Source organism: Bos indicus x Bos taurus, chromosome 3, assembly GCF_003369695.1.
Source record: "Bos indicus x Bos taurus breed Angus x Brahman F1 hybrid chromosome 3, Bos_hybrid_MaternalHap_v2.0, whole genome shotgun sequence".
In the NCBI taxonomy this organism is placed as follows: Eukaryota; Metazoa; Chordata; class Mammalia; order Artiodactyla; family Bovidae; genus Bos; species Bos indicus x Bos taurus.
In genome coordinates, this window is record NC_040078.1 from 79,860,505 (window position 1) to 80,004,683 (window position 144,179).

Here is a 144,179-nt window from a genome sequence, read left to right on the forward strand (position 1 = left end):
AAGAGTGTATTCATAAAAAGAGGTATCTGAAAGACAACCTGCTCCATTGTTGGGACAAAGATCATGAAATAAGCATCCCCTGGAGCTGCCTTGTCTCTGACAGGCTTCCAGTTCCAGTGCCAGCACCAATCTCAAGCAGAAGTAGTTGACTACATAGGTGGTTGCTCAGGGATCATCAGTGGGAAATAAAAAGAGGCAGGCTTAGAGGCCAGGGACTCAGTCCTCAGGTGACTAAGAGTGTAATTTTTCAAAATTAAATCTAAAGTATCTCCATTCATTCAAACAGCACCAATTTGGCAAAGATGAAAGATTTTACACTCAGTTGGAGCAAACTAAAGAAGTAAGTAGGAAAGATTCTTTCTTTTTCAAATTGGAGGATAATTGCTCTATGATGTTGTGTTAGTTTCTGCTGGACAACAACGTGAATCTGCTATAAGTATGAATTTATCTCCTCCCTCATGAGCCTCCGTCCCACCGCCCCCATCCTGCCTTTCTAGGTCAACACAGAACTCCAAGCTGAGCTCCCTGTGCTATACAGCAACTTCCCACTACCTCTCTATTTTATATCTGCTAGTGTAAATATGTCAGTGGTACTCTCTGAATTCATCCCACCTTCTCCTTCCCCTCACCCCATGTCCACAACTCTTCTATGTCTGCATCTCTATTTCTGCCCTGAAAATAGGTTCATCGGTACCATTTTTCTAGATTCCATATCTATGCACTAACATAAAATATTTGTTTTTCTCTTTCTGACTTACTTCACTCTGTATGATGGACTCTAGGTTCATCCACCTCACTACAAATGACTCGGAAAGATTCTTACATATAAAAACTTCTTGAGTATGGGAGATTTACATTAGGTCTGAAATAGTAAGTTTTATAAAGTGATTCTTTTGCAGTTCCAGTATCCCAGAATAATTGGAAAACATGCCATAGAAGATCTATCTGGCTAAGGTTATTTCCTTTTAAAATGAATACTTGTCTCCTTAAATTCACATAACTATTCTTTGAAATCAAAAAGCTTTTCCCACTCAGATATAAAACACTTTAAAGTAATCAGATGGAGTCTAAAACCACATAAAGTATTATATAAAGTGGAAGTGGGGATTCTGTTTTGAACAGGAGGGTAGACTAGAGAGTCTCGAACAAATAGACACTCCCCCACACACAAGACATCTAATGCTGGACAAAAATTAATGAAATCTTCAAGGTATAAAAGGGTTTCCCAGGTGGCATGAGTGGTTAAAAAAACCTGCCTGCCACTGCAGGAGACATATATACATACATGGGCTTCCCTAGTGGCTCAACTAGTAATAAAAACACTTGCCAATGCAGGAGACACAAGAGACACAAGTTTGATCCCTGGATCAGGAAGATCCACTGGAGAAGGAAATGGCAATCCACTCCAGTATTCTTGCCTGGAAAATTCCATGGACATAGGAGCCTAGTGGAGTTCAGTCCATGAGGTCACAAAGAGTCAGATACAATTGAGCACACACGTGTGCATCCATGCACACACATACACACACACCCCAACCCTTGCATTGAAAAAGCTCAGTGAATACCAACCTGGACAAGTAAAAAAGAAAGCACATCTAAACCCATAATAGTCAAACTTCTAAAAACAAAAGACAATGAGAACAATCTTAAAAGCAAGCAAACAAACAAAAAGACATATTACTTTAAGAGAAATAACAATTTAAATGACAGCTAACTTCTCAACAACAGCCATGCATACCAGAAGACAGCAAAATGACAACTTACAAAGATGTAAAATACGGCCAACTTGGAATTCAATAGTCAGAAAAAATATCTATTAAAATTGAAGATAAAATATAGACCTTCCCAAACAACACCTTGTCACAATTGATCCACAGTACAATAAAGTTCTTTAGGATGAAGGAAAATTATGCCAGATGGAAACAGAAAGAAGAAAGAAGTAATAAACAAACACTGCTGCTGCTGCTGCTAAGTCACTTCAGTCGTGCCCGACTCTGTGCGACCCCATAGACGGCAGCCCACCAGGCTCCCTCATCCCTGGGATTCTCCAGGCAAGAACACTGGAGTGGGTTGCCATTTCCTTCTCCAATGCATGAAAGTGAAAAGTGAAAGTGAAGTCGTTCAGTCGTGTACGACCCTCAGCGACTCCATGGACTGCAGCCTACCAGGCTCCTCCATCCATGGGAGTTTCCAGGCAAGAGTACTGGAGTGGAGTGCCATTGCCTTCTCCAAACAAACACTACAAAGAGGAAATTTAAAAGATGAGGTACTGCCTAAGGCGTCAATATAACAATATTTTAGATATTTATGAAATACACAGAAATAAAATGTATGACAAAATAACAAAAAAAGTAGGAGAGGGATTTGTAAATCATTACACATTAAAGAAGTACAAACTAAAACCATTACACAACCATCAGAATGGCTAAAATTAAAACCTGATGATACCAATGTTGACTAAGGAATTGGTATATGAAGCACCAGAAGAGCAATGTAAATTTTTCCAACCATTATTTGGCAGCGTGTATTCTATTTTACTCAGCTTTTACTCAGGGGAAAATGTGTGAAAATTCATTCAGCTCACAGTGAAGATGTGTATTTTACAGTACATAAATCATATTTCAATTATGAACATTTAGATCCCATGTATGAAAAAATGATTAGAAAGCAATAAAATTACAACAATAGAAAATTAAGCAATGAATAGGAAGGTAGAGAAAAACAAATGGCTTATAAACATGAACATATGCTCAATGTCATTCATCAAGTTAAAATTAAAATAGCAAAAAGGTACTTCAGACATTTACAGCTGGTTTCTTACACTTGTAACCAAGAGTCTTAACAGTATATTTGAAAAAGTATGCCAAGATATAATTACGTATAAGAATGCTCACTTCAGGGGCTTTGCTGGTGGTCCAGTGATTGAGAGTCTGCCTTGTAACGCAGGGGTGCAGGTTCAATCCCTGGTTGGGGAACTAAGACCTCACATGCCATGGAGCAACTAAGACCCCACACAGACAAATAAATACATCTTTTTTTTTTTTTTTAAAGAATGCTCACTTCAATGTTGCCCCCAAAAGTAAAAGAAACAACCTAAATGTTCACCAGTTTTGAACTGTTTACTTAAATAACTGTATTTTGATATAATGGAATACTACACAAACATTAAAATAATGAAGTATGTTTGAGCTTATATGGAAATATCACCAAGAAATATTAAGGAAAAGGGTAATTTTATAACAGCATGCAGAATATGATCCCAATTATATAAAATTTAGAAGTATGTGGTATAATAATAACAGGTTATTTTGAGGAATAGAAAATAAAGATTGAGAGTGGAAGGAGACAACACTTTTTATTTTATATTTCTCGGTACTGCTTGAAATTTTTTGTATGTGTTGGTTTTATTTACATTTTAAAATTAAGCAAGAAAGAGAACATATATGAATAGTAGCCCAAATACCAGCCCCAAAACTCAAATTGCCAGAAAGCTAAGTGATGAAACTAATGTTACAGATCACTGTACATTAAGACTTCTTAAGGAAATAGAAAGTCAAAGTAAAGAGCTCTTGCTGCTTAAAATGAGTAATTTTTCATGTAAGTGCTATAACGCCAGCAAGAATTTGGTGTGGGGGATATATCGAGAATACAGAGAGAATAACCATAGAGAGAGATGCTTGGATCTGAAATGTTTTCAAATCCCTAAAGGCAAAGCATGTTTGTAAGAATTTTAAAAACACAAATGCTAACAATGAATAAAAATAAATATATTACCTATTCACATAAACTACAAGGATTATTTCTTCATGTTTTCCAAATTTTGCTGAAAGTAGTAATCACATAATAGATAAAATAACCCTAAAATAACTTAAGTCATAAGAATTCTATTTTCACTTTCCATTTTTCATATTTGATCTCACATCAATTTCAACACTATGATTCACAGTGATGAAAAATTCACAGTCATCATAATTTACACTTTTTTTAATGAATTTAGGGACAAAAAGGTGAAATAGGGCAATTAAATTGTATAGAACAACTGGTGATGCATATCTCAGCACTTATGTTTATAACATTAACATACCAACTGTGAATAAAGAGAAAGTGTTAACTGCGTGCCAAATACACAATGACAAATTTTACAAGTACAATATCTACAATATAAGTATTGCACTATAAAATTAAATATCTCCCAAATTATTTCTCAGTTCAGACATTTTGAATGGACATGTTATCTAAAATATCCTATCAAAGATCCCGACAAAATTAAATTTAATGCCATACATCTTAAGTATATTTAATTTTGAAAAACAGACATCAGCATCTTTCCACAATAAATATTGATTGATAAACTTTGTATAAAAATAATTCATTCAATATAAAAACCCATGGAAACCATTTCTTGATGTTCATACAAATGTATGCAACAATATTTCAGTTTTAATTCAGTCTTGTGTGTTTTAAGCTGCTTGCCCAACATCATAATGAGGTGTAGGAACACTTTTTTGTTTTAAACAATTGTTCAAGATGGAGTAAAACTACTGACTTACCTAGTTTCCTTTTACAAACAGTTCTTCATATTTTTGGTGACTATGTTTAATTTTTTTCTCCAATGTGCTTCTTCTCATCATAATAGAGTGGACAATTTTAATCTTGTGTTTTAAAATTTGAGAATGTTTTTCTCAATAGTAAATACTTTAAAAGAGTCTGTAACTATCAAGATGACCTTTGAAAGATGACATGTAGAGCATGTATCTTTTAAAAACTACAGGAGATAATCTGAAAAGGTCTTTTTTTTCAGCCATGTCTACGTGACATATGGTTGCAATATGTCTCAATTCATTTAGCATGTTGGCAAATCCCACATGAGCCCTGTGGACACAACTCTTACTGCCTCATCTCTATACTGTGCAACCAAAGTAACTTTGGATCTGGTATCAATTTGTGGAGGAAATTTACCTTCCCATTCAACTTTTGAGAAGTTAAAATGAATATTCCTAAGAGAATATGACCGTATGTTTGATATTTGGAAAGAGGGAGTTGATTTTATTGGAAATGAATAAGAGGAGGTAGAATAATGTCATGCTTACTGTCATAAAACATTATTCTCAGTCCAGGATCGCCCACTGGTTTGGGAATTTCATCCAAGTCTTTTTACTACTGGAGACTAGATTTAAAAATTAAAGACCTCTGTCCCTATTCCTCTTGCCACCATGTAACCTCTAAATGGGAACAGAGGGCTCCAATAGGAGGCCTGGATGTGAGAGTTGGACTGTGAAGAAAGCTGAGCGCCGAAGAATTGATGCTTTTGAACTGTGGTGTTGGAGAAGACTCTTGAGAGTCCCTTGGACTGCAAAGAGATCCAACCAGTCCATTCTGAAGGAGATCAGCCCTGGGATTTCTTTGGACGGACTGATGCTAAAGCTGAAACTCCAGTTCTTTGGCCATCTCATGCGAAGAGTTGACTCATTGGAAAAGACTGATGCTGGGAGGGATTGGGGGCACGAGGAGAAGGGCACGACAGAGGATGAGATGGCTGGATGGCATCACCAACTCGATGGACATAAATTTGGGTGAACTCTGGGAGTTGGTGATGGACAGGGAGGCCTGGCGTGCTGCGATTCATGGGGTCACAAAGAGCTGGACACAACTGAGCGACTGAACTGAACTGAACTGAACTGAACTGAACTCATACCAATTGGGGCTTCCCAGGTGGTAATAATGGTAAAGAACCCACCTGCCAATGCAGGAGACATAAGAGACACAGGGTTGGGAAGATTCCCTGGAGAAGGAAATGGCAACCCACTCCAGTATTCTTGCCTGGATAATTGCATGGACAGAGGAACCTGGAAGGCTACAGTCCATGGGGTCACACAGAGTCGGACACGACTGAAGTGACTTAGCCCTCACTCATAGTCACTGGGCTTCCCAGGTGGCGCTAGTGATAAAGAACCTGCCTGTCAATGCTGGAGACTCAGGTTTGATCCCCGGGTCAGAAAGAGCCCCTGGAGAAAGAAATGGCAACCTGCTCCAGGATTCTTGCCTAGAGAATTCCATGGACAGAGGAGCTTGGTGGACTACAGTCCATGGGGTCGCAGAGAGTCAGACATGACAGCAACGGAGCACAAGCACGATTCACACTTGTAAATATGCCTCATCTTTTTTCTCTTCTTTGTTTTCAGGGGTTTTAACCTAGGAGATCTATAATCTCATTAACCCTGACAAATGATTTATCTTCAAACAAAACTGCTTAATCTCTTAGCTCAAATTATTAATTTCTGAGTTTATTTTCCTGAAGTTCAGATTTAGAGACGGATTCACAGCTTGTGTTGAAATTTTAGGCCTTTAAATGAAATACTCAAAATTCAAGATCTATCCTAAGTTTAAAAGTCCAAACCTGTACTTCAGCTTCTCTCTCCCTTAAAAATTCTTTTTACAGAATGTTTGCAAAGAAACAGAGAATATCTAATCAAACAAATACAAAACATTAAAAATTTTCATCTGAGTGGTAATTTTCATAAAGACCTAATAAGATACAGTAATATGTAGATTGAAATGAACTTTTGAACATGAAAATTGAGCCTTGACAATAAATATGATCTAATCTATAATCTGGGCTTCCCACGTGTGCTAAAGCAACTAAAGCGACACAGCACAACCTACACTCTACATATATATAACATGTTATATATAGCATATATAACATGCTGGGCTTCAGTCATGTCTGGCTTTTTGCAACCCCATGGACTGTAACCTGCCAGGCTCCTCTGTGCATGGAGTTCTCCAGGCAAGAATGCTGGAGAGGGTTGCCAGTTCCTTCTCCAGGGAATCTACCTGACCTGGACGGAATCCTCATCTCTTGCAACTCCTGCATTGGCAGCCAGATTCTTTCCCATATGTAAATATGATCTAATCTAAATCTATATATAACAATAGGCCAAACTGCGCCCGTTCAACACTCTCTATTAAGGAGGCTCCCTGGGAATTTCAGTTTCTAAAGTGTTTTTGTTTGGGGAACTGAAGCTGCATCAGGATGGAATCAGTGATCTCAGGTTAATGTGCTGTCACCAAGTTCCTTTAACTCAGACCTACAGCACTACAGTGGTCCTGGGGCTTCTGAATTCACTACACTGCACATACACAAGGGGCAAAACCTCAGGCTGAGAGCATTCATCAGTTTCTTTCTTGTTGTTCTGGAGAGAATGAGAGGATGTCGTGTCTCAGTAGACTTGGTTGGTATTTAATCTCTACTGACACGTACAATTGGGCAAAATGTAATTTTTAATATATGTATATTCTATGAAATTATTAAAAATAATGGTTAATTTTACCAAAATTTCCATACATGTAATAATTCGGTTTCTGAAACAGTAAACCAATTAAAAATCATTGAAAAAAATTTTCTCTCTTTATCTTTGTACCAAATTACTCATTCAGTGACTTGATACAGGCCCTCTACTTTTCTCTCGTAAGAGTCATTGGTTGAGTATGTGAGATCCTGAGATATCTCAACAGTACTTATGACATGAAACAGGTTTATTGATTACAGGTTGGCAAATAATCATAAAATGTGTGAAAAAATATCAACTGAGGTCTGAGATCTTTGTCACTCTTTAGAACCACTCATTTCATATGGCCATAACCAGAAGAGAGAAGGAGGTAGAATTTTATTTTCGGTAATAGTAAATCAGCAGAATCCTCTCTCAGTGTAAGTATGAACTAGTGATGTTTGAAAGTGAAAGTTGCTCGGTTGTGTCTGACTCTTTGTGAGCCCATGGACTACCAGTACTTCCCTGGTAGCTCAGCTGGTAAAGAATCCACTCCTGCAATGCAGGAGACCCCAGTTCAATTTCTGGGTTGGGAATATCCACTGGAAAACGGATATGCTACCCACTCCAGTATTCTGGACGGGAGAATTCCATGGACTGTATAGTTTACGGGATTGCAAACAGTCAGACACGACTGAGTGACTTTCACTTATAGTGATGCTTAACAGCCCATGGGGGTATTTTTGAGGACTGAAGTATTTATTTTGATGATACTGATAATCTGGAAATTCTTACTGCCATTGAACAACTGTTTCTGCAGGTTTCTTAGTTTATTGCTCGATATGTTTTCTTTGGGATTTCTTTTTTTCCCATACCAAGAACTGGAATAAAAAATAAATATTAAAGTCTTTAAAGGCAAAGACAACATCTGTGTAATTCTCACTTAATTTTTATCCAGTATCAACAGTTCAGTTCAGTTCAGTAGCTCAGCCATGTCTGACTCTGCAAACCCATGGACAGCACCACGCCAGGCTTCCCTGTCCATCACCAACTCCTGGAGCTTGCTCAGACACATGTCCATCAAGTCAGTGAAGCCATCCAACCATCTCTGTCATCCCCTTCTCCTCCTGCCTTCAATCTTCCCCAGCATCAGGGTCTTTTCCAGTGAGTCAGTTCTTTGCATCAGGTGGCCAAATAATTGGAGTTTCAGCTTCAACATCAGTCCTTCCAATGAATATTCAGGACTCATTTCCTTTAGTTATATTAGTTAATGAGTTCCAACTCATTAACTGGTTGGATTTCCTTGCAGTCCAAGGGACTCAAGAGTCTTCTCCAACACCACAGTTCAAAAGCATCAATTCTTTGGCACTCAGCTTTCTTTACAGTCCAACTCTCACATCCATATATGACTACTGGAAAAACCATAGCTTTGACTAGATGGAACTTTAATGGCAAAGTAATGTCTCTGCTTTTTAATAGATTATCTAGGTTAGTCATAGTTTTTTTTTTTCCCAAGAAGCAAGCATCTTTTAATTTCATGGCTGCAGTCACCGTCTGCAGTGATTTTAGAGCCCAAGAAAATAAAGTTTGTCACTGTTTCCATTGTTTCCCCATCTATTTGCCATGGAGTGATGGGACCAGATGCCATGATCTTAGTTTTCTGAATACTGAGTTTTAAGCCAGCTTTTTTACTCTCTTTTTTCACTTTCATCAAGAGGCTCTTTAGTTCCTCTTCACTTTCTGCCTTACCCTTTCTGATAAGGGTGGTATCATCTGCATATCTGAGGTTATAGATATTTCTTTGGGCAATCTTGATCCCAGATTGTGATTCATTCAGCCTGGCATTTCACATGATGTACTCTGCATATAAGTTAAATTAGCAGGGTGACAATATACAGCCTTAACATACTCCTTTCTCACTTTGGAACCAGTCTTTTGTCCCATGTCCAATTCTAACTGTTGCTTCTTGACCTGCATACAGATTTATCAGGAGGCAGGTCAGGTAGTCTGGTATTCTCGTCTTTTGAAGAATTTTCCACAGTTTGTTGTGATCTACACAGTTAAAGGCTTTGGTGTAATCAATAAAACAGAAGTAGATGTTTTTCTGGAACTCTCTTGCTTTTTCAATGATCCAGCGGATGGTGGCAATTTGATCTCTGGTTCCTCTGCCTTTTCTAAGTCCAGCTTGAACATCTGGAATTTCACAGTTCACATACTGGTGAAGCCTGGCTTGGAGAATTTTGAGCATTACTTTGCTAGCATGGGAGATAAGTGCAATTGTGGGATAGTTTAAACATTCTTTGGCATTGCCCTTCTTTGGGATTGGTTGAAAACTGACCTTTTCCAGTCCTGCAGCCACTGCTCAGTTTTTCAAATTTGCTGGCATATTGAGTGCAGCACTTTCACAGCATCATCTTTCAGGATTTAAAATAGTTCAACTGGAATTCCATCACCTCCACTAGCTTTGTCTGATGCTTTCCAAGGCCCACTTGATTTCGCATTCGAGGATGTCTGGCTCTAGGTGAGTGATCACACCATTGTGGTTATCTGGGTCATGATGATCTCTTTTGTATAGTTCTGTGTATTCTTGCCACCTCTTCTTAATATCTTCTGCTTCTGTTAGGTCCATACCATTTCTGTCCTTTATTGTGACCATCTTTGCAGGAAATGTTCCCTTGGTATTTCTAATTTTCTTGAAGAGACTGCTAGTCCATTCTATTGTTTCCCTCTACTTCTTTGCATTGATCACTGAGGAAGGCTTTCTTATCTCCCCTGTTCATTCAAATGGGTATATCTTTCCTTTTCTCCTTTGCCTTTTGCATCTCTTCTTTTCACAGCTATTTGTAAGGTCTTCTCAGAAATCATTTTGCCTTTTTGCATTTGTTTTTCTTTGGATGGTCTTAATCACTGCCTCCTGTACAATGTCGTGAACCTCCATCCATAGTTCTTCAGGCACTCTATCAGATCTAATCCCTTGAATCTATTTGTCACTTCCATTGTATAATCATAAAGGATTTGATTTAGGTAATACCTGAATGGTCTAGAGGCCTTCCCTACTTTCTTCAATTTAAGTCTGAATTCTACTTAAATTTTATTAGATTACAGGTCAGATCTTTTTTTTTTAATGGATGACAATGTAAGGTATGGGTTAAAAGCATAATCACTAGCTTAAAAAGTTCTGGGTTTATAACTGAATTCCACTACCTATGATCTTGGGGAAAATTACTTAATCTTCTAATTTTTAAAAGGAATATAATAGTAGAACATGTTTCATACAATTATTTCAATAATTAATTTACCTAAAGTAAGGAAAGTATTGGGGCTTCCCTGTTAGCTCAGCTGGTAAAGAATCTGCCGGCAATGTGGGAGACCTGGGTTTGACCCCTGGGTTGCGAAGATCCCCTGGTGGAAGGTATGGCAACCCACTCCAGTATTCTTGCCTGGAGAATCCCCATGGACAGAAGAGCCTGGTAGGATGCATTCCATGGGAGAGAAGAGCCTGGTAGGATGCATTCCATGGGATCGCAAAGAGTCAGACACGACTGAGTGACTAAGCACAGCACAGCAGCAAGGAAAGTATTAGCATAGTGGTTCGTTTATACATAGGGAGAATGCTCAGTAAATGAGAAAAAACTAGTGTATATGCAAGAGAGAATGAGGAAGACAAGGACTCCAGAGTCACATACAGTATTATCTAACTATCTAATTGTATCAGAAAATGAGCATGTCAACATCTTTATAAAGAAGAGTTAGTGAAGTTAAAGTCACTTAGCCGTGTCCAACTCTTTGCAACCCCATGGACTATACAGTCCATGAATTCTCCAGGCCAGAACACTGGAGTGGGTAGCCTTTCCCTTCTCCAGGGGATCTTCCCAACCCAGGGGTCGAACCCAGGTCTCCCACATTGCAGGCAGATTCTTTACCAGCTGAGCCACAAGGGAAGCCTAAAAATACAGGAGTGGGTAGCCTATCCCTTCTCAGAGGATCTTTCCAACCCAGGAATTGAACTGGGGTCTCCTGCATTGCAGGCAGATTCTTTACCAACCAACCTACCAGAGAAGCCAAGAAAAGTTAAGGCAGACAGTATATTTTCACAAATACGTGTTGCTACCAAAATACTTGTGGGTATCATCATTCTAATAGGTAGTTTCATTCTATGGTACAGATCTTAGATTTAATATATAAAGACTGATTTCTTATGTATCTTCACAAGTATATCCCCTTGCTGTTGCTAAGTCACTTCAGTCGTGTCCGACTCTGTGTGACCTCATAGATGGCAGCCCACCAGGCTCCCCCGTCCCTGGGATTCTCCAAGCAAGAACACTGGAGTAGGCTGCCATTTCCTTCTCCAATGCATGAAAGCAAAAAGTGAAAGGGAAGTGGCTCAGTCGTGTTTGACTCTTCACGACCCCATGGACTGCAGCCTACCAGGCTCTTCCGTCCGTGGGATTTTCCAGGCAAGAGTACTGGAGTGGGGTGTCATCGCCTTTTCCGAGTATATCCCCTAGCCCAGGGCAATATCCTCTATTTATCTACACATTTAGCTGAGTGTGGATCACAGAGTAAGCGCTCAAGGTAAGTCTGTTAAATAAAAACACTTTCAAATCACACAGTCTAACATCACAAAATACACATACATCACGTACATTTAAAATGCACAAGGATGCCTATTGGATATGATTGTATGTGTGTGTGTGTGTGTGTGTGTAAATGAGCGCACAGTAAAGACAACTGAAGGCAAAATAACCACACCCTTGAAAATAGTTACATTTTCACAAGTGTTAATGTGAAGTCTTTCAGATGTGAATGTAATTCAGATGATTAGCTCCTTCTATATAGGTTCTATGTCCCCAAATATACTACTGTTGAGTTTATGGCTAGCTAGACAAAAGTCTCTGGAGACTGTCCCACTGTAGCTGATTAGCAAAATCATTAGAAGAGTCAGTCTACATTGTTAGGCTCTTGAAGGCTTTCTCACAACCTTTGTCTGTATTATTTGAGTGAGTATGGCTACCATTAGTTCTGGAACAATCATTTTCAAATTTGACTCTGTTTTCTTTTCTACTCTCCTAACCAATGATGAAATATATTAACCTTCATATGACTCATTTACATCATAAATCTTAGATATTTCCAGAATGAAATTAAACAGTTAGGTCACACATCTTGTTTTCCATTATTTTCTGAGTCTGAGTGGAACAAGTCTGAAATTGAGGCATGTAAGATACAAAAGTCTTCTGACCAGAAGTTCCTAAGTTGAAGTTATTTTCTACAAGGTGTGAGCAACTGTCCTGGAGGATTCTGATGTCAGTGAATAAACAGTGGGCTGGGAATGGGGACAACACTCTTGACTCATTGGTCAAAAACACATCACTCTCTCTCTTTTTGACTGAAGTGACTCCTAAATAATAGACAGGCCTTTCATTATTATTTTCCTCAGGGAAATTTCCCTCAAGTTTCAAAAGTTCATCCAGGCCTTCTGAGAACGGAAGGTGTGGTGAAATTATATTGGGATGTTGATCTGACAATATAAAAAATGCCTGGGTTTCTATTTCCCATGATCTCTTAGAGGAAGAATCCTTTGGTGGAGAATTGTTGCTCAAAAAGCATTTGCTGACTGAGCTATTTATAAGTCCTTGCTCCTCCTCAGTTTCACCTGATTTAGAGTTGCTGAGCAGGGTGGCATATTTAACAGAGGGCTGTCTCCTGCTCTCATCCTCACAGGTTATGTCTGTGCTCTCAGCCTCAGAGAATTGAGCACTGCTGCATTGGTCACTAATACAAATAGAACCCTTTTCAAGATCTGGAGTCGTCAAAAGTAGAGCATCTGTAGTTGCTGGCACCATCTCATCTTTATTTTTCCATGATGTATCAACACTGATATCTTCTGAAATGGTTTCAGGCTCCAAAAGAAGAGGACCAAAGGTCGTTGATTCTGTATGCTTGATAAAAAGATGCTCAAATGTTTCTGGCTAAAAGAAAAGACATATTTTAATCCTCAATTGTATTGATTTCTGTTTTGTTTTGTTTTGCTTCACTATGATATCATGGAAGAAATGGAAGTGTGAAAGTTAGTATGAAAGGACATAAATCAACCATAAACTAATTGATTTTGGACTGAAATAAATAGATCAAAAATCGTAAGGGACAGGTAGTATAAGATACTGTTTAAAAGAGGAATGAGAAAGACTTAAATTTGAGCCCTTCTGTTTCTATGATCATGGACAAGTACATTAACCTCTCTGCCTTTCAGTTTCCTCATGTGTAAAATTGTGTTCAATATATACCTTGTAGCTTTGTACAAGGAATATATTAGATAGTACCTGAAAGTGCATAGCTCTCAATGGCTTCCCAGGTCGTGCTTGTGGTAAAGAATATGCCTGCCAATGCAGGAGACACAATAGACGTGGGTTCGATTCCTGGGTCAGGAAGATCCCCTGGAGAAGGGGATCCAGTATTCTTGCCTGGAAAATCCCATGGACATAGGAGCCTGACGGGCTATAGTCCATGAGGTTTCAAAGAGTCAGATGTGACTGAGAACACTGAAATTAGAAAGTGTTATCTCTAGAAGAATTTCTAATGTTGTATAGCAAATTACACTTCCACAAACTGAAATCTCTTACATCAAGTTTAAAAGGTAAATTGATACAAAATCGAATGAGCAGGCCTTCCTTGGTGGTGCAGTGGTAAAGAATCCACGTGACAATTCAGGAGACACAGGTTCCATCCCTGATGCTGACAGATCCCACGCGCCATGGAGCAGCTAAGCCCGTGGGCCGCAACTATTGAGCCTGCACTCTAGAGCCCGGGAGCCACAACTCCTGCAGCTACTGAAGCCCGCTCACCCTAGAGCCCGTGCTCTGCAATAAGAGAAGCCACCGCAACGAGAAACCCTGGCTCCACAACTAGAGAAAAGCCCGCATGACAGTGAAGACACAGCATAGACAGAAATGAATAAATAAATGTTTTCAAAAATCAAAGGAGCAATACAACTTGGCTACAGATAGCTAAAATAACTACTCCATGACCTAATATATGATATGAAAGTAAACTATATGTGATCTTATCTACCTTACATCATACTAAAAATCTATTTATGACTATCAGAAAATAAGAACTAAGAATATCTATTTGTTGAAAACAATTAAGGTGAAAGAGATGATCACAGCCTTTTAAATAACCATTCCTTATAAATAACTTCACATAAAAATATAAACTATAGGACATGTGGAATGAAGACAAAGATGCAAAACAAATGTACATCATAGTTTTATAAGAACAGTGGTTACATTACAACAACAAACCCTGCTAAGCAGCTACAAGCAAGCATCTATGTGCAAAAAAGCTCAACTCATACAATGTAAACATATTGAAAAAATAAATGCAAAATAAACAAAACTGTAGACACAGCAGATTGAAAAATTAACACAACTAAATGAAGTACTATAGAAAATGTGTTCAATTTTATGCTATACATATAATTAAAATTTTGAACTTTATAATTCTTAAACTAATAGAAGGAATTCAGATATATTGCTTGAAATAATGATATAATCAACATTCATAATGGCAAATATATTCCATATAAAAAGACAATTCATTTAACATAATGTTGGACTCAATGAAATATATGGGTGATAATAACCATAAAGGAATAAATATACCAAATATAATGGAATAGATTTATACAGAGATTAAAATACTATATAATAACAAATACTGTATTAACACAAAGTTTTCTATTATTCTATGAACATAATGTGTAAAGAGAAAACTATTCCTCTTCCTGTTTTCTTTCTGAGAGAAATACATAATTAAATTTATATAATTTCCTTCAAAAATTTTTCGCTCATTTTATTTTTTCTTAAGGTTACTACTATATATGTATTGATTTTCTTAAAATTTAAATGAACCAAGAAATTAAGATCTACAAATAAAGGAACTACATACTATTAACATTGAAAACAAAAATAAGAATAGCACATAACATGCAAACTCACAGATGTTCTTCAAATGACATGTTTGACATATTTCATGCCCTCTAAAACTTCATAATCGGTAATTAATCTGTTATACCAAATAATTTACTTCTTCAAATGCATTTGATGAAAGAGTTCACTAATAATGGAAGACAACAACAACAAACACATATTCATATATTATTAAAGTATATTTTATCAATGGGTCACAAACATTTATTAAGAGTATGTTTAAAAAATCATTTCAATTACCATATGCATCTAATATTTCAAGATTTTAGAACAGTCTGAGAGCATATTAAATATGTACTCAGTTAGAAGGAATTAATATCCTTTCATATTTTCACACTTCAATTACATTCCAATGACATCTCTTAAAAGTCAATGAAGTGGGGAAAGGACTCTTTCTTCTTGATTTTTAGGGTTGTTTTTTTTTTAACATTCAAATCAAACTGTAAATGAAATCTAAAAGTAAGTGATGCATATGTATCCTAAATTTAAATATTATTTGGGTTAATCAAGCAGAGGCTTTGGTTTATTTTGAATGTGAGCAGCATAGCACACAAGGTAATTCATAGCATTAATGGTGGCCTTTTTTTCAGGGAGGAAAGTCCTGGGTTTGCTTTGAGCTATTACTAAAAGCTCTAGAGTCTCCCTTTTTGCATCACCGCCCACTTCCCTGCCTGCTAGAAGCTTTTGGTGGTTCAGTGTAAATAAATTAAATTTATTCAAGAATTTCACAAAGATGCTGAATTGGAAGCTGATGTGTTTTCTTATCTGGTCAGTCTGACCTGGATATGTCAGGTCAACCCAAAATGAACTGTAACTTCTACTGGCCTTGACCAGAACAAACTGTCTTTGAACTGAAATGGAAGTTAGCATTTAGGCCATTTTCAAGGCTAAAATGAAAATTCCCATATGGATCAGAGTTAAATATATATAAGATCTCCAAGACATTATAAAGAATACCGAAATGGTTCAATTTATAGGCTGAAGTGTCTATAAAAGGATATAAAATGGAAATTTTTGGACATAAAATGTAAACTAAAAACTTTTGCTACATTTTATATTTAGAGTCATTGTATTTGCAGTTACAGCATTATCTACTATAAATCTGATGGTAACTAATAGATATGTGCTGAGAGCAACAGTCATATTTTTTAATGTTTTATGACCAAAGGACAAATCAAAAGCCAGATATCATAAATACTACTTTTGAGATGACCTGAGAAGTAATCATACATCCAAACTGAACTGGACTGAGATCAATGTCTTGAATTCCAAATTTACCCATCTATTTTAAGTTCTAAATCAACATAATTCACCATATTTTAGTTCTCAATAGTTTCACCAATCTTTTTTTAGATTGTCTCCCCTTCTTCAAAATGTAAAAATCTTCTAATACTCTATAGAATGTTGGGAAGCTGGCAGATTGGGTTCATCGGTAGTGATCGTGATTAGACTTCAAAGAATGTCCGTTCTCTGTTCAGATAAAATAAAACAAAATAAGGAAGCAAAATAAAAAAACACTCAGAAAGCAAAAGATAAAAGAAATCAAAGAGATGTTCTGTCAGGGATGGGTTGTGGATCATAAATTCTTGTGTTAAACTACAGTAATGCATGTTTTTAAGAAAAGATAACATTTTGAACTAAGGTGGTCTCTATCATTTTCTTAATGCAGGCCTTAATATCACACTCTAAGGATAGCCTTAGCGATCCCAGAAAAGAAAATCTATAGAGGAATAATAGAATAAGTAAAAGCAAAGAAGAACAAAGAGCTGAGAAAATTAAAAGCAAGTAGAGGAAAAACAGCAAATATTAGAGAATTTGGAACAAGAAAGAGTAAAGTAGTAGATCTCTGAAAATAATTTTTTTCAATTAAAATAGAGAAGACTTGAAATAGTAAAGAAGAATAAAATTATCATGTTTTTTTTAATCTAGAAAAAAGTTCAAAGAAATCATCTGGTCCACATTTCTCCCTTTATTATAGACAAAGCGATCAAGGCTTAAAGTTGTACAGCTAACCAAAGTAGAGTGAGGACTCTGAATGTTTTTCTAACCAAACAATATCTATAATACAGTGGAAGATGAAAGATATTTTAAACACAAATAGGGAGGAGAACATGTTCTTTCTTTTGCTTTTTCTATTTGCTGTGATAGATTTGAGCTGATTAATTTACCGTCTCTTCTGGTTCATTATGACCCAAGGGCACATATATAGATATTAAGAAGGACAAGAAAATAGAGAAAATGGAAATCATATTTTGGGGGACTACATTAGCTCTTTCACACTTCTGCAAGGCTGTTCTAGTAATTTCAGGGACAATCTGCCTCAGGTCCATGAGAACGGTATTAGGAGTTTATGGGTTGCTGCTGCTGCTGCTGCTAAGTCGCTTCAGTCGTGTCTGACTCTGTGCGACCCCATAGACAGCAGCCCACCAGGCTCCCCCATCCTTGGGATTCTCCAGGCAAGAATACTGGAGAGGGTTGCGATTTCCTTCTCCAATGCATGAAAGTGAAAAGTGAAAGTTGAAGTCGCTCAGTCGTGTCCGACTCTTAGCAACCCCATGGACTGCAGCCTACCAGGCTCCTCCGTCCACGGGATTTTCCAGGCAAGAGTACTGGAGTAGGGTGCCGTTGCCTTCTCCATTATGGGTTGCTAAGCTTTTTCTTTTGAGAACTAGAACAGGTATCTTTGACTCAAAAGAAAAAAAATCCATTTGGTTTTAGTTTAAACACTCCAAAGTATTTAGGTTGTTAAGTGGGAGTACACTTCGTGGAAACAGACATAAATGTACACAACAAAGGAGCAGGGTTAGATCACACGCAGACACCTCAAATGTAGATGGTTTGGATTTAGAGGAAGAAACTAACAGATTAGACAAAATGCTAAACAAAGAGGTTAAAAAAAGTTTTGAATTAGAAGCAAAACAAGGCTATTGACTTACTGCAATATGTTTTCCTACAACAAGAATTTCAACCTTTGTTTAAAATTTTTATTTTTAACCTATTTCAGAACTTTTAAAAAGATTTTGATTTGTTTCATTTATTTTATTGAAGTATAATTGATTGCAATGCTGTTAAAGATTCTGGTTTTTAAAGTATTGTGAGAAATGGTGTAGGAAAGTATTGTGGTTCAAGATGGCAGTTTGAGCATGCATGTTTCTTTCTTATCTCTATAGAGGCTCTGTTAGAATGAAAGTGCATGAATAAATCAAATGAGATAATCTGAGAAGGTTAAGAGGGAATGAGATCTCAAATTTCTAATAGATGGAAAACAAGTGGAGGAGTGTAGTAGACCAAAGGAGATAAGCTGCAGACTGAAATACCTCCAGGGTGGGCTATAGCTGAAGAGAAAGACAGTTTGCCCTGTTGCATATACTGGAGATGGGGGGGGAAGTGAAAAGTGAAAGTGAAAGTCACTCAGTCATGTCTGACTCTTTGCGACCTGGGGGACTTTACAGTCCATGGAATTCTCCAGGCCAGAATACTGTAGTGGCTAGCCTTTCCCTTCTCCAGGGAATCTTCCCAACCCAGGGATTGAACCCAGGTCTCCCACATTGCAAGCGGATTCTTTACCAGCTAAGCCACCAGGGAAGCCCTAGATGAAGAGAAAGACAGTTTGCTCTGTTGCATATAGTGGAGATCATATATCAATAACCTCAGATACGCAGATGACACCACCATTACAGCAGAAAGCAAAGAAGAACTAACAAGCCTCTTGATGAAAGTGAAAGAGGAGAGTGAAAAAGTTGGCTTAAAACACAACATTCGAAAAACCAAAGATCATGGCATCCAGTCCCATCACTTCATGGCAAATAGATGGGGAAACCATGGAAACAGTGACAGACTTCATTTTCTTGGGTTCCAAAATCACTGCAGATGGTGACTGCAGCCATGAAATTAAAAGACACTTGCTCCTTGGAAGAAAAGCTATGCCCAACCTAGATAGCATATTAAAAAGCAAAGACGTTACTTTGCCAACAAAGGTCCATCTAGTCAAAGCTATGGTTTTTCCAGTAGTCATGTACGGATGTGAGAGTTGTACCATAAAGAAAGCTGAGCACTGAAGAACTGATGCTTTTGAATTGTGGTGTTGGATAAGACTCTTGAGAGTCCCTTGGACTGCAAGGAGATCCAACCAGTCAATCCTAAAGGAAATGAGTCCTGAATATTCATTGGAAGAACTGATGTTGAAGCTGAAGCTCCAATACTTTGGCCACCTGATGCAAAGAACTGACTCATTGGAAAAGATCCTGATGTTGGGAAGGATTAAAGGCAGGAGGACAAGGGGGTGACAGAGGATGAGATGGCTGGATGGCATCACTGTCTCGATGGACATGAGTTTGTGCAAGCTCCGGGAGTTGGTGACGGACAGGGAAGCCTGGAGTGCTGCAGTCCATGGGGTCACAAAGAGTTGGACACAACTGAGTAAACCAACTGAACTGATATAGTGGAGATGGGGGGAGGAGTGAAGAAAAGGCAGGTAAAAACACAGGAAGAAATAAGACCTTTGTCTGAAAATAGAAAATTCTTTATATGGAATGGGGCTCTTCTACTCCCTCTACTACACATGGAAAAGGCTTCATACTCCCCACACTCAAATTGAAGATTTGTTCTTAAAAGTAATTGGAAAATTATCTGGGGAGGAATCTAGCAGCTGAGGAGTATTGGTGTCTATGAACCTGTCTTTCCTCATCTAGCAGAGCTCTTTCTAACCCATTCAGGGAAGCAATCCCTTTCTTAAATATGAAAGAAAAACAAAGGATTACCACATATGTGTGGAAAGTGTGAGATTTTTTAAAAAGCCAAGATAAACAGGAGGCGAATATGATCCTAGCAGAAACAGAGTTCAAGGAATAAAAGAAAAGAGAATTTTTAAAACAAAGAATGATCCTCTGAATTGGTATTTTTAGTAAGAAAATATTGCATGCATAAAGTCAGAACAGGATACACTGAAAATTAATAGTTGGAAATTTACAACTATAAAGAGCAAATGTTCAATAGAAGCACTGAAGGAACAGGGTATGGCAAGGTCTCAAATATAAATTAAAAAAAAGACAAAGAAACAGAACATATTAGAGAAGAGATAAGAAGTATATATCTATGCAGAGGGTCCAACATCCATGTAATATATATTCTAGAATGAGATCCAAAGAAATAAGAGGAGAGGAAGTTATCAAAGAAATAATATAATTTCTTAGAATTGACAGGGGATTGGAATCAAAAGTGTTTTCAAACAAGAACAAAGTTAAATGAAAAAGAATCTTCCTAAATAGGTTTAGACCTATCACTAAAATTTTAGAACATCAATTACAGGGATAATATATTAAAAGCAAGAAAACTGCATGATACCAGTGAGGAGTAAAAATCAGAGTGGCACTAGACTTCTCAGAAGTGATACCAGATGCTACAGGATAAGGCAGGAATTGTCTCAAAGTTTTATTGGAAAGGCTTGTCAACCTAGAACTTGCTATTCCACCAAAATATCAATAAAGGAAGGCACAATAAAAAGAATTTCAGGCTTGGAGAGACTTCAACTTACACAATATTTCCTGGCAGGTTATGTAAGGAAGTAGTTAATCAAAAAAGAGGAAGAAAAGAGTCTAGAGAACAGTTTTCCACTAGAAACCAGCTTTCCCTTCTCCAAGGGATCTTCCTGACACCAGAATCAAACCAGGGTCTCCTGCATTGCATCCCCCGACTAGAAACCAATTAAGGGAAAATTCAGAGGGATGGCTTGTAGTAATGTTAGAAAAGGCCTAATCCAGATCACAGTAGGAGGATAGAGGATTTCCTGGACAGAGTGCCTGGGGAACAGGTCTCCAGTGAAGATGCACATACAATGACAGCACACAGAAGGTTAAAAAAAAATTAAGAAGCAATTAGAAGCTCTAGAAAAAGCAAAACAAACACAAAACAAAGCATAAAAATTAAAAATGAGGCCAACTAAAATTTCACAAAATTCAGATCAACAGGGTGGAGTGTTTCTAAAATATTTTTTTTTAACTATTTTGTGTCATTGGAACCACAAAGTGTGGTAATATAATCTCATTATATTACTTGGTTCTGCAAGGAACAATATTTATAAACTCATAACAATGAAAATACAGTTTATTGGGTTTTCATTTTTTAAAATTAACTCCAGACAAATTATCGCACAGAACATGCTATTGACCCTGACTTAAGTGAAAATGTAAAGTTACAGTTGACAAAGATTGGAAAGTGGAGAGAGACATGGAGGGAAAGGTAAGAATACTAATGTCTTTATTTTATTTTAATAAAGGGAGGAGGTTCTAAGAAACAGTCTCTATTTCATGGAACAACAAATGGAGTTTTAGAAGACTATCCTGAGATTATAGACTGATTACTGAAGGAACTGAAAAAAAAAAGTGACTAACAATATGACATGGAAATAGCATGGGGAAAGAAGGGGAAAAAAGTATGTGCAGAATTAAGTCCTCATTACAGCCAGAAATCACTAAATATTTACATCTCATAATGACATAAGTATCTTATTTTTAGAAATACAAAGGTGACCGGCCAGAAAAATTAAGAGCAAATGGCTGCACCATTTTAACGTTCATGTTGGCAGTACAGGAAAGTTGCAGTTTCTCCACATTCTCACCAACACTTACTACCTGTTGTTTTTATTATACCATCCTAGCTAGCACAGAGTGCTAGCTTGTGCTTTTGGTTTACATTTCCCTAATCTCTTCCTAATCACATTGAACATATATTCATTTTTCCTTATTGGCTATTTGTACATCTTCTTTGCAGAAATGTCTATTCGGATTCTTTGCCAATTTTTTTGTGTTAAGATATACATAAAATTTATTATTTCAACTATTTTTAAGTGCACAATTTAGTGGCATTAAGTATATTTAGCAATCCATTGTTAACATGGACTTGATGGGAAGGGTATCACTGTGAGTACAATGAACCTGAGTTTAACCAAGGTTTTCACATCTACAGGCTGTCTGATCAAGACAAGCTGCTGAACCAATCTGTGCCTCAGTTTTGTAATCAGAAAATATAAAGCTATTAGGTCTATGACCAAATCAAATAAAATAATATGAATATGAAAGTTTGGAGCAGATAGTAAATTGTCTTGTCCTCTTTAGAAATATAATGTGAATTATACTGTATTATTTGTCCCCAAAAAAGTACTTTTAGTTAGGAGATTAAAGTAGAAGGTGAGATTTTAAGAAGTTATTGAATTTTAGAAGATTCGATTTTTATCATCAGTAAAACCTTTGAAATTTTTTACATTCTTCTTTACTCTTCAAATATTCCTGATACATTCCAAAAACTGCTTTATTCCTAACTGAGTACCTGTTAAGCCAAGTAATAAACTGAGTACCTTGAGGGCTCGTTATGCTTAAAGAATATCTTATAAGATTTTAAAGTCTAATATTTGCAAAAGTAAAAAAAAATCAGTCTTACAGATAATGTCATTCACCCACCCTACTTAGAAATTCTTCACTCTTCCTCAGTTTACCAGAACCTGGGGACATGTGGTGATATTTCTGTCTACTGCACATGTCTGCCAGGCGATCTGCTCTGGCATGATGCTCCTCCTCAGGGAGCTACATGACATAGCGGGGTAGCCTGTAGGCTAGAGTCACTGACTCAGTCTACATTCTTTTGTGTCCAGCATTTTCTGGAAAATGGAAAAACTTGATGCAGGGTCAAACTACATTTTGCTGAGGTGGGCCTGACCATTTCCCTGCCCTGGAAAATACTTAGAAGCCATTATTCCTGGTGGTTCATAGAGATTTCAGAGCTTACCATTTTGAAGACTGAGTGTTTCAGCTTCTCTGAGACAGTAGGATTGTTATTTCCAGAATGTATATATACTGACATGGTGAAGTATTTACATTTTTAGTTAGATAAGTACTTCGATTTTTTTTTTTTACAAAATTCCTCTCATATTCAAAGAAGAAAAAAACCTCAATATTTAAGAAAATAGTCTCCTTTTTACTCTTTTGTCTTTTAACCTCCCTATTTTCAGTTTGTGAATGTGCTAAGGTCCTTCCTACCACAGGGCTTTGTTTTCACAGGTGGACTTGCCTGGGCTCTCACCCTCCACCACAAATCCTGCTTGATCACCGTTCATCTCCCAGATCTTAGCTCAACTGTCACGTTCTTACCTTCACTCACTCACCACCCCTGATCCCACATAATACACTCAGCACACTGGGTCCCTTTATTTCACAACACGTTTATCATTATTAGTGTTTGTAATAGTATCATAATATGTATTGTATATAACACATATAGTTATTTCAGTTATAAACTGATTAATCTTATCTTTCCCATAGACCGTACACTCCAAGAGTTTTTATTTTCCCACCATTTTAACCCCAAGGCCTAGATGAGTGACTGGCATTAGGATAACTATTCAATAAATATCCCTTGAATAAATGCATGGGATGAATTAATGATTGAACTATAAATGAATAAACAGTTTTAGAGAGAGAAAAGAAGACAAGCTCATTCTATACTGCTTTTAGCCAGTCATTCCTGTGACCTCCCTGTCACTGCCTAGATGGTAAGAACGATATCTTAAAAATTGTTTTCCTAGCCTGCAATGAAGGAGATGCAGGTTTTATCCCTGGGTTGAGAAGATCTGCCGGAGGAGGACATGGCAACCCACTCTAGTATTCTTGTCTGGAGAATTATGTGGACAGAGGAGCCTGGTAGGCTACAGTCCATGGGGTTGCAAAGAGTTGGACACGACTGAAGTGACTGAGCTCACACATGCTGTCAAATAATGTAGCTACTAGTCACATTTGGATACTGAATATTGAAATGTGACTAGTCCAAATTGAAATGTGCAGGAAGTCTAAAATACATAAAGGATTTTTGAGGCTTAGTTTGAAAAAAAAAAGAATGTGTACTATCTGATTAATAATTTTAAATTTGATTGTATTTGAAATGATACTATTTTGGACATTGGATTAAATAAAATAGATCATTAAAATAAAAAAAAAATTGTTTTCCCAGAGCCTAGCAACATCCTAGACTTACACGTAAATACTCATTCTCATTATGTGCTTGTTGAACAAAGGAATGAATGAATGACAAATAAATATACATGGCTGAAATGTCACTATCACTTCAATAACTGTCACTGTAAGAATTCATAATGGAAGAGAAAGGAGAGGAATAAATATTTTACTAATTGAAAAAATCATCAGGTCTGTTTTCATGAAAGGAGATTCTGTGGCTTATAGTAAGGGCATAGCTGAGAAGTGTATGGGTGTGGGGCTGGTTAGATTCAGGCAAAGTGAAGTTTCTGTAAAGATAATGTATCCATGTAAGTATGTGAAACTACAGTGCTACCATGTCTGAAGATAAAACACTGTCTCTTCTGCTAAAAGATTATAATTTAGTTGCTTGCATTGTTTTGCCCACAATATTACTTATTTTGCTCACTCACTTGTTCATTGGTAAACTGTAGAGCAGTGATTTTGTTATTGCAAATCATATTCATTAGTATGTGAATGAAGTTAGAGGGTTGTAACCAGTATTTTTTAAATGAAATAAAATTTTGAAGATAGAGGACACTGCAAATGCATATTATTTATATCTATACATTTACTAGGTTGCAAGGTAAAGCATATTTCTCACCAAGGGTCATGGTCAAAAAAAGGAAAGCCAGAGAGAACAATTACTAATAGAATAGGCTTAAAAATTAGACAAATTAGTAAACTAAGTCAGACTCTAAAACAAGTTACCTAACCAGTATAAGCTTTAGGTTTTTTCCTTCTATAAATGGAGATGCTAATACTTATTACGTGGGGTAACTGAAAGAATAATAATGTAAAACATGTAAATATGCAATATAATGATAATTTATTGAGACACTACTATTTGGAAGTACCATCTTCTTTACTCCCTGAAACAACTCAATGAGGTAAGTTCTATTAAACCTCACTTTACAGGAGAGGAAACTAAGCTACCAAGAACTGAAATAAAAATCTTAATGAATGTAAGGATATGTATCTCAATGATCTGCACATAAATAAATGGACATATTATATCAGCATTTTGTTAATTCTTTTGTGAATCTTGACTTTAGTATTTTGCGTTTAGCAGGAGGAGCTCAATAATATATGTGGTCTTTAAATACAGCCCTAGAACTCAGAACACTCTTCACAATAAATAATGAAATGCTCTGGAAACTTAGAGGGGGCAGAATTTCTTCTGAACTACATTGTTCACAGAAGGTTTGGGGAAAGAAGAGCTTAAAGCAAACTCTTCACTGACATAGAGGGGTCTGTAGAGGTGAGAGAAATAGTGTCAGCATGACTAAGGCCCATGGACAGGAAAAATGGAATATATAAGTTGATAACAGATTGTAGACAGAAGTCATTGAGAACCAGCTTAAAAGGACTATACTTGATCTTGTAGCTAAATAGAAACCACTGAAGACGTGTTACCGTGAAATACGATGACACAATTATTGAGACTGAATAACCCCATATGATTATTGTTCAAAACATCGTTTAGATATTTTGCCATGAAAACTGAATTCTATTTTCCCAGTTTTATAGGTAGAAAGCCAACCCTGCTTCAAGGAAAACTTGGGAAATTAATGATATATTTGTTAAATTCTAGAGTTTTCTGAGAAAATCTATTATAGACATAAGTGCAAATTATTAAAGTTGACTAATTGTTTCATAAGTAGCTTGAAAGGAGCTATCTTCATAAATGTAAGCTTTACTATGATAATTGCATTTTCAGATTGTGGCGTTTTAGGAAAGGATTATGTACTTTTTAATTGATTTAAGTAATTATGAAGATAATTACAAGGGTTAAAAATATTGATTCCAGCCTTTTCCAAAGAACAATCAATTTATACCCAAAAAGTATATATAAATATTTGTTCTTCATCAGATTTGACCCTAACATTCTAATATTTGTTTTATGATATACTATGACACAGAAGAAAGGTATGTATATTGTTAATTCAGATGATAAACTTTCTATTGAATTTTGTTTTGTCCTGGTTTCAAATCCCTGCATCTTCCTATCCATGAAAATAAGTAACAAATTAGACAGATTCATATTAAGATGAATTGAATAAAATAAAATTTAAACCTTATCCTTAAAAAAAAAGTTTTGAACCTCAAAAATGTTTGAAGTTCTAAAAGGTATACAGCATCTAAAATGAAATATTATATACTTGGGGTTTAAAAAAATTGAAAAAAGGACCTTCTGAAAATTAAGTCCTTGTGCCCAGGAACAGTTCTTGGGGTTTGGAACATCTTCCCAAAACAACTTTTTCATTCTACAAAGGATAAACAAGGCATTAGAATTAGAGAACATTCACATTGAAAATGTTAACAGTTTATAAGCGACCAACTAGAAACTAAGTCTACCAGACTGGTTATGCCACAGTAGGATCAAATTTCCTTTCATATGCCATCACAGGAAGATTTCTACCAACTTTATGTCTAGACCAAAGTTAATGATCACTATAATAATAATTAAAAAAATAGCTAACATTTATTGAAAACTGTATGCCTAGCCCTGTGCTAAATACTTTGCACAGGCCCCATCAGCTCACTTGATTGGAAGATGAATTCAGATTCTAAAATCACTTTTCCCTCTTCACTGCTAGAAGACAAAACTTTCTGTAGAGATTTGCCACATGTGAAATAACCTCAGTGTTCTGGACCTCTCAGCACAGAGTGATGGCGCACATAAAGAACCATTCAAGCAGTTCAAATGAGACAGAAGGGAGCCACACAGTGCTAAAATTTAAAAAGCGTAATGTTTACTAACCATAAGTGAATTGACTGTTCCAAATAAATTTTCGCAACTAAAAGTCCTCAACCTAGATTTACAATTCTGAAAGCCATTCCTGTCACCTCTATGAATATACTGCCTAGGCTTTTCTGTTATAAGCTTGTTATTTCATGAATGTATATAGTTTTATTAAAAATCTAATTTCTTCCCTGAGGCTTATGTGTGCTAGCAAAATGCAGTGTGGATTCCTGAAATAAGGAATCCTTTTTCTTCTTATGCCATCTTATTATATACTGAATACATATAAAATATTTAGCATATTTTAGTGTTTCTGATTTGGGTTTAAAATGGTTTAAATATGCTTGAGATTTTTAACACCACATACAATACCTTTGATGTGACACTGACAATATTCCAAGCAATAAGATTGAGGAGGAAATTATTATTGGCACGATTACATATAGATCTGCATCATGCTGGTGTTTTTCATCATCTGAAAAAGAAAAAAAATCACACAACTCAAAATCTTGAGGAAGTAAGTAATTTCTGTATCAAAAATCATAACATACCCTTTTCTGATTTCATCGTAAATCTGAATGACCTTTAAAGATACCAAAATCAGAAAGACATAAGCATAGCTTTGATCATAAAATAATTACTATTTTGTTCAGAGTTATGCTTCTTGTAATGTAGCAAACCATTTTCTCAAAAGTATTTATTTGCCAGCTCTCTCCATCTGATCACTTTTCAATTATATGAATCAAAGTGTCAGTTAAAGTTGTTATGATGGCTCTCTGCATCAGTCATCTGCTTCTGGAGAAGGCATTCTACAAGACCCATCAACTTCTATCTTGTTCACTTCAGACACATTGACTTCTTTGTTGCTTCTTGAACCACCAAGCATGCTCACTCTTCAGGGTCTTTGCACTTGCTGTCCCCTTGCTCAAATGTTCTTCCCCTTTGTCCTTGCAGGACTTACCACCTTCTTAGAGAAAAAGACCATCATTTTTGGCCACCATTACTGCTCAGACAGTAAAGAATATGCCTGCAGTGTGGGTAGACCTGGATTCAATTCCTGAATTGGGAAGATCCCTTGGAGAAGGAAACAAACGGCAACCTACTCCAGTATTCTTGCCTGGAAAATTCCATGGACAGAGGAGCCTGGTGGGCTAAAGTCCATTGGGTCACAAAGAGTAGGACATGATTGAGCGACTAACACACACACTAAAGCACCACATTTTAACTCTATCCCTTCATTTTACTTTTATTTTAATTTCATATACTTATTTCTATATGAGACTATATTATTTGTTTATTGTCTGTCATTTGAGTACTGGAGTTTAAGCTCCATTTAGGGCACAGACTGATGTTCAATATTCAATCCCCAATGCTTAGAACAGTGTTCAATATATATTTGTTGAACAGTACATGAATGAAGTTATATATAATTATTTTACTTCTAAAACCAAGTAAAATATTTCTCTCTTGAAACTTCATTATTGGGTTGCTTAGATTTTAAAACAACTTGAAAAATAATAGTAAAATAAAAATCTTCCCGCTCCAAGTACAGTAAGATGAGTTAGAAATATGACACCCAGTGAACTTTCTTCTATACCTGTCTCTCCAGTTTTATTTTCAGAAAAATTTTCCTTAGAAGATGATGAAAATTTAAAGACTCCATAAGTATGTCAAAGCTTATTGTTTGGGGTAGGTGTGTTTATATTAATTGTGCAGCAAATTAATATTTTTTCAATTAACCTTTATGATGATATACTTTGTGGCATAGCTGGGTATTTCCATTTTTGTTTCCATCAACTTTCTGATGTGAAGAGCAGACTCATTAGAAGAGACTCTGACGCTGGGAAAGATTGACAGCAAGAGGAGAAGTGGGTAACAGGATGATATGGTTGGATGGCATCACTGACTCAATGGACATGAGTTTGAGCAAACTTTGGGAGATAGTGAAGGACAGGGAAGCCTGGCGTGATGCAGTCCATGGGGTTACAAAGAGTTGGAGACAACTTAGCGACCAAATAGCAATCAACTTTCTACCCAATTTGAGACTGAAAGTTTTACTTACCAATACAGAAACACAATATCGTGCCTGATTATTCTTAATGACACCATGGAACCATATACCCTTAATACAGTCACCCATGACACATCTACAGAAGACTCTGGGCTCTTCCATGATTCCATCAGAAAGAGAATAATCAGATGGCAGCATTATTGCTAACTAAGGAAGAAATCACATATCTGTGTAAAAGGAAACTAAAAGTAAAAATTTTTACCTTGAGCAAAACTATTAATTATCTTCGGTTTCCCTACTCCTTCCGTAAATATTGGGTAAAGACTGAACTGATATTTCTCAATGGGGATAAAATAATCTGAGGAGAAAAAAATATTTTAAAGAGTCATCCCTACTGAATTAATATTAATGAGTGAAATCTATATAAAAGTTTTAAGTGACTCATATTTTCATGCATATAAAACTGATGATTCATTGATTGAAACTGGATTGAAAACTGATGACTGCTATCTATGGACTGAAATATAATTGGGGAGTTTCAAAGAGAATCTGAGCACTCTAAATTCTCCTAGTAACACCAATAATTTTCCAAATAATGTTTTAAAAATTTTACCCAGAGATAGAAAATTGCAATTTTTCAAAGGCATGTTCCAGCGACAGTCAGTTTGTTCAAGTTCGGGCTGTATGAGCTGTTCCATTTCCCTTTCCTGGACAATCTGCTCTACCTCTTTTCCCACCAGATCAAAGCCAGCAATATTCCCTTTCCATAGGAATTCAGTTTACTCAGCTTCTCTGTTCAAGGGAGTTGGGAGATTAAAGTCTTAGGAAATCCTATGTAAAGAACTTGGGAATGGGGACCAGGAATCTTTGTACATATCCAGGTGTCTAGATCTACGGAAGATGACCATCTCCATAGCAAAGCTCAAAATGGATCTATCGGTGATCTATCATTTTCACAAATGCTAATGACACACAAATATTACTCCACGAGAGATAAATCCCTTTGAAGCATAGAGTAACCACCTGGACAACAGTAATAATGAATTGAATGTAGTTCTCCATCAGTCATTTGTTTCTCTTTACTCTGATGCTAAATTCTAGGGTCTTGGAATGAAAAGTATGAGCCTTGGGATAACACTGTAAATAGCACTACAGCAATCCTTAGCGTCCCTGCTTAAAGCTTACTCAGACTTGGAGATTCTGTACTGTGCGCTTACATTGTGTACTTTATTCACCTTACAGGATAACTGGTCTACTTTTGGGAAATTATTCATCAGACCTTCAGCCTGGCCCTCCCACTCATTGTTAGTGGCATCATAAGTTGGTATACAATTTGGGAAAACAATCTGGCAGTAGATATCAAAAGCTGTTAAAACTCATTTTTTTTTAAAAGGTTAAACTGGATGCAACATAAAAGTTCTCAAATAAATAAATGGTTTAAGTATATTTTGTAGTAAAATGCTATATAATCATTAATGATGGTTAAAGGATTAGAGATAAAATAGAAACATGTTTGTGATATATCAAAGGAACCAACCAGAAGAAAAGTTATAAATGATACAATATGATTACAACTATAAATATTTAAGTGAAAAACAAATGAAATAGAATTAAATGCTGGTGACAAGGTGACAGAATTAAAGGTAATAATATGGATTATCTATATTTTTGAAGTTTCCATTAACTGTGTTATTTGAATTAATAATCTGTAGAGTCATATTAACTCATAGGAAAAACTTATCAAAATACAGTAAGCTTACCATGGACATAATACTTCTTAACAGAGGAAGGGATTCTAAGCCATTTAATTTCACTGTCTTCATTAAGAATTTTCCACTCAAGAATAAAATACATCAGATTGTAATCGCTGGGTGACAGCATCCAGGAAAGAATTACACAACTGCTGTTTAAAGGGTAAGCACTGAGTGACTGCACGATATTTACTGAGGGGAAAAGAAGAAAATTTATTTTTAACTTCAAAATGAATGAAAATCTCCAAATTGTCTTTAGAAACATAAAACTTAGTGAAAAAGGAAGAAGGAAGAGAAAGCAGATATTTACACAAATAAATATAAAACATGGCAATTATTTTTGTATCACAGAAGTCATATAAGCAGAGAGATGTGGAAATACATGCTATCGATAAATAAGATTCTACCTAAAATCCAGATTGGATATGGTCAAAAGATGTTCTCTTCTGTAGTAATGTACATGCCTATTAATCATCCTAATTCCCCCTAACTCTTCTCTCCCATTGATGGAATCATGCTTTCAAAGTATAAAACTAATCATTTTAACACCCTCTGTACAGAGTCCCACTTCAAAACCTCCAGACTTCCACAAGTGAGGACAAAATTCTCATCATACCTACAATGCCCCAAGGGCCGTGTCTCAGCACATCTGTCGGCTTTGCTGCACACACACACACACACACACACACACACACACACACGCATGCGCGCACGTGCGCCCCTGGTGATCCTCCTTCATGTCCCCTCCTGGACCGCAGGATTTTCGGTCAGACTGTTCCTCTCTCAGGGGAGCTCTTCTTCCCACCTTTCATGGAAGTTTAATTCCTATACCGCATCCTCAAGAAAACTTCTCTGACCCTCAATACTGGTTTAGGCTCCTATATTTTTTCTTTTATAAAATTATATTCCTTTCCTAGGAACATGCATCTCAGTTTGTAAATAGGCATTAACTTATACGATTATTTGACTAAAGTCTGTCTCATCTCACATATTAAAGTCTGTGAGACCATTATAATTTTACCCACATTCGAATTTCTACCACCTAGCATAGTGCAGCATTAAACAAATATTTCTATTAATAGAACATATTGATTGAGAATATTTAAGTGTAAAATACAGTGCAAATGCTGTGAAACTTACATAAAGTTTACACTATATGTACACAAGTAATTACTATACAAGGCAGGATATAAAATACCATAGAAAAGGTAGAAAGTATTCTGAGAACTAAAAAAAAGGATAGGACACATCTAAGTAAAGCAATAAGCAAATATTTCAGGAAGGTACATGATTAGTAGAGGGAAGTGAAATTTGAATTTTTCATTAAAAATTATACTTTGAATATACTATACAAGCTCCTATATAAAGTGGTTCTTAATTCCTTGATTAATCAAATATATCAAAATTAATATGAGGGTTCATCACATATTAAATGAAATACAAGTTATTTTCAAATCTAAGCAATTACTTGTACCTATCTAATGTTATACTATCACATATATATATATATGTAGTATATATGACACACACATGTGTATTTTACCTATTAATATATGTGTGTGTATATATATGGACTCATTATATGCATATGTATATACATATATAAAGAGAGAGAGAGAGATTCATTCACCTACAACCCCCATTGGCCCAGAAGTTTTAAGTTTTAGATTTATCAGAACATTCACATTTATTACAATACTATTTCAACAATGTTCTACCATGTGAAAACCCAAGGACCACATCACATAATCAGGATATACACTTACATTGTTTTTTAGACAAAACAGAGATAAAAGGTAAAAAAGAGACTGATTCAGGGAATTGTAAGCTTCTTGGAAGATCATTTAGAATGGGAGGGGTTTGCAAAGATTAAATATTAAAAGGAGCACAGGTTTAATACCCTATACCTTTTCTTACCTTTGCTGATAGCCCGTGAGAATGTTAAATTAAAATTTGCAGAAGAAGCACCAATTGAATTGATGGCCAGCACCATAACAGAATGTGCTTGCTCTGTCCAAAGGAAAGTGAGTTTAGTGTGGTTTCCCACATCTTCCAACCACGTTCCATTGTGGGAAGTATGATGTTTTACCACATATCTTCTTACACTGCACAATGAGTCATTTTTCATCAGGGGCTACAATAAACACAAAAGTTGATTAGCTGAAGGGCTACAGTGCTTTTTATACAAGCCAAGCTCCTGGAACTCTGATTAAACATTTCCCATTGGTAGGCAGGGGCCAGACCAGAGCAACCTCTGATGAATTCAAGGCTGAAGTGTGGGCTGCTCTGACAGTCTCCCTGAAGCTGTCTGGGTGACTATGGAACATGGGAAACTTGTTTTCTCCTTATGGATTTTTTTTTCTTTAAGACTCAGAGAATAAATCACTTGAAGATAATGAAGTATGGATTATAAATAGGATACTTTTCTACCAGGAAGTTTCACTCTAATTTTAGAGAAAAGAAAGACTAATGGGGAGTTGAGCATTTCTTCATCTAAAAAGCAAAAAAAAAAGGAGTAACCCTTTGTTTCTGTAAAGCAGAAATGAGAAAGAGCTGAAAAGAAATTAATCACCACTTCTATCAATCTTAGTAAGACTGGTCATTTTTTTTTCTTCCCATGACATGCTGACACTACAAGTCACAGAGAGCATCAGGACAGTGTACAAGGCACCCCAGAACATCTGTCTTGTAGTTAAAAAAATCATACCAGGTCACCGAGATGCCAGTGTAAAATACATTCTTAGTACAATTCTATCCTTCCATCCTACAGAGCATTAACAATACATCCCACTTTGCCATCACCTTCACCTGTTTCAGGTAAGATTTAAGTGCTACTAATACCTTGTCAGCCTTTAGCAAGCTTGACACTACACAACAGACTAGAGCAGTGCTTCTCATTTTTTGTCATTGAGATTCTTCTTCTAAAAGTCAGAAATTGAGAAACATAAATACAAACACACATAACTATATCCCTGCAGGTCTTGGAAGAACCTGGGTAGGTGGTGAGAAGATATTAGCAGCCACTGCAAGAAATAAGGGCTTCCCTGGTGGCTCAGACGGTAAAGTATCCGCCTGCAACATGGGAGACCTGGGTTCAATCCCTGGGTTGGGAAAGTCCCCTGGAGGAAGGCATGGCAACCCACTCCTTGCCTGGAGAATCCCCATGAATAGAGGAGCCTGGCAGGCTACAGTCCATGGGGTCACAAAGAGTTGGACACCACTGAGCGACTAAGCACAGCACAGCAAGAAATAAATGAAAAATCATACCTATGTTGCATTTTGTTTTTAAACAACCTGTCAGTTTTCATATACAAATGTTTACTTTTGTAACCCTCAAGTAAAATTGATGGTAAACTTCCTTACTTTCTAGTCCTGCAAGTTACTCTAGGCTCATCTTGTGTATTTCCTGCCCCAGACCTATTACCAAGCATTTTTTCACAGAGCCTTAGTTTCTTTATTGGAGAATAGTACTAGAAACAAATCTGAGAATGTTGCTTACTACCAGAATATGGCTTTCTCGGTTGACAGATTAAGGAAATGCATGTGTGTGTATTATATCTATATACACACATATCTATGAAAATTTCTCAATCAATAGCCAGACAAAAGAGAAAAGAGAACTATAATTACAAGCTGTAATGGAAACATAATTAACCTAACAATATAAAATAATTACATACAATTTAGGGGGTTAAGCAGAGTGATATGGTAAGTGGAAGTGCATACATGCATATGTTTTCATCCGCCCAGCCAGTTTGTCTTTTGGTTGGTGCATTTAACCCATTTACATTAAGGTAATTATTGATATGTATGATCTATTACCATTTTCTTAATTGTTTAGGGTTTATTTTGTGTAGGTCTTTTCCTTCACTTGTGATTCCTGCCTAGAGAACCTCTTTTATCATTTGTTATAAAGCTGACTTGATATTGCTGAATTCTCTTAACTTTTGCTTGCCTGGAAAGCTTTTGATTTCTCCATCAAATCTGAACAAGAGTCTTGCTGGGTAGAGTATTCTTGGTTGGAGGTTCTTCCCACTGAAAATTTCTATGTGAATCTATCTGTATCCATATTAAGCTAAACATGAGTTCATACCCTAGCCCATTACCACATGGATCATTCTTTGCTTATCTATAATCAGTTAAACAGTAACAAACTTGAGTCCTTCTTACCACCCATCATCCAGTACTTAATTGTTCAATTCCAATTTATATATCTAAGGAATGATGCTAAAGCTGAAACTCCAGTACTTTGGCCACCTCATGCAAAGAGTTGACTCATTGGAAAAGACTCTGATGCTGGGAGGGGTTGGGGGCAGGAGGAGAAGGGGATGACAGAGGATGAGATGGCTGGATGGCATCACTGACTCGATGGACGTGAGTCTGAGTGAACTCTGGGAGTTGGTGATGGACAGGGAGGCCTGGCGTGCTGCGATTCATGGGGTCACAAAGAGTCAGACACAACTGAGCGACTGAACTGAACTGAACTGAATGATACCAAAACTGTTAACCCATACCTTGTGAGAAAAATGACTTTACCAACTAGAATACAGTGGTTATGTATAGTTCCTTTTGACTTCATTCTTAAAAATCTACTCATTAAAAAGGTTGCCTAGGCCTGGACCTTTTTTCCCAACTCCTTCAGTGAGGTTGTTTCATACACTTGTAGTACAGTTAGATTCTCTTGTTGCAGCCTGAACTCCATTCTAGGATTCTCCAGCCTCCTAATGATTTCTCTTTAATTTGCATACATTAAGGTTTTCTCTTTATGCTATAGGGTTTTATGAATTTTTAGAAATACATAAGGCTATGCAGCACTTAGTAGTGTTGGAATTATACTGTACATAGCCATTTCATATTGTCTTTTTAAATTTAGTCATACTAAATTTGAGGTTCCTTCATGCCTTTTTATGACTTTGATAGCTCATTTCTTTTTAGTGCTGAATAATCTTCCATTCGGAGAAGGCAATGGTACCCCACTCCAGTACTCTTGCCTGGAAAATCCCATGGACGGAGGAGTTTGGTAGGCTGCAGTCCATGGGGTCGCTAAGAGTCAGACACGACTGAGCGACTTCACTTTCACTTTTCACTTTCACACACTAGAGAAGGAAATGGCAACCCACTCCAATGTTCTTGCCTGGAGAATCCCAGGGACGGGGGAGCCTGGTAGGCTGCCATCTATGGGGTCGCACAGAGTCGGACACGACTGAAGTGACTTAGCAGCAGCAGCATGTACTCACTAGGACAATATTATACCAAATAATTTCACCATCATAAAAAATCCCCTGTTCTTCACCCATTCAAACATTTCCCCATCAACCAAACACCTGGAAACCATTGATCTTTTTGCTGTCTCTATAGTTACATCACTTCATGGGAAATAGATGGGGAAACAGTGGAAACAGTGTCAGACTTTATTTTTCTGGGCTCCAAAATCACTGCAGATGGTGACTGCAGCCATGAAACTAAAAGACGCTTACTCCTTGGAAGGAAAGTTATGACCAACCTGGATAGCATATTCAAAAGCAGAGACTTACTTTGCCAACAAAGGTCCGTCTAGTCAAGGCTATGGTTTTTCCTGTGGTCATGTATGGATGTGAGAGTTGGACTATGAAGAAGGCTGAGTGCCAAAGAATTGATGCTTTTGAACTGTGGTGTTGGAGAAGACTCTTGAGAGTCCCTTGGACTGCAAGGAGATCCAACCAGTCCATTCTGAAGATCAGCCCTGGGATTTCTTTGGAAGGAATGATGCTAAAGCTGAAACTCCAGTACTTTGGCCACCTCATGCAAAGAGTTGACTCATTGGAAAAGACTCTGATGCTGGGAGGGATTGGGGGCAAGAGGAGAAGGGGACGACAGAGGATGAGATGGCTGGATGGCATCACTGACTCGATGGACGTGAGTCTCAGTGAACTCCAGGAGTTGGTGATGGACAGGGAAGCCTGGCATGCTGCAGTTCATGGGGTCGCAAAGAGTCGGACACGACTGAGTGACTGATCTGATCTGATAGTTACATCTATCTTTTCTTGAACGTCATCTAAGTGGAATTATAATGTAGCCCTTTACACAGGCTTCTAGCACTTAGCAACATTCATTTAAGACTCATCCATATCTTTTGTGGCTTTATATTCTTTTTATCACTGAATATTATTCCCAGGCAGCACTAATGGTAAAGAACCCACCTGCCAATGCTAAGAAATGCAGGTTTGATCCCTGGGTCAGGAAGATCCCCTGGAGGAGAACATGGCAACCCACTCAACTCATTGTTTTCCAGAGAATCCCATGAACAGAGGCGCCTGGTGGGCTACAGTCCATAGCGTTACAAAGAGTCGACAGGACTGTAGAGACTTAGCACACACACATTATTCCATTATATGAAAGTACCAAAGTTTTTTTATAAGAATCTATCAAACTATATTCCAAAGTGGTTGTGCAATTTTGCATTATCGCCGGCAAAGAATAAAAGTTCCTGTTGCTTCACATTCTAGTCAGCAATTTATTGTGAGTTTTTTGGATTTTAACCACCCTAAAAAGTATGTATTGTGTCTTATTGTTGTTCTAGTATGGATTTCCCTAATGACAAATGATGTTTGTAAGGACTGAATGTTTGTATCCCCTGAAGATTCTAACAAAAAAAAATACATTCACTTGGGACAGAAATCAATTCATTTGGGAGAAAGAATGCTTTCAAAATTGCTAAGTTCTATACTCATTGTTTTTAGAAATATCTGTTGTATACTTGCCATCATACAGAAAGAACAATCTCAATGTCCTTGAGGTATGTAGGGAAGGCCATGTTTACTCTGGTTAGGATTAAACACTAATGGAATTTTTTGGACTTGAAGGAACACTAGATAGTATCCAGTCCAATCTTATGTTGATAGAGATGAGGGAACTGCGGGTGAAAGGTCTAAGTGACTGTCAACATAGCACTGATTAACTACACCATGTCAAGCCAAAAACAGAATTAAAGTCTCCAAACTCCAGACCAGTGCTTCCTCCACTCTACATCTTGACTCTCTGTAATCAACATCTTCAAACAGAAATAAATTTGGGATTGCAGAGTTTACAAAAGATGGTATTATTGAGTAAATCTTTTTACAATGAAGCAAATCTTTCAGGATACAAAAGTAAAATTTTAAATAACATAAAAATCAGGAATACCTTCCAAAGCAAAGTGACATTTCTCTCTTTTTTAGTGGTGTCTTCACTAATTAGTCTCCAAAATTCAGGTCCTCTGATAGGAACTGCAAAATGACAAGGAGCCCAAGTTGTACATATGATCTTAGAAGGATTATCTTTCAGTCATATTTGAAGCACATACTTAGGCATTTTTAAGACACATTTACAAAATCTCTACAGACCTTTCACATCCATGACAACTGTGTGGGCTGGAGTACTCCAATTACTCCAATATCCCAGTCCATCTAGCCTCTTACAGCGCACCTGGACAGTATAGACTGCACAGAGGTCTGGCACTGGGAGACTGGCAGATTTTAATTTTGCATCATATACCTCAAACATCTGTAAAATAAGTCAAATCATTAGACACATATGTAGCTAAAAACCCTGAGGTGCATTTTATTTTACACTCTAACACTATTCCAAAACTAAGAGAGAACTGACTTTGTGTTTTCTGACTTTAGAAATTTACTAGGCTTGCAATGTGAGTTCCTTCAAGTTAAGGATTGCCTCAGCATCTTGTTGTTTCCATCTCATGACAAGACCAGGTAGGACAAGAGTTCTCTTGCAACCTCACTTCCCAATCACCCTCTTACCCTAGTGCTAACCTCTGTCCACAGACTTTTAATAATTTTAACCTAGTGGTTAGATATGGCCTACTCTACAGGGCCTGTCTGATATTCAGTCTCTTCAATAAGTAGGTAAACTGTCACATTCAGCTGAAATCACTGTGATCTAGACATAATGGGAGCTCCTGCTATTTCTAGGTTTTGCAGGCTGCTGTCAGAAAGCCAAAACACAAGGGGTATCATATATTCACTTGCCACTGTGGGTGTCATTCCGGTTGTTTGATAAAAGCAGCTTCCAAACTGTGTCCCATTGAATATGTGTGTTAGAGGAAAAGAGATTCCTTGGTAAAATGAGTTTGAGAAACAGGATGAAATGAAGTCACAAGTGTTTCTTAAATTCAGGACTTCTCCAAACCTTTAACATGCAAAGTATCATGATGCTACACTAGTGATGCAAGGTTTCCTAGACTTTATTTAATGTGATCTTTGTTCAAGAAACATTTTATGGGATCAATGTTCTATAAAACACACCTTGGGAAATGCTCAGTCACAGGACATTTCATTCCTTGAAAGGGTTAGCAGCTCAATGGATAGAACTTAGGCAAACTCCGGGAGATAGTGGAAGACAGGGAAGCCTGTTGTGCTGCAGTCAGTGGGATTGCCAAGAGTTGGACATGACTGAGCGACTGAACAACAACAAAAATTTAACAAAAAGAACTACAGAATACAGGAGGATGTATTTTTATGCCAGTAAAATAAATCTTATGCAATAAAATTCTTAAACAGTTATAAGAAATAATATTTAGTGAGGCAAGCTGAAGAAATTTCCAGGTAAAAAATACCTTCCATTGTACTTGTTTTCCACTTAAACCATAGCGAATCTGGAACTGAAGATTATTCTCTGGGAAGACCGGCTTTTCCCAAGATATTTTCAATAATCCAATTTTTACAGTAATTTCTGCTTTCACACTGGATGGAGGCAGTGGTTTCACTAGAAAAAAATTTAAAGTATTATGTAACAGTAATTTAAACAGTAACAATGTTTTTAAATGTTATTATGATTTTATAATCTTCCATTGTGCTTCCCAGGAGGCTCAGTGGTAAAGAATCCAGCTGCCAAGCCGGAGATGGAAGTTCAATCCCTGGGTCAGGAAGATACTCTGGAGAAGGAAATGGCAACCCACTTCAGTATCTTTCCTGGGAAATGCCATGGACAGAGAAGCCTGACAGGTTGTAGTCCATATGGTTATAAAGAGTCAGATACAACTTAGCAACAATAACCTTCCATACCTTCTATTTATAAAGCAACATCTCTTTCTTAAAATTTTCTCATTCATTGTCTCATTTTATTCCTTACAACTGTATGTGATACATAAGAAAAATATTATGTCTATTTTGCAAATAGAGCTATTGATTGAAAAAAGGTCAATTCATTGTCCATGTCACTCTCCAAATTAATAGTAAGACCTGATTAGAAATGGAGCTATTGTCTCCGCATGCAAAAGATACCATACTGAACACATAAGAAATTTAATAGCAAACTCTGTTCTATATAGAACTTTAATTAAAAGCAAAAAACTATACAGTGCATCCATTTCCACACATGTGGTTTCAAACTTTTCTGCTGTTTGTTAAAAGGTATTTTTAGGTTAAGGTCAGAGGTAGTCTTGCAGAGTAAAGCCTTGGTTCTCTACAGTCTGAGGAAAATAAGTTTTTTAAAGGTAGAAACAAAGGCAAAGAGAACCAGATGGCAAGAGATTTTTTAAAAAATAGTAAAAGACATTACTCAAACTCAATGTATTTGGGAACTAATATCTCAAAGCATAATCACTATAGTGTGAACATTTGAAGCTCCAGATTTCATCCACAATACTTCTTCAGACTGTGGATAACCAAAACTCCTAAACTTTTCTTATTATTACTCAGTATCTCATGCTTATTCAGTTCTTCATATGTCAAGAAGACATTCTTCACCAACCAGTATGATGACATATTTTTCCCCTTTTGAAAAGGTATTAATAATTCCTCCTCAAGAAAAGAAGTATGAGCTTCCAAAAGACCCTTAGGCATTAAATCTGTGATTGCACTTGACTGAATCATGTGCACATCACATCTATATATTCCATGAATGCCTAGTTTGTACAAGGAATGATTTGAAGTACAATAGTTCACGTGATCCCCAGAATACCGACCTTAGGGAAGAAGGAATTTTCTACATTTTATACATGATTAAATAGTCTCGGAGCATTTAAGCAACTAGCCCAAGTTAACAAAGCTAGTAAAATGAGGAGCTGTCATTCCTAAAGTTGAATTTTCACAGTGTCTTCTAGTATATAGTAGGCAATATTAAGTCCAACTTAAATGCCTTATATTAGTACTGAAAAAAGTAACATCAAAAACTGTTCAGATATCAAACTGAATCCATGTTGCAATTGTCACATAATAGATGCGAGGGTGTATCTGTGCATGTTTGTGGGGAGGGGTGTAGAAGAGTTCTTTGCTACCCTAGAATATTTAGTATCAGATAAGTACTCCTTACGATAAAATCACTTAAAATGGAACCAAACTAGTGAGGGGCCTGAAGAGGGCAGATCAATTAATTGGGACTTCATATTGAAAGAAAACTTTTTTGATTATGACAATTTCATCCTGTATCTAATAAAATTTAGATTTGAAGTCAGATATGTATTAATTATCTGAAAATACAATGGACCAATATTAATTTTTGGTATAATTTCCCAACAAAATAGTATACAGCATCAAAAGATACTCTACTGTCTTTGCCAGAGAATCATAAATGGGCCATTTTTCAAAGATTTCACAGTGATACTTGGAGCAATATACCAAAATTTCCAAGGGTTCTCTTTGTCCTTTGAAATAAAAATAACTTTTTAAAATACTATGGCGGATGTCATCGTCTTGATTATTTTCTCTTTATTTCACTTGAGTTATTTTGAATCCTTCTGCTTCCTACCCAGCCTTACAAATTTAAGCTTTGAGTTATGACTACTCAGATTTCAAAAACCATCAGAACATCCAATTAAACTTTTAAATTAAAAACATCAGATGTTGCCATATGTATATTGAGAAAAAACATAAAATAGTGTATTATTTAGAATAATATTAGTACCAAATTTCAAACCCAGTAACCAACATAACTCAGCAAATTATGTGCTAAACATATTCCTATTGTTAAAAATTGTGCTATAAGTAAAATAAAAATTGTAAAATTGTCTAAGGCTGATTGCCTTTTCAATCCCACTGCAAATAGGAAAATAATTTTTTAATCTAGTGTGATCAGAAAATAGCAAAATTCAACTGTTACCCTGAATCAGTCTGAATCCAAATCTGCTAATAAAAATGAAGACATACATATAGTTTTTGACGTACCCACAGAATCAGGAATGACACAAGCTGGTGGAGAGTCCAGTGAGCCCAACGTGTGATTAATTCTAATCCACATTGTATAGCCAGATAATAGAAAGATTGGCTGAAATATGCATTCATAAAAACCATCTCTCTGCAAGTGGCAATCTTTGGGTTCAGATACAGGATGAATAGACGGAACATCAGAACAGTACAGGCTGCTCCTTAAAAGATAAAAAAATAATCAATAAGTATACAACAATGATGAAAGCAATAAGATATCTGAGAAGACTTCTTTGTTGTTTAAAATACACAGTTTTTGCTCCATCTAAAAGTAGTTGTTCTTATTGAAAAGGCATTTTTGAATTCCCAGCTATATTACAATCTTTCCATTAAAATAGAAAACATTTATTAAATATTTCGCTTGACAGTAAGTGCGTATGCAATTCAAGTAAATGACAATTTTCTAATAAGGAGAGAAGGATCCAATTAGAGACAGGACTTACACCACTTTGGAAGCTATGCTAATATAGCTCAGTGATTGAATTTTTAAAATAAAGATCATAAGTGGTAATGGGACATTCCTGAGATGGAAAGAAAGATAAATTCCTTGCACTTTAAATTCTACCACAAATTGAAAACATAATTGATAGTAAATTATATCTTAATTGACATTTCCCTAATATATTCTAGTTCAAAGCAATATAATTAAAATAATACCAATTCTTGACTTATATATGGATCGTATAGTCAGGTGAGCTTCCCAAGTGATCCAGTGGTAAAGAATTCACCTGCCAGTACAGAGGAGACATGGGTTCAACCTCTGAGTTGGGGAGATACTCTGGAAAAGGAAATGGCACCCACTCCAGTATTCTTGCCTGAAGAATCCCATGGGTAGAGGAGCCTGATGGGCTACAGTCCATGAGGTTGCAAAGAGTTGGACACAACTGAGCATGCAGGCATATAGTCAGATATATCACTTATTTTCTCAGAGAAGAAAATTAAGAAAATATTTTTATCACCACATCCTAATCAACACTATACCTTAGAGAATATAAAGCATTTCACCTCTTCTTTGAAATAACTCTTCTGCCATTATTTGCTTTAAATATAGTAGTTAAGTGCTAAAAGTAGCAGTTACTATTTCCTTAGGAATGGGGGTAAGGAGGTTACGTGAAAATGGAAAATCTATATTCTTCTGTCCCTTATTTTCCATTTTTTGTGACACCTTTTTCTTCCTATTTCCTCAAAATTACAACCATGTGTGAGTTTGTGTATGTGTGTGTGAAAGCCTGTGATGGGTGACGTTAGATGAGAGAGTGGGATGAGGAGTCATCATCTTGTACAAAAGCACATTAGCAGTCCGCTTGGAATTCAAAGATTAGCATCGTTATCATTATGATAGATACAAACATTTATTGAATATTTACCAGAAGACATCATATCACTTAATTATAATTAAATAAGATATTATTAATTTTCACAGAAACCCTTCAAGTCCTATTATTTGTTCCATTGTACAGATAAGGAAAATGAAGCTTAGAGAGGTTAAAAATCTTGACCAGCTAGTTTCATGGTTCTTCTGAAAATACTAGGAAGATAAATGACTCAAATGCTTAGAGAACAGTCATCCACAAATGCCACTGAAAATGTCATGGAAAGAAAGTAAAGAGATTACAAAAGTAATGTGGTATACAGTGAACATTCTATTGATTTTAAAGTACTCATATCAGGTAAGATGAAGACAGCTATTATTCCCACATGAGAGATGAAGAAATTGCCCTGTTTTTTCTAATACTACGTAAGAATAGATTGGTAGCAATAGGAATAGATCAGAACACATTATTTGAGAAAATGGATTTTTCAAGTAGAAACTTCAGATTTTAAGAATAAATGAGCACAAGATATAAAACTAAAAGTCCTGATACAAATGGAGTGTTTAAGAGTATACACTTTCTTGATAATTACTAAAGAGTATTATAAAAATTAAAATATGTCTATCTTGTCCTAACTGACACATTTTAGATAAAAGCATTTATAGAGAGAAGGAGAATACTATAGGAAGACAATAAACTTGAATTCTTTTTAAAACATAGAAGGGTAAAGAACAAATGAAATTACTCTTTACTAGAATAGTTTAATCATTGTGAAGTAAACAAAGTTATGGTTACCAAAGGGGAAAGGAGGGAAGAAATAAATAATTTTGGAGTTTGGGATTAACAGATACATACTACTATTTATAAAATAGATAAACAACAAGGATTTACTATATAGCACAGAGAACTATATTCAGTATCTTATAATAACCTATAATGAAAAGAATCTGAAAAAGAATAGATACACACACACACACATATATATAGACATAACTGAATCACTTTGCAGCACACCTGAAACTAGCACAAGATTGTCAATCAACTATAGTTCAATTAAAAAAATAATCTTACCTATTTATAAAAACCATTCATATTGTCTCTCACAATCTCTGTGCCACTACCTCCAATTTTTTCTAAAACCTTAATCTTCAGCAAATGATATGAGGCTTCTATAATCCTTCATATTTTCCTCAGTCAATTCTCCAAGTCAAATTAAAAATGTATAGACATTAGTTTTGGGGATTTCATTCATTAACTACACATTAATTATTTCTCCACATTAAATGCAATTGTGGAGAATTAACTGATCATCAGGAAAAAACAATGACATAAAAACAAATTACAACTTTTTTTGTGTGTGAATTTTTTCAAGAATCACCCATTTATTTAACTCCTCAAAAATTTCCTAATTAAGTATATTCTACTTTCCTCTTTCAGGAGGAAAGAGGATACTACAAGAGTATCACTATCATGACATTTTCATAAGAAATGTTTATCTCACCATATCCACAGAAAAAAAAATAACAAAAATAATACATACCTATGATACCTCAGCTGCAAATTGCTTCCTGCAAGTGATTGGATTGCATTGGGTGACCATCTGCAAGTCATTTTAGTTAAGTACCCATCAGTTTCACATGATATATTGATATTGACATCTATTTAAAACACATTAAAATATTACTATAAAGCAAAAACACCAAAACATTTTTTAATGAAAATACAATTTCCTTAGCATCTTCAATGGAACTCTAAGATAGAGTCCATAATAAAAGTGTACCTCATGGGAAAAAAGAAGACAAGCCTGGGCTTCTTACCAATCACATATAACTCAGCATAGCGATGGTGGCACTCTTGCTCATTGCAGCAGTACACTGCATCATAGGTGAACTTTCCTCGGGGTTTGGTTGCATTCAAGTTGGGAAAAGTAACTTTGCTAATATGGTCATCCACAACATCATACTGGCTTTGAGGAATTTTCTCAGCTAAATTCAACCACCAAACAATCTTTTTTGAGGAAACGATCTTCTTTTCATTTTTATAGATACAGTGAAAAGAAATGTTAGACCCAACCGCTGTCAGAATTTTAGGTGGAAAATATATGACATCTGTAATGGGGGAAGAAAGATATGATATGAGATCAAGAAAGAAAACATCACGTAAGTAATTGATACCACGCAAAAAGGATTCACCAGGCATTCAGGATTATACTGCCCCAAATAAAATGAGTGTGCTGAGAGACTGCAGAACTGTAGCTGTCCATTCATGTATAGTTAGTAAGCATCCCAAGCATTCTCATTCTCAAATGACTTGAATGCCCATAAATGCCTTCAGAATTTTCTAAGAACAGAGATTTATTCATTATAAAATATGTTTTAGTGAATAACTGTCACTTGCTGATAGGCAGAAAATTAGTGAAAATGAAATATAGTCTAATTCTACCATGGCATGTCTTCCATCAGACTCTGCTTTCAGAATCAGCAAACTTTAGGCAGGTTCTCAAATCAAATCCCTACAAAGCAAAATCCTGAAGAATAAATGGTGATAGCCCTTCTCGTATTTGAATACATGAAAATTTCAAGTAAGCGAGTAGAGAAATAAGCTTTAAATATGAAAACTTGTTAGGAAACGTAAAATCAATGATGCACCAACGCAGACAAAACTGCAAATACTGTTCTGTAACATCATTTTAAGTATTCAGTGCCAGTGTCGTGTGGCGAGGACAAGGGGAATCAATATTTCTCTAAAATATTATTCTTAACACCTATGCACTATTCCGTAGTACTGTTTCAGTCTCCTATTACTGGAAACATTTTCTTTTTCTTTGTGTGCTCAGTCGTCTCCGACTCTGTGACCCAATGGACTGTTGCAGGCTCCTTTGTCCATGGAACTCTCCAGGCAAGAGTACTGGAGTGGGTTGCCACTTATATTCCCGATCCAGGAATCAAACCCATGTCTCCTGCACTGGCAAGTGGATTCTTTACCATTGCGCCACCTGAAGCCATAGTTAAGTCTCTATTTTTTAATTAGAAACAGAATAAAAGTAAATGAATGTTTACACAGGAACAAATTATTTCTGCCATAGTGCATTACGAAAACAGGATATTTCAGTTGTAAAATTTAAGGTAAGCTATTTTCTGCTGAGGGAATATGAATATCTGTTTCCATATACATCCTTTGAATTACCCTCAAAACAAATCCAAAAACTTTGATTAGTTCTTATTATTTTTCTCTTTTCTGTAATAGCATGCTAACCTCCGAATCCATAGAAGATATTTGCATTTGCTATGTCTACAGTCAAGTATAAACAGGAAAAAACTTCATGGCATGAAATTACTGGACAGAAGTTAGGCCTTATATTTATGAATCTCACCTAGGGCGGCACTCAGGCTTCACTGGTAATTACTTACTTACCACACACCTCATTACCAACTGCCTCAAAAGTCTCAATTCAGTTTTTTAAAAAAGAGTACAAATAAGATTTCCAAAATTAAATTGACGCTTTAATTTGAAAGATAATAAAAAGCTCAAAGCATTTCACTTTGAAATTGAAGCCTAAGACTTAATTGAAAAACAGGATTAAAGTCACAGCATTTTCATGTAATTAAATGCTAAAATAGCTTTAAAAACAAGTTATTAAAAACCTGATGATCTATAAAATTTACATTGAACAAATGTGAAATTGATATGTGCTGACTGTTTAATTTTTAAAATAATATAAATATATCTATCTTTTATTCTCATGTGAGATACTACTATACAACAGTTTGTAAATTAAAACAACAATAATGATTTTCTTCCCATGACCAAATATCAATACCTTTACAGGATCTGCATTAATGAATTCTATTTAAAAAGGAAATTCTATTGACAAATATTAGTAAATTACTCAAAAGAACATAAATCATGAATCAAACATTTTAGATAAATTATTTTAAAATGCGTGTCTTTATCATAGCTCCATAAAATAGATTTTTTAATTCTTGGAGCAGATTACCTATTTTTCTTTAAGAAAAAAGTATTTTCTCTAACCTGGTATAAGAGCTGCACAAGAAATGTAGATATTATCTAACATGTGTTTCTCCTCTTCTTTCATAGCAACAAGAATGCAGTTAATAAAGTTACTACAGGAATTCAGCACTTCCAAAATTGTTTTTAGTATGTAAATTGCAATATTCATAAGTTCTGGGAAGGTCCTGGGTTTTCCTTGAAAAGCATCTCCCAGCAGCTATAGAGAAAGAACCTATTAAATTCACTCTAAAAGAATCCATAAGAATTCCTGGACTAGGAATAGTCAATGCTTCATTAACTATGCACTTGGTAGGTACAGCTTAAATGCATTAATGAATAAAATGTAGCAGTTACAAAGGTCCTGAGAATTAGTATTCTGTCTGCAGCAATATTTACATCAAGTAACCTTTAAGTGTTTGGAAATAATAAAACAGGTGTGATAACACATTCTAAGTAAATTAACGCCTCAATCTCATGGAATGTTGCTGTTTGCTGGACAGTGAACAATGGTAGTGAACCTAATCATATTAAGTAACTAGACTTAAGGGAGAAGGATTCGAATCTCTTTACACAGGAATAGGAAGTCCCCAAGTTTGGAGACATACTTTGCTGTTGCACAGCTTTCAGGAAATAAGTCTCAAGTGTGGTGCGGACATTGCAGCCAGCATAACTCAGCAAACCTAAACCAAAAAACCTAAGCAATGCTAAAACCTCATTTACCAGGAATCATGAAGGAAATGAGGTATTCCAATAAAATGCTCTATATAATTAAATTTACTGCTTACTAGCTTTGAGGGTCAATTTCTAGGGCTACCAGAAATCTTGTATAATTATACATTATGCACTTAATTGCCTTACTAGTGGTTATAAACATGAACTTTGGAGTTAGGCTATTTTGTAATTGTATCAACTGTTATAAGTACTTAACTCTATCTAATTCTCAACTTCATTTATAAAAGAGGGATAACAGTACTTATCCCACAGGTCATTGAAAGGATAAAATGTTAGTACGTGCAAAGCACATAGTGCCTGAAACACAGGAAGCACTCTTTAAGTGTCAATATTATTATTTAAGAAGGAGTTCTCAATCTACTTCTACCTTTTATTTGTGATTTAATACATATTACATCATTACAGCAGATAATACTGGAATAGGAAAATGTGCTTGGGAGATGCTAAAGTGTATAAGCTCTCCTCCCCTCTACCTGTGTCCTGCTGCTGCTGCTGCTAAGTCGCTTCAGTCGTATCCAACTCTGTGCGACCCCATAGACGGCAGCCCACCAGGTTACCCCGTCCCTGGGATTCTCCAGGCAAGAACGCTGGAGTGGGTTGCCATTTCCTTCTCCAATGCATGAAAAGTGAAAAGTGAAAGTGAAGTTGCTCAGTCATGTCCAACTCTTAGCGACCCCATGGACTGCAGCCTACCAGGCTCCTCCGTCCATGGGATTTTCCAGGCAAGAGTACTGGAGAGGGGTGCCATTGCCTTCTCCACCGGTGTCCTAATCTACTTTCTATTTGACAAGTTTCTGTCTTTCCCTTGATAATCAAATGGTATCACTCATGGCATCTGAACTATCCAAGTTGGTTACATTAGTAAGCTTAACCTCACACTCTCTGCTACATCAACAAATTCTGGCCTTTGAGGTAGCTGTTTACTCACTGTCTGCATTCATTCCTTATTTTCAGGTTTTTCTGTTTGGAATGTCAACAGTCACTAAAGGGACACATCTGTGTTGAATAAGTAAAAGGCTAGCTATTAATGGTAATATTGTTTCTTGGTATCCAAAATCACTGCAGACGGTGACTGCAACCAAGAAATTAAAAGATGCTTGCTCCTCGGAAGGTAAACTATGACAAACCTAGACGGCATATTAAAAAGCAAAGACATCACTTTGCCAACAAAGGTCCATATAGTCAAAGCTATAATTTTTCCATAGTCATCTACGGATGTGAGACTTGGACCATCAAGAAGGCTGAGCGCCAAATAATTGATGTTTTTGAACTGTGGTGCTGGAGAAAACTCTTGAGAGTCCCTTGGACAGGAAGAAGATAAAACCAGTAAATCCTAAAGGAAATCATTTAACTCTGAATATGCATTGGAAAGACTGATGTTGAAGTTGAAGCCCGAATACTTTGGCCACCTGATGAGAATAGCTGATTCACTGGAAAAGATGCTGGGAAAGAATGAAAGCAAAAGCAGAAGCAGGTGGCAGAGGATGAGAGGATGGGATAGCATCACTAACTCAATGAACACGAATTTGAGCAAACTCTGGGAGATAGTGAAGGACAGGGAAGCCTAGAGTGCTGCAGTCCCTGGAGTCACAAAGAGTTGGACATTACTTAGTGACTCAAAATGAGTTATGCAGCACCAAGTGATTTTGCTCAGTCGTGTCCAACTCTTTGTGACCCCATGGACTGTAGCCTACCAGGCTCCTCTGTCCATGGAATTTTCCAGGCAAGAGTACTGGAGTGGGTTGCCATTTCCTTCTCCAGAGGATCTTCCCGACCCAGGGATCAAACCCAGGTCTCCCACATTGCAGGCAGACGCTTTACCATCTGAGCCACCAAGGAATTTCTTCAGTGACTGAAGAACAACAATTATTGGATACTGCACAAGCAAATAAATTAGCAATGCTTCTTTTCAACAAAACATACCTTTATTACCTTCATGTAAACAAAACACATAATATTTGCCTATGAAAGGCCATATACATGCATACATATGTGTTTTATAGTATATATTAAAATATCTGGTTTATTATGAAAGCATAAAAATGATACAACATATTAGTAAACCAAGCAAATTTAATCCTACAGATACTGATATGAACTAGGAAAGAAATAGAAGTATAAAAGGGTTTAATAGAACTAGAAATAGTTCTATTAAAGCAAAATAGAACTAGAAATATGTCCATCGGAAGGTCTAAGAACCTAAGTTGAACAACCCAAAATAAAATTTTATATGAAATGTAATACAAGTAGTTATTATTCTGGATCAAAGATTTCATTTAATCCAACTGAATACATAACATTGCTAAGAATCATTATAGTAGGAAGGTATAAACGTATAACTTGAACATCAGAAAACTTTAAAACAATCATGATTCTTTTAGAATTTCCCTTTTCTTCAGCGAGGGTAGGTTCTCAGATCTTATTAAGAAGAATAACAGCAAAGAATGAAGCCATTTTCTTGTGGAAGAGAAACACTTCACCAGACAGCAAAATACAGGTACAACTTATAGGCCATTCAGAATGGGAGCAGGGGCTGCTGCCTCCACCTCCCTTATCAACTTCCCTACCCCACCACCCACTTCCCCCAATCCCACTGTATAAAAACCTCCATGGGACACTCATTGAAATTCGATGCTGTTAATTCACTCCACTCTATGTATTTCACAGCTGGTCATTAAGACCTATTAATCAATGATATATAATTCAAGATAGAACAAAAGTTGAATTTTCAGCATCCTATGACACACACTGTGATACTCAATAGTGATTTGAGGAATAGAGATGAGAAATCCCTGCCTTCTAAGTCTGTTCACTCAAGGTTCCTGACTTTTCAAGTGAGAATTAATCCCTTCTAATGCTTAGCACTTACTCTAGCTCTTCTCACAGTGTTATTTATGCTAAGCAATTAGATAAGTATCATGTCAGCCTCTAAATTTCATTAGACTTTGACATTCTAAATATTGTTTGTCAATTTACAAGCTAGATATTTATAAACTATGATCCATTATTTCACAAGTGCTTACTAAGAGTCAGGCACTGCAGTAAGCACTTTATGTGCATCATTTCATTCTATCCATATAAAAACTCCTTATTCTATAGATGAGGAAATTGAGGTATAGGGAGGTTAAGAAACTTTCCAAATAAGGGGGGTGGGCAGGACTCCTACAAAATTCTGTCAGACTCCAAAGTCAGTGCTTTTAAACTACTATTGATACTTACTTTTTAACAATCAATGCTTTTTAAATAATAAGCAATTAATAAATAAGCCTGTTTAGTGTTTTACATGTTTTACACGTTTACATGGTTTAGTGTTTACATGGTACTTGCTTTCTCCGTGTATCTACTATCAACCTGAACAAGTTTGAGTGGGAATAACTTTGCACATTTGATAGATTGAAAACTAGTCAAAGAACTATGAACTGCCTTCCTGCATTCACAGCCTGGCTTGTGCCAGGGTTACCACCGTTAGACTCCTGGGCCTCTATGTAAAACAATGCACCTCAACTCCATGAGGAAGCTGTGAATAAATTGCAGTTTTTCTGACGTTAAAGATTATTTTAAAAACATGAAAACTGCAAGTAAAAGCTTTGCAAAGCGAGCATCTGGAGTGAAAAGAATTGCTTAATTATATAACATATATAATATTCAAATAAAATTTTAATATTTAAAACTTATACCCAATAAGTATATCTGATTTTCAAGTGTAAATTCAGGAAACATCAGTACAAGCAGTGTTCTGAATTTACAAATTTGGAACTTTTATATCAACTCTGTCTTTTGAGTAAGAAAGAGTAATTCAGCAAGATACTGCTATGAATCCATATAAATGAGGAAGCTCTCATACAACTTTTCACTAAAGGATGACCTTGTTCAAAGTTTAAATTAGAAGTTAATATGGTGTTCCTCCTGTTGATTTATCACCACAAACTTTAAGACAAGTATAATATGCCAAAGGCAATTCAGGAATCACACTCCCCTGTGAACAGAAGTGACTCTTAACAAACCTACCTTGTGTAGTAAAGGTAAGAAGGGCACTCCAATCACTCCAGATTCCTAGGCCATCCAATCTCTTGCACCTCACCTGTGCGCCATACGAAGACCCAGGAAGCACACTGTCTACTAGCAGAGACGTAGCTGAGACAATCTCATCAGTCTGTTAAATATCATTTGAAAACATCAGAGCATTAGGTTGATGTGAAACTTTTACCAAAATCGATTACAAGCAGGTCTCTACAAATTTCAAAGAATTAAAATCTTACAGAGTAGTTAGCTGGCCACAGTGGAATTTAACAGAGATCAATAACCCAGTAACACACGTTTGACTGACATTAGTCAATAGTATTTTTAAAAGCCTGTAAGTTCAAGGGAAAAAAATCACAGTGATAATCAGCATATATTTTTAACTGAATGATAATGAATATTGACTTTTCAAACTTTGAGAGGAACAGCTAAACTCAGTGGGAAGCTTCAAGCCTTTGCTGACATCGATAACATACAAGATATTAATAGACAACAATGCACAGAGGGACATCCTTGATCATCCAGTGGTTAAGAACCTGCCTGCAACGCAGGGGACACAGGTCTGATCCTTGGTTGGGGAAATAAGATCCCACATCCCATGGAGCAACTAAACCCACACAGCACAATGAAAGATCCCACGTGACACAGCAAAGATCCTGCGTGCAACAGTTAAGACCTGACGCAGCCAAATAAATAAGTAAATATTTTTTTAAAAGATGATGCACAGGGTAGGCATAGAGCTATAAACCTTCCTAGAGCAATGGGTCACAGAAGGAGGGCATGAATAATTTTAAGAACCCTGGTCTGATGATCAGCTGTGTGGGTTAATTGCTCAGTCGTGTCTGACTCTTTGCAACTCCATGGACTGGAGCCTGCCAGGCTCCTCTGTCCATGGAATTCTCTAGGCAAGAATACTGGAGTGGGTTGCCATTTCATTCTCCATGATGATCAGCTACAGTCAATCAAAATACAGTTTAAAAACCAGAGTGAAAACATCTAAGAGACATAACTTCATAAAACAACCAATGAGGTATTTCAAAATTATTGAATTTCCTGGCCCATTTGACTGTGGGGCAACACAGACTAAAAATGGCAAAAAGCCTCAGCAATACATTAAACAATATCAGATCGCCTATATTTAAAATCCTGAAGTCAAGTGGCATTACGAAGCATCACGATGAACAAACCTAGTAGAGGTGATGGAATTCTAGTTGAGCTGTTTCAAATTCTAAAAGATGCTGCTGTTAAAGTGCTACCTTCAATATGCCAGCAAATTTGGAAAACTCAGCAGTGGCCCCTGCTGGGAAAGGACTGGAAAAGGTCAATTTTCATTCCAATCCTAAAGAAGGGCAATGTCAAGAATGTTCAAACTATTGCACAATTGCACTCATCTCACATGCTAGCAAAGTAATGCTCAAAATTCTCCAAGCCAGGCTTCAACAGTATGTGAACCGTGAACTCCCAGATGTTCAAGCTGGATTCAGAAAGGGCAGAGGAACCAATGATCAAATTGCCAACATCTGTTGGATCATTGAAAAAGCAAGAGAGTTCCAAAAAAAAAAAAAAATCTGCTTTATTGACTATGCCAAAGCCTTTGACTGTGTGGATCACAACAAACTGTGGAAAATTCTTCAAGAGATGGGTATACCAGACCACCCTACCTGCCTCCTGATAAATCTGTATGCAGGTCAAGAAGCAACAGTTAGAACTGGACATGGACAAAAGACTGGTTCCAAATAGGGGAAAGAGTATGTCAAGGCCGTATACTGTCACCCTGCTTATTTAACTTATGTGCAGAGTATATCATGCAAAATGCAGTGCTGGAAGAAACACAAGCGGGAATCAAGATTGCCAGGAGAAATATCAATAACCTCAGATAGGCAGAGGACACCACCCTTATGGCAGAAGGTGAAGAAGAAATAACAAGCCTCTTGGTGAAAGTGAAAGAGAAGAGTGAAAAAGTTGGCTTAAAGCTCAACATTCAGAAAACTAAGATCATGGCATCTGGTCCCATCACTTCATGGCAAATAGATGGGGGAACAGTGGAAACAGTAAGAGGCTTTATTTTGGGGTGCTCCAGATCACTGCAGATGGTGACTGCAGCCATGAAATTAAAAGACACTTGCTCCCTGGAAGAAAAGCTATGACCAACCTAGACAGCATATTGAAAAGGAGAGACATTACGTTGCAGACAAATGTCCATCTAGTCAAACCTGTGGTTTTTCCAGTAGTTATATATGGATGTGAGAGTTGGACTATAAAGAAAGCTAAGTGCCAAAGAATTGATGCTTTTGAACTGTGGTGTTGGAGGAGACTCTTGAGAGTCCCTTGGACTGCAAGGAAATCCAACCAGTCAATCCTGAAGAAAATCAGTCCTGAATATTCATTGGAAGGACTGATGCTGAAGCTGAAACTTCAATACTTTGGCCACCTGATGCAAAGAACTGACTCACTGGAAAAGACCCTGATGCTGGGAAAGATTGAAGGCAGGAAGAGACAAGGATGACAGAGGATGAGATGGTTGGATGGCACCACTGACTTGATGGACATGTATGTGATCAAGCTCCAGGAGTTGATGATGGACAGGGAAGCCTGGCATGCTGTAGTCCATGGGGTCGCAAAGAGTCGTACACAATTGAGCAACTAAATTGCAAGTCTTAGAAAATTAGCCCAGATATAAAAAGACAAGTTTTCACCTCTAAGTTATATAACAGTTTTACAAATTAAAATGCCAAAGTTATGACCCATGAGGCTCTTGACGACTCCTCCTTCTCTCCTACCCCTCCACTACTGCTCTTAACTTCACTCACTGCCCTGACCTCCAACTTCCCATCCCTAAGGTCCTCTAAATCGCTATTTCCTCTATTTAGACCCTAATTTCCCTGCATCACCACCTCCTTCAAATCCCTGCTCAAATATCACTTTCTTAAAGAGATCTTCCCCTCCCTCTAATTAATAATACAACCCATCCTCTACCACTTGCGACTGCAAGCTCCCCTATCCTGTTCTTCTAGTGTATCCTGAGTTCTTGGCACCTAGTGAGTGCACAACACTTTCTGAAAAAAAGATTTGACAGACTATACTATATAAATCCTGGAGAAGGCAATGGCAACCCACTCCAGTACTTTTGCCTGGAGAATCCCACGGATGGAGGAGCCCGGTAGGCTATAGTCCATGGGGTCGCTAAGAGTCGGACACGACTGAGCGACTTCACTTTCACTTTTCACTTTCATGCATTGGAGAAGGAAATGGCAACCCACTCCAGTGTTCTTGCCTGGAGAATCCCAAGGACGGGGGAGCCTGGTGGGCTGCCATCTCTGGGGCTGCACAGAGTCGGACACGACTGACGTGACTTAGCAGCAGCAGCAGCAGCAACTGTATAAATGCATGGAGTGCATGTAAACAAATATATTGAGTAATAAGAAAAAATAAGGATGGCATGTAAAATCAAAAGCCAGAGAAGGTCTTTAAGTGAAAATACTATGATTACGAATTCAGTAGTTCTGTATCTGGACTTCTTGTAGTCATTAGTCGTGTGTGTGTGTATGTGTGTCTGTGTTAACGAGACAGAGAAGGAGAGTGAGGGGGAGAAAAAAGACAATCTAATATACTAAGCTTTTGGAAAAGGAACTTTTTCTGGCAGTAAATTCTAAGAGAAATTTGCCAAGCTTATCAAAATATAACACAGATCCACATGTAAGAGATATTTAGTAACACTGAACAACTTTTCTAAAATCATTTTATAGAAGATGCAGAAATTTTGCGTACATGCTCATTTCTTTTGCTGATCTTGAATGAAAGCTTGAATGTACGATATTGAAGTATGACTGAATCTCCTCAAAAACAGTATACACATTTGATAGACAGAGGCATTCTCTATGGGACTTGGAGGGCATCTCACCTTTTCTTTAATTGCTTCTCAACTTTTCATTTTATTTACTAAAATATACTTACTTTTCTTATATATTTTGTAGAATTCTCTGAATATTGCACTTGATATTGAAGTTGAAATGGTACCAGTGTTGGGCTGGACCACGAAATCTTTAAACTACCAGTGTCTGTGATTTCCATACGCAAACCTAATGGTGGATCAGGCTTCACTTAAGGAAAAAAGAGAACACTTTTAAGTCAAGTTATTTTCATGATAATCATAAAATGAAGTCAAAATGAATTTTAGCATATCCTATTCTTTAACCTAAGGAGTCCTTATCCAAAGGCTAATTACAGAACCAAAATATTCTACTACTGTAACTTACCAAAGCAATCCATGTATTTTTGTTTCCTTCTCCCTACTTGGTAAAAACTATAAATCAGAAAATGATGTTATTTTGACAAATGTGATTCCTGCTATAAAAAAAAAAACGCTGCTTAACTTTATTGAACCTAGATTTTCCCACACTTATTCGAAGCCTCCCTTGATGAAACCCACTGTTTTAGTGAATGACAAGAAGAAAAAGCATTTTGCAGAGCACTACTTGGAAAATACATATAAATTTTGTATGCAATAATCAATGCATATAAGCATGCAGATTCATGTAAATCTGTATGTAAAACAGTAAACATTAATTTTTGAATTCAACAAATCGAGACATACCCACTCAAATAACCCATAGCATACACAATTTACATGCAGTAAACACAACATTAGCAGGACTTGGCTTGTCACCAGAAATGGAGATAGAGTTCTTATCCTAATGGTGTATTTAACTCACCATCTAATTTCTGAGTTTATTTGTCTATGTGTTTTATGTATGCACATGCATTTGTATATATACATTTGTGGAGATTTATGTCTGTGGAGTTTAAAACATACAACAAACTTTAAGTCATCTGTAGAAACAATGCAAACATCTTACAATAAAGAGCTGATTGAACAAATAATAGTTCATACCCTAAAAAGTAATCTATAGTCATTAAAATCATATTAGAGAACAACGTTGAAAAAGTTTAATATTGCTAGTTTTGAAAGTTTATTAAGCAATGTGAAAGTGAAAGTGTTAGTCGCTCAGTCGTGTCTGACTCTTTGTGACCCCATGGACTATACAGTCCATGGAATTCTCCAGGCCAGAATACTGGAGTGGGTAGTCATTCCCTTCTCCAGGGGATCTTCCCAACCCAGGGATCTAACCAGGTCTCCTACACTGCAGATTCTTTACCATCTGAGCCATCTTAATGGGCTTAAAGGGAAGCCCATTAGGCAATGTATTTACTTGAATTCATTAAAATTTGAACAAATAAAAGGATATGTGTAAATATGCATTAAAATAGAAAAAAATGCCAAAATAGTAGAAAATAAATGATGCATTTTTCTTCTGTGTGCATCTCTATGCTTTCAAGATTTTTACGATTAACAAGAGTTACTCATAAACATAGAAATCATCATTACATTGAAATATATACTGACATGTATTTTATTCAAAAAAATAATGGCACATTAATATTTTCCACATTCCATAATTTCAAGAATTCAGTCATAGTTTTTTCCTTTTCCTCAAGTCAAAATTAATGAAGTTTTACTCTCTGTGACATAGTACAAATTTTAGTTACTTTAAAGCAGGAATGGCTAAACCCTAAAGTCTAGAAGTAACAGGTGAAATTCATGACCAAAAAGAGAAAACAAAATAGACACCAAACAGAAGTGAAATCATAAAATTATAAACTATTTTACATTTCTTATATGCATACACATATGCCTTTGTATTAGAAATCTAACAATAAATCTTTCCCTGGATCCCCTAGGTACTCAGTCAGAGACCACACATACTGGCTTCTTTCAGGGGAAAATTCCTCCAAAGAGCTGGCATTACTTACTCTCCATTTTGCATCCCATTTTCCTAACCAACCTATTCTGATCAGGTCTTCCTTCTTGCTAGTCCACTGAAACTACTCTTACCAAGGTTACTACTCTTTGCTGAATCCAGTGTCAATTGTCTGATTCATTTTGCTCCATCTCTCAGCAGTGTCCCAACTGCTTATTCTGTGAGTAGCAGACAAGTAGAAATACTTTGTCCACCTGGTTTCCAGCCGTCACATTCCTTTACTCCTCTTCTCTCTGATTGCCTCAGTCTTTCTTTCACTGGACTCTAAATATGTGACCTCATACAATCCCATAAACATCTGATGCTAGAAACTCCCAAATATATATCTCCCTGAACTCTAGAATCATATATCTAACTACCTACTCAACGTCTCTTTGATTTCTAATAAGCATCTCAAATATAATTCGTCACATACCTAATTATCTCCAATATCCCCATTTGGTAACACTATTCTGCTACTAACCAGGTCCAAGCCTAAGTGTCATCCTTGACTCCTCTCTGTCCTTCACACTCCATACCCAATCCACTTCAGTCTGCACCATCTCCTGAAAAGTGAAAGTGAAAGTCACTCAGTCGTGTACGACTCTTTGCAACCTCATGGATTATACAGTCCATGGAATTCTCCAGGCCACAATACTGGAGTGGCTAGCCTTTCCCTTCTCCAGGGGATCTTCCCAACCCAGGGATTGAACCCAGGTCTCCCACATTGCAGGCGGATTCTTTACCAGCTTAGCCACAAGGGAAGACCAAGAATACTGGAGTGGGTAGCCTACCCCTTCTCCAGTGGATCCTCCCAACCCAGTAATTGAACTGGGGTCTCCTGCATTGCAGGTAGATTCTTTACCAACTGAGTATGAGGGAAACACCATCTCCTAATAGATCCCAAGCCTGAACATTTCTTTACTTCACTACAGCAACCCCAAGCCAACTGGACAACTCTAGCAGCTGCCTATCTGACTCCTCTTCCATTCTTGCAAGTATCCTTTTTCCCTTCCCCATCAATTTATTTCTTCAATAGAGCATACATTTTAAATATGTGTATGAGCACGCATGTGTGCGTGTGTGTGCCCACACACACACACATACCCACATGTCTGATCACATCACTCTCCTGGTACAAAAGCTTACACTGCAATTAGAATAAAATCCAAACTTTGTAACCATAGCCTGTGGTATGATCTGAATGCAGATGACTCTCTAACCACATCTCTGAATGTTCTCCTACCTTAATTACTCCAAGCAAAAGGCTCTTGTCTTTGGTTCTTCCAAATTCTGAGCTCATTCTATCCCAGGAATTTTGTGAGTGCTGTTCTTACTGTTTAGAGCACCTTTTGTTCTGGATTTTTGCATAGTTATCTCTTTTTTTTTAAGTTTAAAATGCTATTTCCTAAAAGAGGACTTCCATAGCTGAAATAATAGACTCCTACACCTGATAGTCTCTATCGTACAATTTGTCTTATTTTATTTCTTTCAATTTTGGGATCTTAATCACATATACCCAAATACAAAAAAGATTTTTTTCCCAAAAATTATCTGAAATAAGACAAAATTTTTAAAGTTTCTTATAAAGTCTATCACAACACCTTGTCTTAACTACTTTATTTTTAAAAACAATTTAATTCAATGTTGGCTCTAAATACTTCTTAAAAATCACTTGATAGAACTGGTTTTAAAAAGAGAAGATAATGACATTTTATAGATTTTTTTGTTTTTTCCCTATGGTATAACATCATGACTGAATTGCTTGGATATCATAGTAATCACGTGGAAATCACAAATATATCCCTAAAAGACAAGTTATTTAAAAGTCCTAATGTTAAATATGACATCATAGGTAGATTCAAAAAATGCTATACCCTTAGTACTTAAAAAGAAGTGAGGATGAAGTTGTAAGGAATATGGTGTCAGATGTCTGAAAAAGTGGTTCCAGTGATGGCAAAAACAATGATGCAGAGAAGCACATAAAGAATTTGCAATAATTATTTCAGGAAATGTAAAACAGTAACACTATTAAATTATGTATCATATGTAACATAATTTAACACATACACACAAAACTGAGTTAATAAATTAATAATTTAGCATTCATCTATATTATTCACATTGAATAATGTAATTGAATACACTGAATATTTATAATTATATATTCAAGCTGATGAAAGAAATCTGGGGAATCTTTGCACTAATAATGTGGGCACTTGTCTATTATATAAGTTTTTCTTCTAATCAGATTTGTACAGCCAATTAGTTTGCTTATGTTTATATTGTTTTTCTCTGCCCAGTATTGTCTACCCCTGCTCTGTGAGGCAGGAACTTTGTCTCACTCACCATTGTTTCCCCCAGCTCCTAGATCAGTGACTGATACCCACGAGTCTCTAAAAAATATTTATTGAAGGCATAAAGTCAGGTAAAAAAGAGCTTTTAATTATTTTCAGAAATAGTTATCTGAGATGTGAAAAAGTCATAAACAAAACATATCCATTAGACTGACCTAGGATTTAAAGAAATCAAACTATTTTCAAAATGAATTTGTTACAATTGTAGAAATATCTATACTGTTGTTAAATCGTTCTAGAAGCTGCTTTTAATACCCCTTAGGACTACATTTATCATCATTACAGTGTCAGTCAAAGTGAGATAAGCTAATGAAACATCTTGTAAACAATTTTCAGCCTGTTTGAATGACTGATGTTTAAAGATATTATCTTTCTTAGGCACAACTTACCAACATTAATGGGCTGAGCTGACATTGGAGGTGAGTGAAAAACTGCTCCACCAGATGTGATTTTCAAATACATAAGAAGGGTGTTATTGAGCTTGGCTGTTGGCACAGGCACACGACATTCACAACATTCATGAACACTGCAGTTGCACTGAACAACCTGAAAACTGTCTTTCTGGGGGAGCAGAGGTGACTCTTCTAACACGTCAAGCCTATATGAGAAAAGAAGAGCTACGTATTAACATAGATGTGAAAGCACTAGATATGTTTAAAATGGAGGACACAAAATCCAAACTGAGGTAAACTGTTCTGCACACCCAGCTTATAGAGCTTCTGGGGGGAAAGCTACATTATAGCAGAAACAGAAAGATAAGGGTTAAAGCAAGTTAGCAATCAGTGTAAGTTAGAATCAATAAAGCAAGTTAGAAATAATATAAGCAAGAAGACAATGAGGCAACAGTGAAGTACTGAAAGAAAAATCGTGATTTTTAAATCCTATATTCAATAAAAATATCTGTCAAAATAAACATGTAATAAAGGCTTTTTACAGACACACCAAAATGGAAAGAATTTATCATCAATCAAAGTTGCAAAAACTTCCTTTAGAAAAAAAAAATGCTGAAGGAAGTCCTTCAGACAAAAAGAAAATGATAGCAAATAGAAGTCTGGTTCCACACAAGGAAATGAAATTTAACTTAAAGGATAAATATTTATTGACTAATTAAACAAAAATAATAACCATAAAGTGTGGGGTTTATAACATAGGTAGAAATAAAATGTATGACATTAATACCAAACTTGGGGAAAGGGGAGACGTGTATATATACAGCTATAAATTTCTTCCACTATACATGTAGTGGTGAAATGTCAGTTGGAGGTATAACATCAGTTCGGCTATATTAAGTTAAAGACCTATATTCTAAATCCTAAAGCCACCACTAAAATAATAAAACAAGAAGTCACAATAAGCTACAATAATCAAGCCAAAGGAGTACGAACATAAAGAGAAAAAAAATAGATTAATGGACAGAAGAAACCAACACCTATATGGACAATCAATTTTCTACAAAGGTGCAAAAGCAATTCTGTGGAGAAAGAGTAATCTTTTCAATAAATTGTGCTGAAACAGTGGGATATCTATACGCCCCCCTCCACACAAAAATTCAACTTTAATCCACACCTCACATAAAATTCAAATATTAATTCAAAATAGATCATTAATCTAAATGCAGAATTTAAAGCTATGAATCAGAAGAAACTTTGGGAAAAAAATTTGTGACCTTGTTTTAAATAATAATTTCTTAGATGCAACACAAAAGCACGAGTCACAAAATTACAAATTGATCATTTGATTTTTATCAATATTAAAAACTTCTGTTCTTCAAAAGATACTATGAAAGATAAAAAGATAACAAAAGGGTCAATCAAAAAATGGGCAGAAGATCTAAACAGACATTTCTCCAATGAAAACATACACATGGCCAAAAAACATATGAAAAGGTGTTCAACATCATTAATTATTAAAGAAATGCAATGTATTTGATTAAGATATTGGTTACATAGGTGAACATACTTCCCAAAATTCATCAACCTTATATTTAAGGTGCATTTTATTATATGCAAAATTTACCTTAAAATAAAAATACTGTGCCAAAAAAGTGTTTTTGAAAATTTCAAAATGCTATACACTCATAAAATTCCATTTTGAATTGAAGGTAGAATGACTTAGTACTTTCAACTTCACCTAAACCTTTAAACAATTCCAATAAAATGTGATTTTTAAAAATATCGCACCATGACTTTTATGTGTTTTTCAAATATTAAAAGTTTTTATCAAAAGAGTATGGAACAAATTAAATAAATTGCAGTATTTTATGTCAGAAATATGCTTGCAGCTTGTATTGTGTTTTGACTGAAAAACTTCCAAATTTTAAGGCAAAAAAGAACTGAACAGAAAACATATTCCCCACCAATATTTTTAAGAGGAAATTCTGGTGATTTTTTTCTTTTGTAAAATAAAAAGTTAGAATTATACTCTTACTTTAGATGGTCTCACCAATGCCATTTTTTTCTAAATACAGTGGATATTTATATAGGGCTGATTCCTAAAGAGATTAACTCTCTGGTTTCTCTACCACTTCACTGCTGTGTTCTATTTAATCAATCTCATTTTCATTTACTTTATAATTTCAGTATACACAAAAATATGCATAATATATATTTATAATGATGATATATAATGATTATGTATTATAGAATACATGTACTATACAATATATATCATAGTATTTCATAATTTATAGGGTTTTTAGTAAAAATCTCCACACAGTAATTTCCCAAATCATTCCAACAAATAATCCCATCATGAAACTCAGGGGTGAGGAAACTGTATCCCACAAGCCAAATACAATTGCTTTTGTACAGCCTATGAGCTAAGAAGCATTTCTTACATTATCTACTGGTTTAAAAAAAGAAGGAAGAATATCCCACAATCATGGAAATTATATAAAATTCACATTTAAGTGTCCATAAACACAGTCATGCTCATTCATTTACTAATTCATTCATTAGTAACTATGACCACAAGGTTGTGATACAGAGAGAACGGAGAGTAAAGCCTAAAATATTTATTATCTTCACCTTTAAAAAAAAAGATTTTCTATCCCAGCTATAGGCCAAAAACATTTCGTACTCCCTACTGCTAACTACCAGTATACCAGACCACCTGACCTGTCTCTTGAGAAATCTGTATGCAGGTCAGGAAGCAACAGTTAGAACTGGACATGGAACAACAGACTGGTTCCAAATAGGGAAAGGAGTACATCAAGGCTGTATATTGTCACCCTGTTTATTTAACTTATATGCAGAGTACATCATGAGACATGCGGGGCTGGATGAGGCACAAGCTGGAATCAAGATTGTCAGGAGAAATATCAGTAACCTCAGATATGCAGATGATACCACCCTTATGGCAGAAAGTGAAGAAGAACTAAAGAGCCTCGTGATGAAAGTGAAAGAGGAGAGTGAATAAGTTGGCTTAAAACTCAACATTCAGAAAATGAAGATCATGGCATCTGGTCCCATCACTTCATGGGAAATAGATGGGGAAACAGTAGAAACAGTGATAGACTTTATTTTGGGGGACTCCAAAATCACTGCAGATGGTGATTGCAGCCATGAAGTTAAAAGATGCTTACTCCTTGGAAAAAAATTTTGACCTACCTAGACATCATATTAAAAATCAGAGACATTAGTTTGCCAACAAAGGTCTGTCTAGTCAAGGCTATGGTTCTTCCAGTGGTTATGTATGGATGTGAGAGTTGGACTATATAGAAAGCTGAGCACTGAAGAACTGATGCTTTTGAACTGTGGTGTTGGAGAAGACTCTTGAGAATCCCTTGGACTGTAAGGAGATCCAACAGTCCATCCTAAAGGAAATCAGTCCTGAATATTCATTGGAAGGACTGATGTTGAAGCTGAATTCCAATTCTTTGACCACCTGATTCATTTGAAAAGACCCTGATGCTGGGAAAGATTGAAGGCGGGAGGAGAAGGGGATGGCAGAGAATGAGATGGTTGAATGGCATCACTGACTCAATGGACATTAGTTTGAGTAAATTTCAGGAGCTGGTGATGGACAGGAAAGCCTGGCGTGCTGCAGTCCATGGGGTCACAAAGAGTCAGACTTGACTTGGGCGACTGAACTGAACTGGTGACTACTTGATGAAAAAAGGACACAAAAATATAGAAACCACATTAAATATACCATCAAATTTCACTATTTAGCATATCTATAATGCACACAAAACATCTTGAGGATCACTATCTACTTCAATTTTTCAAACCACTTTGCTGCTGCTGCTGCTGCTGCTAAGTCACTTCAGTTGTGTCTGACCCCATAGACAGCAGCCCACCAGGCTCCCCCATCCCTGGGATTCTCCAGGCAAGAACACTGGAGCGGGTTGCCATTTCCTTCTCCAATGCATGAAAAGTGAAAAGTGAAAGTGAAGTCGCTCAGTCGTGTCCGACTCTTAGTGACCCCATGGACTGCAGCCCACCAGGCTCCTCAGACTCCTCCATCCATGGGATTTTCCAAGCAAGAGTACTGGAGTGGGGTGCCATTGCCTTCTCCGTCAAACCACTTTATGAGGGAACTAATATTACCTATTTTACAAGTAAAAAACTGAGGCTCAAGGAGAACATGGACTGGAATTCATCTCAAGTCTCATGCTTCCATGTTCAGTACTCAATTCATTACATCCAAGATGCCTTATGATCACAAGGTAAGTTCACTGTTACCATTATCATTTTACTTAAGGGATTAGCAAAGATTTTAATGGCCACAACCAAAGAATAATTATAATCTGAATTGTTAATATTTCAAAAATTCAGAAAATTAGAAAATTATAGAATTATTTTGAATTATTTTTTCCTTGAGGAAAACACTAGATATTTCTCACATTTATTAGAGCAGTTTTTCCAAGTTTGTGCGAAACCTGGACTATACAGCCTTGTTACTTGTCAAAGTAAGCATAACAACTTCTTTTATCTTCCAAAAGATTTTCTAAAGTTTTAAGTATTTACATACATCAAATGATACTTCAGGGACTTCCCTGGTGGTCCAGTGGTTAAGAATACACCTGCCAATGTACGGGTCATGGGTTCAATCCCTGATCTGGGAAGATTCTACATCCCATGGGGCAACTCAGCCTGTGTGCCACAGCTACTGAAGCCCTCATGCTCGGGAGCCCATGATCTACAACAAGAGAAGCCTCCACTCACCACAACTAGAGAAAGCCCACACTTAGCAGCAAAGACCCAGTACAGCCAAAAATAAAATAAATAAATAAATAAAATTATTTCAAAGAAGAAAACAGAGTTTTAAAAGGTACTTCAAAATTTTGATAATATCAAAGTAGTGTAAATTATCAAAATTTCAAAGTAGTGTAAATCAAAATGGTGATCAAAATTTTAAAATAAGAAAGCAATACATTGGCTTAAAATAATCAAAACTTAAGAATTTCTGACATTCTTGAAAAATGTTTATTCAGCAAAATATTTTATGCATTTGCCAGTACTCACACACATAAATTTAGTACCACTATTTATTTAATCCCTCTATATATGAGGACTGCAAGGAGATCCAACCAGTCCATTCTGAAGGAGATCAGCCCTGGGTGATCTTTGGAAGGACTGATGCTAAAGCTGAAACTCCAGTACTTTGGCCACCTCATGCGAAGAGTTGACTCATTGGAAACGACTCTGTTGCTGGGAGGGATTAGGGGCAGGAGGAGAAGGGGACGACAGAGGATGAGATGGCTGGATGGCATCACTGACTCGATGGACGTGAGTCTGAGTGAACTCCGGGAGTTGGTGATGGACAGGGAGGCCTGGTGTGCTGCGATTCATGGGGTTGCAAAGAGTTGGACACGACTGAGCAACTGAACTGAACTGATACTTGCAAGCGAAAATAATAAAAAAAAAGTTGTCAAATAATTTTAAATTTGGTTTCTTTGCAAATTTCACAATTCAGGCAATATTTCTACTCAGAAGCTAGGTATATAATTAGTACTGAAATTTCATCTTTTAGTCACAGTGGTTTATAGAAAGCACATTCTATCCTCTGACCTTTGGTCATGTTACTTATTTCCCCCAAAAATTTTCTATCAATATTTTAAAACTTCTCTAAGAGAGATCTACACTAAATTATTATAGGAGTAACACCAAATGAGTGTTCTTTACTGTGACATAAACTGAGAGCAAAACATAGTTTGTGAACCATTAAATAACTGGAAAATTTAGCATTAGTTTTGTGAATAATTTAATCAAGTCACATTTTAAATCTCAGACTGGTAACCTATACAAATGTTACTCCCAAAAGTCTACTTTACCCATCAAAAGGAATTTCAAAAAATAGGTTAGCATCCCAGACTAGTTTCATCATAAAAATCACCTGGCACCTTTTAAAACTACATTCCTGGACGCTCCATGGAATTCAGTATATCTGGGGCCAAGGAATCTGTTTTTAGTAAGTGTCATAGACCAGAGGTTCTCATAGTATGGTTCCCAAGCCAATAAGATTAGCATCATCTGGAACTTGATAGAAATGCAAACCCAGCCCAGACCTCATGAATTAGGTCCAGGTGAGAAGCTGACAAATTTCATCAAGGAGACAAATTTAAGAAGCATTCTGTATAACACAAAGCACTTGTCAGTTGTACGATATTACCAAACAAATGGAAAATCAACAAGAAGGAGATGAAGGAAGAAAAAAAGAAAAAAGAAATAAAAAAGGAATACAAACAAAAGCAAAGGGACCTAAATATATGTCAAGTTAACAACATAACCACGTGAAGTGGAAGGGGAGGGGATACCCTAGTTAACTGCACAGAATCTCGATCATGCAACCTTCAGCATTAGCAAAGGCAAGGTGAGTCAACACAGACACTGCACTCTAGTCACTGTACGCTGGACTCTTTGTTTTCTACAGCAGTATGGCTTAGCTATTCCAAAATTACTTGTGTGTATTTTAGGACTAAGCAACTAGATAACGTGTTGTTGGAAAGGGAAGCAAGATTTCTCACTTCTAGAAAAAGGTGTTTGTTGTTGCTCAGTCACTAAGTTATGTCCAACTCTTTGTGACCCCATGGACTGCAGCACACCAGGCTCCTCTGTCCTTCACTATCTCCTGGAGTTTGTTTAAGCTCATGTCCATTAAGTTGGTGATGCCATCTAACCATCCCATCTTCTGTTGCCCACCTTCTCTGCCTGCCCTCAATCTTTTCCAGCCTAAGAGTATTTTCCAATGAGTTGGCTCTTCACATCAGATGGCCAAAGTATTGGAGCTTCAGTTTCAGCATCAGTCCTTCCAGTGAGTATTCAGGGTTGATTTCCTTTAGGATTGACTGGTTTGACCTCCTTGCTGTCCAAGGGACTCTCAAGAGCTTCTCCAGCAACACAATTCAAAGGCATCAATTCTTCAGCACTCAGCCTTGTTTATGGTCCAACTCTCACATCCATCCATGATTACTGGAAAAATCATAGCTTTGACTATCTGGACCTTTGTTGGCAAAGTGATGTCTTTGTCTTTTAATATGCTGTTTAGGTTTGTCATGGCTTTCCTTCCAAGGAGCAAGTGTCTTTAATTTCATGACTGAAGTCACTATTGTTACAAGAAAAGAAAAGCACTGCTAGAATAGATCCTGCAGTTTTGAACTAGAACAAGAGATACTAGTATGAACTCACGCTTTTTTGTTATGTATATACAGAGAGATACAAAAATATAGATTTCTGAGTATTATGTGTATTATGCACATTGTGTGTGTACTGTGTGTATGCATACATATAACAAACTCTGTAACTAAGGGGGCCTAGAAACAATGCCACTCAAGGAACAGTGAGCATTTAGCCCCCAGACACCACTTTGTGAACATCATTCTCCAACAAAATGGAATCAGGGCTCCTTGGAGAAATGGCCGATTCCAGTGTCAGAGCAGGAAAAGCATAAAATCAACCTGAAATTTCTTGTAGTGTTAGAAAGTAAGGAGTCCTATTTAAAAAAAAAAAAAAAGATAGATGGAAAACATCAAAAGGACACAGAAGCCAGTTTAAATAAGCCCCAACTCGGCAAATGTTGGACAGTATGATCAAAAAAATAAATAATAATAGTAACTGAATAGCTCATAAAATAAAATAATAATTTGTATAGCTCATCAAATAAAATAATAATCTGTGAGTCCATCTTGATGGGAAAGAAGGAAGGAAAAGGAGAAGGGGAAGGAAAGAAAAAAAGGTAAGAGCAAAAGAATGGAAAGTACTTCTAACAGAGCCTAGCATTGTGGCTTGCATACAGCTTCTTGATTAAATAACACTATGTGTAAAGAAACACTATGCCCAAAGAAAGGCAATGCCAAAGAAGGCTCAAACTACCGCACAATTGCACTCATCGCACACACTAGTAAAGTAATGCTCAAAATTCTCCAAGCCAGGCTTCAGCAATACGTGAACCGTGAACTTCCTGATGTTCAAGCTGGTTTTAGAAAAGGCAGAGGAACCAGAGATCAAATTGCCAACATCCGCTGGATCATAGAAAAACAAGAGAGTTCCAGAAAAACATCTATTTCTGCTTTATTGACTATGCCAAAGCCTTTGACTGTGTGGATCACAATAAACTGTGGAAAATTCTTCAAGAGATGGGAATACCAGACCACCTGATCTGCCTCTTGAGAAATTTGTATGCAGGTCAGGAAGCAACAGTTAGAACTGGACATAGAACAACAGACTGGTTCCAAATAGGAAAAGGAGTTCATCAAGGCTGTATATTGTCACCCTGTTTATTTAACTTCTATGCAGAGTACATCATGAGAAACGCTGCACTGGAAGAAACACAAGCTGGAATCAAGATTGCCGGGAGAAATATCAATAATCTCAGATATGCAGATGACACCACCCTTATGGCAGAAAATGAAGAGGAACTCAAAAGCCTCTTGATGAAAGTGAAAGTGGAGAGTGAAAAAGTTGGATTAAAGCTCAACATTCAGAAAATGAAGATCATGGCATCTGGTCCCACCACTTCACAGGAAATAGATGGGGAAACAGTGGAAACAGTGTCAGACTTTATTTTTCTGGGCTCCAAAATCACTACAGATGGTGACTGCAGCCATGAAATTAAAAGACGCTTACTCCTTGGAAGGCAAGTTATGACCAACCTAGATAGCATGTTCAAAAGCAGAGACATTACTTTGCCAACAAACATTCGTCTAATCAAGGCTATGGCTTTTCCTGTGGTCATGTATGGATGTGAGAGTTGGACTGTGAAGAAGGCTGAGCGCCAAAGAATTGATGCTTTTGAACTGTGGTGTTGGAGAAGACTCTTGAGAGTCCCTTGGACTGCAAGGAGATCCAACCAGTTCATTCTGATGGAGATCAGCCCTGGTATTTTTTTGAAAGGACTGATGCTAAAGCTGAAACTCCAGTACTTTGCCCACCTCATGTGAAGAGTTGACTCATTGGAAAAGACCCTGATGCTGGGAGGGATTGGGGGCAGGCGGAGAAGGGGATGACAGAGGATGAGATGGCTGGATGGCATCACTGACTCGATGGACGTGAGTCTGAGTGAACTCCGGGAGTTGGTGATGGACAGGGAGGCCTGGCGTACTGCGATTCATGGGGTCGCAAAGAGTCGGACATGACTGAGCGACTGATCTGATCTGATGTCTAAAATTTCTCAATTAACACTGAGCACACTTGTTTACTTTACAAATAACACATCTTTCTTCTCTCAAAATTTTAGCTGGTTCTTTTTTATACTGTCAATTTCTCTTATTATATTCATATTTTCTTTATATCCTTGAGTACATGGAGGATATTAATACTAATCATCTGCTGGTTCTATCATCTCAGCCATTTCTGAGTCTGCATCTATTGTCTATTTTTTTATTTTTCTCTGGGTTATGGTTTACTTTTTCCTGTCCTTCATATATGCAGAATTTTTCACAGGATGCCAGACATGGTGAATATTACATTTTTGAGTATTGGATCATGCTGTTTTTTCTTAGAGAATGTTGAATTTTGTTCTGGCAATTGGTTATTTGGGTGACTTAAGTGTGAACATTTTAAGCTCTTTAGGGGGAAGTGTAGATCAGCCTTGACGCTAGGGCTAATCTGGCCACACTTATTTTAAACTTTTTATTTTGGGTATTGGGGGATAGACTATTAATAATGTTGTGATAGTTTCAGATGAATAGTGAAGGGACTCAGTCATACAAAGACATGTATCAATTCTCCCCCAAATTGGCTTCTCATCCAGGCTGGCTGGACCCATTTTAAAGTGTGGATATTATGGGGTTTCTGCTGGTATTCAACAGTTCAGTAGCTCAGTCATGTCCCACTCTTTGCAAACCCTACGGACTGCATCATGCCATCCTTCCCTGTCCATCACCAACTCCCTTGAACTTGCTCTAACTCATGTCCATCGAGTCAGTGATGCCATCCAACCATCTCAACCTCTGTCATCCCTTTCTCCTCCTGCCTTCAATCTTTCCCAGCATCAGGGTCTTTTCCAGTGAGTCAGTTCTTCACATCAGGTAGCCAAAGTATTGGAGTTTCAGCTTCAACATCTCTCCTTCCAATGAATATTCAGGATTCATTTCCTTTAGGATTGACTGGTTGGATTTCCTTGCAGTCCAAGGGACTCTCAAGAGTCTCCTCCAACATCACAGTTCAAGAGCATCAGTTCTTCAGCACTCAGCTTTCTTTATGGTCCAGATCTCACATCCGTACATGACTACTGGAAAAACCATAGCTTTGACTAGACAGACCTTTGTCAGCAAAGTAATGTCTCTTTTTAATATGCTGTCTAGGTTGGTCATAGCTTTTCTTCCAAGGAAAAAGCATCTTTTAATTTCATGGCCACAGTTACCATCTGCAGTGATTTTGGAGCCTAAGAAAATAAAGTTTGTCACTGTTTCCATTGCTTCCCCGGAGAAGGCAATGGCACCCCACTCCAGTACTCTTGCCTGGAAAATCCCATGGATGGAGGAGCCTGGTAGGCTGCAGTCCTTGAGTTTGATAAGAGTTGGACACGACTGAGTGACTTCACTTTCCCTTTTCACTTTCAGGCATTGGAGAAGGAGATGGCAACCCACTCCAGTGTTCTTGCCTGGAGAATCCCAGGGACAGGGGAGCTTGCTGGGAGGCCATCTATGGGTTCGCACAGAGTCGGACACGACTGAAGTGACTTAGCAGCTTAGCAGCAGCCATTGCTTCCCCATCAATTTGCTGTGAAGTGATGCAACCAGATGCCATGACCTTGGCTTTTTGAATGTTGAGATTTAAACCAACTTTTTCACTCTCTTCTTTCACTTTCATCAAGAGGTTCTTTGGTTCTTCTTCACTTTCTGTCATAAGGGTGGTGTCATTTGTGTATCTGGGGTTATTGATATTTCTCCTAGCAATCTTGATTCCAGCTTGTGCTTCATCCAGCCTGGCATTTCTCATGATGTACTCTGCATATGAGGTAAATAAACAGGGTGACAATATACAGCCTTGACATACTCCTTTCCAAATTTGGAACCAGTCTGTTGTTCCATGTCTGGGTCTAACTGTTATTTCTTGACCTGCATACAGATTTCTCAGGAGGCAGGTAAGGTGGTCTGGTATTCCCATCTTTTGAAGAATTTGCCAGTTTGCTGTGATCTACACAAAGACTTTAGTGTGATCAATGAAGCAGAAGTAGATATTTTTCTGGAACTCACTTGCTTTTTCAATGATCCAACAGATATTGGCAATTTGATCTCTGGTTCCTCTGCCTTTTCTAAGTCCAGCTTGAACATCTGGAAGTTCATGGTTCACATATTGTTGAAGCATGACTTGGAGAATTTTGAGCATTACTTTGCTAGCATGTGAGATGAGTGCAATTGTGCGATAGTTTAAACATTCTTTGGCATTGCCCTTCTTTGGGATTGGAATGAAAACTGACCTTTTCCAGTCCTGTGGCCACTGCTGAGTTTTCCAAATTGGCTGACATATTAAGTGCATCACTTTCACAGCATCATCTTTTAGGATTTGAAATTGCTCAACTGGAATTTCATCACCTCCACTAGCTTTGTGTATAGTGATTCTTCCTAAGGCCCATTTGACTTCACATTCCAGGATGTCTGGCTCGAGGTGAGTGATCACACCATCATGGTTATCTGGGTCATGAAGATCTTTTTTGTATAGTTCTTCTGTGTATTCTTGACACCTCTTCTTAATATCTTCTGCTTCTGTTAGGTCCATACCATTTCTGTCCTTTATTGTGCCCATCTTTGCATGAAATGTTCCCTTGGTATCTCTAATTTTCTTGAAGAGATCTCTAGTCTTTCCCATTCTATTGTTTTCCTCTATTTCTTTGCATTGATCACAGAGGAAGGCATTCTTATTTCTTCTTGCTATTCTTTGAGACCCTGCATTCAAGTGGGTATATCTTTCCTTTTCTCCTTTGCCTTTCAACAAGGACTCTCCAAACCTCTTTATAAGAAACTAATTATTCCTGGCCCTGTGTGACTTCTGGGAATTCCTTAGCTTACAGTTCTACTGACTTCTTTTTCAAGAAGTTTTCTTTCCCAAGATCATGGATGGACTGGTATTTAGACAAAGAATCAAGGCAACCCCGATGCTAATTCCCAAAGAAAGGCAATCCCAAAGAATGCTCATACTATTGCGCAATTGCACTCATCTCACATGCTATTAAAGTAATGCTCAAAATTCTTCAAGCCAGGCTTCAACAATAAGTGAACCATGAACTTCCAGATGCTCAAGTTGGTTTTAGAAAAGGCAGAGGACCAGAGATCAAATTGCCAACACCCATTGGATTATCAAAAAAGCAAGAGAGTTCCAGAAAAACATCTATTTCTACTTTATTGACTATGCCTAAGCCATTGACTGTGTGGATCACCACAAACTGTGGAAAATTCTGAAAGAGATGAGCATACCAGATCACCTGACCTGCCTCTTGAGAAATCTGTATACAGGTCAGGAAGCAACAGTTAGAACTGGACATGGAACAACAGACTGGTTCCAAACAGGGAAAGGAGTACATCAAGGCTGTATATTGTCACCCTGCTTAATTAACTTATATGCAGAGTACATCATGAGAAACACTGGGCTGGATGAAGCACAAGCTGGAATCAAGATTGCCCAAAGAAATATCAATAACCTCAGATATGCAGATGACACCACTCTTATGGCAGAAAGTGAAGAAAAACTAAAGAGCCTCTTGATGTAAGTGAAAGAGGAGAGTGAAACAGTTGGATTAAAGCTCAACATTCAGAAAATTAAGATCATGGCATCTGGTCCCATCACTTCATGGCAAATAGCTGGGGAAACAGTAAGAGACTTTATTTTTTTAGGTTCCAAAATCACTGCAGATGGTGACTACAGCCATGAAGTTAAAAGATGCTTACTCCTTGGAAGAAAGGTTATGAGCAACCTAGACAGCATAGTAAAAAGCAGAGACATTACTTTGCCAACAGAGGTCTGTCTAGTCAAGGCTATGGTTTTTCCAGTGGTCATGTATGGATGTGAGAGTTGGACTATAAAGAAAGCTGAGTGATGAAGAATTGATGCTTTGGAGAAGACTCTTGAGAGTCCCTTGGACCGCAAGGAGACCCAACAGTCCATCCTAAAGGAAATCAGTCCTGAATGTTCATTGGAAGGACTGATATTGAACCTGAAACTCCAATACTTAGGCCACCTAATGAGAAGAACTGACTCATTTAAAAAGACTCTGATGCTAGGAAAGATTGAAGGCAGGAGGAGAAGGGGACGACAGAGGATGAGATGGTTGGATGGCATCACTGACTCAGTGGACATGAGTTTGAGTAAACTCTGGGAGTTGGTGATGGACAGGGAGGCCTGGCGTGCTGCAGTCCCTGGGTTGCAAAGAGTCATACTTGACTGAGCGACTGAACTGAACTGTATGCTAATTTCTCTGTACCTCTCTACTTTGAGTATTCTGCTCCATTAATCAAGCCCGATTTTATTCTGAACTCTTCTCTCTTGTCTCCTCAGTTCAGCAATATTGTAGGGTTCTGTTTGAGTTCCCCCTCCTTGTATCATGTCCTGGAAGCTGCCTCCAGCCCAGAAAACGTTAATAATATAGAACTTGCTTTGTTTCCTTCTCTCAGGAATCACTGTTCTGTTTTGACTTTGTCCATTATCTGAAAATAGATGTTTTTTCTTTTATCAGGCTTTCTAATTGTTTATAATAGAGGAGTAATTCCAGAATATACTATTCCCTTATGGCCAGAAGACAGTTTTGTTGACCTTTTTATATTAACTTCTGAAGACTGTATTCACATAGTTCAAAACTTGGTTTTCTTTAAAGGCAGTAGTGAAACTGGGTAATTACTTGGTGGAAATTTGTGACCAAGGAAATCTATGTTTTAAATGGGAGTTATTGATTTGGTGTGTGTGTGTATATATATATATATATATGTAATTAAATGTTGCTCAGCCATAAAAAGGAATGAAATTGAGTCATTTGTAATGATTTAGATGAAGCTAGAGTCTGTCATACAGAGTGAATTATGTCAGAAACAGAAAAATAAATATTGTATATTAATGCATGTATATGGAATCTAGAAAAATGGTACTGATGAACTTATGTGTAGGGCAGGAATAGAGACAGACATAGAGAATGGACTTGTCGACACAGGAGGGGAAGGAGAGGGTGGGATGAATTGAGAAGCAACACTGACATAAACACACTATCATTGGAAGCTAATGGAGAAAAGATAATCTCTTTAACAAGTGGTGCTGGGAAAACTGGTCAACGACTTGTAAAAGGATGAAATTAGAAAACTTTCTAACACCAAACACAAAAACAAACTCAAAATGGATTAAAGATCTAAATGTAAGACCAGAAACTATAAAACTCCTAGAGGAAAACATAGGCAAAACACTCTCTGACATAAATCACAGCAGGATCCTCTATGACCCACCTCCCAGAGTAATGGAAATAAAAGCAAACCATCTCTTGAAACTCTTGGCCTGAGTGTATACCATGTTTAGACACAGATGTTAGCAGTTATTCAGCAACATGCAACATGCCCAGGAGGTCATATACTGGGTTAGTACAGACCATGCTTATACGAATCCAAACCAGGAGAGTAAGCATTGTGGCCTATACCTTACTGAGTTAAGGACTTGAGGAACAGGTACCATTAAGACTCATTTTACACAGGATGAAAATGAAGCACAAGGAATCCAAAAAATGGTTTAGGGCCATGCAGCCAAGAAGTTCCAGAATTAAGTCACGGGTCTTCTGCTAATTTCTGCCCCCACCCCTAGCTCAGGGTCCTGGTAGGCAACAAAATTCCACTCCAATGATTCATTGGAGCTTGGGCACCAAATGAATACTAAAACGGACATTTGCATTAAAGACATGCATTAAAGTGCCAAAAAAAATAGATTTATAATATGCTTTTCACTTGATATTTGAAAATGTTACACTTCATACATTAAAAATCAATGGATTGGTTAAAAAATAAATAAATAAATACACTATCATGTGTAAAAGAGATAGCTAGTGTGAAGCTGCTATATAGCAGGGAGCTTAGCTTGGTGCTCTGTTATGACCTAAAGGGGTGAGATGGGGAGGTGGGAGAAAAGCTTAAGAGGGAGGAGGTATATTTATAATTAGAGCTTATTCACATTGCTGTACAGCAGAAACTAACAAAACATTGTAAAGTAATTATACTCCAATTAAAACATAAATTCAAAAGTAAATGAGAGTTATTGCAGCATATGTATTGGCTGAGAGGAAAACTTGATGATGCAGGAACGAGAGGAAATAACTGCAAGAACAAATTCCTTGAGTGACAACAGGGGATGGGACTCAAAACACAGAAGAAAGGGTTCATTTTATATTGGAGCACATTAGCAGTTAAAGATGACAAGGAAAACTGCACAGGCACAGACATCAGCAGGATGATAGATTTTGGTGAGAAAAGCGAAAATGAGAACTCGCACCCCCACTCCCGTTTTCCCAGTGGAAACCAAAAGCAAGATCATCAGTGAGTTTCTCAGGCTCCCTCCAAGGGAAGCCAGCTGCCATAGTGTGATGTGCTCCATGGAGAACCCATGAGACAAAGAACTGGGGGAGGCCTCCTGTCAAAGCCAGGGAGAGACAAAGGCTTTCTGACCAGTGGTCCCTGGGGACCTTGGAAGCCGAGGGAGTGAGCTCGCAAACAGATCCTCCTAAAATTGAACCTTAAAATAACTGCAGTCCTAGCTGACATCTGCATGGCAGCCTTGTGAAAGACACTGAGGCAGATGTCTCCAGATGTTGCAGCTGGGTTCTGGACCCATAGAAGCTATGAAATGATGAATGATTTTTGATTTTTGTTTTAGGCCACTAAATTTGGGGTAATTTATTATATGGCATAGATAGCCAAGGAAGATACCAGTACCTGGAAGTGGGGTGCTGCTATAATACCTAAAAAAGTGGCTGTGGCTTTCAAACTAGGTGATGGAGAGAGGCTGGAAGTATTTGGAGAAGCATGTGGAGAAAGCGTGAAATACCTTGAATAGACTGTTGGCAGAAACCTACATTTTAAGGACACTGCCAGTGAGGACATGAAAGGAAGTGGGAAATATGTGATTGGAGACTGGAGGAAATGGGGTCTTCTTTATGTTGTGGCCGAAAGCTATGTAACACATCTGCGGTTCTGTGGACAGAATAGAAGGTGCCTACTGAACTGGTGATCTCTCTCCAGGCAATTTCCAAACAAGTGTTGAAAGTGCCTCTTGTTTCTTCGTGCTGCAAGAGGAGAGATATTCCTTGAGAAAGGGCTGTTAGACAAAAGAATTTTTAATAGTACTTGAGAGTTGTGACATTCTCAGCCTCTCCAGTTGGCAAACAATGTTAGAACTATGAAATGGCTTCTGAGCAAAAATCAAAGGGAAGGCAGGGAAGAGCTTATTTCTAAGAGCTCTATGGGCTTTTATCTAATAGAGTGAATCCTAGTAAGATTCCCAGGCTGCTGTGTGATCTTGTGAGAGAAACACTTTGGCTTAGACTGCAGGAGGCTGAGGTAATAAAGGGAGTAGGCCTAATATGAGGGGTTGGGGGAGAGGTGGTCAAAGAGTAGGATCCTTGAAACTGAAATTATAAAAAAGATCCAGTTTATCAGCAGTGGCAAGATCCATGAGAATTGGTGAACTAGATGTGGTGAAAACAAGATGAGTCAAAATAAAGCTTTGAAGAAATTGAAGACCATTCAGGTGGGTGCTGAAATCACTGAGAATGCTGACAGAGCGATTCTGAAGAGACAAATAAACTGGGTGTTAGCAGTTACAAAAGTCCAAACTCCCTCGTCACCCTTGCCTATTCATCCACCTTGCTTTCTCATCATTCCCCAGCTTCCCAACCACACATTTGGGAATTTCAAGTTCTCAAATGCCTTTATTTGACTGTGTTTTATTGAAAATGCTCTTCACTCTCTCTGGTTCATTCTTCTCTCCCCGCTTAGAATCTAAACAGATACTTCTAGCATATGTTTCTGCAAGTCCCCATAGGTATTATATCACAGCATTTTCAAACTTTATGTTCTTTATCTTTACTATTAGGTCCAAGAGGGCAAGGGTTGAGTCTGAATTGCTTAACGCTGTTCCCTATACTCAGTTCAGTGTCTGATGTACTCATAGGCACTTCACAAAGGAAGAAGAGGATTTCCTTCCTAGGTTTAAGAGAAAATTTCAAAATAGCAAATATCTGTCATGCTGTACTTTGGATTCTCTGACAAACGTTAATATCTGAGTTCAAACAATGCAAGATTTTAGTTCCCTTTAAATATATACTTATTTACACACAGAAGAATTTGAAAGAGTTCTCTTGTGAATTTTCTAACGCATTAGGGAGGTGCTTTTGATGAAAAACTTTTCTATAGTAATCATCATTATAGATTTCCTATTCCATAGAGGTTTCATCTGTTATATTGGTCAGTTCTTCCTCCTGAGCTGAAGAGTCTTATTTAAATTATTTGGAGATGTATTGCCCAAAGATGTACACAAAAATATCATTCAAGACAGAAACAGCATGTGAGAGTTGGTAAAATGGACATAGTAACCAAATTATACAGTGAAGACTACAAATAAAGTGGCAAATGGGAATTCCCTGGCAATCCAGTGGTTAAGACTCCACACGTCCACTGCAGGGGACCAGGGTTCAATCCTCAGCTGGCGAATAAAGATCCCACACACCACATGGTATGGCCAAAAATAATAAAAATTATTTCTTTTAATAAGTGGAAAGAAAAGAAAAACAAGACATTTCTCAAATGGTATGTAATAGGACAGGTTTTCCTATATTCATATTTTTAGAAACCTGAGTTCAAAATAAAAGAAGGTTGAAAGAATCTACTAAATTCATCATATGAGCAAGTTGAAAAATCTGTTTAATATTATAATTTTCTCATTTTTCTGGGTCCATTTAGATGAACAGACCAATGACCACTTAGCTGACTAAAGTTCAAATTCTCAGCTATTCCTAATTTACTATGCAATTTTGAAATGCTCTGATATATTCATACATAGAATATATCATAGAATGCAGACCTCCAGACATAACTATGGCCCACACATTATAAAATATAAATCCTTACACATTGTCATAGAGCTATCAAACTGGGCACATTACCCTACCTCACTGATAATATTTGAAATTCTCTCAAATGGCACCTAGTGAGATTTTGATCACCACCAAAGTATTCAGATCATCACAAAAAGGTACTTCATTGTAAAGGAATTAGTTTCTCTGAGCTAAAATGTGTTTTGGTTAAATAAAGCAGGAAACTTTATGCCCCAGAGGTCAAATATATCTTCATCAACCACAATGCTTCCTTTCTTCGCTCAAGACCCAGAAGTTGTGGTGAGTCTCCTTTGCTCTAAGACCAACCCTTCATCTGTGCTCTTTTTCTGGAACTTGCCTATTCAACTATTCACTCTCTGTCACAAATATTCAGCGTGTCCCCTTCTACCATATCTTCAATTTTTCTCTCTCTGCTGGGTCATTTTCTATAAACTAGAAGCAAGCTCATTCTTTCCCATCCTTTAGATATTCTCCTTTGGCTGAGCATTGCCTATTACTCCTCCACCTTCCCCATTTCACTACTCAGCTAAGCTTCTTGGGCCTCTTGAGATTTGCAGCCCAGTCATTTCTGTTGTGGACATTTATCTACTAGCTGCCCCCAGCATCTGCCTGGAAAAACTACTCTTCTGGTAGACTGAAACACTGGCAGATAGATATAGCACATTCTCACCAATCAGATACGCCCAATCAAGACACTGGCCCTAATGAGACCTGCACTTGTTAAAGCAGCAGGGGTTTGCAGGGACTTCTAGACTTATCTAGTGATCAGCATCAGAGGTGAAAATTATCACACTCAATCTCCAGATGAGACAGCAGGGGGTGTCTTATCTGTTCTACTCCTAGGGTGACTTTAAAAATTAGTTCAGGGAATCCCCTGGCGCTCCAGTGGTTAGAGACCAGCACTTCCACTGCAGAGGGCACTGGTCTGATCCCTGGGCAGGGAACTAAGATCCTGCAAGCCACGTGGCAGGGCCAAAAGACAAAATCAGTCCAGCCATTTAACGTAAGTTGTAAATATTAACTACAGTCTGATAGTCAGTAGAAAAATAAGGATGATAGTAGCTTTGCTTCTTCTAAAATTTGTCTTATTTACCTTTATACAAGAAATTTTTCATATTTTGATTATTAGCTCACACATCCTTGAAATCTCAACTCAGCTGTCTCCTTCCTAGGGAAACCTTCACTCTTCTCTTTCCCCACCAGTACACTAGACTTCCCCACCTGAGGCTCTCACATCAGTCTTGTGCTCCCACATCAGTAATCACTAAAACTCAAATCCTATTTTGAGACATATTTGTACATATCTGTCCAAATCACTAATCTATGAATGGCTCAAGAGCAGAGACTATAACTATTCTTTTTTAAAATATAAGACAAAATACATTTTCAAAATTAAAAGCATGAGGCAAAACAAAGAATGATGTTGTGTAAGGTTAATGGGAAAGTATATCAAGAAGATGTAACAGTTATGAACATAGATCTATCCAACAATAGAGTCTAAAAATACATAGGACAACATACGGCAAACTAGTGAGAAGAAATATATAAATCAACCATTCCAGTTATCTTAAAAAGTTGAAGTAAAACACACATTTAGCGAAGTGTCTGAATACATCCTTTTGTTGACATCTGTGTTCTTTAAATTTTTTTACTGTGGTAAAATGTACACAACATATACCATTTTAAGTGTACAAAATTCAGTGACAGTACATTCACACTGTTGGGTAACCATCCTTACCATTCAACTTCAGAATTTTTGTCATCTTCCCAAACTGAAACTCTATACCCATTTAAACACGAATTCTTCATTACCCCTCCTCTAGTCCCCGGCAGCCATCATTCTGCTTTCTGTCTCTATTCATCTTTATATGGACAGTTTCTAGCACAGCACAGCCAAACAATTTTATTTTAATTCAAATAGGAATAGTAGGTATTATCACTGGAATTATTAGAAAAATTTGAATGACCTATTTACTGTAAGAATTGTAAGTATGGCTGTTCAAAACCACTGTTGTGGCTTTCTACCGAGCACAAACATATATTAGGCACACACATTTTCAAGACAATAAAAAGATCAAATATGAGAGAAAAACCTGCCAGAAAAATAAATATAAACTTTCCCCCTTTCTTCAGTCAAATATCTAAGACTCCTGAATTGAGTTTACACTTCTTTGCAAATATATGCCCATCCACATCTACAATGTCTTGCTACCTGAACCAATATGAGGAGAAAAGAGAAAACCAAATGGGAGGAGAAAATCATACAAAAAACACAGAAATGTACACTGATATAAAAGGAAATATAGGGATAGGAGAGCTTTTGTAATCTATTTCTGTATATGGAAGCTCTTGTATTACAGAAAAAAAATTGTGTCATGGGAATGTCAAATTTTATTTATTTGGTACTTACAGAACATATAAAAGATGGACCTTAAGGTCATAATTCTTGAAAGGATTCTTAAATAATGACTCAATATTACAGATGAATAATTTCAAGTCCTCTTTCATCCAGCACTGTATGTTCCAGTTTGCACCTGAATTAAAAATAAACTAAATTAAATCTGAAAAAACCATTCTGAACAGCCCAATGAAAGGGAAGGGCTAAATTAAATTTACCAGTGTTCTGATACAACTACCACTGTCCATTCTGAGAGAAAAAGAACAAGCTCTAATTGGTCATATGTCTGTGCCCATTTAGTCCCTTTGGCCTTCAGTTTCCTTCTTCATAAAGCAAGAGAATTAAATTCAATTATTGTTTCTCAAATTTTTTAAAATCTTGAACCACTTATGTAGGACAGAAGACCCCAAAACTCACCTAGTTCAGTTCATCCCCACTTTCCAAGAGACAAGAGACCATGAACTATCAAAGTACAGCAAATTTAGTGTAGCATTTCTGTGTCTGCTTTAGCGGTAAAGCATGGTGATTCACACTGGAATCACCAATAAGATGCATATCTTAAATTTTTGTTATTATAATATTATAGGCCCCACATACAAATAAGGAGAGTATATTTCACTGTATACTGAAAAATTCACCTGATAAACTATTGGTGATTTGTAATTTAGAAAGCAGGCACAGCAACAGCTAAAAATTATGACTAATTTAATACAACACCAAAAGTATCTTAAGCAATACTAACATATTTCCCCATTTGGAGAATTTCTAGCTAGTAGTGACTTTGCATCAGTTGAGCCTTATGAAGTAAATAGCCCATGTGGCAGAAAATTACATGGAAATCCTCAGTAACCACCACTTAACCTAGTAACTTTAGTTACACAAAGTTAACTCAATAAACTAACTAGTTAATAGCCCTTGCTGCTAAGTCACTTCGTGTCCGACTCTGTGCGACCCCATAGACGGCAGCCCACCAGGCTCCCCCGTCCCTGGGATTCTCCAGGCAAGAACACCGGAGTGGGTTGCCATTTCCTTCTCTAGTGTGTGAAAGTGAAAAGTGAAAGTGAAGTCGCTCAATCGTGTCCAGCTCTTCTCGACCCCATGGACTGCAGCCTACCAGGCTCCTCCATCCATGGGATTTTCCAGGCAAGAGTACTGGATTGGGGTGCTACTGCCTTCTCTATACATAAATTAAAATCTGCAGCATCATAATCATTTCACTTGATAACTGAAAAAAGTGCTAACATTTTTTGATCATTTCAAGGCTAGTCACAAGGACCTTCACATTTTAAGTCCATTCTTAATATATCCAACAATCACTGGAATGGTGAAGTTAAGCTCCCTTACAAATTAAAAAAAGTGCTTCATTTAAAATTAAATGCCTAAAGACAGAGACACTAGGAAGTATTTGAAGAGAAGTTGCTCAGTCGTGTCCGACTTTTTGCGACCCCATGGACTGTAGCCTACCAGGTTCCACCATCCATGGGATTTTCCAGGCAAGAATACTGGAGTGGGTTGCCATTTCCTTCTCCAGGAGATCTTCCCGACCCAGGGATTGAACCCGGGTCTCCTACATGGTAGGCATTGTAGGCAGACGCTTTTACCATTTGAGCCACCAGGGAAGATCAGTATTACCTCTAACTTGTTTTAAAACTCTGATCTTACTGAACAGTTATGCTTTATCCTTACTCCTAACCTGATCTCAACAAACTATTTCTTCCATCTAATCAGTGGTGCTTTGGCACTACAAGGGACATGTGGCAAAGTTTGGAGATCCATTTTGATTGTCACAACTGCTGAGTGAGTGTTACAGGCATCAGCTGGGTAGAAGCCAGGGATGCTTCTAAACATCCCGTGCTTGAGCTTAGCGGCTCAGTTATGTCCGACTCTTTGCGACTCTATGGACTGTAAACCGCCAGGCTCCTCTGTCCATGGGATTCTCCAGGCAAGAATACTGGAGTGGGTTGCCATTTCCTTCTCCAGGGAATCTTCCCAACCCAGGGATCAAGTCCATGGCTCCTGTGTCTCCTGCATTGCAGGTGGATTCTTTACCACTGAGTCACTGGTATAACGCACAAACCAGTCCCCCATAACCAAGAATCACCTGGCCCACAATGTCAAAAATTTTGAGGCTGAGAAATTCTGATGAACCTTACACAGGAGTACTATATTGATATATGCCTTTATTTTCATATTATAGATGTTTATGGTGCTAAGTCAATTGTCTCTGTTCTATTTAGCTCTTCCAGAAGGCTTGGAGATAATTTTGTTGTTTATATTTCCAGATGCAAAATTATTAATTACACTAGCTACATTCAGTATACATTACACTTAAATAACAAGAAAAAAGTGATTTAAAATATATGCATTGGCTACTCAGATTCCTTACTTGCTTCAGAATTTAATTCAACAGGATTATCTGCCATTTGATATTTTATCTATTTAAAAAGAATAAGATACACTTTTTTATTTTAAAGCAAATTTAGAAGACTATAAAAATATATTTTAAAGTTAAAAAATTCCCTCATTTACATTTTTATTTCCATGGGACATAAAATAACTGGGGACTTATTAGTTTGGTCACATGATAATCCTAATTTTATCACTAATATAAAATGGTAATATTTACTCAGAATCACATCCAGAGACATCTATTTCACACAAGTTTCAGAGAATGAAAATATTTTATCCAATATAGTTAAGTAACAACTAATGCTTGGAACATTAAAATACTTACCTGTTTGCTGAAAAACTAAAGAATTTACTGTTGTAACAAATGCCTTCCCTTCAATGTCGTCTGTATATACAGAGCAGTTTTTATCTTCCTCGCTCCAAAAGCAACAATGGAAAGTTGTTCTGGATGATAAGTTAGATAAGTAGGTACCACTTGAATTAAGCTTAGTTTCAACAACTGCCTCATAACGTCCATTCAAATTTGAAGTGTTCTTTGAGATTCCAGGAGGAAAGAAGAAGTCATATGTTGTATTTGATGGCATGCAAGACAACTTAAATTTCCAGGGAGTAATTGGATATGCCAAGTTAAATGCAGTTATTACATAAATAAATTCTGTTAGGACATTTAAAAGACACAGAGAAAAGCAATTAATCATTTTGATTAAGATATCAATAGGAAGTATCTAAGAGTAAATGATGTAGTTCTCAATAGTTATTATTAAACTTTCTAAGTGCTCAATCAATGCCTAATGCATAACTCGGTGCTTCCATTGAACACTGTGTTATACTTAAGAGGGTACATTTACTTATGGAGATAACTTGACTCTTTAGCAACCCTTTTTGGAAATTCACACTTCATTTACCCCATTAATCTAACAACTCATATTTATATTTTAATGAAAGTAAATTACAGCTAAACTCAATTTCCTTTACCAAAAAAATAAATAAATTACTCTAATGGACTTCCAGCCTAATGGCATCTGGATGTGCAATTATATAAGCAAATATTAAAGTGCTGTTTTAATATTTCTTAAGGAGAATAATGCCAAAATGTTAACACTACTTTCAATGAGTGATTTTAGAAAGGGTCTGTCTTCAACATCAGAACAGCTGGATGATTTCCTGAATATGCCCATGATTCTCCAGATATACAATATCACGTAAGATATGTCCTTAGTATCCTCCAATAATTGATGAACAATGACAGACTTCTTACAGGAAACATTCACTGCTGATTAAAGATCATGTATCACTCACCCATAAAATTAAGAACAATTTTATAAACCTGTACCCTTCCAGAAAAGCTTAAAAGTGATACTTGTTTTTTAAATAATTGTTTGAAAATAAAATAATTAATTCTCCATAATTCTTTCTTTTACAAGTTATTCTAATCATCCAACAATTGTGTTGCCTCATATACAAAGCAATGCAGAATGAGAATTCTAAGAATTTTGCATGGCGTCTATAGAGTGAGACCTTTGAAGGATTATGGTAAATGTTAAAATGTAAGAAAACAGAAATTTTTAAAATCAGTTCACAAAAGTGCTATTCTAAATTACAAAAGTAATACATGTAAAAATATTCAAATACACAAGTAATGACTCTTAACTTTGGTTTCTAGAGCATTCTATAAATATTAATAGAAATATGTATCAGATATAAAAATTAAGGCAAAAAGGACTATCATGAACTAATTTTATTTTTCCCACACTGAACAATTAGGTATCATAACATCATCAAAAGTGAATCATCACTGCAATTGTGATCCTTTGGACTCAATCCTACTAACACGTGTTTTTGAAATTAGAACTTCTCACTAAAAAGAAATTAGGGTGTTTCTTTCATTTTACAAAATAATAAATACTAATTAAAAACATTATATTCTCTAGCTGCACATGGAAGATTCAGTTGACTAAACTGAAATTAGCCTAAAATCCTCAAAGTATTTGAAAATTAAAATGTAATACTGAATGTCACATGGTAACTACTGAATCAGCTTAATTAAAAGATGATTCTATTTTGTTTACATGCTTCCTTTGAAAATGATATTTCTTTCCCCAAAAATGAACCCTAAATGGCAAGGAGTCCAGAATATTCATCTGAAGGCGTAAGTTTATGTTATCATATGATATGTATTGTCATATGTTATACATTAAGGCCCCAGACATCTTCTGATTCACAAAACTTGACCAAACCACAAACCTTTTGAAAAACCAATGTAAAACATTACCATGGAACCTAATAAAAATTAGAAAATATAAAAGAGAATGTTATCTTTCTTTGATAGTCCCTTGTGGTCCAGTTTTTCTGAATTCTGTAACAGTGGAATTATTCTGGATATTTTCTGTAGCTACATAGCTGGCTACAATGACAAACAATAGTATGTGTAAGATAGAAGAGCCATAGGAAAGCTTCTCAGGGCACCTTTAAAGACTAGTGTAACCAAAGAGACGCTCAGAACCAGTTGATACACATGTAATGGTTGCTAGGGGGAAAAAAAAGGGTTTTCCTAAAGACAGCCTGACTTTAATTTCAAAGACTTGGAACACAATCTAAATTAGATGATTTGAGTTTAAAGAAAATAAAAATATTTCTAGAATGCTGTAAGAAACCGTTGAGAACAGTACAATGCATGGGTTCAGGCCATTGACCCTCTAAGCAGTGGAAAATTTGCATATAACTTGTAGTTGGCCCTCCCTATACACAGTTCCTCTGTATGCACAACTTCTCTGCATCTGCAGATTCCACTAACCTTGGACCATGCAGTACCGTGGTATTCACTATTTTTAAAAAATCCAAGTATAAGTGGACCTGAGAAAACCATAGCTATATACTCAAAAGTTACTGGCATTGTGTGACTACTTTCAAACAGAAGCCTGTCATGCTTCACAGAAAGTTAAAACACAAGATTTTAAAAGAATGCTTTCTCTCCAGGATATTCCTGCAATAAGTAGGAGGAAGACTAGTATACATTTAATTTTTGAACATAATCTTCTGGTGGTAGTCAACGTGGGAATTCCCAAGGCATACACAATCCATTGATAATATCCCCTTATAACATTATCTTGTTATTGTTTACCAGAATCATAATGGGGAATACCTTTTAAATGACATTTCTTTTCCATTTTAGAATAAATCTGTTATTCTATAGGATAGCCATTTATTTTAAATAGTATCGCCAAGTAAACCAGTCCTAGATAAAGAGAATTAAAGTTTTGATGATCATCTGATACATACATATTTGTAATTTAATAATGCTACATTTGCTAAATAAAATCAAAATATTTAAATGTCATTATACCTTATTTCCAAGTAAAGGAATGATAATGCATATCTTTGGCAGGAATGCAATCAAATGTGTGTTAATCAGTCATGTCTGACTCTTTGTGACCCCATGGACTGCAGCCCACCAGGCTCCTCTGTCCATGGAATTCTCCAGGCAAGAATATTGGAGTGGGTAGCCATTCCCTTCTCCAGGGATCTTCATGACCCAGGGATTGAACCTGGGTCTTTACTGTCTTAGCTACCACTTACATACTCATGTTGGACTGCAAAAGGCAAAAAGCTTGGAGGAGATTTCACAGTACCTATCAAATTCAAACTTGTATTTACTACTCAACATAGAAATTCCTCTTCATAAATTAACCTATAGAAATACTCTCCCAAATACACAAAGATGTATGTAATATGAATTTCAATGTAGCATAATTTATTACAGAAAAAGAAATGTCTAACAATGGGAATTGTTCAAATAAGTTTATAATGTAAGGTATATTCCTAAAGTTCATTGTTATGCAATCATTAAATAAATACGTATATTAATGAACACTAACAAGAAAAGTTATGAGGATAAACTGGAAAACTGTTAAGCAGGAAAAAGAAAAATACAGAATAGACAGACCAATTCTATTTTTGTGACTGGAGATATGAATGTGTGTGTGTGTGTGGTGGGGGGAGGGTATGTTTCTGGAAGGATACCCATCATACTGTTTCCAGGAGGCTGGGAAGAGTATTCATTTTCACACTTCTATTTTTGTTTGGTTTGCATTTTTAATCAAGGGCAAGAGAATTCCTAACTGGAAATGGGAAATTTAGTCAGCCAATAAACGAAACAACATCTCTAAGGGTAAAATCTCTACCTCATATATGGACATTTTAAAAGCAAATAACTTACCCCAATGTAACAAAGCCACACAGAATTTTTGACAAATCATCTTCAGAGAAGTACACCTACAAAACAGTAAATCTAAAACCAGTACACACACAAATTAAAAAAAAATAACATATACACAAGCCACCTATGGGAAAATATAAAAGGAAAAGGATTAAAATTAAGAATTATTTAAACTGTAATCCGATAATAATACTCTGGATCAGTATCAGCATTTAACAGTATTTACATTTACAGAATGTAAAACTGTAAGTTTTAGGTTCATTCCTATGCACATGCTATTTTACAGAGTTAAAACATAAGCAATACATTCATTTATGGCTTAATCAAAAAAATGGCAATGTTCCTTCATTACATGACAAATCAGGACAGGTATCATAGATGAGACTGAATTTTTAACTAAACAAAAAAAGCTTACAATGCCAAATAAATATGTACAGCTGACCTAACATCATAAATATCACACTCTTCATTTTTGTGTGTGTGTATGTGTGCTCAATTCTTAAATTCCTTTCATTCCCTAAAGTCTTTATCTTTATTATGATACCACAAAGTTGAATGATTATAGCATAGGTAATGAACTGCATATTTATTTCCAATGAAGAGAAATTTTTGCAACATGGTTTTGGAAACCCCTGTCGCAGAGTCAGGCATGACTGAAGTGACTTAGCTCACACACAATATTCACATTAGCAACTTATCGGTAATTCAAGGAGAGTTTGATGGCTTCATATATGCAGATGATAGGGATGACTTCAGAGACAAACTTTCCCATGAATTCTATCCAATTTGAAATATACCACGAATAAGATTATTCTTACTACTATGTCATGAAATCGAATGAGAGTATAATTTAAATATATTTACCTTAGATTTATAAGGAAACATTAAAGGCTTTTGGTGTTCCAGTCTTTTTTATTATCTCATATTTGGGATTCAGTTCACTATATGAAAATTAATCTGAGGTAAAAAGCCCTGAATTAGGTATCAGAAGTCTTGGATGCCAATCGAGGCCCTTTTGATTAATCAGGTGTAAGACCTGGGACACCACTATTCTTGATCTTGATCTCAGCTTCCTTATCAGACTGAAGGACCATCCCTACAATCCCTTTCAGAGCTGCTTATGATTCTGAGAGGCTTTAGTTTTTTTGTTTTTGTTTTTTTTCTTTTTTGGGCTTCCCTTGTGGCTCAGCTGGTAAAGAATCCACCTGCAATGTGGGAGACACGGGTTCGATCCCTGCGTTGGGAAGAGCCCCTGGAGAAGGGAAAGGCTACCCACTCCAGTATTCTGGCCTGGAGAATTCCATGGACTGTACAGTCCATGGGCTGGCAAGGAGTCGGACACGACCGAGCGACCTGCACCTTCACAATCTGTAGAGTTAATTATCATTCATTCTCTACCCTTAGAATCTGTAATACTGTACTTGAATAGTGAAATAATCCCTGGGAGCTTTCTGAACATTTTTAGTACAAAATCTTTGCTTAAAAAGGGGGAAATAAGTCTCCTTTAAGAATACATTACTTTTATTTGGAAAATACAACAGCAGTAATTGTTTTATTCACTTGTAACAATTTCACGATCCTAAAACTTACATACCAATGCATCTTTCTGTCTGGAAATCCCACTGCCAGGGAGCTTGCTTACATGTTTTGCAAGGAAGAGAACAGAAGGAAGTAGATATTTATTATGTTAAGCCCTGTGCTGCTGCTGCTGCTAAGTCGCTTCAGTCGTGTCCGACTCTATGCGACCCCATAGACGGTGGCCCACCAGGCTCCCCCGTCCCTGGGATTCTCCAGGCAAGAACACTGGAGTGGGTTGCCATTTCCTTCACCAATGCATGAAAGGGAAAAGTGAAAGTGAGGCTTTAGTTTAAAACAGAAATCACAGCTTGATCACAAAGAATATTATAAAGTATTAAGTGAGAAACACGTCTTATAAGTTGTATCTGAGAACTGGTAGCATGTGACAAGCAAACAGAAAAACACGCTTGTTTAGTTCACAACTTAAATGACTCTTAGGAAAAAGATGGGTGAGTATTACCATTTTGTAGTCTGGTAAATTTGTTTGTCAGACTCTGAGTTTTTCACCAGAATTTTGGTTCTTTACACACTTGATCCCACAATGTATCTTAAGGATTTCTAGAAACCAATTCAGTGTGGCATCTTCATTATCTAACGGTATTAAATGTGTGCAAAGTCCTCCCAGCTTTTTTTTATGCTACCTCTTTCTGATACAACATTGTCTCATAGAATAAACCTAAAGGCAATTTCATAATCAGGGTATGTCACAAATACACATATCACTAGACTAAGTGTTTTGACTGAGCTGACTAGTGACTAAGTAATTCAGTCCAATAATCAATTTGACTCACTTTAATTCAACTGATTCACTGAGTTAAGTGACCAAATAGATCATATTGTTCTTCCTTACATAAAATAACCATTCTTTTATTTAAACACATTTGCATAATTAATTCCTCCCCAAGGTAGAGAGTGGGGAATAAGATCAAGTGATTCATAACCAACCAATAGCATTTCCAGAAAAACAGACTAAAGAGAAAATAATCAGTGAAATAATATAAGAAAATTTCCCAGAACTGATGAGACTCAAGTCTTTAAACTGGAAAAAAAAAAAAAATCTAGCAACTTCCAAGGAAAAGGAATGGAAAACAAAAATCCATTCCTAAACATACCATTTAAAAATTGCAGAAGAGAAAGGAAGAGTTTCCAGAGAAGAAAAAAATAACCAAAGCAATGAGAACCTAATTAAAACAAATGTTTCATCTCAAAACACAGAATTACAGAAAGCTATCTAGAATGACGATGGAAAATTATTTGCAGTTTAAAATTCTATTAGCCAATCAAGAAAGTATCTGAACAAAACAAATAAATTTAAACAACACAATGACTTAGAAAATTTACATCCTGTGAATCTCTTTCTCGGAAGTAACTTTATGATGTATTCTAACAAAATGAGGAGTAAACCAGGAAAGGACTGGGGATTTGGGATCCTGAAAAGCTTGTCTACAAGCCAATTGATGGCTCTGCAGTCTTGAGAATGACCTGTCCAGATAGCAGATGGAGTACAGGTGACCCCTGAAAGGAAAAGGCCAGGATAAAGGAAGGCAACTCAAAACATACTACGATTCTGAAGCTGCAAAAATTTGAAAATAAAACAAGAAATCAGAATTACACAAGGGAAAAAAGAAAGTCATAGTCTAAATTTGAAGCCACCAGTCCAAATAAGAATATGAGTTCAAAATAGACTTCAAAACAAAGAATGGAATGGATTCCAAAAAATAAAGAGAATGAGTAAAACACTGAAAATTAAGAATTAATAAATAAGACTCATAAATCTTCTAGAAGAAAAAAATAAGTTAGCTGGAAAAAAGCTTTATAAAAAGTCCTGATCTAAATATGAACTCTAATAAAATATGGCACAATTTTAAGCAAACGCTGGAATTAATCCATTTGAAAGAAGGAAGATCCCTTTAACCTTGATTCTAGGAATATTCTCCATTGGGTGGCTTAGAAGTCATACTGAGCAAAATATGATTCTAGGACTCTTCTTGGTTCTGTGATGAGTAATACAAAGTTCTAAAAGCATTAATGCTGCTATTTATTGATTTTTCCATTTTTTGGCCTAATCAATAGACAAAAATGAAAGACTTAATTACAAATATTAAACATAAATATCATCAGTATTCTCACTGTACAGTTGTCAAAATTATAGTAGTATAAAAAAATTGGGTGGTATAATTATAAAAGGAGAGATGGTGAGAAGGCAAAGGGTGGAAATAGCCCAACCTCTTGAAGTAATGAGTCAAGAGAAACTATCTATAGTGAATGAAACAAAAAAAGGTTGTGGAATTTAAATGTAACCAATAAAAGATATCAGAAAATTAATATAATTATAATGGAGGAGAAAGAGAGAAAGGTGAAATTATTAAGATAAATTCCTTCCTACCATGGTATCTATTTAAAGGTTATAAATGAAAAGAAAAAAGTCAGTATAAGCATATTATTTAGCCTTACAGAGTTAGCCAAAGGAAAAGCTAAAACCAAAAATGGTTCAAGTCAGTTGTTCTCAAAACCAGGGATAACAAAGTGAAGGGAGTGGGGTAAGGGACTGCTGTGCTTTATTACAGTAAGTTTCTGTAACTGTGTGCATGGATTATTTTCATGCAAACTTATTATTTTGTCCTTTTAATTAAATTAAAAGGTGCTATTGGATTTCAAAGAAGACAGCTACTAACAAAGACCTAGGAACTAATTAGAGGTTCACAGAAGTGCAATATTAGTTGAATTCCAAGAAATACAAAGGGAGAGAGTAGTGTCATATTTCTTCTAAGATTCACAATATTTTAACACCTCTGACAGCAGGATCTTTGCTAAAATCAATGTCATCTTATAACCACTTATGGCTTGGTAGCAGCTGTGATCTAGTTGTCACTGACTGCATATATACAAACTGGAGCACTTTCCTAATGACCGACTAGACAATTTTTAGCCATCAATATTTCAGTCAACAGACTATTTAAAAACCTTTTGAGGAAGGAAGGAAGATGAGCCTTGAGTATTGTCTGAAAACCTTTTGTGGACATCTTTTACTAAGATCAATATAGAGTCAGCATAAAATTTGTAAATAGACAAACAGAAAATCTCAGAAACCATGGTGAATCACTCTTTTATGAAGTTCAACATCACAAATAGTCTTGATAATCCAGGGAATGGTACCATTTAAGAAAACAGTGACATCAACAACACTGAGTTGAAAAGTGACTCAGAAAAACCAGATTCTGAATATGAAAAAGAATTCCTTAATGGATTTCTTTGACTTTTATTTTCCTTATGAAAGTGGTATGATATAAACAAAAATCTTTATCTAAATCATTCTAAGAGTCCTTTCAGTAGGTATAAAACTAAAATTCTAAATGATAAGAAAGCATTGTAAAAATAAATAGGCAGAGTTTTTCCTTTCTTAGCTGTACAAAAATGATGGTGTATCTTAAAAATCCACGATGTCTTAGATTTAAAGAATTACAACCAGAAAGAGTGCTAATTAGTAGAAACTGAAGATTACCCTTAATTTGGATAAATCATAACAGATTCCAGAGAGGAGTGAGGATTTAACTGCCCTTTGAAGAATGAGGAGGAATATGATGCATATCATAAGTATCATTTTACAAAAAGGTTTTCCTATAGAACCTTTGAAATGTTAAAACAAAGGTCAGCCAAAGGTATGGGTAAAAGACCATAGGAACTCTTGTGTAAGAGCTGATTTGCAGGTTCAGAATAGTATTCGTCAAAAGACCAAGAAACCATTTTCCCAGATGACTACTTTTTATAGAAGGAACATTTTTACATAGTTTGTCCTGTGTGAAAAGCTGTTCTTCCCCAAAGCAGACTTCTAACCAACAGTGTTACTGTAAAATACCCAGGTCACTAGAGAAATACTCAACTACCTCCTGGGTAGTCACAATCCTAACAGGTAACATATCAACAATATAACCGGGCTTCCCCGGTGGTGCTCGTGGTAAAGAACCCGTCCGTCAACGCAGGAGACTTAAGAGATGTGGGTTTGCTCCCTGGGTCGAGAAGATACCCTGGAGGAGGACACAGCAGCCCACTCCTAACAGCAACTATAATTATCAGGTGCTTATTATGTATGTGCCAGTATGTTTTCTCTATGTGTTTATGCATAAACACATACACTCACATGTGTATGTGCTATTTTTTCTCTTTCATCTCCTTCATGCTGAAACCAGTCTGGTTCAAAAATATTGTTGGTGCATACAGAAATCCAATTGTTTGATTATCTTCTAGGTTGAGACACCCAAATAACAGCTGCTAGTTAAAGTGAAATGAGAAAATATAATTCTGAGAAAAACTAAGTTGTCCTATGCCTTCACTAAACGGCTATTTGGTAACAGCTGTTCTTACACATGAGTTCACATTTTTAAAGCCTATTATAATACTATTATAGATGCTCCTGAGAATCTGTACTTGGCTCACATCTTTAGCTATTATCTAGCATAAACAGATAGAGCACTTATACATTTCCATAAACTTTATAGAAATTATTAGCCCAAGAGTAGAGTCAGTCAGTTACTCTCTCTCTCTTCTCTTCATTCCCTCCCCTCCTCCTTTTCTCTATATCTGTCTCACTCACTATTATACACACACACACACACACACATATATATACACAGATTTTTAAGTCTGTGCTATTTCTGGATTTTCTAATTGGCAAAGACTAAAATTAATATCAATGCCACAATGCCACTTTAGAGTGTCTCCAGCTGGGTCATTTTTATTTACTAGTCCATATAACCCTAGTTTGAATTAAAGAGGTCCATAGGTACCAGATACCATACTTGATCTTAGCCAAAAGACCAAGAAGCAATCCAGTAGTCATGTATGGATGTTAAGAGTTGGACTATAAAGAAAGCTGAACGCCCAAGAATGGATGCTTTTGAACTGTGGTATTGGAGGAGACTCTTGAGAGTCCCTTGGACTGCAAGGAGATCAAACCAGTCAATCCTAAAGGAAATCGGTCCTGAAAATTCATTGAAAGGACTGATGCTGAAGCTGAAAGTCCAATACTTTGGCCACCTGATGTGAAGAACTGACTCTTTGGAAAAGACCTTGATGCTGGGAAAGATTGAAGGCAGGAGGAGATGGGGATGACAGAGTATGAGATGGTTGGATGGCATCACCAACTCAATGGACATGAGTTTGGCAAGCTCTGGGAGTTGGTGATGGACATGGAAGCCTGATGTGCTGCAGTCCATGGGGTTGAAAGAAGTCGGACACGACTGAGCAACTGAATTGATAGGTACCAGAAGGGGTTTCCCTGGTGGCTCAGTGGTAAAGAATCTGCCTGCAATGCAGGAGATGTGGGTTTGATCCCTGGGTCAGGAAGATCCCCTGGAGAAGGAAACAGCAACCCATTCCAGTATTCTTGCCTGGAAAATCCCATGGACAGAGGAGGCTGGTGGGCTACCACCAGCCTCCTACAGTTTGTGACCCCTACCGTTCATGGGGTCACAAAAGGATCAGACATGACTTAGAGACTAAAACCATCACCACCATAGGTACTAGGAATTTTCACTCAAATAGTTCTCAAATGTGTGACTCTCTCCTTAAAGACCATCCATGGTCCACAGACAATGGTTCCCATAACTCTATTCTCTCCTCAGCAAGTCTCCATGCTATGCTAACAGAGTTACAGCTTTAACCCAGTCAACTAGACCTCCCGAAGACACCAAAGCCAGGCAAATACTGTCCCACACTGACAGTGGTCTGTATTCACTTCAGAAGACATTTTATTGGTATCATAAAATTGTATAAGTGGGGTGAATCTAGCCTAGCAGTTCTATGAAATAACAAGTGACTTGCTGACTTTCATTCAGTGAGAATCAATATCCACAAAAATTTCACATAGCCTACCTTAGACATTGAGTGTTTGCATTCTGGAAAAGATTTTAAACTTATGAGTTCATAGCACTTAAATTTGACATTGATGTTTTACTACAGATTCAGCATTTCTGTGTCTGATATTTCTTACAAACACAAAATCTCACTTTAAAATATTACAATGGCATTAATCACATGTTTAAGCTCAGAAATATGGATTTAAGAGTTACAGGAGTGGATATTTTTGGTTTTCATTTTAAAGCCAACAGGAAGCATGAGGATAATCATAAGTCAGAACAACCTTAAAAAGGTTGTTAAACACATAAATATGTATTTTAAAACATCTCCTTAATAATACCCTATAGAAACAGAAATATAAGTGAAGAGAATCACTCCAAATTAATGAAAGTTTCCATTCAGCAGGAATATATAATAATTTTAAATGCATACATATAGTATAACTTCAAAATAACATATGCTTATTACAATGTAGCTTCAAAGTACATTGATATATGGTGAAAACTCAGAGTACCACAAGGAAAACAACAGATATCCACACACATGGTAGAAATTTTTAATACTTTCTCCTTAAAGAATGAATGGATGGGGAATGAAATGGCAATCCACTCCAGTATTCTTACCTGGGAAATCTTATGTACAGAGGAGTCTGGCGGGCTATAGTCCATGGGGTCCCAAAAGACTCAGACAAGACTTAGCAACTAAACAATAAAATGATTGTGTGCTACAGTTACATTTTTAAGTGTGTGCATTTGAACTGATAAAACAAATTTATATCAATTTATGTATAGAAACAAAAAAAAAATAGAACAGCAAACATAAATACATGAGGATATATGACTGAAATAGTATTAACAAATGACACTGGAACAAAAACATTAACAAATTTGACATACATTGAACTCAGCTCCTCCAAAGTGTAGATGGCACATTATTTTTAATCACCAGTGAGGTGTTTACAAAATCTGACCACATACAAAGACATAAGGCAAGTTACAAACAAATCCAAAGACTAAAATCATACAGATACGGACCACATTCTCTGTCCACAGTGTTTTTAAGGCAGGAAAAAAAATAACAAAAATATAACTACACAAATGTCATATATTAGGACAATAAAAATTGTTTTTGGTAATCTACAGGGCAAAAAAAGATAGAATCAAAATCAAAATACATTTTAAACTTATGATAATGAAAAAAGCATCTCAAAACTTAATTTCACACAGATAAAGCAGTATTGAGAGGAAAATTCAAAGTCAGAAAGAAACATCATTCTTAATGTTAAATGATTTATTCTGTGAGCACTTCAAAATAACATTATACCTGAGGTGCTAGGCAAGGCAGAAAGAGAAGTGGGAAAAGATTGAGGATTATAAAGAAAGAAACAAAATTGCCATTATTCACGAATGACAATAAAAATGGACAATCCCAAAGTATCTATATGTAAGTTGTTAAACTTAGTTACAAAATTTAGCAAGATTGCTGGTGAAAAACATAAAACCAAGTATTTTAAATACTTCCCAACTTTTTATATGAGGCCAGTATTACTCTGACACCAAAACTAGACAAAGACATCACAATAAAAGAAACTACAGACCAATATCTCTCATGAATATAGATGCAAAAAATACTAGCAAACCAAACCCTCCAATGTATAAAAAGGATTATACACTGTAATCAAATATGATTTACCTCAGGAATGCAAGTTTCATTTAAAATATGAAAATCAATGTTTGATCAATCATAATAATAGAATAAAAGACATGACAAGTCAATAGCAAAAGCATTTGACAAATTCCAATGCTATTTCATGACAAAAAGATTCAACAGGACATAGAACTTCTCCAACTTGATAAAGCTGCATATGAATAACCCATAGTTTACATCATTATTGTTGCTGTTGCTTAGTCACTAAGTCATGTTCAACTCTTTGCGACCCATGGGCTGTAGCCTACCAGGCTCTTCTGTCCACGGAATTTCCCAGGCAAGAATACTGGAGTAGATTGCCATTTCTTTCTCTAAGGGATATTCCTGACCCAGGGATAGAACCCACTTCTGCTTGTCAGGCAGATTCTTTACCACTCAACCACCAAGGAAGCCCCGGCTAACATCATACTTAACGGTAAAAGACGGGCTGCTTCCCTGCTGAGTGAGCAGGATCAGATAACATTATTCACCTGCACTTTCTATTCAATTAGAGGTTTCAGCTAGGGCAATTGAGCAAGAAAAAGAAATAGAAAACATCTAAACTATAAAGAGAAGTAAAAGTATCTTTATTCTCAAATGACATGATCTTGTACATAGAAAATACTAAGGAATTCACACACACAAAAATATTTCTGTTGTTCAGTCATTAAGTCATGTCTGACTATTTGCAACCCCAGGAATTACAGCATTCTAGGCTTCTTGTCCTTCACTATCTCCCAGAGTTTGTTCAAACTCATGTCCATTGAGTAATCAAACCAACTCATCCTTGGTCGCCCCTTCACCCCCTGCCCTCAATCTATCCCAGCCTCGGGGTCTTTTCCAATGAGTTGGCTCTTGGCATCAGGTGGCCAATGTCCTGCAACTTCAGCACCAGTCCTTCCAATGAATATTCAGGGTTGATTCCCTTTAGGATTGACTGGTTTGATCTATTTGCTGTCCGAGGAACTCTCAAGAGTCTTCTCCAGCACCATAATTCAAAAGCATCAGTTCTTCAGCGCTCAGTCTTCTTTATGGTTCAACTCTCACATCCATACATGACTACTGGAAAAACCATAGCTTTGACTAGATGTATCTTTGTTGAAAAGTAATGTCTGTGCTTATAATATACTGTCTAGATTTGTCATACCTTTTCTTCCAAAGAGCAAATGTCTTTTAATTTCATAGCTGCAGTCACCATTTGAAGTGATCTGGAGCTCAAGAAAATAAAATCTGTCACTGCTTCTCCTTTTTTGCCATCTATTTGCCATGAAGTGATGGGACCAGATGCCACAATCCTAGTATTTTGAATGGAGAGTTTTAAACCAGCTTTTTCACTCTCCTCTTTCACCCTCATCAAGAGGATCTTTAGTTCCTCTTCACTTTCTGCCATTAGAATGGTATCATCTGCATATCTGAGACTGTCGATATTTCTCCTTGCAATCCTAATTTCAGTTTGTGATTCATCCAGCTCAGCATTTCACATGATGTACTCTGCATATAAGTTAAATAAGCAAGGTGACAATATGCAGCCTTGACATAAACCTTTCCCAATTTTGAACCAGTCCATTTTTCCATGTCCAGTTCTGTTTCTTCTTGACCTGCATACAGATTTCTCAGGAGGCAGATCAGGTGGTCTGGTATTCCCATCCCTTTCAGAATTTTCCAGTTTGTTGTGATCCACACAGTCAAAGGCTATAAGGTAGTTCATGAAGTAGATGTAGATGTTTTTCTGGAATTCCCTTGCTTTTTCTATAATCCAACAGATGTTGGCAATTTGATCTCTGGTTCCTTTGTCTTTTCTAAATCGAGCTTGTATATCTGTAAGTTCTTGGTTCATGTACTGCTGAAGCTTAGCTTGAAAGATTTTGAGCATTACTTTGCTAGCATGTGCACTTGTGCAACAGTTTGAACATTCTTTGGCATTGCCCTTCTTTGGGACTAGAATGAAAACTGACTTTTTCCAGTTCTGTAGTCTCTGCTGAGTTTTCCAATTGTTAATATACTGAGTGTAGCATTTTAAGAGCATCATCTTTTAGAATTAAATAGCTCATTTAGAATTCCATCACTTCCACTAGCTTTGTTCACAGTAATGCTTCCTAACGCCCACTTGACTTCAGACTCCAGGATGTCTGGTTCCAGGTGAGCGACTACACCATCATGTTGTTCAGATCATTAAGACCTTTTTGGTATAGTTCTTCTGTGTATTCTTGCCACCTTTTCTTAACCTCTTCTGCTTCTGTTAGATCCTTGCTATTTCTGTATATGTTCAGCAAGGTTGCAGAATACAAAATCAATACACAAAAATCACTTCTATTTATGTGCATTAGCAATGAACAATCTGAGACAAAATTAAAAGACAATTTCATTTCCTATAGCATTAGAAAGAATTAACTACTTAAGAACATTTTCAACAAAAGAAATGCAATTATTTATACAATGAATACTATAAAACATCACTGAAAGAAATTAAAGAATACCTAAATACATGGAAAAACACCCCATGTTCATAGACTGAAAAAACTTTTATTAAGATGTAATACTTCTGAATTTGATTCAGTATAATCCCTTCAAATTTATAGTGATATTTTGTATAGACATTGACAAGCTGATTCTAAAATCCGTATGTATTCACAAGGGAATAGGTAAAACAATATTGAAAAAGAAAAACAAAGTTGGAGGATTCACTTCTGATTTCAAAATTTGCTTCAAAGCTACAGTAATCAAGACAATCAAACTAAGACCATGGCATCCAGTTCCATCACTTCATGGCAAATAGATGGGGAAACCATGGAAACAGTGACAGACTTTATATTCCTGGGCTCCAAAATCACTGCAGATGGTGACTGCAGCCATGAAATTAAAAGACGCTTGCTCCTTGGAAGAAAAGCTATGACAAACCTAGACATAAGACATTATTTTGCTGACGAAGATCTGTCTAGTCAAAGCTATGGTTTTTCCAGTAGTCATGTACAGATGTGAGAGTTGGACTATAAGGAAAGCTGAGCACCGAAGAATTGGTGCTCTTGAACTGTGGTGTTGGAGAAGAGCCTTGAGAGTCCCTTGGACTGCAAGGAGATCCAACCAGTCCATCCTAAAGGAAATCAGTCCTGAATATTCATTGGAAGGACTGATTCTGAGGCTGAAACTCCAATTATTTGGCCACCTGATGTGAAGAACTGACTCACTGGAAAAGACTCTGATACTGGGAAAGATTGAAGGCAGAAGGAGAAGGGGATGACAGAGGATGAGATGGTTGGATGGGATCACTGACTCAATGGACATGAGTTTTAACAAGCTCCAGGAGTTGATGATGAACAGGGAAGCCTGGCATGTTGCAGTCCATGGGGTCACAAAGAGTTGGACACAACTGAGTGACTAAACTGAACTCAACTGAATCAAGACAATGTAGTACCTCATAAAAGGACAGAAATAGAGCAATGGAATAAAGCTGAGAGTCCAGAAATAAACCTTTTAAATGGTTTTTAACAAGACATCTAGACATGAGGAAAAAATGGTCTTTTCTATAAATGGTGCTGTGACAAGTAGATATCCAGATGCAAAGGAAATTGGTCCTTTCCTTCACTCTATATATTCAAAGTAATCAAAAACCAAAATATAAAAGCTAAAACTATAATATTCTTATAAGTAAAACATAGAAGTAAAACTCTTCAACCCTGAATTAGGTAATGGCTTTTTAGATATGATACCAAAATTAAGTATAAAAATAGATTAACTAGACTTAATTAAAATTTTAAACTTCGGGGTTTCAAAGGATACCTTCAAATAAGTGAAAAAGCCACAGGATGGAAGAAACTATTTGAAATTCTGTATCTTAAAAGAGATCATACACTACATAAAGAACTCTCATAACAACCACAAAAATAGACAAGCAATCCAATTAATAAACAAACAAAGAACATTTCTCAAAAAAGATATATAAATATCTTTTCATGGCCAACAAGCACATGAAAAAAAATGCTCAAGATCATCAGTCATCAGAAAATGCAAGTCAAAACCATGAGTATCACTTCACATTCACTATGATATCTTAAAGCTTTGGGTGGTAACAAGTGTTGACAAGGAGATGGAGAAATTAAAACCCCTATTAATACATTGCTGGTGGGAATATAAAATGTTGAAAACTTCTTTGGAAAACAGGCAGATTTTCAAATGTTAAACATAATGTTGCCATATGACTGAGCAATTCTACTCCTAGCTATATACCCAAGAGATGAAAACATATGTTCACATAAAAACTTGTATGCAAATATTAGTAACAGCTCTATTCATAATAGTCAAAAAGTGGAAACTACCCAAATATTCATCAACTGATGAGTGAATGAACAAAATGTGGTGTATCTATATAATAAAATATTATTTGGCCATAAAAAGAATCAAGTATTTCCATGGAATCATGTTTTCAATGTAAACCCCAAGAAAATGTTTTTTTATGATTAAAAAAAAGAATGAAGCACTGATCCATGATACAGCATGGATATATCTTAAAAATAGCATGCTAAGTGAAAGAATCTGTTCACCAAAGCCCCTATGATTTTATTAATATAAAATGTCCAGAATAAGCAACCCATAGACACAGAAAGTAAATCAATAATTTCCAGGGATCAGAGAAGGGAACATAGGGAGTGACTGCTAAGGGGTATGGGGTTGCTTTTGGGAGTGATAATAATGCTTTAAAGTTAAATAATGGTGACGGTTACATAACTGTGTTCATGTACTGAAAACCAGTGATTTGTACACTATAAAAGGAAAATTTTATGATATATGAATTATAGTCCAATAAAGCTATTGTTTTTAGAGGTCAAGTTTATTTCTCTATGGCAGTAGCAAAAAGACAATGAATTTTTTGAAAAGATATCATTTAAGATAACTTCAAAAATATGCAGTTTCTGTAAATAAATAGAACAAAATGTTCAAGGACTCCTAAGAGAAAAAGTATACTATTATAATGGTTATAATATTGTCATGTCAGAGAAGATCTAAATATATTGAGAGACAGTCCTGTATTCTAAAACTGAATATTTACAAAGTATCAATTTCCTTTTAATTGTTTATAGACAAAATAATCTCAGTGGAATCTCCATTAAATTCCTAACAAACTTTTTAGAACTAGATAAGCCGATTTGAAAAACATATATGGAAAGATAAAGGGTCAACGAATGCTATAGCACTCCTGAAAAAACTGGACCAAGAGGGAGGATTTACTTACCAGATAGCAAGACAATTTAAACCTGCAGTAATTAGAGAAAGAGACATAAAGAACAAATACAACGCTCAGAAACAAACCCACACATATGTCAACACTTGGTATTTGAAAATACCAATAATAAGTATTTCTTGTTTTGAGCCACTAAATTTGAGGGTATCTTATTAAAACAAAAACAGATAACCAATATTCACCTTTATTTTTCCTTTTAGCACAGAAGATTAACCTTCCCTGTCTCCTTGAAGTTAGGATTTCTTTTGCATCTAAAACATGAGTGCAAATCATTCATGTCACTTCCAGATGGAGGCATTTAAAGTTAGTTCACAATTCTCCACAATTTTCTCCATACTACATCAACTGGGAAAGTCCTGTGTTCCAGACTGTACAGAATGATAGCAGTTTTCCTGAATTTAGACTTCTAAGTTTCTGAAAATAGTTGTGCTGGAGAGATGTCCTAAACCAGAGGAAACTTTACTTGAATGACAAATAAATCTTTAGCACATTAAGTCAATGAGATTTGGGGATAATTTGTTACCAAAGCATAACCTAGCCTATTTTTACAGATACTAGGCTCCATCTCACTAGTAATTAAAGAAACAAAAGGCAATGAGATAATACATACCCACCAAATGGGCAAAAATTAAAGTTTCTGATAACACTAAATGTTGGCAGAGATGTAGAGGAATGAAAGTAGGAATATAAATGGGTAGAAACATGCTGGAAAAGCATGGCATTGTCTAACAAAGCTGACATCTGCAAGCCCTGTGATCTAGTAATTTGACTAGGAGTTTTATACTCTAAAGACACAGAGGACAAGATGGTTGGATGACATCACCAACTCAATGGACATGAGTTTGAGCAAACTCCAGGAGATAGTGAAGGGCAGGGAAGCCTGGCACGCTGCAGTCCATGAGGTCACGAAGAGTCACTGAGCAACTGAACAACAAAAAGAAACTCCTACATCTAAGGACCATGACATTTGTAGAAGAAGAATCATAGGTGGTTTATTTATGACAGTAAAAGAAAGGAAAGGAGGGAAGGAGAGAGGGAGAAGAGAGGAGGAGGAAGGAGGAGAGAGGAGGAAGGGAGGAAGGACAAAGGGAGGGAGGAAGGGAGAAAAAAAGAAAAAGGAGAGAAGGAAAGAAAAAAGGGAGAGAGGGAAGGAGAGGGTAGAAATGATCCAAATATCCTTAATCACAATGAGTAAAAAATAAAAGTATTATTTTCATAAAACAAAATATATCCAATAATAAAAATGAACAGTCACTGTCAGCAACAGCATTCAATCAACAACAAAAAAGTTACTAAGCTCCCCTTACATGCTTGGCTCTGTTTCAGGTACTAGGGATATAACAGTGAATAAAACAGGAAAAAAAAAAAATCCACCCTCATGGAGTCTGCATTCTAATAAAAATAAGACAGGAAAAAAAAACGATTAATAATAAGCCAGTAAGTATTTTTAAATGTGGTAAGAACATGAGGAAAAGCTAAGGAAGGGGAGAGTGTTTTGCAAGGTAAGATGTGCAATTTAAAATATGATGACCAGAGTAGACATCATTGAAAAGGAGACAACTGAACAAAAATTTGAAAGAAGTGAAAATAATAGATTAAGTCATGTGGATATCTGGGAGAAGAGCATCCCAGTCAGAGCAAAGATGGTCTCTGATATACTCAAAGAATAGCAAGGAGACCAGGGTGGCTGGAACTGAGTGAATAAGAGAAACAGCAAAGAAAATGAGATCAGATAGATAAAAGGGAGAGGAAAAAATAGGTAGCACTTTGTAGGTAATTCTAAGGAACATTTGAGATTGGAGATTCTGGAGGAAAAAAGTGACAGGATCTGCCACATGTTGTAAGCAGAGCTCTGATTACAATTTGAGACTGGATTATGGAGGGCAGAGGATGAAAGCAGGGAGACCAGTTAGGAGGTCCTTACAATAATCCATGTGGGACATGACGGCAGCTCAGGTTTGGATGATAGCCATGGAGGTGATAAGAGTAACTATATTCAGGAATTATTTCGAAGATAGATCAAAGAGGACCTCCCGACATATTACATCTAAGATATGAGGGAATGGGAGATATCAAAGATGACTCCCAGGTTTTGGCCTGAGCAGCATGAAGGATGAAGATAGGGAAGGCTGCAGAGAGGGCTTGGGTGAGATGAAGATCCCATTTGGAGCATGTTGAACTGGAGATCTCTGCTAGACATCCAAGTGGAAATGTTGAGCAGGCAGGTCTTTATAGACATAGAAGTCTAACGTTCAGGGAGATAACTCAAAGTTTCACCTACCATTTTGGAGTCATCAGTGCACAAATATAGAGATTGCATGAAATCATCAAAGAGTATAGACAGAAAAGAACTCCCAAGAACTAGAGCTGAAGACAATCTAAGGTTAAAACCTCTGAGAGCAGAAGAGAGACCAGCAACGGGGACAGAAAGTAATGGCTAGTGAAGAAGCAGGAAAAATCAAGAATACATGGTATCCTGGAGGCCAACAAGGAAATATCAGAGAGCAAAGGGTGATAACTGAGAGTGCTATCAACAGGGGACGTAAGATCAAAGGTGACAACTGACCACTGAGTTTGGGAAAGGTGATGTCACCAGTGACAGTGGGCAGAGTACTGAAAATAAGTGACAGAAGTAGGTTTAAGAGAGAAATGAAAAGGAATCAAATGATAGGGAATATAGACATCTCTTTTTAGAAGTTAATGCTTTAAAAGGGAGAGGAAATGGCTTAGTCTCATCAACATAATGTTAAGCGAGAGAATCTATGAAAGGATGCCTCCTGTGTGCATATAATTTTTTAAATAAAAGGAAAACTGTGATTAGGAAGGAACAAGAAAAAGGTTTCTGGGTATTGGCATGTTCTCTTATTTGTATGGTGAATAATGAGTATTTGCCTTGAATTATCTGTTACAATTACAAAACAGTTACAATTACAAACCAGTCAATCCTAAAGGAAATTAGTCCTGAATAGTCGTTGGAAGGACTGATGTTCCACCTGATGCGAAGAACTGACTCACTGGAAAAGACCCTCATGCTGGGGAAAATTGAAGGCAAGAAGAGAAGGGGACGACAGAGGATGAGATGGCAGGATGGCATCACCAACTCAATGGACATGAGTTTGAGCAGGCTCAAGGAGTTGGTGATGGACAGGGAAGCCTGGCGTGCTGCAGTTCATGGGGTCACAAAGAGTCGGACACAACTGAGCAACTGAACTCATTGGCTACAGTGATTTGCTATATTATTTGTAAACCAGTACCAACATTTGTTTTATGTACTCTTCTCCCTGCATATGTCATAGTTCAAAATATTTACAGATTAATAAGATCATGTGTGTGAAAAGACAACAATATACTATGGAGTTACAGAAGTTTTCAAAAATACTTGAGAAGGGTAAATTATAACCAGACCAAATTTGAATTGAAACACCAAAAGGTTATATGTACTAGGTCTGTCCAGGAGGTGAACACTTGTAATTTAATTAAAACTGGAATTTGTAAATCACATAAAAATCTTGAATTAGAGCAGACTATAAGCCCTTTTCTTCATTTTTAACTCCACAGGACATATTTTTTAGTATGCATTTGGCTCTCAGTATGAAAAATGCGGTACAGTATCTGCCAAGGCAATTCTTTCCTTTCTCTGGATATTTTTTAAGTTCTATTTCTAAGACCCCCCTTGGGATACTGCCCTTCACAAACACAAACCTTTTAGTTACATAACAGTGATCTAACTGAAGACACGGCTGTTTTCTCTCGGTAATTTCATTACAAAAGAGAAGTAGAGCTTCTGCCAACGAGAATGGCCCTCCCAAACCATGAATGAGTTGGACTGTAAGCAGATCCATCCACTGTTTTCAGTTGTTTTCCAAGAGACTAGAAGCCAGGATATTTGAGTTCGACGACTCTCTGTTCATTCAACAACCAATTTCCTTAACTCTTTGGGTATCTCTTTCAAAGGCGATGATCGTTTACTTCACCAGAGACTATGATGGAAGACAAATGCCTGAATAATTGATGGCACTTCCAGTCCAAAGGTGAAAAGGCAAGGAAAATAAATTTAAATGTGTTTATTAAAGAGTAGGTACATACTAAATCACTTCAGTCAAACCTGACTCTTTGTGAGTCTATGAACTATGGCCCACCAGGCTCCTCTGTCCACAGGATTTTCCAGGCAAGAATACCAGAGTAGGTTGCTGTGCCCTCCTTCAGGGGATCTTCCTGACCCAGGGAACTACCCATCATCTCATGTCTCTTGCATAGGCGAGCAGGTTCTTTACTGCTAGAGCCACCTGGGAAGCCCTCATAAAAGACTGCTTCAAATTTATTCCACTCTCCCAGACAGAATAAAGAGCATGTGCAGGGTGTGAGCACATTATTTTATTTTAGATCAACACCACCAAAAAGAGCCACAGACATTTATAAACCTATCCTAACTACTGATGACTAAGTCTCAAATAATTTTGAATTAACAAGTAACAACAAAAGCTATCCTAACATTCTGTCTGCTAAAACAAGTCAACAGTTGGTTGTTGTCTGCTTTTTATCAAAAGGAAATAAAAATATCAGTGACACTTTATAGAACACACTTCCTGTACAACTTTGAGTGTGTGTGTCAATTCCTAATTTCAAGCTTATCTGTTTAGTTAACCTCTGCTATTTTTCTGGGATTCATTCCAAGACAACTAAAAGGCATTACTAAAATTGGCATCTATACTATTGAGCTTAATTTCTGACAGGCTCTAAAGTGTTCTGAAACCAATTTTTAATATTCTGCACACAATATCATGCTAAAAAGTAACAAACACTTCAAGAACAGTAATTGACCGGAAAGGTGCAATTTTTGTTTTCCTCCAAAACAATTTTTATTTCCTCCAAATATACCACACTGAAAGTGAATAGGTACTATACTAAAGCCACATGTTTTTGTTGTAGTGTTGCAAATATTAACTTCGAGTTGAATGTGATCCTTTAAGCTAGACTGAAAGATGACCTAATTATTTACATATAAACTATATATTTCTAAGCTAAAAAAGTGTTTTTCTCTTCAAATTTTGGTTGCAAAGCCTTAAACGCATAAACCATAAGTGCATATTACAAAAAATGCCAACATCAATACAGATTTTTTTTAATTTCATGAAATTGTAAAGCTAGTAATGTTTGTAAATGTTAAAAAGTCAAAGAATTATAAATGTTTAAGCTGGGAAACATCTTAGATATTATCAAGAGGCCCTCAGAATTGTAATCCAACCCTCTAACTTGACAGATGAGGAAACAGAGACCCAAAGAGGTTAAATGAACCACAGCTGTCACGGTAAATACAAATTATATCAAAAGCCAGATTTTCTGACTCCCAGTGCAGAGCTCTGAAAGAGCATTTGTCTCAACATACTTTAATATTTGAGGAAATGAAGGTTAACAGAGGACACTCAGGCAGCCCCTCAATATAAAGAATCCCCTCTGGCTTAAAAGAGCCAGTCTCCTCTAGTCCTTGCAAACCCAAGTTCTAGAAATAGCACCCCAAATAACGACTTTCTCAAATGGCCTCATCCTACCTGGGGTTTCCAAAGTGATTCCTACCTGGGGTTTCCAAAGCGATTCCTCAGCTGGGTCTCTTTTTCTCACACCTACAATCTCCCTTAAATAAGTGCTTTGGTTGGGATTGGGTTTTGTTGTTGTTTTGCTCTATTAATATGCTTGGGGAGAGCTTAGATGGTGGAAACATAAGCTCTGGGCTAAACCACCCCTACAGCACATTTGTTTTTCTTTTGTCATCCAAACCAACAAATCTTTCCTCCTCCGGGCCCCAGGGCTTACTGGTTTCCGTCGCAGTCCCTTCAGTTTCCAAAGTAGCGAGGAGACCTGGAAAAGAAGTTGGCCGGATGGCAAGTCCTTTCGGGGGCGCCGGGCAGGTTCGCGCCCAGGCTGGGCCGACCGCCCTCGGCCGCGCGCCCCGATGCTCCTCGCCCAGGGTTACCCCGGAGCGCCTGCCCCGGGGGAACCAGAGTCCCCGCCGACCCTCCAGTGACGCCGCCGGACCCGCCCCGGCCTCTCGGACCCCAGGTGGCTCGCGGGCTCCAGCCACCCGCGCGCGCGCCCGAGCGCCTGGCTCCTCGCCTGGCCAGGTGCAGGAAGAGGGAGCGGTGGGGGCGGCGGAGAGAGAGTTGGATCCCACCTCGAGGCCCAGGTCCCACCCAGGCGGAGGCGAAGATGACGGCGGCGCGGGGGCTCGGACACCTGCGTCGCTCGCGCTCGGACGGCCGTGGGCTCTGCGGTGGGGCGGCTCCAAACTCGTCGCGGAAGGTGCCGGGAAGCTCTCCGGAGAGAGGAGGCAGCGCAGTGTGGAAGGAGGGGCCGAAGGGGAGCGGAGGGAGAGACGGGAGTCGGAAGAGAGAGTCGGGGCAGACCCGGGTGGCCGCCTGCGCGCCCAGCGCCCTCCGCCACCGCTTCCCGAGCCAGAGGAGCGGCCCCCGAGCCGCCAGGGCGGCCGCGTAGGTGACGGGGGTGGCAGCGCGGATGCGGCTGCCCCTGGTGGCGGGCACGAGGAGGAAAAGCGAGGGGTTTGGAAAGAAGGACCCTCTGCCCGCAGGGAAGCCTAGAGTCCAGGCAAACCCACGAGAAAGGTGGCACAGCTACTTTACCCAACAGTCAGCTGCAGTGCCCACACTGAACCGCGGGTCTCAGACCCTGGGCTGGGCATTGGGATTCCCTCCGTCCCTCCTACTTCCAGACTTCCAAGCCTTTGTGCATCAGGTGTGCAATATGCTACAATGAAGATCTCCATAACTGAAGGGTGTGGGAAAGAAAAGCGAAATGGAAAGATCAGAAGCGGTGAGGTAGTGAGTTTCCTGTCACCAAGAATGATTCAACCAAGCACTTTGGCCATGCTTGTCAGGAAGGCATGATTGTTTCTTTTCAACCTTGAAATTCAATGGCGTATGAGGTAGTAAGTTTAAGAAAATCCGTCCTTGACCAGTCTGATTCCAACCCCAAAGTAATAAGCACTTTTTTGTTCTCCACTCAAAGTGTTCACTCACTGATTTGTTTATTTATTAATACATTTTTTTGTTGAGACTCTACAGAGTGACGCACAACATGCTAAGTGCAGTTATTGTGTTCCTTGAACTTGAAGCTATGACAAGCAAATATTCATCTAATTACCAATTGTGATGAGTATATGAAGGAAACCAACAGAGTGTGGAAGAAAGAATAAAAGGGAGTAGACTACTCTAGATTGGGTGAATGGCTCATTTTCAAAGGTCTCTAGAAATGAACTTGCCTAACACCCGCACAGGGTAAGGCATCAGAGACACAGAGACAACTTGGCCCAGACACCGGTAGAGCCAGGAGCAATGCCTCCCTGCTCCCGGACCCAGCCTCTTACTTGGCCAATGCCTGGAGCTTTGTAAATGGAACTTTCCCCAGAGGGAAATATCCTCCCAGGACCAGTGTCACTTTAATGGAGACAAACATTTTCATTGGATGAAAACAGAATTAGAGTAGAGATACTGACTTCCCCAAATTGTTACAAAATAAAACAATACAATAGGATCCTAAATTATTTGATATGAACTAGCATTTTAGTTTTCTAGGATTACCTTAACAAATGATCACAGACTAAATGCTTAATACACCAGAAATGTATTCGTTCACTGTTCTGGAGGCCAGAAGTCCAAAGTCAAGGTGTTACCAGGTCCATACTCCTCCCAAAGCCTTAGGAGAGAATCCTTTCTTTGCTCATTCAGCTTCTGGTGGCTCCAGAACTCTATTGGCTTACAGCTGAATCTCTCCAGTCTCTATCTTCACATGGCCTTCTCCTCTGTATCTGTGTCTTCTTTTCTGTCTCCTATAAAGACATTTGTCTTTGGATATGAAAACCATCCAGATGATCAGGATGATCTCAACTCATCTTCACTTGGGACTTCCCTGGCAATTCAGTGATTAAGAAGCCACCTTCCAATGCAGGGGATGTGAGTTCGATCCCTGGTCCAGGAACTAAGATCCCACATGTCTCAAAGCAACAAAGCCCTCTTGCAGCAACTAGAAGACCCAGCATAGTCATGCATACACACACACACACACACACACACACACACACACATACGTGTTTACCTATTTGCTCAGCAAAGACCCTTTTCCAAATAAGATCATATTCACAGGTACTGGAGTTTAGGATGTGGACATATGTTAGGGAGAAGCCACCACTCAACACACTAAAACTAGTTAACTAATAGGTACCAAAATTGTCTACCGTGGTATCACAGTGTCATTCCAGGACCACCATTTAAAATTGTATCAATACTAAGTATAATGAATTATTTTAAGTGAAATGCTAAAAATAAGTGTCATTAAACCTGGGTTCATGAGGAATAACTGTTGTAAGGAAAAGAAGTTCAAAGGCCCAAGCCTTTATTTCATGTTTGAGTCACAGGCAATATTTGAAGGCCAAGCATAGATTCCCCATTGTTAAATTAATATATAAATACATCCCACATCCATATGTATGGATTTCTGATACTGTGATCCAATACTGAATGTCTACAAGGCAGCAAGCTCTGAGTAATGAGCTCCTATGGAGCTTACAGTCTAGGTTAGGGGACACATTTGAATCTCATTTCCTCTGGCACCATGTCTGATGCATATCTGAAGCTTGATAAAGAGTTGTTGAATAAATAGATGAGTAAAAATAAATCACTACCCATCAACTAAGCAATTATCACCACAGTGAAAAACATCTCCATAATAAGAAGATAGGATTTACTATTGCAAAACAGATTAACACCCTGACTCATTTAGTATTTTCCTAAGTGAAGGAAAAAAATCCCTAAAAAGAAATATTTGATTTAAAAAAGAACATAATGAGCTCACCTATCTCATCTTAAAAAAAAAAAATCATTATGTGACTATTTACACAGATACAAATCCTGCTGGGAACCATCATAACTGAAGTCATAGTTAAAATGAATAAAATATTTTGTCCAAGTATCTTGGTTGATAGTTTCAACTATTAATTTCATTATACTGATGAATCACTTCTTTTTTCTTTTTTGATAATATACATGTTTCAATGCCATTCTCCCGAATCATCACACCCTCGCCCTCTCCCACAGAGTCCAAAAGACTGTTCTATATATCTGTGTCTCTTTTGCTGTCACTTCTTGAAACTCTTTAACAGTGATTTCAATGATGCCACTCTCTGCTGATTCACCTCTTCCCTCTTTAGGTTTCCTTCTTATTCTTCCATTCTTACAATTATAAACCATCAATCAATGTATTAATATCTGCCAAACTGAGTCTCATTCATTGATTTATGTGGGTCACAAGCCCACATCTGAACCAGTCATGGTGGCCAATGACTTGGAATATGATGACCAGACAGGTGTGAGTCACCTGTGCACTCCTGGAAAACAGGAAATGGGAAAAGAATTGATTTCACCCTAACCAAATAACTTAGAGTGTTCGTGCTATTCCATACTGAATGTTCTTCCTCCATTCTACAGCACCTTTCCCTCAACCATTACCTACTGTCATCATCTGCTGGTTGAAATCTTAACCATACACCAAGATCAACTGACCAATACACCAACTTAATGGACCCATCTTGAGTCAGTTAACTGACCCCCAAATTGGAACTCATCTATTTCTGGCCCATGATCATTTGGAAATTTATTTTGTCTCTTTTATAATGAAGCACTCTCTGATTTATCTAGTGGTTAGTTGTATATGTATCTATATAAAATGCCCTGAGAGCCAAAGTTGTGTCTTACAAATTTTTGATTCTGTTTTTAATCAGCCATGTGTATATCACGTTATCTTGGATGTAGAAATTACTCAATTAATATGCATTAGCTGCTACTGCTAAGTCACTTTAGTCATGTCCGACTCTGTGCGACCCCATAGACAGTAGCCCACCAGGCTCCGCTATCCCTGGGACTCTCCAGGCAAGAACACCGGAGTGGGTTGCCATTTCCTTCTCCAATGCATGAAAGTGAAAAGTGAAAGTGAAGTCGCTCAGTCGTGTCCAACTCTTAGCGACCCCATGGACTGCAGCCTACCAGGCTCCTCCGTCCATGGGATTTTCCAAGCAAGAGTACTGGAGTGGGTCGCCATTGCCTTCTCCAATATGCATTAGACTGAAGAATAAAAAGCAAATCTTGTAATTTTCCATTTGCATAATTAAAAGAACAAAAACAAAAAAAAATGCTTGTTTATGATAAGTACTTCACAAAGATTATGTACCTATTGCACTGTTTAAAATTCATATACCAAAGAGAATTTTATTCTAACTTTCCATGGCATACGTATTATAGGAGTTAAATACGTAACACAGTCTCAGTGGATTTTAAATGATAGAGGCACAGGAAAAAAAGATGAAAAATATACCAAAATGTTTCCAGTAGCTATCTCTAGATTATCTAATTTAGGAGATTGTTTTGTTGGCTATTTGTCCCTTTCTATGGATGTGAGAGTTGGACTGTGAAGACTGAGCGTGGAAGAATTGATGCTTTTGAACTGTAGTGTTGGAGAAGACTCTTGAGAGTCCTTTGGACTGCAAGGAGATCCAACCAGTCCATTCTGAAGGAGATCAGCCCTGGGATTTCTTTGGAAGGAATGATGCTAAAGCTGAGACTCCAGTACTTTGGCCACCTCATGCAAAGAGTTGACTCATTGGAAAAGACTCTGATGCTGGGAGGGATTGGGGACAGGAGGAGAAGGGGACGACAGAGGATGAGATGGCTGGATGGCATCACCGACTCAATGGATGTGAGTCTGAGTGAACTCCGGGAGTTGGTGATGGACAGGGAGGCCTGGCTTGCTGGGATTCATGGGGTCACAAAGAGTCGGACACGACTGAGCAACTGAACTGAATTGAACTGAACTGAAGTTATCTAAAATGATCATATGTTACTTTCATAGAGGAAAAAGTTATTAGAAAATATCTATGTAAGATCATCCATTCTTTGAAATCTATTCCTGGGAACTAGAGTCATTCAGATACTCCTTAAGGCCTGGGACAACCCAGGTCCAGTCAGGTGCTGTTCACTGGCCAGCAGGCCCTACCTGTAACTCATCTAAATGAGCTCCTAATCTATGGGAACATCTTTTTTTTTCTCCCTCTCTCTTTAGAATGCTGCCAACATAAATAAGGGAAAATTACATTACTCCTGACTACAGAAAAAGGTATATAATACCAATGGAAATCATAGCAGCTATTTAGTCTTATTATTTTTTTTTACACAATTTTGAAAGGGTACTTTCCACTTAGAGTTATTACACAGTACTGGCAATATTCTCCATGCTGTATAGTACATTCTTGAGCCTATCTAAACACCCAGTATTTTCACAGCAGCCATTTTTGTTTGTTTGTTTTCTGGCCATGCCATGTGGCATGAAGGATCTTAGTGCAGTGGAAGCATGGTATCCTAATCCCTGGACCAGCAAGGAATTCCCTCTCAGTGGCTTTTGAACTGTGACCAAGAATCGAATTCTAGTTGAAAGGTAAATCGGTCAGATTATTTGCTTACAATTTACTACCAAGAATAAAACTTCTTTCATTCCAATCTTAAAATTTATAGCAGAACCTGGACTAAAATATGACTTTTCCTCAAGGAATTTATCTTTTATTACATTAGTTCAGTATTTCATGCTATATCTTCATATTTATTAGCTATTTACCTCTCTACCAAAAGTGGGCATCAAGGTATAAGAAAAATTACAAAGTTCTTCAAATTTCATGCTTAATCCAAAGTAATTATTATTTCTTTGACGTGAAAGACTACAAGTAAATTAAGAGAATAAATGTCGGGAAATTACTGCCCGACAGTTGCCTGAAAATGCTGCTGTGAATGAACTAGAATCATTTCAGAATCATGCCGCTGAATGAAATTTTCATAGAAATGCTTTTCAGATTTAAGTTCCTATGGATCGTAAGAGAAAGTGGTCAATATCTCTGATAATCCTGATGATTGGTACAAGCATGTGCACTCAGTCGCTCGGTCGAATCCGACTCTTAGCTACCCTGTGAACTGCAGCACACCAGGCTCCTCTGTCCATGGGATTTTTTTCAGGCAAGAATACTGGAGTGGGTTGCCACTTCCTCCTTCCTGACCCACGATCAAACGCACGTTCCCCTGTGTTCATTGGCAGCCAGATGGTTTAACACTGAGCCACCTGGGAAGCCTGGTGATTGGTTCCCATGTGCTATGGTTTTCACATAGCACAAAGCACTTTGTTCTCTGGATGAGGGTAACGGGATTTGAGAGCAAAAAGCACCAGGGAATGTTCGCTGGCCTATAAACCAAGTCTCATAGTTAAACTGATGCAAAATTTACAAATTTTAAATGAAAAGACTAAGTGTTGTGGGAGGTTTTGTCTTTTTTTTTTTTTTTTCCAGAGGCCTGGTTCTAACACTAAACTATTAGGCTGTAAATGATGAAGTATCCTGTTCATTATTTTACTTTCCTTGATCATACCAATGTGGCATTAAGGAAACCTTTATTAGCATCGTCCTACCAGATTAATAGGGCTTTCCGGGTAGCTCAGTGGTAAACAAGTCAATGCAGGTGACACAGAGGACATGGGTTCAATCCCTGGGTTGGGAAGATACCCCTGGAGGAGGAAATGGCAACCTACTCCAGTATTCTTACCTGGAAAACCCCATGGACAGAGAAGCCTAGCAGGTTGCAGACCACAGGGTTACAAAGAGTCGGACACATCTGAGCACAGAGCACGCACAGATGCCAAACTGGTACCCAATACAGATTATAGAGGATATGCACTATTTCATCAGCCACCTCCCCTTCTCCTCTTCTTCTTGTCAAAGAGTCTCCTTTTGGTAGAGGAACTGCCTGACTCCAGGCACGTGGATCCTGTTGGGGCTGCCAGTTACAGCAAACTGGCTTCCAAGGCTACAGAAGCATGTCGTCCAAGCTGGATCTATGGTAGAATCTTACACTCCTGGCTCTATAATTGGTCACTGAGGTAGGACCATGACTAGAGGAAGGCCAGTCAAAGTTGTCCTCCTGAGGCTTTGCCAATAAAAGCTGGGATGGGTCTCTGGGGTGGGAGTCAAAGGGAAGATGAAGTGCTTTGTCCCCTCAGATATGACTCTGTGTGGTTGTGAGCTGCATTTGCCAGCAGCCAGACTCTCTACCATAGGAATAAGTACAGTCTGCAGTAGAAGACAGAATTTGAACTTTAAGCCATATAAGCAGGTATTGAGAAAGTATGTCAATTTTTTTTATGCCAATGAGCTTAATTTTTTCAGTGAAATCCTGTTTTACCAATTGATAGAAAGAGTTGGACGCAACTGAGAGACTTCACTTTCACTTTTCACTTTCATGCATTGGAGGAGGAAATGGCAACCCACTCCAGTGTTCTTGCCTGGAGAATCCCAGGGACGGGGGAGCCTGGTGGGCTGCCGTCTATGGGGTCGCACAGAGTCAGACACGACTGAAGCAACTTAGCAGCAGCAGCAGCAAACCTCAGTGAATGCCAGGTCCTATTTCTTTTTCTTAACTTCTAAGCAGGGGATAGTGGAGGGAAAGGGAAAGCAGGGCCCAGGGTGAACAAAGGTACTGATTCTTGTCATCTGTTGAATTTAGCATCTGACTCCCTCTTGTCTGTTTTTCAGGTGCTGATCTGCATGGGTTCATGCCAAAAGTCACTTCAGGATTAATGACTCTCCTTATTTGCCCCAGAAGCCTTTCTGAAGTATGCTGAAGTGTTCACCAACACCTCTCTGGGCTATACTACCGTGGTGAGGCTTTCCAGGGCACAGAACCATGTGTGTGCTACTCTCAGGAATTATCCTACTGCTCCTATACCTTAAGGGAGTCAAGTTGGAACTTTACAAAGCTGCTGTAGGTTTGACTTCCTTCATCACACAGCCATTCCTATGTACTGTCCCATGCTGCCTCAAGTTGCCAACAGCTCTAGGGCCTTCTCTCCATCCTGATCTCTACCTAGGTGTTAAAGGGTGGTGGCTATTCCTACTGTGTGATTCTCTCAACTCTTGGAGTTCCCCTAGATTCATTGGGAGTGTCTGTCACCACTCCGCCATAGGATTCAGTCCTCTGATACAAACTTCACAGGATACTTCAAAATTTTTGTTTCAATTATAGATTGGCTGTACTTGATAGGACGAAAAATACTCAATTAAAATACCAATAAACACAAATGGTCACTGTGTGCTGCTTAGTGATGGAATCATCTGTGGGTGCAGGGCCTCTTTCTCCGTGGTACACCAGCCTAGCTTTCCTTGCTTTCCTCTTGGCATTCTTCTTCTCCCCCTAACTAGGGAATCAAGATTGCCAGGAGAAATGTCAATAACCTCAGATATGCAGATGACACCACCCTTATGGCAGAAAGGGAAGGAGAACTAAAGAGACTCCTGATGAAAGTGAAAGAGGAGAGTGAAAAAGTTGGCTTAAAGCTCAACATTCAGAAAACTAAGACCGTGGCATCCGGTCCCATCACTTCATGGCAAATAGATGGGGAAACAGTGGCTGACTTTATATTTGGGGGCTCCAAAATCACTGTAGATGGTGTTTGCAGCCATGAAATAAAAAGACACTTATTCCGTGGAAGGAAAATTATGACCAATCTAGACAGCATCTTAAAAAGCAGAGACGTTACTTTGCCAACAAAAAGGTCTGTCTCATCAAGGCTATGGTTTTTCCAGTAGTTATGTATGGATGTGAGAGTTTGACTATAAAGAAAGCTGAGCACCAAAGAATTGATGCTTTTGAACTGTGGTGTTGGAGAAGACTCTTGAGAGTCTCTTGGACTGCAAGGAGATCCAACCAGTCTATCCCAAAGGAGATCAGTCCTGGGTGTTCATTGGGAGGACTGATGCTGAAGGTGAAACTCCAATACTTTGGCCACTTGATGCAAAGAACTGACTCATTTGAAAAGACCCTGATGCTGGGAAAGACTGAGGGCAGGAGGAGAAGGGGACAATAGAAGATGAGATGGTTGGATGGCATCACTCAATGGACATGAGTTTGGGTAGACTCCGGCAGTTGGTGATATTCAGGGAGGCCTGGCATGCTGCAGTTCATGGGGTCGCAAAGAGTCAGACACAACTGGGCAACTGAGCTGAACTGAACTTGGGAAAGTTTTCTTAGTGCTCAGAACTTGAATTGGCTCCTGGTATCTGTTTCTGAGACTCAAACACAGTCTGCTATAACATCTCCTTCTATGGCAATGGACATAACAATGTCCGTGAATGGAAGAGGGTTAAGGGGTAAATACTGGGGAGAAAACATAGCAGGTAATATATCAAACGATTCCTCGACAGAGGCCACATGAGGGAAAAGTGAGTCTTGATGGTACCTAACTCCTGGTCCTAGGCTCTGGGTGCCTGCATGAGTGCCTGCTCTCATTTTCCTGAACCCCCACTGATCAATTTTCTAAGTCTGGAGCTACTGTGGGATCTTTCCTTAAGTCCCTCTTTTTACTTGAGCTAATTCAGTTGTAATTAGCTAACCCAACATAATAGCCAACAGGAGGGATTTTTATTTCATGGAATCAGGTAAAATTGAATGGTCAAGTAACAGGAAGAGCAGACATGTTGCCAGTCTTCAAGAACCCTAAAACCATCAGTAACTTCTCAGTCTCTTCTCTCTGCTTCCCAGCATGGGTGGGCTTCGTTCCCTCTTACCAGCTGAACCTCTCCACAAGGTAGAAAACATAGTTACTGACATAACCAGGCTTTTCATCAATAAGTCTTTACCACCAGATAAAGGATAAAATATACCAAGGTTTAAAGTTTCTATATTAATTTGTTTCAGTAGTAGAAATGTAAAGAGAAAGAAAATCCTTGAGTTTACCAATTCTTGTTTCATGCTATGTAAACAATAGATTGGCTCTGGATTTTAGCTGTGTGAGAAAAAAAAATTCCTCTCTATGACAAAGCTATTTGACCTTTCTAAAACTCCATTTTAAAAGTATATAAAGGAAAGAATGAATTTTAAAAGATTATTTTGTGTCTTTCTTGTGTTAAATGCAAAAGAAAGTAATGAGTATAAAAACAAAACCTATGGCTAATTCATGCTGATGTTTGACAGAAAACAACAAAATTCTGTAAAGCAATTATCCTTCAATTAAAAAATAAATTAATAAAAATAAAATAAAAATTCTATTAAAAGAAAAAAAGAATGATTTTAAGAGATGAAAACAAACAAACCAAAAACCCCAAACACGTCAGTGCCTTCGCAGTCGAAATTAAATGTGATAAAACACAGCAGAGAAGGATATCTCATTCCCAACACAGAATAATTTTAAAGTCAAGGAGACTGAACTGTGATAAATATATACCCTATTTCCTCTACCAAGAACAGGGCACTTCAGAGATTTTGTTTCAGTTATAAATTGACTGTTCTTGACATTATGAAACACCAGTAAACACAAATGTCTAATGACAGTTATGTGTTGCTTAGCAATGGAGTCATCTATAAACGAGCCTCTGTAATTATTTATAATAAAAAAAGAATTTGAATAGTTTGAATCAGATGTTTCTGGATCTATGAATTTAGAAGTTCTAAGTCACTCTCACCAAAACTCCACAAATGATGGAAGAGTCTTTTCAACTTCTTGCTAAAACTTCCAGATGCACCCATATCTTTTCCTCTAGCCCTTCCTCAATCAGATCTCCAATGACATGCAATACTGACAGATGCAGAAAATAACCACTTCAGTTTTTATAGTTCCTTCTGTTTTCCCCTGATACTATTTCCCTCTTAACCAGGAGTGAGACCATCAGTAGTTATACAAACAACTGAACCCCAGTAACTTGAGTGCCTGCCATGACAACTTTCACATTGGCGTCTTTCGCTAGATTTGTAAGATTCTTGTGGTAAAATGAGTTACAGCTGAATTCCCTGAATGTTTCAAAGTCAAATACTCATCTAGATCAATGGTTCCCACACTCTAGATTTCAAAAGTGAAATTTCAAAAATGTGTGGTGAACCAGCATATGTTTGCCAACTTTTTCTTTGCCAAGTAAAGCTTTAGGGAAAATAATGTATTCTCCTAGCCACATCCCTTTACAAAATAGAGGACAGTTTAAGGCCAATGTAGTAGGCAGACCATTATCTCAACTTTTTTTTTTTAAGGGAGTGGTCATCATTTCCAAGTACCAAGAGTAGACAACGATATACTGATTGTTTCCATCATAATTCTGACAGGGCACAGATGGCACTTTCTAAGGGTGAAAGTAAAAATATTTCAGTGAAGAGACTATTTATAGAGGTGCAGGCAAATTTTTGAAAATCCAACAATAAAAATTGTGAGTTACCCAGAGACTAGCCACAGCAGGAAGCCATTACTTCCTTGGGGCTTGAAGGGCTTTAAGGAAAGGGAACAGTGTCTCCAGAGTTAAGTGAGAGCTGGAGATGACAGGAACTGGACTGACGACAAATGCAGCCACTGCTAGAACTATGATGAGGAAGGGAAAGAATGGGGCATACAGTACCCTATCCATCTCCTCCATCCTGCATAAACCTAGATGTAAGTCAGAGGGCATGGGACCCTGCATATTGCAATCCAGAGAGTCAGCCTCAGGGAGCACAGAATAGGTCAAAAAGGGGTGGAAAAATGGATCCACTAGAACATCATGATATACTCTGGTGAGAGGGATTGAGACCAGATAGAGGAAAGAGTACACACGTGAATTTTTTTTAATTTCAATTTCAGTAAAATTACAAGAGAAATTTTATTTTAAGATATAATATTGTTTGTAATTATATGCTTGATATATTTGTCAATTAGTGGCTCCGTGGTCAATGGTGTAGCATCAAGTGGTGCTCAAATGGGCACCTTGTTCCAGTACTTTATTTTTATCACATTCGTTATTAAAAACTCAACCTCACAAAGCTATAAACTAGAAGGAACACTTTTATTTAGTTTGGACCATTTTAAATGAATTGAGGAATGCCAAAATATAGCCTCCATGCCTCAGAAACGTCTGCCCTAGAGGTTCCCAAACTATGCTACATATCGTTATCACTTGGGATCTTAAAAAAATAAAATAACGATGCCTTGCTCGCACCCCAGATATTCTGATTTAGCACTGTAGGGTGAAACTTGGAATAGGAATTTTAAAATAAATGTTTGCTTTTGGCTTTAGGTTTAAAGAAAAGTTATAAAGATAGTAGAGTTCCAATATACCTCATACCCACTCTTGCCTATTGACATCTTACATTCGTATGATGCATTTGTCATGGTGAATGAATGTTGATACACAATATTTTTAACTAACGTCCATACTTCATTCAGATTTCATTAGTGTTTAATTCATGTTCTTTTTTGTTCCAGGATTCAATCCAGGGTTTGACGTTACAATTACAATTAGTCACCATGTCTCTATTAGCTCCTCTTGGCTGAGACAATGTCTCAAAGTTTTCTTGTTTTTGATGTCTTTGACAGTAATGAGGAGTATTTGTCAGATATTTTGTATAATATCTCTCAATTCAGATCTGTCTAATATTCTCATGCTTAGACCATAGTTATAGGTTATGTGGGGAGGGAGATCACAAGTAAAAGGCTATTCTCATCACATCATACCAAGAGTATCTACTATCAACGTGACTTACCACCATCCTGAGCACCTGGTTGGTCAGATTTCTCCACTATAGAGTTTCCCTTTCGGTCCTTTCCATGCTGCATTCTTAGGGAGAAAGTCAACATGCACAACCCACACTTAAAATTAGAGAACTTTAGAATGGATACATGTATATGCATGGCTGTGTCCCTTTGCTGTCCACCTGAAACTATCAGAACATTGTTAATCAGCTATGCTCCAATGCAAAGTAATAAGTTTTTTTTTTTTAAAAACTAGACATTTGTTCCACCACCTTAAGAACAGAGGATCTATGCAAAGTATTTGGAATTCTGCATGGGAGATTTTTCTATTCTCTCATAATTATTTACTTAATCACTTATTTATATTGGCACAGGCTCATGGATATTTATTCATATTCTAGATTATAATACCAATGCTACTTTATTTATTTTGTTGCTCAAATTGTTCCATTGGCCATTAGGAATTCTTCCATTGGCTCTTGTCCCCCTTGGTAAGTCCCATTACTATGGGTATTCTTTTTTTAGCACTTCTATACTTCATAGCACTGTAAGATGCTCCCAATTCATCTTGTAAATTTCCTTATACTCAGCCATTTCTCCAAGGATTCCTGGTTCTTTTTACTGGAAAATTAGTCTTAGAATCAATTATATAGGTGATAGATGTGACTTTGCTTCTAGGCCATTTCAGCTGACAAAAAAAATAAAATAAACGTGTGTGTGTCTCTGTGTGTGTCCCCATATGTATATGTAAACATCTCTGTGTTAAGGTGAGCATGAGTTAGTTCATACTTAAGTCTCCAAATCTAATCCATATCCATAGAGATGATTCCTGCCTCCTAGACTTCCTTGCCTATAAATTCTCACTCCAACAGTAAGAAACCTGGCTCCTACTACTGACATCCAGTTACTTAATTTTTTAATTCCATTTTACAACTACAGTAGTTTCAGAATTGTCAACCCATTCACCCAGGGAAGACTTCATCAACTAGAGTACAGTGTTTATGCACAACTGCTTTTTTAAAACTCTTTTCCAAAGTTATTTAGGTTAGCCAACTTTTCCCCTAACCCTTACCCTGAGGTTTTATTCATACATTTATAACATATATTATTTTTCCATGATCTGTATTCCACCTGAGATTCTTCAAACTTGTAAATTTTTTTAAATCCACATACATTGAGGCTCACTCTTTGTGCTGTAGAATTCTATGTGTTTTGACAAACGCATAGTGTCAGGAAACACAATTACAGTATCACACAGAATGATTTTGCCACCGTTATTCTCTGTACTTAATGGCAGCCCACTCCAGTGCTCTTGCCTGGAAAATCCCATGGATAGAGGAGCCTGATGGGCTGCAGTCCATGGGGTCGCAGAGTCGGACACAACTGAGCGACTTCACTTTCACTTTTCACTTTCATGCATTGGAGAAGGAAATGGCAACCCACTCCAGTGTTCTTGCCAGGAGAATCCCAGGGATGGGGGAGCCTGGTGGGCCGCAGTCCATGGGGTCGCTAAGAGTCAGACACGACTGAGCGACTTCACTGTCACTTTTCACTTTCATGCATTGGAGAAGGCAATGGCAACCCACTCCAGTGTTCTTGCCTGGAGAATCCCAGGGACAGGGGAGCCTGGTGGGCTGCCGTCTATGGGGTCGCACAGAGTCAGACACCACTGAAGTGACAGGAGGATTCTCTGTACTTTACCTATTCAAATTTCCTTCCTCCCAAAATTCCAGTAATGACTGATCTGTTTATTGTTTATATAGTTCTGCCCTTCCAGAATGTAAATAAAGTCATGGAGTATATAGCCCTTTCAGATCGGCTTCTTTCACTTAGAAATATGCAGTTAATTTTCATCCATATCTTGTATGACTTGATAGCTCATTCTTTTTTACTGCCAAATAGTACTTCATTGTATGTTCCTGCATAGTTTGTTTATCCATTTACCTATTGGAGGACATCTTGGTTATTTCAAGGATTTGTTGATTATGAGTAAAACTGCTATAAAATTTCACATGCAGGTTTTTGTGAGGGAATGAATTTTCTTTCTTTACTGTGGACCATTTTTAAAGTCTTTATTGAATTTGTTACTATACTGCTTCTGTTTTAAGTTTTGATTATTTGGGCTCAAGGAACGTGAGATTCTAGCTCTCCGACTAGGGATCAAACCCACGCCCTCCTCACTGGAAGGTGAAGTCTTAACCACTGGACTGCCAGGGAAGTCCGTGGACTTGAATTTTCAAATTAACTAGGCAAATCCCTAGAAATCAATTTCTGGATCATATGGTAACATTATGTTTAGGTGTGTAAGAAACACCACAATACATCCTATAGCTTATGTTTCAAATTTTGAATTCTTCAGACAACTTAGCTACATTTTTCAGTTTTGCACAACCCCTTCCAGAAAGAGAAGAACATTGTGAAAACACAGCCATTCTCTTTGGGAAATGTACTGTATTCTTGGATTGCAATTCATTTGCCATCTATTCCCTGCCTTACCCCCACCCCCTCCATTTATCCTATCTCCTAAAATACAATGTTTCATTATCACAAACATTTAATAGCTTTCATTTTCCCACTGGTACCAGAGGACATCAGGTGTGTTTTGACATAGCAAAGGAAAAGTACCTTTTTGAACTATCTATGAAGTGCAGCTACTCAATGCACATTGGTTTCCCTTTTAAATTATAGAATCACTTAGTGTTTCTCTGTCACACACTCACAGGTGACCGTTTAACCGTGAGACCTATGTGAATGAATCAGGCAATTTTCTAATGATGTTGAATTGGGAAGAAAACGGTACATTGATTCCTGACTGCAAGTTTATTGTATCAAAATAAAGATATGAATTTTTTAAGAAGGTACTCTTTTGTGCCTGACAACATAGGAAACAAGCTATTGTTTGATGAGCTTTTAGAGAAATCCTTGATTTATTTATTTTTAATAGTAATATAATAAAATCAAATGTATACCTGCACATCTTGGGTATTTAAGGAAATGATCAATGTTATTGCAAGTAACTGGCTGCCATTTTTAAGAATCTAAATTAAACCCCAAATTAGAGAACCACAGGATTAGGAAACAAAAGCACAGGGACCAAACAATTGCCTTTCCTCCTTCTGTTTATATAATAAATGCATTTAATGTTGCCATGGCAAAGGAGCCAGTCTGTTTCCCATTCCTCTGTTTTTTCCCTTTATTATACCCAACACAAGAAAATGTCATATTTCACCTTCTTTTTTGGATCATTATGTTTACCCGTCTGCTCTACACTTACTACTCTCCCCAGTTTTTTTGATGGTTAATACTTAGCGAAGAAGTAATTTCAGATGAAGGAAGTGATTTCAGTAGAGTTAGAGGAATCTGGAAGCAAAGACTGATGGCAAGGAGATAAGGGGAAATACTCAACCATTTATTTAGCCAGGAGACCAACTCAAACCTTGAAAAGCCCCTCAGATTCCAAAGGGAAAACTTTAAAAACGCCCTTTAAAGCAAATTCCACCTTGTTGATGTTGCTTTCCAGGTGGCGCAGTGGTAAAGAATCTGCCTGCCAATGTAGGAGATGCAAGAGATGCAGGTTCAATTCCTTGGTCAGGAAGAGCTCCTGGAGCAGGAAATGGCAACACACGCCAGTATTCTTGCCTAGAAAATTCCAGGGACAAAGGAGTCTGGTGGGCTACCGTCCAGGGGGTCTCAAAGAGTCAGACATGACTCGTGTGTGCACATACGCACCACCTTGATACGGTAAATCAACTTTGTCAAGGTCTGTTAGGACTTTCTAAACATAGTTATTTTCTTTTGTCATTATTAGGCTGAGCTCATCAAAGCATTAAAGGAATCAGTAATACCACTACTTTAAAATAATCACACCATACATGGAGTATTCTGCCCAATGCATGATGCCACATCTTGTCACAAAGAATAACACACTCTCTGTGACAGGTAACGTGTTTTCAAAAGAGTAATGTGTTTTCAAAAGATGGCAACCAAAGCCTACAATCACATTCATTCCCTCATTCATTCATTAATTTTGTATATTAAAAATATTTATTAATAGCATATTATGTGCTGTGCACTGATCTAACTTAAAAATTTTAAATATATATATTAAGACATTATCCCTTCTCTCAAAAAGTTTCCATTCCATTCCTGTCATACAAAACATAGTTAAATAAACAGGGTGTTTTTAGTTTAGAAAAGAGAAGACTGAGCTTGAAGAACTATCCCTGAAAAGATAACAAATTTAGGAAAATGCCACAATCTGTAGGAAACCTACTGATGAGAGAAGTGGTTTCATCCTGTTTATATGCCCTGAAGCTTAAGTGTGTAAATAATCAGCTCAAATGTCCTTTCTTGTTCATTGCATTCTTTCAGTCAAGGGCAAAGGGAAGAGGTAGCCTGCCATTCCTTTCATAAATGCTGCAGTTACAGACTAATATTAATTCTCATTCAAACAATCCTGCAGGACAAAGGTACTTTGAGATAGCTCAGGACAGGAAGAAGGGTCCCAGGTTTCACAATCTGAGAAGAGTCCAGTCAAAGAACAATTTGGATTCTGCCTTCAAATATTTGAACAGATGTCACGTGGAATAAAAAAGACTGAATTTATATAAAATTGCAAGAAACAAAATTGAGACTAATGAGTGGTTACCATAAAGAATAAACTTTCAGATGGATACTGTAAACAAAAACTTTAGGGCAATAGTTTTCAAATTTTAATGTGCGGATGAATCACCAAGGGATTCTGTTAAATGTAGATTCTGATTCAGGTGTGGTGTGGGACCCAAGATTCTTCATTTCTAACTAGATTCCAAGTTGTGCTGATGCTCCTGGTCCTAAGACCACATCTCATGTATCACTGCTCTAGAGTTCTCTGACAGTGGAGCTCATTAAAACAGACTGGGTTGCCAGACACTGCAACTATTTAAGGAGAAGTTGAATAACTATTTGTCAGGAATACAACAGAAGAGATTGCTGTACCACATGTGAGAGTGGGCTAGGTATTTCCTTTTGAATCTAAATGGTTTGATTCAGGTTTTTTATAGAGGGAGAGGGTGGGAAGATTTGGGAGAATGGCATTGAAACATGTAAAATATCATGTATGAAACGAGTTGCCAGTCCAGGTTCGATGCACGATACTGGATGCTTGGGGCTAGTGCACTGGGATGACCCAGAGGGATGGTATGGGGAAGGAGGAGGGAGGAGGGTTCAGGATGGGGAACACATGTATACCTGTGGTGGATTCATTTTGATATTTGGCAAAACTAATACAATTATGTAAAGTTTAAAAATACAATAAAATTTTTTAAAAAAAGAAAATTTTAATCTAAAAAAAGAGAACTAATTTTACATGCAATTATTTCTTCTAAATATTAAAACTGCACATAGATAATGAAGAAATTAAAATAATTCTTTTCCTCCCACTTCAATAGATGTGAAAACAGAAGATCTTAGACATTAAATGACTTGCCTAAAATTCATTCTTTCATATAATGAATTTATTGACCACTTAGTGAATAGTGAAGTCGCTCAGTTGTGTCCGACTCTTTGCGACCACATGGACTGTAGCCTACCAGGCTTCTCTGTCCATGGGATTTTCCAGGCAATAGTCCTGGAGTGGATTGCCATTTCCTTCTCCAGGGGATCTTCCCAACCCAGGGATCAAACCTGGGTTTCCCACATTGTAGACAGACACTTCACCGTCTGAGCCACCAGATATGTGGGCTGCTCTGGGGTGGAGGCATAGTCTTGGGTGAGTTGGCTTTCTCTCTACAACGTCTCTCTACAAAGTCTTACGGTTGGATTCAGCTGTGGGATATCAACACTCCTGGAACCTGGAGAGATGAGAGTCTTGTTTATCAAGGTGTAATCTGAGCAAAATCACTGCAGATGGTGACTGCAGCCATGAAATTAAAAGACACTTACTCCTTGGGAGGAAAGTTATGTCCAACCTAGATAGCATATTGAAAAGCAGAGATATTACCTTGCCAACAAAGGTCCATCTAGTCAAGGCTATGGTTTTTCCTGTGGTCATGTATGGATGTGAGAGTTGGACTGTGAAGAAAGCTGAGCGCTGAAGAATTGATGCTTTTGAACTGCGGTGTTGGAGAAGACTCTTGAGGGTCCCTTGGACTGCAAGGAGATCCAACCAGTCCATTCTGAAGGAGATCAGTGCTGGGTGTTCATTGGAAGGACTGATGCTGAAGCTGAAACTCCAGTACTTTGGCCACCTCATGTGAAGAGTTGACTCATTGGAAAAGACTCTGATGCTGGGAGGGATTGGGGGCAGGAGGAAAAGGGGACAACAGAGGATGAGATGGCTGGATGGCATCACCGACTCGATGGATGTGAGTCTGAGTGAACTCCGGGAGTTGGTAATGGACAGGGAGGCCTGGCGTGCTGCAATTCATGGGGCTGCAAAGAGTCGGACACGACTGAGTGACTGAACTGAACTGAACTGAATCTGAGCGATGTACCACGGTGTCTACTACAATCCACATCATGTGCTGCTTGAATCTATTTGCTTCGTGTAATAAATTTACCTCACCTGGGAAGAGCTCTTCCAGGATTCTGGTTAGTCTTTTCTTTAGGAAAAACTTTCAAGAAGAAAGGTGGTGGGACAAACTATAGCTCTAACCATTGCAGCTGGTCTCTGGACCACAGCTGATTCTTAACATTACCCTCCTCTACTTATTCTCAATTCCTTTACTCAACTAGCATCTCTGCTAATCTATGTAGCTAAACTTATGGGTGACTCAGACTTGTGTTCTTGATATGTATGAGCCCCTGGTTACCATGCCCTCCTTCTCAGGCCATGGATACTTTAGTTGACATTTACTGTGAACGTAGGCAGGAGAGCATCAGGAGACAACTCAGTGGCTTATCTGGGTGCTAAATTTATTTTTCCTATGTCAATATCAAAAGTCCCACCATTTCCAGGCATTAATCATCCCTACCAGGACAGTGTCTTGTTTTTGTTGCTTGTCTCCTGGTAGGAGGAACCTAAAGTAGCCAGAGCTAACTGAAGCATAACATTTAGCGAGATTTGCTGAAAAATTGTTCCATACATGATATACAGGAACTCTAGCCCCGTAAAAGCATAAATTTACCAAATCGATTACTGGGAGCAACAGGAAACTGGAAAATCCCTGCTTCTATCTCTTGCTTCTCATGTCTTCTACCATTTGGGGACACAGCACTATATAACAATCATTAGTACAGTGGTGTGGTGGTTAGTGGTGATTTAGTCATCAAGTCGTGTCCAATTCTTGTGACCCCATGGACTGTAGCCCACCAGATTCTTCTGTCCATGGAATTTCCCAGGCAAGAATAGTGGAGTGGGTTGCCATTTCCTTCTCCAGGGGATCTTCCTGATCCAGGAATCAAACCCACATCTCCTGAACTGCAGGCAGATTCTTTACCAACTGAGCCACCAGGGAAGCCATTAGTGCAGGGGGTATATCAGTGACCACTGGAGGCTATCCAGGGTATATCCCAGAGGATAGCACTCCATCCTTGCAAAGTATCATCTCTAAGCTGTCACCACAGCTGCCCCTTGAAAGGCCACTGCATCACTTCATCAGGCCAGCAGCTTCTGAATGGCACAGAATGTGAAAGAACTAAGGGCCCCATGGTTACATGCCCACCTCCACATCTTCTTTACTGTAAAGTGCGTCTATTAATCCAATGTAGTGTTTTATCAGCTGCTGTGTCAGTGTATGAAAAACTCTCTGAGCCCTCATAGAGTGCCTCACTATAGGCAGGAAAAGCAGACCAATACCTGCCTATAGTCTGTCAGCCAGTACCACTATATGTCAACTACAGTAAATATGTAGTTGTTATCCTTCTAAAGTGAAAGAACTACGATATAATGAACTGACCTTCAAGTCTGTGGTTGGTCTCACAGAGGCATGGCTGCACAGCACACTCTTTATGAAAAGCAGTGGTTAGGGAAGCCCTAAATTGAGTGTGGAGACAAAAATGAAAATACTAGAGGAATTTGAAGTTTCTGGTACATGTTGCTATGGAAAATATGAAAAACAGCCCAAATCTTAGCCAGATCAATATAAATTCTCACACTGAAGGTCTACTTATTATAGTTGCTATTGCCCAGTATAACATGCCCAGGGTTCAAGAAAAAAATTACATGACAAATAGCAAGATAAACACAGTCTAAAGAGAGAAAACAATTATCAGAGCCAGACTCAGATATGACACAAATTTTAAAATTATTAGAGAAGAATTTAAAACAACTATGAATAATATATTAAGGGCAATAAAGGAAAAAGAAAAGCAGAAGTCACTAATATAAGTAGGGAGTGGAAACTATAAGAATTTTTTTAAAGGCTAGAAACCAAAAACACTGTAATAAAAATGAAGAATGCCTTCAAAGGGCACATCAACAGACTTAGCCAAGCAAAGAATGAGCTTGAATACAGGTCAATAAAACTCCCTAAACTGAAATTCAAAGAGATAAAAGAATGAAAAACTAGAATATTTGAGATCTTCTGTGGGACAATTTAAAAAGGGTAATAATTGTGAAGCTGTAACAGGGGGTAGAGAAGAAAGAAATACTGGAACAGAAGACATTACTAAAGGGTAAAAATTTTCCAAAAGTAATGAAAGTCATCAGACCAAAACACAGGAAACTCAGGGAGAACATCAAAAAGAAAAGTTTTCTTAAAAAAAAAAAAAAATAGGCAGATCATATTCAAACTACAGACAAGTGAACAAGACAAAGACAAATTTTTTTAAAAAGCCAAAAGAAAAAAAACAATCTACCTAGACAGGGAAACAAAAGTTAAGAATGACAAAGGACTTCTCACCAGAAGTCATGCAACCAAGAATGAAATTAAATATTTCAGTGTTGAAAATAAAAAACCAAAAGCCTAGAATTCTATATCCAGTGAAATTATACTTCAAAAGTGAAAGAGAAATAAAGACTTCAAACTAACAAAACTGAATGAATTCATCTCCAGTAGAACAGGAGATGCAAAATAATGTTGTAACAAGTTCTTTAAGGGAAAAGGAAAATTATATAGGTACCCCCATTCAGTAGAATACTATTCAGCAGTAAAAAGGAATGAGCTATAAAGTCACAAAAAGAACATAGATTAATGTTAAATGTATATTGTTCAGTAAAAGGCAGTCTGAAAAATTTATATACTGTATTCTAATTGTATGACATCTGGAAAAACCAAAAGTATAAAGATGGTTAAAAAGATCAGTGGTTCCTAGGATTCAGAGGCAAAGGCGGAAAAAATGAATAGGTGAAGCACAAGGATTTTTTTTGGACATTAAAATTATCCTTTACAATATTGTACTTGTGAATATCATTTGCATTATGCATTTGTCAAAATCCAAAGAAATTTAAGCATAATAAATGAACCTTTATGTATGCAAATCTTAGAAAATCATTTAGGGAATCTCAAAAAGGAATTCAGAACAAAAATAATCTAACTACATTACAAACATATGAAACAATCTCACTGAAGGGAGTTAAGGAGAATGGTGCAGCCTTAAAGCATCTTTGCCAATGATACAAAAGGAGGCTTGTATACAAAAGGCTTAATACAAAAGGCAAAAGAAGTTGAGATGAACACTGTGCTCTACCTGATAAAGCTGTATCCTGGGGGAACAGTTGAGCAATTCTGAAACTACTCTACATGCTTGCACTATGCATTAGTTGCTCAGCTGTGTCCAACTCTTTGTGACCCCATGGACTGTAGCCCACCAGGCTCCTCCATACATTGGATTTTCCAGGCAAGAATACTGGAGTGGGTTGCCATTTCCTTCTCCAGGGGATCTTCCTGACGCAGGGATCAAACCTGGGTCTCCTGCATTGCAGGCAGACTCTTTACTATCTGAGCCACCAGAGAAATCCACTCTACATGCGTACTGAAACTAAACAATTAAGTAAATGTACAGCAGATGGTGAGAGCCAGGCTTCTCGATGTCTGAGTGGGAAGTAACAGACAATAAAGGGGAGAAGACTAGGATGATCCATGTGTTAATGGATTAGAGCTGGAGACATTAGTACGAACTCATCTTTAGCTTAATACACATATAGGTGGATACAAACAGGAATATTTATAGATATAAGTATACTGGACTGATGCTGAAGCTGAAGTTCCAATACTTTGGCCATCTGATATGAAGAGCCGACTCATTGGAAAATACTGATGCTGCAAAAGACTGAAGGCAAGAGGAGAAGGGGGAGACAGAGGATGAGATGGTCAGATGGCATCACTGACTCAGGGGACGTGAGTTTGAGCTAACTCTTGGAGATAGTGAAAGACAGGGAAGCCTGGCATGCTTCAGTTTATGGGATCACAGAGTTGGTCATGACAGCGGCTGAACAACAACAATAATACACAATGTTGGCACACACACATATATTTCCTTGCTCTGTCAGCTGAAACAGCCTAGAAGCCATGACAACCCAGTAGCAATGAACACACCTAGCACCTAGATCTTGGTTTCTGATGCATGCGTGAATGCCCAGTCGATCAGTCATGTCCCACTCTTTGTGACCTGATGGAGCTCACCAGGCTCCTCTGTCCATGATATTTCCCAGGCAAGAATCCTGGAGTGGGTCGACATTTCTTCCTCCAAGGGATCTTCCAAACCCAAGGATTGAACCTGCTTTTCCTGCATTGGCAGGGGGATTCTTTACCACTGCACCACCTATTCATCCTTGGAGAAATGAATAGTTCCAGAGCTGGAGTGGGAAATGTATAAGATAGACCAGAATATTTTATAGTGCCAGAAAGTAAAGAAGTTCTAAAACAAATAAACCACAAATCCCACAATGATAGGAGCAAGTCAAAGAGAACCAGGAGCCCAGAAGTCAATGGAAAAAAGCTCCCAGTGGCCAAAAATGGAAAACCTGAAGCAACAAAATAAGCAAAGTAGTAATGGATTATACATCAGAACACAAAATAAACATCCATGAGTCCATACTGATAAAAATAAATGATTGAACAAATAAATTAATGAGGGAGAAGAGACAAATCTACCCTGCAAAAGGACTCTAATAATGTATGTAGAAATGGGACATAATTCCCCACTTCTTAAGTGTAGGCTGCACATAGTAACTTCCTTCCAAAGAGTACAATATGGAAAGGGGGAAAAAGAGTAATTTTACTATTGAGAAACCTAATAAACACTGTCTCAACCAAATGATCAGGGTCAACATCCACACTGATTAGTCATGTGGAGGAAAATCACGCTTCACCTTTGTGATCTTCCCCCAAAAAACACACACCTCCAGTGTAATCATGAGAAAAACATCACACAATCTCAACTGAGGGACATTCTACAAAATACTTATCCAGTACTTCTTATAACTGGCAAGATGGTCAAAAATAGTCTTAGAAACTATCACAGCTATGAAGTCTAAGGACATGTGACAATTAAATGTAATGTGGTATCCTGACGGTATTCTGTAACAGAAAAGGGGCATTAGAAAAATATTAAGAAAATTTGAATACAGCAAAGAGTTGGACACGACTGAGCGACTGATCTGATCTGATCTGATCTGATGAACTTAATTATAATCACGTATCAATATCAGTGCATCAATCGTGACAAAGGAGCCATACGAATGTAAGATCTTAGTAATAAAGGAAATGGGGTACAAGGTACATGGAAACTCTCTGTACTATCTTTGTAATTTTTATTTACACCTAAAACTGTTCTAAAACAAAAGGTTTTTTAAAAAACTAAATTTCTTCAGGGAAGATAATTACCTTTTTAGTAAAAACAAACAAAAGCTATTTGCCATTATAATTATGGAATGATAATCCCAAGGCATGATAGATAGAAATTTGGACAAGATAAACAGAGGACAAAATTTGGAGGGATTGTGATATGCCAAGAACCAACTTGCAGAAGCAGAGTAAGGGCCCAGAGATGAGCAATAAAGAAAGTGGAAAGAAATCAGTGATATGCAGGAGACTGGAAACTGAAGTCAGTCCCCCAAATATTTCCAGTGGTGAAAAATGGTTAAGTGAGTTTAAAGACAAGGTACATAATATCTGATTTTTTTAAATTTTGTACCATTATTATGTAAAGTAACCTCCACCTCTGTGTTATCTCTTTCTCCATTCAAATATCTCTCCTGGACAGCTGTCTTACATAAGTGGTATTTTTGAGAAATTAAGGAAAATGAAATGCTTTGAGGCACATGTTGGATAGAAGATAGAAAACAACCACAAGAAGCAAAATGCAAATAAGAAAAAGAATTCCAGAAGCAGGAAATCAGAAATTAGAGCTATCTGTAAGAGACATAAGCCCTCTGAGTGCCTTCAGAGATATGGATGGGGACCAGGGAGATAATTGCTGCTGCTGCTGCTAAGTCGCTTCAGTCGTGTCCAACTCTGTGCGACCCCATACACGGCAGCCCACCAGGCTCCCCCATCCCTGGGATTCTCCAGGCAAGAACACTGGAGTGGGTTGCCATTTCCTTCTCCAATGCATGAAAGTGAAAAGTGAAAGTGAAGTCATTCAGTCGTGTCCGACTCTAGCAACCATATGGACTACAGCCTACCAGGCTCCTCCGTCCATGGGATTTTCCAGGCCCAAAGTACTAGAAGGGGGTGCCATTGCCTTCTCCAGGGAGATAACAGGTTTCCCTAAATCTGGAGAGAACCTGAGTGACGTGTACAGTATAATTCTGTGAGGCTATTATGGAAAGAAACACATTCCTAATACAGTGTAAATTCAGAGACTTTTTTTTAGAAAACAGGAATCATGAAAGAATTTGTCACTTGGCAAATTTATGAGTGAAAAATATTAAGCTCCAGTTCACATCAACCACTTCAAACAAAAGGAAGTTGCAATTTATGTGTTACCATCTTAGTTACAATAATAATATGCCAGCACAGAAACTTCCTTTCAATTATGTTTCTGGCTTCCTGCCTCCTTAAAATAAATAAAACAGCTCTCCCACCTCCCAGAACAAAAACAGCAGTGCCCTGTAACAGTTAAGGCAAAAAGCAAAACCTCCTAAGCAGATGCAATACTGCTTAGTCCAACTTCAAACTGTTGATGTTCATCTCCCTGGCTTACATAAGAGGAAATGTTTTCAAGATGCACTCTATTTCGTTATGGCAGAATCCAGATCTGTTAGCAGGGTTTGTCAGAGTTTCCTTGGAGAGCACATTAGATGAGAACATGGGGGAAACTTGGGTCAATTCAACTTCATGAAGCAATTGTTCATTGATTATAATAGACAGTTTGATAGAAAGTCAGTAACACAACCTTGTTTTCATGAACTTTCGGTCTAATAGGCAAGGTAAAGCAAGCAAATAAATAGCCATACAAAAATATAAAGAAAGTCTGCAAGATGAGAGTTCTGGAGATTGGTTGCACAACAATATGAGTATACTTAACACTGCTGAACTGTACACTTAAAATGATAAAGATGGTAAATCTTATGTTACATGCTTTTCTCACAATTAATAAAAAGAAAAATGAGTATGAGAAAAAGATAACTTATTGACCACTTCCTCACCTTGGGGAAATAGAGAGTGGAAGGTCGGCGTTGGTTTGGCTCCAGGCAAGATTGGATTTTGAAGTGATTGGAATAAAGGCAGAATCTTTACCATGAATAGGGTTTCCCTTGTGGCTCAGCAGTAAAGACCCTGCTTGCAATGCAGAAGATGCGGGTTCAATCCCTGGGTTGGGAAGATCCCCTGGAGGAGGAAATGGCAATCCACTCCATTATTCTTGTCTGGAAAATTCCGTGGACAGAAGAGCCTGGTGGGCTACAGTCCATGGGGTCACAAGATTCAACTAAAGACACACTACTGCTACCTATGACTATCCACTTTAAGAAAAAAATAACACACAGACTAGTTCAAGTTCCACTAAGAAGAATCCATTATCAAATGCAAAAAGAACACGTAGAAATACCTAAAAACCAGAATTGGTGTGGAGGTACAGAGAAATGAGGACAGAGATGGGCAGAGAACTGGCAGAGTCCAAGGAGAATTGGCAGAGAACAAGAGTGTACCAGAAATCAGAGAAAAAATGCTGGAGCAGTTGCTAACAACTGCTTAGGGCAGGTCTAGCTCCCTTTCTAGGTTGTTAGGTAAGCAATTCAGAATGTTTCAAGAGGGAGTCTGGGCAACTAGATAATAAAAACAAATGCTGGAGAACAAATCCCAAAGATCAGCCAAAGAGGAAGGAGGAAGATCAGAAAAATCTTCCTGAAGAAAATGATCATTAAAGTGAGCTTTAAAAGTGAACGGAGTTTGTCATATGAGATGCAGGGGTAGGAGGGTAGGGGGAGAGTGGGTGAATTCATATGAAAAAAAAAAAAAACAAAAACAATGTTACCGCTGAAACCAGGAAAGGCCAGGGATCATGGTAGCATACCTAGCAGATGAATGGATTTATCCAAATGTAGGAAAATGAAGAAAATAATGTGAGATGACCCTGGAAAGAAGACTAGGGCTACACACTCAGTCTTGCAAGTCAGAATGAAGCATTAAACAAGATTAAACTGGCAGTAGTGTTTTTAATGTAGTGTAGGAAGAGAGACAACATAAAAAAATCTATTTGAAGGATTTTGCAGTAACTCAGTTAAGAAGATTGTACCTGACATAAGGTTTCATCTTGATTATTGCTGGTATTTCCATTTGCTAATCCTTAATACATAGTATGTAAATAATAAATATTGTTGAATGCATAAATTAATGCAGAGTAAACTTTTTTTTTCAGAGTAAATTTAATCAGGGCTTCACAGGTGGCTCAGTGGTAAAGAATCCCCCTGCCAATGCAGGAGACACAACAGATGCTGGTTCAATCCCTGGGATAGAAAGATTCCCTGGAGTAGGAAATGGCAACCCACTCCAATACTCTTGCCTGGAAAATTCCATGAACAGAGGAGCCTGGTGGGTTACAGTCCATAGGGTTGCAGAGTTAGACACAACTGAGAGACTGAGCACATCAGGGGCTCAGTACTAATTCAATGACAAACACTGAATGAAGGAAGTAAGAGTGCTTGGGCTAAAATAACGACAATGGTAATGGAAAGTGGGGAACAAATAGAGAAAGGACTGACAAAATCAATATAACTTAACATTAGATTAGAAGTGGAGGAAAACTATATGAAATTAGGAGTTTGGATGCTTTGAGAAGGAAGGAAGAAGATACTGTCTTCTACCTCCACCTGTGAGTAGAAAAGATTTTACTGCCAGTCTTTCTCATTAGAGGTAGAAACTATCGTTGAGCTTGGTAAACACCCACAGCACAGAAAGGAGCATAAAAGTAGATAATAATTGACATGAAATTGAATTTGCAGATTGGCTAGTTGGACTTTGTCGGGTGCCCATAAACAGTGGTCTTAGCTTCCCTAAGAACCTATCCTTTTAACCTAAAAGGATTCTAAACAACCTCAATGCTTCATTGAATAGATAGCTTAGATCCCACTCCTTTTTTTCTTAACAGAAAATAGAAAAAGAAAAAAAAAAAAGCTAATTAAATAGAAATGTGGCCTTATAGCTCATCTCACAATTTTAGAAGCAACTCATTTTGCTTTACTCCTAACAGATACCTTCTAAAAGGCAAAATACCAGTAAAAATTAAACTCAAAATTCCCAGCTCACAACATTTCCATCTCTGTCCTGATGGGTAGTAAAACAAGCAAGATGATCTACATACTCACTACTGTCATATCTGGCTATTTACTAAAAAGGCTGCTTGTTCTTTTTACCAGAGATTCCCCTAAACAGTCAGTCAGGGAAGAAAGGAACTCTCTCCTAGCAGAGAAAATGTTAGAGAATGAGTCACATTGATAAATCTGACAACAGTTCTCTTTGAAATCTTAAACTAAAGGACAGGTAAAGGATGATATTTGGTTATCTTAATAGTCTATTATTTATTAATAGCAAAAGTGAGTTGTTTAATGAGATATTCACCAAGAAATTGCATCTCTTGCTTCAGAGTAACATGAGAATTTGAGGTTTTTCTGAACTTTAACAATCTAAGCACAAACAGACACAGGCTCATTAGCAGGAAATGGGACCTCTTCTAAACTCTTTGTTCTCCTAGATAAATTCTGTGTTAATTGGAAATTAATTGCTTGTACCATTTACCATAAAGAGATTTTTTTTTTTGGCTGCACCATGCTGGCATGTGGGATTGTATTAATAGTTCTCCAACCAGGGATCAAACCCACATACCCTGCATCCGAAGTGCGGAGTTTTAACAAGTGAACTGCCAGGGAAGTACCATAAAGATATTTTTAAGTACCTGGCAAACATTAACCACTTAACATCTGAACAAGCAGCAGCAAATTCTGAAAGCCAGGCTGACCTCCCTACCAACAGTAAGACTTATTTGGAGTAAGGAAACAGAAGCACATCACATACCTCTGTGTCCAAATGTGTATTGCTCAGCCAACAGTTTTTATCTTGGAGTGGTAACTTTGTGATTATCTGGTCTATCCAATTCCCTGTTTTCCAGTGTTTGATCTTTATTATTAATTATTGATGGGCATCCAGATTCCTCAGCCTCCACTACAAGTTCAGCCCAGTATTTCAAGAACTTGATCAATTATTTACACTTCTGATATCAACTGTATCATCACAGTCCTTTCTGATTCTTAGTTTAAGTCTGAGGAAACTCACTCAAGCAAGAGGTTGGAAAGTACTTACACTAGTCATCCTAGAGTTTATTGTTTTATTGCTGTTGTTGTTCAGTGGCTGTCATGTCTGACTCTTTGTGATCCCTTGGACTACAGCACATCAGGCTCCTCTATCCTCCATTATCTTCCAGAGTTTGCTCAAACTCATGTCCATTGAGTCAATGATGCTATCTAACCATCTCATCCTCCGCTGTCTCATTCTCCTTCAATCTTTCCCAGCATCAGAGTCTTTTCCAATGAGTCAGTTCTTCACATCAGGTGGCCAAAGTATTGGAGCTTCAGCTTTAGCATCAGTTCTTACAATGAATTTGCAGGATTGACTTCCTTTAGGATTGACTGGTTTGATCTCTTTGCAGGGACTCTCGACAGTCTTTTCTAGCACCAAAATTTGAAAGTCTCAGTTCTTTGGTGCTCAGCCTTCTTCGGTCCAACTCTCGCATCTGTAAATGACTACTGAAAAAAACCATAGCTTTGACTATATAGACCTTTATTGTCAAAGTATCTCTGCATCCAACAGGGTGCAAACTTAAATACAAGCATTTCAACCTTGAAAGACTTAGCAGTTGGCTAGTAATAACTTTTTTCTTAGATCCAAGGATTTAAAATAAACAGGATGGGCCATTTTCTACAAAATGTTTAAGAAGGGATAAAAGATTATTGTAGAATTATCTGGGGCCTTCAAAATGTTCATTGCTAAGAACTGCTATTTCTCTCTTCTCTTTCCTCTAAATACCATTCTGGCCATAGCCCAGATTAAAACTACCAAGACTGAAAGTAGAAACATTGGGAAAACCCATGGTGCATTAGAGAAAACAGTCTCTCTACCAAGAAAACAGAAATTTAAGAAGCACAAGGGAATTTTTTCTCACAGAAGAAGCCTAGGATAGTCCTCATAGGAGAATTCATATTATCCCAAGAATAGGCCTCTAAATAAATTGTATGACCATTGACAAATTTTTAAGAATTTTTAAAGTAACATAAGAACTGTCGGAAAATGAGCCATGCCATTATAAAATGCTTCTCTCAGTCCTTTATCTCACAAAATGTTTACTATATTTCTCTTTAGGAGCATTGACTACAGACATTTGTGATCTATTAAAGGCTTGCTGGTGCCAGGCAGTATGCTAACTATTTTAGAAATATGAAGTCTTTCAACCCTCACAGCAATTCCTATAAGTTGGTAGTGTCAATCTCATTTTAGATATAAAGAAACTGAAATGCAAAGAGAATAGAATTTCAGAAAGGTTGTATGGCTAAGAGCTGACAAAGGCAGGATTCAAATCTCTTATCCCAGAGCCCTAACTGCTTTCATTGCTAATGAAAATGGAGGATGAACCAAGCACAAGCTTGAACACCACACTACCATTTAGACTACAAAAAGTTTGCTTCTTCATGTCCCTTCTTACCCCTAAAACTGAACCTACCAGTGATGGGGGCCAAGAGAGTCCCATACAGATTGAAATTTCAGAAAAACATCTTGGATATGGGTGTTGGTTAATTTGCTTAAAATAAATAATGGGATGGAGGGAAGTTTAATGGGAAGTTTAATCTTTGGTTTTATTCATGATGCATAATCAGAGAGGAAAAAGTCTTTAGTACTACATCTGCTGGTCCATAAATGTAACCGGATTAATTTCCCTAAATGTAATTGAAGTTTCCTCACTGTTGGATTCTGGTATAATATAAACCTTACTGAGTTTTTCCTTAGCTATGCATATGTATTTACCTAGAAATGTATATGAAATATGTGAGTGAGTGAAGTCACTCAGTTGTGTCCAACTCTTTGCAACCCCACGGACTGTAGCCTACCAGGCTCCTCTGTCCATGGGATTTTCCAGGCAAGAATACTAGAGTGGGTTGCCATTTCCTTCTCTAGGAGATCTTCCCGACCCAGGGATTGAACCCAGGTCTCCCTCATTGTAGGTAGATGCTTCACGTCTGAGCCACCAGGGAAGTCCTGCAAATACATGAAATATGTATATATATATATATATATATATATATGTGGAGATAGGCAATAGGTCATAGCACTTAGTGGTAGTTATCTGTGTGTACGTGTGTATGCTCAGTTGCACAGTCATGTCTGACTCTTTGTGATCCCATGGACTGTGGAATTCTCCAGGCCAGAATACTAGAGTGGGGAGCCTTTCCCTTTTCCAGAGGATCTTCCCAACCCAGGGATCAAACCCAGGTCTCACGCATTGCAGGCAGATTCTTTACCAGCCAAGCCACAAGGGAAGCCCAAGAATACTGGAGCGGGTAGCCTATCCCTTCTCCAGCAGATCATCCCATCCCAAGAATCAAACTGGGGTCTCCTGCATTGCAGGTGGATTCTTTACCAACTGAGCTATGAGGAAAGCCCAAGACATTGACAAGCTGTGGGACCAAATTGACAACATCCACTATATCATCAAAAAAGCAAGAGTGTTCCAGAAAAACATCTACTTATGGTTTATTGACTACACCAAAGCCTTTGGTGGTGTGGATCACAACAGACTGTGGAAAGTTCTTCAAGAGATGAGAATACCAGACCACCTTACCGGTCTCCTGAGAAATCTGTATGCGGGTCAAGAGGCAGCAGTTATAACTGGACATGGAATAACAGACTGGTTCCAAACTGGGAAAGAGTACATCAAGGCTGTGTATTGTCACCCTACTTATTTAACTTATTTGCAGAGTACATCATGTGAAATGCTGGGCTGGATGAAGCACAAGCTGGAATCAAGATTGCCCAAAGATATATCAATAACCTCAGATATGCAGATGACACCACCCTTATGGCAGAAAGTGAAGAAGAACTAAAGAGCCTCTTGATGAAAGTGAAAGAGGAGCATGAAAAAGTTGGCTTAAAACTCAACATTCAGAAAACTAAGATCATGGCATCCGGTCCCATCACTTCATGGGGAATAGATGAAGAAACAATGGAAACAGTGACAGACTTTATTTTTTTGGATTCCAAATCACTGCAGATGGTGACTGCAGCCATGAAATTAAAAGACGCTTGCTCCTTGGAAGACAAGCTATGACCAACCTAGACAGTATATTAAAAAGCAGAGACATTACTTTGCTAAAAAAGGTTCGTCTAGTCAATGTTATGGTTTTTCCAGTAGTCATGTATGAGTGTGAGTTGGACCATAAGGAAAGCTGAGCGCCAAAGAATTGATGCTTTTGAACTATGGTGTTGGAGAAGACTCTTGAGAGTCCCTTGGACTGCAAGGAGATAAAACCAGTCAATCCTGAGAAAAATCAGTCCTGAATATTCATTGGAAGTACTGATGCTGAAGCTGAAACTCCAATACTTTGGCCACTTGATGCAAAGAACTGACTTACTGAAAAGACCCTGATGCTGGGAAAGATTGAAGGTGGGAGGAGAAGGGAATGACAGAGGATGAGATGGTTGGATGGCATCACCTACTTGGTAGAAATGAGTTTGAGCAAGCTCCAGGAGTTGGTGATGGACAGAGAAGCCTAGCGCGCTAAAGTCCATGAGGTCGCAAAAGTCAGACAAGACTGAGCAACTGTACTGAACTGAACTTACTCCATGGTCTGTAGCCTGCCAGACTCCTCTGTCCGTGGAATTTTCGAGGCAAGAATACAGGAGTGGGCTGCTATTTCCTCCTCCAGGGGATCCTCCAAACCCAGGGATCCAACCCCAGTCTCCCGCAGCTCCTGCCTTGGCAAGTGGGTTTTTTACTACTGAGCTACCTGGAAAGCCTGTGTGTGTGTGTGTGTGTGTACATATATATATATATATATATATATATATATATAATCACACATAACCCTCAGTTATGCACTATTTATTTACTACACCTTCAACAGCCAAAACTAAGAGAAAAACAGGAAATAGGCAAAATGTTCTCTTTGTACTCAAAATAGATTGAGTAAACATCATGTACTTTGAGCACTGCATTATCCCTGTACATGCCCACACTAAGAGCTTAAGAACTCTTATCCTTCTCGTTACTGCTCGCAATCCTGGTATTTGGTAATCTGTTTGTTTGTTTTACCAGTGCTGATAAGAAGTGAATAGAAAGGGAAGATTATTAGAGGCAACCATCCTTGTCAGCAGTAAGAAATGGCAACTGACAGGGAAATAGCTGAACTATAAACAGTATATTCACATATGTGTGTGTGTGTTAGCCGCTCAGTTGTGTCTGACTCTTTGCAACCCCATGGACTTTAGCCTGTCAGGCTCCTCTGTCCATGGGATTCTCCAGGCCAGAATACTAAAGTGGGTTGCCATTCTCTTCTCCATGTTTGCATATAGTAGTTACTTAATATACTATTGCTGAAAGAATGGGTGAATGAGCAAACTTTCCCAAATGATCAAATACACAATCATTTTAGAAGCACTTTAAGTGAAAACACCTGGGCCTTTTAGTTATCTGTGTGCAGAATATGACTCAAGAACTGGTATTACAGAAACCTATGGTTACTGACTCAATGGACATGAATTGGAGCAAACTCGGGGAGATAGTGAAGAACAAGGAAGGCTAGCGTGCTGCAGCCCATGGGGTCATAAAGAGTCAGGCACAATTTAGCGACTGAACAACGACAACAGTGGTTACCAGAGAGGGACGGAGGGGGAGGAATAAACTGGGAAATGGGGATTGATATGTGCACACTACCGTGGGCTTCCCCGGTGGCACTAGTGGTAAAGAACCTGCCTGCCAATGCAGGAAATGTAAGAGACCTGGGTTTGATCCCTGGATTGGGAAGATCCCCTGGAAAAGGAAATGGCTATCCACTCCAGTATTCTTGCCTGGAGAATCCCATGGACAGAAGAGCCTGGTGGGCTACAGTCCATGGGGTCACCAAGAGTTGGACACGACTGAGTGACTTAGCATGCACACATACATACTATTATACATAAAACTGGTAGCTCATGAGGACCGATTGTATAGCACAGGGAACTCTACTCAATACTCTTCAGTGACCTATATGGGAAAAAAATCTTAAAAAGAAGGACATATGTGTATATATAACTCATTCACTTTGCCATACACTTGAAACTAATACAACATTGTAAATCAGCTATACTCCAATAAAAATTTTAAAAAAGAAGTAGTGTTATATTAGCTTGAATAAACTGTTCTATGCAGTGATAGTTTGGAAGGAATAGAACTAACCTAAGCAGCCTTTAATAAAGGGTGTGTGTGTGTGTGTGTGTGTGTCCCTCTGTCAGAGTGGGACAGTGATTACTGTAAGGATTCAGAGATCTCAAAAAGTGGAGACACCGACCCGTATAGAAACTGGAGCCTGTCACTGGGGAGCCACGTGGTTTGTAGGCAGCTACGCGGTCCTTTCTCAACAGGATTGTGTTTCTCCCTGTGGAACTACTGTTGCTCCTGGTTCTGCTCCATGAGGCGGTAACTAGCCTCAGTGCTAGACCTTTCATGTCCTCTCCCTAGATTTTGGTTTTTATTCCATATCCCCAGGAGAGGAATCTAATTGGCCCAAATGAAATCAAATATTTACCATTATTCCAAACATTTGTAGCCAAGTGTGATGGGGTCAAATGTTATCCCATAACTGCCAAAAGCAACCCTTAGCGTTTATTCATTCAATCACTCATTTACCTGCCTACAAATAATATGTGGTCCATGACCACCTAGAGATCACATTTAGGGAGAGTTAATAGTCATTTGTTATGTTTCACACTCAAAGAAATAGATTTCAAGAAAGTAGACCATGTTCATAGACGGGTTGCTAAGTCCATGAGAAATTTGGAAGCCATATCTTATGAAGAATTATTCAAGACTTTGAAGCTGTTAGTGTAGAAAAAGCATGCAGTTCACCAGGAAATGACATGAGTACCTACTGTATTTCCCACACCATTCTAGATGCTGTGGTTATACTGGAGCACAAAGTGTTAGTCTCTTAGTTGTGTCTGACTCTGTGATCCCATGGACTATAGCCTTCCAGGCTCCTCAATCTGTGGGATTCTCCAGGCAAGAATACTGGAGTGGGTTGCCATTCCCTCCTCCAGGGATACTGGAGCACAAAATGAGACCCAATTTCTTCCATAGGAACCTGCATCAGGATAGAAACCTGACTGTTCTCTTCAAAGCTTAAAGATTTGTCATATATAAAAGATATATTTATTCTATGCTGCTTTAAAGGTCAGAACTTATCAGGAAGTGAAAGCTACAGAAATGAGGATAGAAGAATGAAATAACTGTTAGTGGAGGTCAAAAACTGAAATGAAAAATGCATGCGATAGCACCTCCCTCCCCAACTCTCACAAGTGGCAATAACTATCAGGAATACTGTCAGAGTGATTCTGGCAGAGGAGAAAAGTTGAAACAAGATGCTGGCTAAGGTCCTTTACAACTCTGAGATTCCAAAATAGAGCATCAGGGAACAGAGTTCAAAATCATAATACCCACATCTGAACCTCCAGTTTATCTCATAGAGAGGGCTTCCCAACAGGCTTAATTATGTTGTTCCCTATCCTCATTCTTCTCTGAGGTACTCTCTGTACAGACAGAATTACAGATATGCTCAGCGACCCACAGTGGCTCCAAAAGAACATTTTTATGAGTAATGTTGTAGGCTGAGTGTACAAACTGGTAATAGAAGCACTATAGGATCTATTGTCACTAATCTGTTCTTTAGAAAACATGCAGAATGACGCAATTTCTAATCAGAAAGGGAAATAGGCTGTGTTTGTGTGTGTGTGTATGTGCCTGCAAAGGCAATAAAGGATTTACGTAAGCAACCTTGGAGACCATCTACGTCCCCCTAAGGTGCAGTGCTCTCCTATGGCAACAGTGGGAGGCACTAAATCTGAGACTTTACATGCAGACTTCAGTTCCACCAGATGTGAGTCTGAGTCCTGGTTTCCTCATCT

At 37.6% G+C, this 144,179-nt stretch overlaps 1 protein-coding gene across 5 annotated transcripts; it reads right to left on the reverse strand.

The window, feature by feature from the left end:
• Positions 1–14,521: 14,521 nt before the first annotated feature.
• Positions 14,522–108,591, reverse strand: LEPR (leptin receptor). Of its 5 annotated transcripts, none has more exons than XM_027537000.1 (20): positions 108,263–108,591; positions 107,905–107,949; positions 87,738–87,793; positions 83,847–84,176; positions 81,125–81,248; positions 60,585–60,793; positions 55,995–56,140; positions 52,029–52,173; positions 45,095–45,385; positions 44,818–44,935; positions 41,926–42,125; positions 39,378–39,526; positions 38,149–38,308; positions 37,949–38,031; positions 32,705–32,921; positions 30,797–30,979; positions 29,299–29,394; positions 27,398–27,500; positions 26,471–26,546; positions 14,522–16,729 (listed from the first exon to the last, which is right to left on the reverse strand). In XM_027537000.1, exons 3-20 carry the CDS (start codon positions 87,775–87,777, stop codon positions 16,712–16,714), a joined length of 2,688 nt encoding a protein of 895 aa, XP_027392801.1. In that variant the 5' UTR covers positions 87,778–87,793; positions 107,905–107,949; positions 108,263–108,591; the 3' UTR covers positions 14,522–16,711. The 5 variants fall into 5 exon arrangements, with proteins under 5 accessions (XP_027392801.1, XP_027392802.1, XP_027392803.1 ...); XM_027537001.1 differs by having other exon boundaries at positions 107,668–107,949; positions 108,263–108,522; XM_027537002.1 differs by having other exon boundaries at positions 87,738–87,809; positions 108,263–108,295.
• Positions 108,592–144,179: the final 35,588 nt, after the last annotated feature.

Coding starts and splice junctions, on each gene's coding strand:
- LEPR (XM_027537000.1), bottom strand. CDS start 87,777: ATGATTTGTCAAAAATTCTGTGTGGCTTTGTTACATTGGG. Junction 42,126..44,817: donor TTGCAGCTGAGGTATCATAG/GTATGTATTATT, acceptor TTATCTTTTAAG/GAGCAGCCTGTACTGTTCTG. Junction 32,922..37,948: donor ATGTCACTTTGCTTTGGAAG/GTATTCCTGATT, acceptor TGTTTATTGTAG/CCCCTGATGAAAAATGACTC.